The sequence below is a fragment of the Xiphophorus maculatus genome, chromosome 19 (assembly GCF_002775205.1).
Source record: "Xiphophorus maculatus strain JP 163 A chromosome 19, X_maculatus-5.0-male, whole genome shotgun sequence".
Taxonomy (NCBI): domain Eukaryota; kingdom Metazoa; phylum Chordata; class Actinopteri; order Cyprinodontiformes; family Poeciliidae; genus Xiphophorus; species Xiphophorus maculatus.
The window spans coordinates 10,442,669-10,560,505 of NC_036461.1; the positions used below are offsets into that span (position 1 = coordinate 10,442,669).

Below are 117,837 nucleotides of genomic sequence, written 5' to 3' on the forward strand. Positions count from 1 at the left end.
TCCCATGAATCAATATTTCATTGTGTAGTCCCAAAACAGAACAAACAATTAAAAGTTATTGAACACAATATAATCATGAAAAATGAAAACTATATGTTGCACAGACTGTCCAATATACAGCTTGAGTGCCTCAATGAGTGAATCAGGAGGTCACAAAAAAAACCTTTAAGACCATCAGGGCTTACTTGCTTCAGTTAAGGCTATTGTTCTGGACAAAATTGTATCCATAGCAAATTTCCAAGGTCAGAACCGGTTCTGAGTTAAGAACACAAAGGCAATTTAAGAATTACAAAAAAAAAAAAAAATTATCCCCCAAGACTTTTGTAAAAACAATCAATCAGTTGAAAAGATGAAAGGTTGACTTTTTAGAAGGTGTCCTTTAAAATCTGCTGGAAAAACCGACAGAATTACAGAAAAAAGAACATCATGCAGAGGATCAAGCCTGATGGTGGTGGTGGGCTGATATGATACTGTTGTGATCCATTACCTGAACCATGCCTTGATTTATGGAACCATGGCTTCTGCTTTTTGGTACTAATTCTTCAAGGAAAATACCTGAACATCACTTCATAACCTTTATAACTTTAGTAATTAATGTCACTCTTTTTTGCTACACATCTTATTTATATAGAACAAACATGACAACAGGTCAAGATTAAATAGAAAATTTTACAGCCGAATATAATGTACAAATGACTTGTACCAACGATTTAGTCTTAATTAATTTTAACCATGGTTGATTTCCTGTTTGAGTTGTGATGCCTTTATTTTGAAGGCACCGCTTCCCGTTTAACTGTTAGCGCAAATGCAGCTTAACGGCAATCAAAAGAGGATAGAATAACGGAGCTTATAAAATATATTTTATTATGAGCAGCTTCCTTGATAGAGGCACAAGGTATGTTTATTATAATCTAAATAAACATATGCTCCAAATTTTGTGGTACTCAAACTATGCATTTTAATTACAAAAGTAAATTTATTGTACTTTTGTAAACTTTTTTAAGTTAAGATTTATTGCCATTAAACTTACAAGTCATCAGTAAAGTGTCATTCTTCATTCAGGGCGGCATGCTACAAATTATTAGGCCTGACTTGATTACAAAACCTTTTGCTTCTCTCAGCAATTTAATACTTGAAAATGAATCAGTGGTATTTTAACACTGGATGATAAAAAGACTAAAACTGACAGATAAAATGACATCACTGACGAAACCCATTGGTTTCTGATCGGCGTGCGTGACCACTGACTGAGCAGGTGACACCAGGCTTAACTATAGTTAACCTTATTTTCTTTAACCCACCTAACTAAAACATACATATTTTCTTTTTAGTTCTGCTACCACGAAAACGCTGCAGCCTCGTGTACGGTTTGTTTTCTACGTAAACTCGCGCGAGATTTACAATGAGCAATTCGAGACGTCAGTAAAATGAAACATGATTGGATGGGCATTTCAGCTCATCCAATCACAGATTAATTGTATGCAGATAAGTATAAGCTAAATACCATTGGAAGCGGTACTGACCATATTGCATTAGTTAACAGCAAAACTCACAACAAACACATTATCTTTTGTGCCAACTCTGTCATATTTACATTGATTTTTCTTTCTGACATGTTGCTTAATATGCATTGTTCAATTTTTTATAAACAAAAAAAAAATATTTCAATGTTAAAAAAATAAAAATTGAATTACATTACAGATGGGTGTGAGTGTTTACTTATCAGATTTATTCCATTGTTGACATATAACATTTCAAAAATATTAAATGTGAATATATATGTTGTAGATTCATTAAATATATCTTGAATGTATAACTATAATACATTCAAGTACTTAAAAATATTGAGAAATGTGGGTATGACAGGCAATTTAATGATATTGACATGTGAAAAAAATTATGTCATCACAAGATGCAAGGAACATTGAACACATGAACAAAATACTTGACCACATGTGGAAAATATGACCCACATGTGGGAAATGGGAATCACATGTGATTTTTTTTTGTGGATTATGTGATCACATGTGATTTTCATGGGATCACATGTGATTTTCATGGGATTTTTTTGTAAGGGTAAACCTGACTGTTAACCTGGTCTGGCGCAGGCTAGCTGTGATAAATCGTCGTGGTAACTTATGTGCTGCTGCTTTTGTAAAACCGAGTCCAGGCACAGCCAGGATATTCCAATCCGCTATCCTGACGCAGCATTCGGGTTTCCACTTTTGCCACTCTTTGAATGTTTCAGCTCATAAACAAGCTTTAAGAGGAATCAATTTGCGAATTAAAAATAGTACTTTTATGAATATTTAGTTTTCAAAATGTAAGACCAACATAAAAATGTCTGACATTAAGTTTATTTGGCAAAATACCACTGGTATAATTATTTAAATTTAAAGCGATTAAAAATATGTATTTTTGTCCTTATCAATATACTCAGAGATATATATTTTTTCTGCATTTTCAGTGTGAAAATATATTACTGCATAAGCATCTTTGCCTGTCATGCTCGTAAATGTATGAATATTCCCTCATGCTTCCCTCTGTGTCAAAGCTTTTGAGCAGAGGTGAAAACCACTTGGAGAGCTACGTATCTCTGTGCGTCTGCTTCTGACATCACCCCTTCTGAAGTTACAGATATGGCAATGCCTCTCCTGGAGACAGCTTAGTCTTCTTGAGACTGAAAGACTAAAGCAGGCGTCGTTATGTCGCTCAACTGGTCGTCCAAGGAGCAGAAAACCCAGAACCAGCCGTCAGCGGGTGGACAGAAGCGAGCGCGCAACGACGCGGGGAACAAGGTGACAGTGGTTCTCGGTGCGCAGTGGGGGGACGAAGGAAAAGGGAAAGTTGTCGACCTTTTGGCCACCGAAGCTGACATTATCTGCCGATGCCAGGTAAATATCAGAATTTGGGATTTCTTATACGGTGGTTTCAGTGACATATGCCATTTTTTTGAAAGAGGGTTTGCACATCTTAGAATAAAAGCGGGCACTGACGTTCAGACTGGTAAACACCTGAAAATCAGTTGTGCTTTCTGGAACCCTCATGTTTTAGCAAGTTTTTATTATTGGTCGTTAACTGATTTAACAATAATGTGTGGCAAGTGTACCAAATGCCATTAAATGCAACAAAAAGTGGAACCTCCTATCCATCTCATGTCAAATAGTTAGGAAATGTAACCTCGGACAGGTTTGTTGTCCAAGTACATTGACACACAACACTCTAGAGGTCAATCGTACACGGAGCCCTTTCAGCAGTTGGGGTGTTGTGCTTTCTCCACTGTCAGGAACTGGTACCCTGTGTTCTGCAAGATTTAGAGCCCCACCCTCCGGGCCGGAGAGGTCACATTCTCTGGCTGGTTTGATATGTGAGAAGGCCAGTCTAGTGGGGGAAAAGAGCAGAGTGCCAAGCCTGTTAAATTGGGTTATGGAAAAGCTTGGTCGTTACAAAATGTCACCATGTTTCCCAAATATGAGACTTGTCATTGCCACTAAGTATTCTGATGTAACAATTTAGTATTATGTATTGACGCCCACTGAACCTTTTCACATTTCTTTATGTCACAAGCACCAACATCAATGAGGATATTTTATGAGTATTTACCCGATAGACCAACAAAAGATGGTATATAATTACTTACTATTCTATTACATTCATAATTCCATAATTACTATGGACAACAATAATCTAATTTTCTTCACAGATTCTCAGATGAATTTAGGTCTGGACTTTGATTGAGCCATTCTAATATAAGTGTTTTGATCTAAGCCATTCCGTGGAAGCTTTAGTTGTATCTCTGGTGTCCTTATTCAGTTTAAAGCCAAATCGCTGCCCCAGTCTCAAATCTTTTGAATGTGCTGTATGTAGTGTCATCCATTTTACCATCTAACTATGACCAGCGTCCCTTGATGCTGCCACCATCATGTTTCACAGTAGAGATTTTGTGCTAATAATTTCCAGTTTTAGTTTCTTTTGCATGTATTTCCTAAATTCAATTTCCATACAATCTAACCAGAGGACTTTCTTCCCCATGTTTGTCTTCAGTAGGGACAATGGAAAACTGCATATAGGACTTCTTATGACTATAATTGGATATCCCAAAAAGAGTATACAATTATGATGGAAGAAAATGGCAAAATATATTCCTCCACCAGAGCTATTAATCTTTGCAGCTAATCCAGAGATAGCATGGATCTCTTGGCTGCTCATTGGATTAATTCTCTCCTTTCCCAGCAAATCAGTTAAGGTGGATATTCTTGGTAGATTTTCAGTTGCGCCACACTCGTACATAGATACAAACAGTTTTCATGTGAAGAGTACTCCGAGAAATTTCCAAACTTTCATACATTGCGTTATATTCCAATCCGGTTTTAATCTTTCCCACAACTTTATCTCTGGCCTGTCTGGTAGGTTCTTCAGCATCTTCATGATGCTTCCTCGCTGTTCTCTGTTCTCTTAGAACAGCTGGATTCATACTGAGATTAAATTACACACAGATGTGCTTATTAGTAATTAGGTGCAAGGGAATTGTTTGTGCTAGGTTTAGGGGTAACACAGGCTGATTACAAACCTTTACATTTTTGTCTGTAAAAACTTCCATTTTACACTTTACAGTCATTCACTACATTTTGTTGACCTATCGGATAACATCCCAATAAAAAAGAGTGAAGTTTTTGATTGTAGCATGACAAAATGTGGCAGAATTCATGAAGTTTGAATATATTTGCAAGATGCCATACATTTACCATTGCTGTTACAGGGAGGCAACAATGCCGGACACACGGTGGTAGTGGACGGCAAAGAGTATGATTTCCACCTTCTCCCCAGTGGAATCATAAATACCAAAGGCATTTCACTCATCGGTAACAAGGCTTTACTCTTATGTCTTTTCAGGAACCACACCCTTCTCAGCTTTACTGAGTCTTTTCCTTTGATTCCTTTAGGTAATGGAGTGGTCATACATCTACCTGGACTGTTTGAAGAGGGAGATAAAAATGAGAAGAAAGGTATTTTGTTGAAAAATACTTTTTAAAAAGTCTGAAGTATGGTTTTGTGTTCTCTGTAGATCTGATTTTTATTCCATGACCAGGTCTGAAAGGCTGGGAGAAGAGACTGATAGTTTCAGATAGAGCTCACCTTGGTAGGCACATTTCCTTCAGATAACTATCTGTAGCAATAATTGTGTGTCTAACAGAATTAAATCTTATCTTTCCCCTCAGTCTTTGACTTCCACCAAGTTGTTGATGGCTTACAGGAGACAGAAAGACAAGCACAGGAAGGAAAGAAGTAAGGAATACAAGGAAAATCAGAATTGGATATGTTACTAATCTGTTCTAATCCTCATTAATTCTGTGTCTTATTTTCCATGACAGCATTGGAACAACAAAAAAGGGCATTGGTCCAGCATATTCCAGCAAAGCTTCTCGCATTGGGCTGCGTGTATGTGACCTGTTGGGCGACTTCAGCGACTTCTCCACCAGGTAACAATAAAAGAAAAATAGTCCAACATGTCAAAGTCTTTTATGTACATGGATTATAATATTTTGAAAATTATTTTCAGATTTAAGAATCTTGTGCATCATTATCAGTCCATGTATCCCTCCTTGACAGTTGATGCTGATGACCAACTAAAAAAACTAAAGGTAGGTGTGGGATTTTGTGAGCCGTGCAAAAGTATCCATAATCTTTCATAGCCCTTAACCTTTTTCAGTTTACTATATTTTATGGGGCAACGGGAATATACAAATTCATCCCTTTTACCAGTTATTCAATGTATTTCATTAGGTCTTTAAGAGATAGACAAATACAAAACAATAGATCATTGCATATTCAGTTCCTTTACTCTGTTCCTCTAAAGAAAAATGCAGCACAAACATAGATCCTTTTCCCTTCATTTGAGGATTATGGCTCACTTGGTATTGGTTAATCACATTAAACTCACAAATAAATTGATTTATTTGGTTTTAATATGGAAAAAATTGAGATAATTCCAAGAGGTCATGACATGACATAAGGGTAGCCACTAATGAATTTATTTATTTACACAATAATATGCACTGGGGTTTTTTGCTCTTAAATATGTCTCTCACTCCCTACCTCACCCTCCATCATAGGATCAGATCTTTAGATCAGAAATTAGGTCGATATTTCACAAACATGGTAAAAGTAGCTCTTTCTAACATCGAATAAGTTAATCTTTTATATGTGGGCACTTGGAAAACATTAATCCAAAAGGTGTTTGATTGTGCAAGTTTAAAACATCTTCAGGAAGAGCATGATTTTTTTTGTTTGTTTTGTTTTGTTTATTGGATCTAGATTTTTATCTTCCACTATACCAACATGCCTAAATACAATTAAATTATGTACTTGTTTCTGGGTTTTGGTGTTTTTCCCAAGATTACTATTGGACTCCATCTGGCCACCTAATCAGTATTAATACTTTTTGAAAGTATTAATACTTTTGAAAGTATTAATACTGCAAAACACCATGATTATCTCAGTTGGTATCTGTAATGTACACATTTTTTAAAAGAAGCGAATGAACAGTACCATGCAACTTTCATACCCTCCAACTTTGAAAGTTGCTATAAAAGTCTTTTGTTTCAACTATAAAAGTGTTTTGTTTCACAAAGGATTTTGCAGAGCGATTGCGCCCAATGGTCAGAGATGGAGTCTATTACATGTATGAAGCTCTTCATGGACCTCCAAAGAAGATTCTGGTTGAAGGGGCCAATGCTGCTCTTCTTGATATTGACTTTGGTAAAACTTCATTCCAAAGTAATCTTGAACACATAAAATAGCATGTTTTTAGTGAAGACCAGTGATGCTGCATGTTTTTTAGGCACATATCCTTTTGTGACTTCATCAAACTGCACCGTGGGAGGGGTGTGCACTGGACTCGGCATCCCGCCTCTCAATATTGGCGATGTGTTTGGTGTATCCAAGGCCTACACCACCAGAGTGGGAATTGGAGCCTTTCCCACAGAACAACTCAATGTAAGACCTTGATGTTTCATCAATAATTTGCTATCTGGGAAAATTTGTTTCTACTAATATTGCTAGCACCATGTGGGTATTCGTGTCTAAAAGTGTGATATCCTTGACTCAAAAGACTCGAAGGTGGTATTTTTAAAAAAAATGTAAACCCAAAAAAGTATTGTTGAATCTCATGATCTCTTAAAACAAAATTAGCAATTATTTCTATTGCTGATAAAACAATACAACATTGGATATTAGTTATACTATGAGCTGCAACAATGTTTTCTAAAACACTTATTTTTGAATTATTTTACTGTTACATAATGCAGAATATTACACCTATCAGGAATTGTGCTCTTTAGAAAGGAACACAAAACTAGCAAACTTATATTAGCAACTTAATTAGTTGGACAATTTGCTGAAATAGTTATCCTGCACTTGGCTATGTAACAAGTATGCTGCTCATAGCTTGCTAATTGTAGCTGTAAATCTGGATCACCTAAATATTAGTATTGGTTGGAAATTCTTTAGTTTTCACATCCAACTGTCTGTGTTTGTTTTGTCACATTCTATGACAGAAAAATGTATCTGTCTCGATGAGGAAAGTTCTCATTTCAGTCATCTGACTGGCAGTGCACAGCAACAGGTGGAGGAGGGGCATTGCTGCTAAGCTTCATAGTTCTGCTCTAATACTTGCTACAATCTAAGGTGGTCTTAATGTTTAATGCTAGGAAACAAACAAACATCAAAACGTCTTTATTAATCTCTGTTTAGAGTACATTAACCTAATTTGGGCTTGACCTGTCTAAGTATTTTAGAGGTTGAATGAAAGATTATGAAGTTTGGAATCCTTTTTTTAAAAAAAAAGTGGGAAATACTTCTTTTGCTTAGGCCAAATTGCTTTCTTCAAATGCAATACCATCTTCATGTTGTTACCAAAAGGGAGAATTTCCTTGATTTTTCTAACTGCTACCTAATTCTAAAGTGACTGGACATACAAATAAGCAAAAAGAAATTTTGTTTCAGAGCAGCTGACAGATTGTTTCTTTCTGCAACATTCCCATCCTTAATCTGAAGAGAATTTTGGTTGGTAAATGGTGGTTAAAGCTGCTTTACTCTTAGCTCAATGCAGTAAGACAAAATAATTGCACCATCAGTTTTTCATTTAAATTTCTTTAAGGTACAGAAATGGTGTGATAGAAAAGGTAAGAGTATGAAACTATCTTTTGAAAACCTTAGTATATGGGCCAGCATTGGAATTTTCAGTCTGACACGTATAGTCTGTAATTGTGTAAACAGTTTATTTCGGCTGGTGCAGCTGTCAGATTTCTCACACCACATATTCTTATGGATAAATTTAGGGCCAGATTCTTGGTTAAGGATATTCTTACTGTAAGAGTCAGAATTATGTTACCTTTTGCAGCAACTGACCACAGAGTTAAAGGTCTGGATGTCAAATCAGCTTCTTGCATGTGTGATGCATTAGTGTCATTTTCGTCTATTTATGTTGCGAAAGTAACTACTGCTTATTTAAACTGACGTCATTCAAGTCCTTGAAATAACAAAATAGTCTATTATTTTTTGTTCTCTGCAGGCAGTTGGAGAGTTACTCCAGACAAGAGGTCATGAAGTTGGCGTGACCACAGGAAGGAAGCGGCGCTGCGGCTGGTTGGATCTTGTCATTCTCAGATATGCTCATATGATTAATGGCTTTACTGCGTGAGTACCATGAGAATACACTTGTAGTCTTACACCATCCTAGTTACTGTTTCAAGAGCTAAAACTGGCTCGAATTAAGCTTGTTGTGTCCTTGTGTCCAACAGCATTGCTTTGACAAAACTTGATATTCTGGATGTGCTTGATGAAATTAAAGTCGGAGTTGCCTATAAACTTAGTGGGAAGAGAATCCCTCATTTCCCAGGTAATAAATAGAAAAGATTTATGATATTGCCTTTTCCAATACCCCATCTAAAGATTGAGAATGCCTGCTCTGTTTTACTTACAGCCAACATGGACGTTTTGCACAAAGTGGAGGTAGAATATGAGACCTTCCTGGGTTGGAAGACAGACACATCTGCAGCCAGGAAGTGGAATGATCTCCCAGCCAAGGCACAGAACTACATCCGTTTCATTGAGAACCACATTGGAGTCCCCAGTATGTCTGACATGAAAATCCTAAATCTCCAAACTTCAGTTTCCACTGGAGTTCAAAGATTAACAATAAATGTCGTCTAGTAGGAGACACAATTAACAAATTCATTCAGCTTTTGATGATGACTTTTATAGCTCCTTTTGATCATCTGTTTCTCTATCTCATTCCAGTCAAGTGGGTTGGTGTTGGAAAGTCCAGAGAGTGCATGATCCAGATGTTCTAAACCAAAATACAACTGACGGAAGAAAGAACTGGCACAAAGGGGCATGTTTTAGCCACAAAGAAATGTTCTCTTTGAAAAACATTAAAAAAGATGTGTATACAACGAATGAGATGTGTCGATCAAGTGTTTTCTGAGGCAGTCAAACATACTCGGTTTTGAAGGTGCTACAATGAGCAGCAATATAAAGCTTACAAGAATGGTCTCAAAGCTATCAACAAAGTTTCTATCTATCTATCTGAACTAATGTATATGTATATAAGATTTCCAAAGCTTGATAGACTAAATTATAATCTAACTAAATTATAATCTAACCCTACGTTGAACTTCCCTTCAACTTTTTTTCCTGAAGTGCCTGATGATAAAAGTGTTTGTTCACTAACAAAGCTTTGACATCTTTGTAGATTTGTATTAATATTGAAAGTAAATTACAAACAGGTGGACAATATTTACTAATTAGATTATTTCTGACTGCTTGATTGGCTGCACTAAAATGTAGGGGTAACTGAGTACAGCTGCATTAATACAAATGCTGCATTTTTCAGAACTCTATTTGCAAAATATTTTCCAAACTACAAATCATTTTCCTCTCACTTAAGCCACAACCTAAGCCTACTTTTGTTGGTCTTATACATACAATTAAAAGAAAATGTTCAAGTTTAAGTGCCTTAAATATAATATATTTCAATTACTATTTGGTAGTATAAAAATACAAACACCAAATTTGTATTTGACACCAATTATTTATTTGAGAAATGTTTAGGCTAATTGTTGGTTGTTGGCTTTACTTTAGTAATGTTCCTCATCTTGCCTTTGACCCCCTAATGTTAAAACAATTTTATGTTCAAAATTTAAGTTGTGCTCTTCAGTTTCCAAATATTTCCAGTGTTAAAGGAGTTTAAAGCTTAGAATAAAATAATCTCTTGTAGGCTGTTTTTGATTCGTTTTCTCAAAAGAACTGAAAGCTAAAAAATCCCAGCGTAATCACTTACTACATTTTCTACGGTCCCGGAATGCAACATCATGTCCTTAAATGGGTTTAAAAGTTGATCACGTGGTACAAGAGCAGCAATCTGAGATTGGAGTTTTGTTGCCACGTGACGATAACCTGCTGTTTGTGATTGGCTGCTCTCTGCCTCCTGCCATTTTTCCCGCAATAAACAAGTGTGGGGGTGTTAGCGTAGCTATACACAGAGAACTTTGCACATTTACCAGCTAAAATGCCCAAACGAACTTGTCCTTTTCCTGAATCCTTCTCTTCCCAGTACAAAATACATATCGGGCAGCGGGAGATAAACAGTTACGGAGTGTTTGGAAATAAATATAGGCAAGAAATATACGGTAAGTAATGGTTGTGGACCACGGACCATCGCTGTTGCTCCCTGTTAGCCACGGTGTTAGCTTCGTTGCGCACATTTGCTTGTGGTTCTCTGCATTTGCAGCTGCTGTTTACGCACTTGTTTTTGTTAAACAGCTGGTTGAGTCTCTTGTATGATTGCTTTACTCTTCCCCTCCCTTTCTGTCTCTTATAGAAAAGACAAAAAACCTGCTTTTCAATGGTGCGAAAGCTGTAGTGGGGAAAATATGGTCTGGAGAGGAGAAGTGCCCAGATTCACAGTTTAAAGAACAACACACTGCATGCAGTCAGACACTCCTGAGAGGACAGACACTTATTGGGCAGGATGGGAAACTCACAAGAACACATGCTGTACAAGGTAAGTTCAGACTATTGGTCTCATGGTCAAAAATTATGCACAGCAAAGAAATTTTAAATATTTAAACGAACGTTGTGAAGAACAACATCTCATCCGCAATACACGTGGTGCAGGACTAGATCATAGGCCAGAGAAACTTTCCTGATAACCGTTATAATGCTGCCTGCACAATAGTTAGGTTTCCTGTTATACCAAAACAAGCCTGAAACAGAGAGGATGCAACCGGAAGAATGGTTTAGGTTTTGTAAATTTTTGAAGCAGAGTATAATACATGACTCCAACAATCTTTTTGTTTATGCACTTTTTAAATGCATAAAGATTGTGCATTTACACTTTTGTTTGTTGTCTGTATTTTGTTCTCTAATTTGTGTTTTTATTAACTACTGTCCACAGAGAGCTGTTTTGGTTCGTAACTGTGTGCCCAAGCATCCAATTTTTGACTCCTAACTTGAAGTACTTCCACATATTAGACATTAACCTGCAACAATTTGGACAAAGCAGATACTACAGCCACCATACTTATTTTAAATCAGTAACTCAAAGCCAGTAAAAGTTTTGATCCAAACACTACTGACTTTTAAAGGCACTTTATGTTCCGATCCATAAATGCTTCACAGTTGCAGGAAGGTGAACTCTTCTCACACCCAGCGGTTTGAAGGAATATGGTAGTGGTAAATGTAATTAATGCCACATCTGTTGTTGTTTCTACATTCCTCTGCACTGGTATGACTGGTAGGTACCAGATCCTTCATAAAGCCAGGATCTACAACATTTGCTTTTAGATTTAGGGTTTAACTTTGATTCAAACCATTATTTCAGCTGAACTCCAAGATGAAATTGTTTCTTGACTTCTGTTGGTTTTAAGTAATTACACAGTTGTTTAAATATGTATTACACCAAGAATATATCTACAATACACGGATTGGATGAGCTTACCTGTTTTCTTTTTCTGGCAGAAACATTGTTAAACAGTTAATGCTTTGTGCCAGCAGATGTCAGGCTTGGCCTGTGCTTGCAAGATTGCAAGCTTTTAATGTCTGAGCCTAAATGGGTGTATTTTTATGTAGGTGTGCCGGCGGCTCCCACAGGCTGCTGTGTTTGTCATAAAAATCAGGGTTCCAGGACGCTGTGTTCCCAGTGTGACAGACTGGCTTGTGCTTCTTGTACCAGACAATGTTCCAGCTGTTGCAGCCTGTGCTGCTCCATCTGCACCATCATAGAGTAAGTTTAACTTCTCCCCTGTCTTTACCTATACATTGTCTTGCAAAAGTTTTAATGCTGCTTGAATTATCCAGACATTACAACTAGAGACTTTTCTGGGATTTAATGGGATTGTAACAGTCCAGCTGTGTTTATCTTGGTATAAAAACTATTAATCGGCAAAAGCTTTAGATAAAAATTTGACAGGCAGGTCATGTCAAACTTAAAGGAACAAATAAAATCTCAAATATTGAAGAGCTCACAGATCATTGAGAAAATGGGAATAGGGTGACACAACTGCAGACCTACCAAAGTATGGCCAGAAGCAGCCATTGTTGTGTTTATGGGAAAAATGTGGGCAAAGAAACATTTTTGAAAGAAAATAACTGTGGAAAAGGTTATTTTGTTAAATGAGACCAAATATGAAAATGTTAAAGGGTTACAGATACTTATTAAGGACACTGTATATGTTGGTGTAAAATGCCTTTTTATACATGTGTTTAGTAATGGTAGAAACTATCAGAGTGACCTTTAATCTTTGTAAGTATACCGGAAATATTTTACACTGAGTTTCAAAAAAGGTTTGTTAATAAAACTTTTACTAGATGGCATTTCTGTAAGTAGGCACTGAGGGGCGCAGATAAATGTTACATATTCTCATGACTGTCATTACATTTACTGCCAGAAGGGGTAGACAAATCCTCCCAAGGCAGCTTTTAAATGTTTTCATTTTACTTTGGTCCTTGAATTTACATTTTTCTATCTTTGCTATTTAACAGCATTGATTTACTCAATTATTTTAGCTTTAATTTGAGATCTGAAATAAGCAATGTTGCATTAATAAATATATTTTAAGTTTCATGCTTGATTTGCATTAAAGGGATAAAACACCAGAAGCTGACTGTATTTTCTTAAATTGTTGCTGATAACTCTTCACTAATCATAAAGTCTTCAGATATCTTCAATAAATTGTACTTTAAATGATTTACATTTCTCCAGCTTTTTTACCCTTGTGTTAGTGAACCAAAATGAAGTGAGAAAGTTAGATGTTTAATTCTGTTGGACTAATTAAGCAGCTATCAACTGATATTTAACATTTTAAACCCTCTTCATTCCAGTTACAGTGGACCATACGATGAAGTGCTATGCTGCAGCTGTTCAACATAACAAGGACCAACAGGAAGGATCAGATTGAGTACTTGATCGTGTAAAGTTGCCCCCATGAGATATTACAAAGATTACAGTGTAAACTTGTTTTTATGATTGAAATGTATTCTTGTATATATGTGTTTCATTCTGTAATGAACTGAAATTAAACTTGAATGTTTTTATTAAGTCTATTTTACTTTGTAAATTTTATGTTTTGACTTGGTATTGCATTAAATAGCATATGTTCTAATTTTTCAATTTGGAAATTGATGTCTCAAAGTTCTTGTTTACAAATATTAGATATGTTTTTTAAAAAACCCAAAAAGTCACAAGTTGAAGAAGAATGATTTGCTACATTTTTAAAATTCCAAAACTATGCATAACACAAAGTCTACTCACAACAAAAGTATTGATGTATTGAAATCTGTTGTTCAAATTTGAGTTTGAGTGAATACTTATTTATTTGATAGTTTACATAGAGAGAAAAGTAATCTGAAAGCAGCAGCTTGGAGCCCTAGCTAAACAACACCCTACAGAGGAATTTAAAACGACTCTGCCTGTTATTTACTACACTGGGGAAAAACCATCTGTAACCCATCAATGTAATTTGAAACGCTAAGACTCTACCAACCTTTACGTTACATTTTCCAGTTTCTGCTCCAGTTCTGACCAGCATTACTCTGATGCTAACAGTGCTATGTCCTTCTGTTTCTCAGAGAAATGGTCAACAGAATACTCTGGGGAGCCATGAATAGAATGTGAAAGTCACATTTCTCCATACAATCTGCTGATTTAGCTTGTGAGGCTTTGACTGCACTAAAGCAATGTAGTTAAAACAAACAGGACAACACCTGTTAGCAACTTAAAACAGCATAATTACAGCTGCTGTTGATTTCTCCAGATGCTGTTTAGACCTCTGAAAGCTGCATGTGGTGTGAAGGAAAGTGAGAAAGGTGCAGTGAAATATTTCATTAATTTGGATAAATGCTGAGCAATTAATACTATATGTAGTCTGCGGGCATCAGCTGGTGTTTGGTACTGACAGTTGGCACAAGAGTTAAAACTACATTGTAAAAGAAACGATGTTCTTGCTTGATCAATTATATGATTGCAAAAATAAAAACTGCAAGCAGCCCTGTTGTCTGACTGTTGACTCCCCGCTGGAGTTATCCATAGGAATTTTGGCATAAACTATTATTTTGGATTGCTAGTGGTGAATAATTTCAGGTCAAGGAATGTTTCCAACAGAGAGAGATCTTTTTGGTTGTAGAGCTCACTAATGTCTTCTGCGTAGTTAATCTTTGTAGCGGAGGTGCTTGCATTCATCTTCATAATCGGATCCATGAGGGTGCCAACTCAATGTTTTCACATACAGGGGGGCTTTTTGTTTCAGAATATTCCATCTCATGTCATTTAAACATAACAAATAAGCTGTTTATAATGTGTTCATTTATTTCCTGCTATTTGGCACTAAAATATGTTGGAAAAAATGTATATAAAAACATCTGAGTCTAAAGGTTACTCATCAGCAGGTGGCAGCACACTTCATAAAATACTTGTTTGAGAGCTGAGTTGTTAAAGAGACTTGGCATCTTCGCAGTTTCTCTTTGTGTGCGAACACATTAGTCTCCCCAGTCTGAAGACAAACTCCTTCAACCTTCCAACCAAAGTGTTTTATTTTGGCTCGACGACGATAATGACATTCCTACCCAGCTTTTCTGGAATGACCTTGAGATTTATTTGCTGAAACAAGACAAACGAGAGACAGAACAGAACCAGAGCTTTGAAGCGGTTTGGCTTCGGTTATCCCTACCGGACCCGACCTTGGGGTGGTGTAGTCATCACTTTGTGTTGGCTGCTGTTCATCACTGGCGACGGCTGCCTTTCAGGGTCAGATATTGTACACTGTAAATAATTGTTCTCAGCAGCACTTTACAGCAATCGGTCACACGCCGTCGTGGATGCCGGTGTTGTGTTTATCTGTGCTACGGCTTGGTTCGAGTGAGCTTCGCGGAGCTTATTGCAAATGCGTCTGTGAACCGTCGAGTCACATCGCTTGCTCAGCGGCCCAGTTGTGGCCCGGGTCTTTGGGGAGCTGTTGCAGTTGGTGTCCGAGGGCACTGCTTGACTTCTGGCTGAGTGAGCAGACAGCTGCTGGGGAGCCAGGCGTCAACTTGTCTGCACATTTCTTGATAAGACTTTAAGAAACTCCGTTAGATATGAAAGACTTGATGTAGATATGTGGCTTTTAAAGCTGCAGTGTTTCTGCTGAATATTGGACAAAAGAAGCTCAATACATACAAACTAGACTTGTTTTTAGACAATGGAAGTGGCTGAAATTGGTCGGTTATGATTATTAACTTCTTTTTTTTTTTGGAGTAGCCCTGAATGTTGATTATAATGATTATCAACATTATAAAAGTTGATAATCTATGTTCTATTGAAAAATGTACTTTCTTTATTTGAGCACATTTAGTTTGTGGAGGGGGCAGTCAGGGTTACATCGCCTTGAGTGCCCCAAATATTTGCCTTCCTTACAATTATGAAATTAAGGCTTTTTTTGTAATTCATAATGTATAAAGTAGATCAAAGTGTCTAGAAATTGAATAATCCACATGAGAAACGTGACACATCCCGAAGACACATTTATCTTAGGGACTTTTAAAAAAGGGAAAGAGAGCAATCAAATAAGGCAGATCCAAATTGATTTTTACAACTCTTGGGTGGTTTCAGTAAAATAGCATATTTCATAAGCATCTATCGAGACAGAGTAATTAATTAAAGGTATAAAAACATTAAAACTGTGATGAACAAGAGTGGAAAAATGATGCTCTAGAAGTTCAAAATGGAGGGATGTACAGACATTTCATCAAATGCAGAGGGCACTGCATCTTCTCTCCATCACTGTAGGTTTCATACCCTTGGAGTTCTATCTTTGAACATGTGATTATGATTATTCATGTTTTGCATTCTTTTCCGTTCTTTTCTTTGACTTGACTGCTTTGCATATGATGCTTAGCCTCCCTCACCCCATCTTGCTGTTTTGAACTCTGTATTGATGACTTTATGTACCTGCATAAACCAGAGTACAGCTGTTAGGCACATCTTCAAGCACATCCTCATCCTTGACACCAAAAGGTTGCGTTGAGCAGCCTTGCTGGGAAAGAACCCCTCATATGGTACATGTATGGTGGCAAGAAGCAAGGGGGGGCCCACATAATCACCCATCGGGCACCAGACAGCACCAACTGGACCGGACCACGTGGCTTTGTCTTTCACCCTTTCTTTTGGAGGACCAGCTGTGGTCTGAGCGTGGCGAGTGTCAAACCCAGTGATGCTGCTGCTATAAATATGAGTCATTGAGTGGATGGAGCTTGAGTTAGTGACAGCTGTATGCTGGACCAAGGGCACGCTATCTTGGCACCATTGAAGGGAGACGGTCCAAATAAGGTCAACACAGTACGAGAGATTGCTACATACTTTTATTACGATTTTAGTGTATTTAATATTTTATTGTATTTACAACCAGATGTTAGCAAAGAAGTGGAAAGTTTTGTCATACTTCTGTGGTTTATTTGAAATTGGAGGGCAGATATGACATTTTAGAATCATAAAACCTATAAATGTTAAAAGTGTTAAAAATCTATTTTAATCTGCTTTTCCATAGTTAAGACATACCCTATATCAATAGTTCTATTTTTATGTACCCTCTTGTCAATGCAAAACATTTAATGATTTTTGTTGATCACGTGAAATCATTAATCAATCCTGTAAAACATGTCTGAGCCAAATGGAGAAGGGTTTTGACTGCAGTTGCAGTTAGCTTATATATTTGTATTTTCACTTCCATTTCATCCACAGCATGTAGCATTAGCTCGAAGGTACTTTTTTGGTCAAAACAACTGATTGTTGTGGGGAAACTAAAAGTGCTCTGTTGTAAAGTCCCTGTAATTCGTCACAGTGGCAAATGACCACGAATAACAACAAAATTGTTATTCATAACCCTAAAATTCCTTCATATACAAGCAATTTCTGGTCTGGTTCTGACCAGCATTGTTGCACTAATGTGTACAGGCATGGGTCTCCACTTTCCTCCCACAATATAATAACCATGGAAGCTTGTTTGTAATCTATTACTTTAAGTTTTTTCTCTTGACTTTGTCCTCCTCACTGAATAAAAATCTATATAAATATAATTTTTTTTAAACTCTATTTCAAGCCATCCTTTACTATTGCTACTTTGGTCTTCGGTGGACATTACATTATGTATTGATTTGGTGGCTGAAATGTAACACCACTACTAATGGACGACTGCCTTTTTTTTCTCATACTGAAATTAATATAACTATCATGACCCACAGCTATGAATACCACTGAAACGGAAAAGTTGCAAAAATCATGATTATGTGTCCTTTGAAATATTGTCTCAGATTTTCTGAAAGTCAAAAGAATGGCTCCTCCAAACATTAAGTGGATGATAACAATATGCATGTGTAAGCCAGGGGGGCAAACTAACAATGCGTATGTGTGTGTGTGTACTGTCTGTACACAAGCGTGCGTGCGGACGTGTTTGTGTGCCCTTTTCAAAGTGTGACCACCTGTCCTTTGTTAAGAAATAAATAAATAAACATTGGCCCCACCAGCTGTCCCTGGCAGTCCGTCCCTGCAGAGGTCAAGGGCTCCCACCGCTGGCCTTGTTGAGGTGGTGGACACTTACAACTTTCCTCTCAACTTCTCTCAAGTACCTCTAAACACAAACACACACACGCACACATTGGAACACACAAAAAACCAGGCTTTGAGCCTTGGAGAGGAATGTTTTATTACTCCGTCGAGTTACACTGCACATATCCCAGCTCGTCACCCTGCAGCTAAGCCCCGTCACATGGCCCCTGCTTTCCATGTGAATGTGTTGGTTCATAAGAAATGCACACAGGCAGGAAGTTTAAGCCCTGGATCCCTGAAGGCAGATGTGAGATGTTTGGTGCCGGTGAGCGCTCCGAGGCCTGCTGCTACTGTGGCTGCTTACAGTAACATTGAGAAGGGCCCTTATTTACAGTGCCATAAGCTGGCTGAGGCTGTTGGGGTGGCTATGAATGATCTTGGGAGGACATTGTTTTCTTTATGTTGGAGCTGGCTGGCTAGCGCCGCCGTGTCGTCTGTTTGTGTATAAAGTACGTGCTGGGGAGCTGGGCCAGACAATAGCCCGGCTGAGCTACTACCCACGCACACAATAGAGCAGTGGGATGAGGCCGTGGTTTTTTGGGGGCCGTGGGGGTGGGCAGTTCTGGGCGAGCTGGATGCAGCCCTTGTCTATATGGCGTTCCCAGAGTGTGGGTGAGCTGGGATTTGGGGGAGGGTGGTGGGAACCCGAGCACATCCCGATTGGGATCACGTAGCAAAGCAGCTGGATTTCTTTCATGGTGCAGCAGGGAAATAATTAAAAGTCCTTCGTATTGAAAATGTCGAATGAATTGGCATGAATCTCCTTAATTAGACACACATTGGTACGAGTGTGTTTACACACAAATACTGTGTGTAATCAAGTCGAGTTTTGGTAAAAACTAAATAGCAGTCAAGTGGGTTTGCTATGGAGGTTTTATCTCTTCTTCGGTATATTGGAAACAGGTCAGAAACAATAGGAGCTCATCTTGAAACTACTCTGTCCTTGAGGTCAGTTTACACTTTCAGACAGATAGGTCCTGTAAGACCTGAAGTATTGTCACACTGTTGTCTCTGTACACACTGCAGTACTCCATACACACAGCAACCACTAGTGTGTCAGACAAGGACTTCTCATTGGAATACGGTGACACCCACCTTTATTCGCACCCATAGTGAAAATGTGCAAAAAGCCTTAAAATAAATTAATCTTTTACTGCAGTGGCATAATCTTGAATTATTATTTCTGTTAATCCAGTGTAGTACATTTATTCAGTGGGCAGAAAGTTCAGTGTCAAGATTTTCTTTTTTTATGAAACCTTCACTGGGATAGAAATATAACAGCAGAAAAGGCACATCTGTTTTAGAAAAAATCGTTTTTCATGCTTCCTAGAGAACTGCAGCCAAGTGTTGAGTTTTTAAGTGATACTAGAAAGAAGACTCTTCTCTCCTACCATCACAAACATAATTTCCTCTGGTAATTTACCTGGAATTGTTTGCTAGAGGAAACTAAGCGATTTTTAGCAAAAAAAAAAAACAGTTAAGGTGTGAAAAAAATTATGAATATGCAAAAAAGCTCCACATTCTCATGGTTAAATATGGAGGGTATGTGAAGCTGTGGCCCTGTTTCTCTTCCAAAGTCTATGTGAACTTTGTAAAATAAACTGCATTATGAATCATTGGAATAGTAAGGCATTTTAAATTAATATCAGGTGGACTGCCAGAAAACTAAAAATGAGTCGTCTTTAGGTCTTTCAATGGAATATTTATCTAAAAGTCTCCAGACTAATATAACAACTAAGAAACAAGCTAAAAAGGTAATAAAAGAGGACTTGGGATTGTGATAAGAGAAACAAAAATTCCCTATCTGTGTAAGCTCTGACACATATATTTCTTGTGAAATATTATGGTAGAAAATCTGCTTTATTGTTGTTTTTTTAATCAAAGTTAGCTGATAATCTGGTGTGAGACTGCTTAAAAAGGGAATGAGGGGGAAGGGAAACAAAAAGATTGCCACACAAACAGATAAAGTTGTTCCATTTAATTCTATGTAGAATCTCAATAAAAGACCTAAATCAAGATTGTCACATTTTCACAGCACACACACACAGTCACACTCCAAAAACAAAAGCCCAAACAGAGAAAAATGCACAATTAAAGATCAAAGTAAAATTGTCTCAGTATCTAAGCAATGCCAATTCTGCACAAAGATTGTCCTCTAAATCTCTACACCGCTAACACTGAAGCAACTGCTCGCTAGAAAATATACTTTCATTTAAAAAATTATATTAGATTCTAATGGCACTTCTAAAAAGTCTATTGAAAACGTATGTGTTCGACATGTAGAAGTGTTTTTTTTTTTTCACATAGGAGCCAAATTAAAACCAAGAATAAAATGTCGTACAGGAAGCATATGAAATAATAAATATTTTTCATGATTATTCACAGTTGTAACCTGCAGAGGACACAATTCTAGTGATTTGCTTTTGATTTGAAAGAGCACACAGCATGAGGGGCAAACGTATCCCTGTTTCAAGAAGAAGAAAAAAAAATCTGCGTTTCACATTCAACAGTGACATAAAAATAAAAATACAAATGAAACAGATTAATTTCCAGTAGTATTGACTTAAAAAATTAAACACAAAGGTGACTTCAATTTAACACAACCACAGCTACTTTATTCACAAAATTTCAACCCCCTTGGTTTAATCTCTCACAATAAATCACTAATGAATGCTTTTTAGTTTTGCCCAAACATTTTATCTAAAAAAACCCAAAAGAAAACTTAAATATCTTAATACCAGCAGGGCAATATTTCTGTAAGGCAAAAATAAAAAATAGAAATTAAAAAGTTTTCTCCAGATGCAGCACCGATTTGTGTGTCTACAAGGCACATTTGGTGATCATCCTGGAGGTATAAATAAAAACAGCAAACAAAATCAAGATTATTTTTTTTCTCATTTTTTACGTGTTAGTTATTCTACCGCTGTACATTAGAGGATCAGAAAGGTTCCTTTAAAAAAAGAAAGAAAATCTACATTCCTTTGTGCTTCATTTCAAATTAACTTTACCAGCACTTATCAGAAGTGATGTGTGTGAAAAGGAGTGTTTTTATTTCATTCAAGCATCACTGCTGGGTTTGAATCAGGGGAAAAAAACAACAGACTTGCAATTCCAAGCAAAATCCTCCTCCTTACTCATTGTAAGAAAAAAAAATGCCAATAGCTGTTTCTGAATTCATTTGATTGAAAGACCAGAAAAAAAAATTAATCAGGGAACAATGGACATTTTTCCACCACATGCTTTGAAGCCTTCAAACAATGCACCTGTTTACTGTCTGCCTTTGCTAAATACATTTCTCACATTCCACCGGTTCCATTCAACCCAGAAAAAGTGCAAAAAGAGGCCTGAAGTGCCTTTTCTCCCCATAGCTTTGGAGAGCACAGAGATACACAATGATCCCTTGAGAACTACCTGGAATTGGAAAAGAGGTGAAGGAGGCAGGTAGAGGGGGGACAATGCCTGTATTGTCTGGTTTCTATAGGTAGTCAGTAGCGTATCGGTGCGGCTGTGCTTGTGAACAACTGTTTCACCTGTCAGAGCAGAAGTCGGAGCACTACTAAATGATTTGTAGCTAGAAGGTGGAGCTCAATAGACCCCTGGACGTGGAAAAGGAAACAAACTCTGAAAAGGATGTGTCAACTCACACACTTTCTGATATGGGGGAAAAAAACAAACCCATTTGATAAATATAATATATATTTACATTAAATACACAAATAGTAAGAAATAGCAGCCTAGACAATAGTGTTGAAATTATATGCATGCTAAAAAGAAGTGCTTCTCTGTGTTCCATGTGAGACATATGGAAAACTCTGGAGAGATTTTCCAAAACATTATATATTAAAATACGATTACAGTAAGTTGATTTGCACAGAGAAAAAAAGAAAAACAAAACAAACCGACAGACCCAACACCAGTTAATGTGTACCAACATCGCTAGGCAAAAAAAAAACAAAAACAAAAAACAAACACCTAAAAGTAAACCCTGAACCAAGTCCAACTAATAAATAAGTTCTGATCAAGTCTTTTCAGGACAGATTAGATGAATATTTTGAACTTTTAGTGCTACTCCCAAGTTAAGAATCCATAACAGCACCTATGCATAAACAAACAGAACCATTTCCTGCCCATAAAGAGACAAAGGCTTCATCAGTAGTAACTTAGACACATACAGAGGTGCAAAACAAGGAGAAATTTCAATAGAAGCAGCTAAATGGCAAATGTTTAATGCTTTCTAATTTTGATTCCGCACCATCAGTGTACCTTTTGTATCATACCAAAAAAATAACAAGGTATTTTACCAGCCAAATAACTGACCCAATTGAGTCAATAAAACAAACAAGATTTATTTTAGAACATATTGCCTTTTTTCAGTGACTGGTAATGCTTTTGGATCATTTTTTAAAAAGACACTTGCTATTACTTGGCATTTGAAGATAATCCATGTCTTTTAAAGGCTTCAACAGTTTAAAATAAAAGAATAGCAACTTGTGCTAATTTATGAAGTACACTAGATTAAACATTAAGGATTTCATTAGGCAACAGTGTTACAGACGTTAGTTTAATACCTTTCTAGAGATGCACTGATCAATATGTCAGAGCTGAAAATCAGGCCATTTCCCTTGATCAGATCGGATAGTGGCATACTGTAGAAAATCAGTTTTCCCCTTTACTTATTAAATGGATATAAACTAAGAACATTTTTGGTCTGTCCCGTTTTTGCGTACAAAAATAAGACAGACTAACTGATTTGTGATTATTTTTGTGCAGATGATTTAGCTCGCAGAATTAATTACAAAAAGAGAAATTCTTCCATAAAATATCTTTGATGGATACATTATATTTAGTCACTGATGATGACTATTTTAATTACAAGAGATGCACCAATCCATTTGGGTCAGACCCAGATATCAGAAATGATATCTGGCCCTGATCTGCTCAAATTTGTAATGAACATGTCAAACATTAAAAAAATCTTTTTTTTTTTTTTTTTTTTGCAATTCATCACATGCATTAAAACTAAAAAAAACATTACAGGCAGTTTGTGGTCTATGACGCCTTTGTATAAGAAAAACAGACTAGACGAGCCGTTTTTGGCTAGGTTATACAGATAATCTTGCTGTTGTCTGCTGCCTATAAATAGAGAAACTTCTCCAATTAAATATTTTTGTTGAATGGATTATATTTAGTATCTAAAGATAATTTAAATTGCTAGTGACAAACCAATCAGTCGCTAGTTGAAAGAGGCCAGTTTCCCCAGTCTTTTCTGACTGATGGTCAGTAGGTCAAATAATGGGCTTTTATTCCCCCCCTGCTTAATAACTGCAACTAAAAGTGTTCTATGCTTGTAAATGCATGAACAGCCTTTGCTTTGGTGCACTTAGTTCAGTTTAATTCAGAGAAAAATACAGACAGGACTATTTGCTTTGATCAAAAAAATGTAGATATTCGTATAACCTATTTTTTTCAGACTACTTGTACTTCAGTGTATTATAGTCCTGAATGATAAAAATTAGCTGTCAAGAATCAGTATTGGCAGACCTTGTGGGAAAACTGAAATCAGTATTGATCAAGAGACGCGTGATCGGTGCATCTCTGCTACTTTTCATCTCGGTTTTGTCTATAAAGTAGCAAATTTAAGGCCAATCCACCAAGATGTGCTCAAAACTAAAGAAGCTGGAAATTTAATCCATCAAAAAGGCAAAAGAATACATATGATGGCCTGCATGCTTCGTTTCATGCAACATAAAAACTTCATTTCAAAAACTAAACAGTAAAAAGACAAACTTCCAGTAGTTAAACGTCACTCATTTGTGTTTCTGCTTCATTATAGCATAAGGGCTACAAAAAGCCCCAAAATAAATAATAAAATAATGTAGGCGCTTAAAAGGAAATCATATATTGCTACTCACGGACGGTTCTGATCTCCCATGTGCACAAACAAAATTCATTCTCTTTCTCTCTTGACGATTGTGTGTAAGCATTACGCATTAACAAAAGGATTTGAACCTTTCAGCAAATAAACTCAACAGATTGACAATAAACAAGACAGAAAATATCAAGTGCATCATCTGATTTGTTGAACTCTCTGACACAGATCCAGTAATCTCAGCAGCCTCTGACATAGTCCAGCACAAGAAACAGCTCCAGTTTGAAAATTGCTACATCTTTATAAACTCAAGATATGTCTTTAAAAAACTGTCAACTTATGTATAAGAACAGCAAAAATGGTTCAGTAGTAGTAGTCAGTGTATGAAAGGACATTCTGTCTGATATGGCACTGGTGAGAGGTGTTTTATCCAATGGCAAGAGTTTTGACAAGGCCACAGTGAAACTTCCTGATGTGGCGGTAAAGGTCCCCGGACTGGGTGAAGCGCCGCTCACACCACTTACAAGCGTGAGGCTTCTCGCGCGTATGAACCACTGCGTGCCGACTCAGGTTGTGGGAGTACTGGAAGCTCTTGCCACACTGGCCGCAGGTGAAAGGCTTCTCGCCAGAGTGGGTGCGCTCATGGCGTTTCAGGGTGTACATGCACGAGAAGGTCTTGTTGCACTGCATGCACGTGGGGACGGAACCATCTGGGGACAGCTTGGAGCGGGCGCCGTCCTTCTCGCGGAAGTGCGAACTGAGATGCAGCTGCAGCACGTGAGGGCTGAGGAAGACTTTGCTGCAGAGGGGACACACACACACCTGTTGCCCCGGAGGTAGAAGCACCCCGCTGGAAGTGGAGATGTCGGAGGAGGCCAGGTCGTCCTCTTCCTCTTCCTCGCTGTTCCCCAGTAGCCCGCCCCTCCTGTCCGGCTCGCTGCTTGGGGCGCCCTCCCGCCTCCCGCATGCCTCCCCCTCCTCGTCCATCAGGTCCTCCTCCTTTGAGAGCAGGGCGGCTGTAGCACCGTTGTTGCCTGGGAAGAGGGCAGCGAACCCTGTCACCACTGAGCTCCTGGCACTATTCCCAAAGCGCTGGCTCTCAGGGCTCATCGGCTCACTGTCCTCCTGCTCTGACAGCAAGTCGTGTTCGTCTTTAACAAGTGGCTCAGTGCCCTGCTGCTGGCTGTCGAGGGCCAGCTGTCCCGAGACGTAGGAGGGGTGTAAGAGATCTCTGCTAGACAGAGGCTTGAAAGACAAATCCAGCGCACAGTCCATGTCATCTGAAGCGCAGGACCTCTGGGACAGCAATACGGTGGAGCTACTGACATCAGCTTTTGTTTTTCCAGCTGTTTGGACGCAGGTCTCGGCCTCCGCTGACATATAATTGACACCTACAAGGTCCGGGGACCTGCCGGAGTGACCGTTCGCCTTCTGCCTGCTCTGCATGGACCTATCACAATCAGTGACAGCCAGCCTGACTTCACTGTTGTCTGTGTCAAAGTCTTCTGCCGGGGGGGCCCTATGGAGCCCCTGAATGTGTCGCTGAATGAGTTGCTTACAGTGCAGCTCACCATCCGAGGAGTTCTCCCTCTCCACGCAGCCAAGTCCTAGGCCCTCCCCTAACTTCTCATCCAGGGAGGAAAGTTCCTTATCTTTAAGTTTGCCTTTGCAGACTTTCACTATATCATACATGTGGAGGTAGCTGGCTGCGGCCAGAACATCCTCCACGGGCAGCGCGCTAAACTCCAGCTTCCCCTCATACATAAATTCAAGGAGGAGACTGAAAGCCGGAGCCGTCACAATGTCACTGTTGAGATACACAACGTCCCTTTTGTAAAGCTGGTCCCTGTAGAAGAGGTGGAAGTACATGCTGCAGGAGGCCAGCACAGCTCTGTGCGCTTTGAACCGAGCCTCCCCGACGAGAACAGTGCAGTCACAGAGGAAGCCTTGGTGACGCTGCTGACTCAGGCATTGCAGCAACTGGCGGCTATGGTCTGGGAACTCCATTCTTCCTTCATAACCTGATGGAAAAACAGGAAAAACAGGATAGTGGATAAACCAAGCAAGGAGCACAGAGGGCACAGCGCAGAGCTTTAGAGGTAAACACGTAGTGACCTAAAGCACAGAGAATATGAGCAGCGATATGAGCCAAATAGCGCAAAAACAGTGATATTAAATGACTTTCTAATACAACTAAAGGCACACATCCAATGGTAGATTCTGATATGGGTGATATGGCTCACCACTCAGGGTGTCATTAAACTGGTGGATCTATCACAAACAAGAGCTTGAAAAAAAATTTGTTTTTTTTATTTGGTGAAGTTAGGGCAATCTTTACTCGAGACAGATGTAATAACTGTTATGTAACCCTGCTGGAGGTCCAGATTTATGTCAAACCTGGACATAAATATTCTACATTTATAATATTCTTTGAAATTTAGTTTGATTAATGTTCCTAAACATTAAAAAATATATTCATTTGTTTGTCAATTGGAGAAAAATAAAATAAAAAGAGGCACTTGCCCAGGGCATCATTAAAGCATGAATGGCCACCTCTCACGTCTTAAGATCTGAACAGAGTTGGACAAAGATGCAAAAGATTCTGGAGCAGAATCCAACTCACTACATGTAATAAACAAATACATAAAACTAAATTCTAATGAGACATGAATAAGATGCAAGTGAAAGTGCTGCAGTAACTAGGGTTTTGCTCTAGTTGTGTAGGACATGGATTTACGCAGCACTAACCCAAACCCTATCAAGCCCAGGCAACACAGAAAAACACAGAGTCCTGGTGTTGAAAAGGCCCTACTATTAAGGTAACACTGTTTTGTGTAGAAATAACTGTGGCTATTATTTAAAAGAAATGAAATGGTAAAACATCTCAGATTATGTAAAATATAAAGTTGTTGCATTTTTTGTTAATACCTAAATTGTCTTTTGAGGAATCTGTGCTCACAGTGTAGGTCACACACCCTACATTTGATCTGTCCTTGTTTTTTTTAAATTTTCATAATAGTTATGACGCCCTCTGATAAAGCTGCATCCTGGGCGAAGAGCCACACTGTCTATATCCAATCCTACAAATGCATATAAATCTAAAAATCTATTTACTTTTCTAAGATTTTAAATTGTCTTTATAGAACAGAAATTTGATATTTTGAGGCATATTTTGTGTGCTCTCAGAGGGGGGGGCAAACAGCTGCTTGGTCCGCTCATAACTTGGACCGGTGTTGAATTTAAAATTCAATATCATTAACTTTGTCCAACTTGAAAGTTAATTATATATATATATTTTTTTAAAGTTTTGCGCTCACCCTCCCTTGATTCACGAAGTGAACGGACCCCCTCTAAATGATTCCCAAGTGAGTATCCCTGCGCTTCCACACTCACCCGGGGCTTCTACGTATATGAAAAAAGCTGTTTACGGGACAACCAAGTGGGAATGCGAGTGGAAGAGCTCGTCCGGGAGGCTGAGGTGAAAAAATAAGAGCGGTGCAGAGTGAGTAAACTGCTGCTCTGCCTGCTAATTACACTGCAAGCTGTGGAGTCAGCTGCTCTGACATCACCGCAATGGAAACGCTACCTCCAGCTGTGCTCCTTTTTATGCCATATGTTAACGCTGGGTAACGCAGTAAAAAAAAAAAGCCTAACAACTTAGGTAAAAAAAATAAATGAATGTATTTAAAGCTGCTGCTAAATTACACTGTATTTTAAACTTTTTAATATCGCAAAACAGCGTTTTAATGAACACTCAAACACGCGCTGAACTGGACGCACTTGTTTAAAGAGAATAAACAGTATTTACAGAAAAACACCCCGACGCTAAGGCTTTATGATGCAAAATTCTTATTTATGCGCGACTTTGTTTTACAAAGAAGAAAAGGGAGGAGAAAACAGCTCCGTGTCCGTGCTGGGAGCCTTTTAAACAGCGGAGGAACTCACAAGCAGAAAGCCAACGAACGAAGCGGAGAGGGACACACTCTTTTTTTTTTTTTTTTTTTTTAACTTTCGCTTTCTCCGTTTTAAAAGGCACGAAAACAACACCCCCTCTTACTTACATGTATTACCGCTCCTATCGTCGTCTTTTTCCTCCCCTTCTACAAGCTCCGGGGTGCTCTCATGATGTACGGCCAGATGTTCGCTTCTTCTTGCCGTTTCTTGAGGCTTCCAGTCCCGACCCTGGGAAGGCAGGCAGGCTGCGCTCACAGCCCTGCTGTGTGTGTGTCAAAGCAGGTTGATAATGGCACAAGTCTCGCGATAGCACTCCGCCACAATAAGTTCTGTACTACTCCGCGAATTCACACAGCGGCAGCAAGTAGCAGAGTACTACACTGGAAAAGGGGAGGGGGCAGAGTACATTTGCTGTCTGCTTAAAACACCTGTCCCACGAACAGGGCTGGCTTTCAGCGTCATAAATCTCTTCAGTGTGGCGAACCTGGAGCAACTGGAGATAATTGTTTAAAACTAACATACCCTACAAAATTATTATGCGTTGCCAAGTAGCCATAACTCTTGAGATTTTTCACATCACTGTGAGCTGTAAGGAAAATGGTACGTTTTTCAAATGTTTCACTCTTATTTTGCTTTCAGCCCCGTTTACTCTGACATTTTTGGGGCTTTGACACCCCAAAGGTCTTCTACAAGGCTTCCTTGTAGAAGCCTTGTAGAAGGCTTCTCCTGAATTAATAATTTACCAGATGTCATCACTAGCTTCCACATGTATGTATACAGTAAATAGATTTTTTTTTAATATGCAATGAAATGTTCATAAGACATCCTCAAAGTCTGAATCATGTTTTATATTATATTAATTATATTAATTATTATTATATTAAATAAATTGCCAAAATTGTTAGCATTTTAAACAAAGTCCATTTTAACATTTGGGGCTGCTGGGATGTATCTTCATTCATTTTTCAAATCTACACTAAAACAAATCAGTTCCATTCTGGTACATTTTCCGGTTCCACACATTATTATTCATCTACATTGTCTCTTAGTTGATAAATATAAATAAAACTCTAAAATTGATTGAGGCTTCAGTTTTGTATTTGCTCAGGGAATTATATCTTGCTAGCTCTTTCATTTTCTCAGAAATATCCAGTACCTTCAAAAGCCAGAGTTTAAATTTGATTAGGTTAGCAAGCTTCTCAAAAATGTTGCATGTGGTTTTACATCTGCTTTTGGATGAAAGAAGCTATTTTCTGCCTCAGAGAAGTGATCTCTCTGGTATCTGAACCGATCAAAGAAGCATAAATACCTTATTGTATCATAGCAGGTCAGTGGCCTGTTGTGAACTTCTGGAGGTTGAATCCACTGATGCAGTTTTTTGTCAAAAAAAAAAAAAAATCCCTGGCTCTAAACCAAAATAGTGCTTTTGTTTCTTCAGACAAGACCAAGTTCTGAAACAGATTTATGCTACAAAAGACCGCTTTTATTAAATCCTTTGAAAAGCAATGAGTAAAACACCATCCTGAGTTTCCTCTGTAATCATTAAGGCAATAGGCGGTGACAATGTGAAGAAACAGGGGCTCGAAGTTGCAGCTGCTCATCCCGTGGCCCCTCTGTCTCCCTTCCTCCCCCCTCTGGCCCTTCTTGTGCTCCCCCAACTGCTTCAGTCACCTTTGCCCCATGTTCCAGCTGTCGTGCGCTTTGAAAGGGCCATTTGCAGCTCCTTGCAGCCTCCTGACACAGAAGGGAGTGAGCAATGTGACTGGAGACGGCAGCCACTTGTTGGAAGGGGCCACCAGATAGATTCTTATCCCCTTAGTACTTTATTCCATTTTTAGTGCGGCTGTTACCAGCAGACTATAAGAACTAGACTAAACTTAACAAAAGATGTAAAACTAACAGAATCGTGATGAATTAAAAGTGAGGGTATGCAAAAACACAATTTATCATTCAGCACCAAAGCACAGAGACACAGTCACATCCTTCCAGGGGCAGTGATGTGGATAAGAATAGGAGCCTTGGCCCCGTGTTTCTCATACCCTGGCAAACGTAGGCACCCAACAGAGGAGGGGTGTGTGTGTTCACAGGGCAAGACAAAGCAGTGGTTGTGCCTGGGGACCGTGGCCTCAGCGGAGAGAGGCTCGGCACGGTGAAGGTTCTCACACACTGGAAAAAAAAAAAAAAACGATAGAGACAGAGAGAACGAGAGTGGGGGGAGATGGGGACAGCAAGAACACTTCCTGGAGGTTCATTCTTCCTCCCTGCAATCATCAATGGCATTCTCCCCCTGACCCACTCCTCTCCCAGACAAACAAAAGACCCCACATTCCAGTGTAGCCTGACTGGCCAACCAGCCAGCCAGCCACATCTTTCTCCCCACTGCACCAGTGTCTCATGGTGGCAGTGGGTTGAACTGTGGGTGTTAGTCTGAGAAGGTTTGTGCTTCAGGAAAAAAAAACAATTGCCTCACTTAACATCACCTTTTTTAATATACTTTTAGAAAATCAATATATTTCACAGAACTTGAGTAGAGCTATACCAGATGTTCACTGCAGATTTTCTGCACAAAATCTCTACATGCAGTGCCTTATATATATATATATATATATATATATATATATATATATATATATATATATATATATATATATATATATATATATATTCCCACCTCTCAAACCACAAAAACTTGGAATTTTATGTTACAGACTAGTAACACATTATTAACAAATAGAAACCTGAAAAGAGTGGTGTACATTTATTTTTAAGGTCCACTTTATTAATAAAGAAAGTCAGTGCAATTGAATGCCTTGAGATGTTAACTAATTTGCAAAGATAATCCACCTCTGTGTAAAATGACCTCAGTCTAAATGCAGCTGAAATGTGAAGGTCTCAGAGGTTTGATAGAGATTATCAGTGAAGAGATAAATTCAGGAAGACCAAGCAACAGCTCAGACACACCAGGGATAAAGCTGGAGAAAAATTTAAAGAAGAGTTAGGTTAAAAAAAGATATCCCGAGCTTTTAATATTTCCAAATGTTTTGGGTTTTTTTTTTGACAAAATAAAGACATTTGAAATATTTCACTATATGTGTATAATGAATCTGGTCACTTTTTAAAATGACTCTCAAACATAATGAACTTTTTCATAACATTCTTATTTTCTTAAGCAGTGACTGCAATCAAGTATTTTTTGAAGTACTAAGAGATGGGAGCTCCATCAAAAAGCAAAACAATAGTAAAATGTATGGGATTCCCTCTGTGAGGTCTGTTTGTATTATGACAGGAACAGCCAGGCAAAGCTGACTCATGGTAACAGTGACGAACACATCACAGAGTAAGTGTCAAAATAAGAGGAAATGACAGTAGAATAGACTCGGAAATAGAGGGCACACAGACAATAAATGTTTCATCACAGAAGGAAGTCTAGTGGCAGTCGCTGGAATCCTGTCATCCACTAGTTACTTACTGCACTGATGTGTTTTATTGTACCTCTACTACAACATTATTTAAACTTAACTATGTATCTTTAGAAGGCAGAGGAAGAAATAGGGATCAAACACCACACCCAGGAAGTCATTGTATAAGGATGTTTTAAAATTATGCAGTCTGAATCTCATTTGCAGCACTTCAGCTTTTCACACACTTGTAAACATGTGGGAACTAAGAAGGCCAACTGATGCTGTTTTGAAAGTAAGCTGGATTTTCTGGAGAATAGCATCTGTTGCCAACATGTGTGAGCTCTGGGCTGCAGGCACTTCTGTTTAGCACCTAGAGTCTTTTAAAAATCATTGTTCTATAAATCCAATAAATACACATCTTCGTTACTTTCACGTTTGTTTTATTATCTAAATGACAGTTCTTGTAATAAAGTTTATTAGGAATGAAATGTTCCATTTTGAATTGTTTCCCTTTTTCAAACAATTTCAAAGCAAAGTAGTTAGTAGTTTGAAGCACAATTACAACGCTTTGTAAAAAGTATTGGTATCCCTTCAGTTTAACAACCAACCACAACTAGAACCACAAAACACAGTGTTTGAGTGAGATTTTATTTTTTTAATAGTCAGAAAAAAAACAGACCAACACAAGTTACCACATAATTCTAAAGAAGATTTTTTTTTATGAAAATTATATTTTGTGAGTAAAATAGTAATTTGTGGAATAATTTCTAATTATTCCAAATCATTTGTAAAATGTCTCTGTACATCTAGAGATTGATATCTTTGTCTGCAATATTTGTCTTTGTCTGCAATCTTCCTTGTAACATAGCTCAAGCTCAGACAGACTGGACTGAGAGCATCTGTGAACATCAGTTACACATCAGGTTTTTCCACTTATACTCAAATAACCAGTCTGAATGCTGACTGGGCCGTTCTAGTATACGGATATTTTGATATTTTGATCTAATCTATTTTATTGTAGCCCTGACTATATGGCTACCCTGCTGAAAGGTGAACCTTCACCCAAATCTTAGGTCTTTTGCAACAGGTCCCCCCCTCCTGTACTGAGCATCATCATCAGCTTCATTGTAGCTGCTGAAGTAAAGCATTGCCTCAGCATGATGCTGCCACTACTACGTTTTACTGTATTCAGTATAACATATAGTGTCATATTGAATACAAAGATACATTCCAACAGTATGCCTTTACACTGCCAGAAGACAAGGTTTGCAGTGTTAATTGTCCACTATCCAGTATTTTTCATGCTAAGTTTATTTATGGACTCGCTTGACAGAAAAATAAATTTCTTCCATATTTGCTATATATCCTTAAGTGGCCTATGACAAATTTAAACATTATTTTAATGGCTTTCCCTGAACAGTGGTTTTCTTCTTGCCCCTTTCCATGAAAGTTAGAGTGCACAACTAATAGATGTCCTCTTGAGCACCTAGGCCATGTTTTCACTGGCATGATTTGGTTGAAGATTGTACCAGTTGCTTTTTATGGATGTCAAATAGAAAAGTTCTTCATGATATCTTTTTACAACTCAATCTTGACTACAATGATGAAATTCTTTCTCAAAATCATTCTTAAGGCCAAATTAGTCTCCACAGATATTTTTTTCTTTCTTCTCCTCAGCTAAAGAGCACAACAATTAAAATACCAAAAAAAACAACAACAACAACAAGTTACCGGCCCAGAAGCAGGTTTTCTTGATTTAGTCCTCAGATTTTATTCTGTAGTTTTATGAGACATCAAATTACAGTATGCTTATCCAGATGAACAATTTCAAATTGTGGACAGTTGCTGAATAATCTCACCATTACATGTAAATTTACAGTGCTGTTTGTCAAAAGTTTACATACACTCACAATCAGCATCAATGTCACATTAATCTTAACCTTTTATTGATGCTTTAAAACAATTATTTTTCTTTCCATGGAGGAAGGATTAGACAACATCTAACTTGAATCATCTAACTAATTTTCAAAAATAAAAACTGGGTGCTTCTGTTTGAATTTATTGTGTATTTTCTTAAATTTTGTATGTTTGTGTATGTTTACAGGATATTTGTATTCCATCCTTCTATCCTACTTCTAGAACTGAATCAGTTCAATAAATGAACCTTTTAAAGATATATTGCTGTGTTGAGATGCACCTGCATTACTGGGAACTACCTTAGATAAAACAGAGGGTTCATCGAGGCCAATGCACATGTTTTTTTCAATGACACTCCTCCAGTGAACGCGACTGATATGCGGTGGGCGATAGGACCCGGGAGACGGCGGGCTGCCACAGAGGCACAGCAGACAGCGCGTTTGGGAGGTGTAGTGGAAGAAAGGCAAAGAGAAACGGAGTAAATGAGAGCACTTCTGTCCACATTGTTGAAGGACTTACCAACTTAAAACACCGCCGAAGCACCAAAGTATAATGAGACGGGCACACTGTTGAGCTGCTGTCCAGGTAAATGTCCGTCTTTTCCTTCGCATGGTTGTTTACAAGAGGCCGAGAGCTAAAACAGGGTAGGTCCCCATTGTACTTAACATGAGATGCGGTTATTCTCACCCAAGCTGCCCCGCTAGGCCCCTTTCTATCGCTAAAAGCAAACCTGGAGTTAGCCACTTTTGTGGCTTCTCTTTACCGATGGAGCTACTCCACAAGAAAAGTCGGCTTCTAAATACAACTTAAAGAATTATTATGCAGCATTTAAGCCACTTTTCGAGATGTAAACCACTCAGTTTATGACAATGACCTCAGCGAACACGCCAGAGAATCTGCTTTTGCTTGAAACTGTCCACCTCTGCTGGAAAAGTTGTTTTTGCTGGAGCTTCGTGGCCCCGGGAGGCGAATGAAAACAAATGAGCTCAACAAGAGGAGGGCAGCTCATTCATTGTTTAATAAAAACTACCTCTGTATTTGTTTATCTGCTCGATTGCCAGACGTTTAATCTTTGTTGTTTTAAATTTTCACAGTAACAGATAACAGTAGCCCACCTTTGTTGTGACTCTCAAAATGGGGCCTTTTAACTCCCTTGGTCCACAATTTAGAACTTCAGGGAGGTCTTAAGGGAGAAAAGTGGCCACAACAGTGTTATTTTGTAGTTTTCCACTCTAGTAATCAGTGCAATGAGATAATGCATGTTTTTCAAGTCTTCACTGTCATTATCAACACCACCTACAGCAATGACAGTTGTTCGTATCTGCTCTAAATCACTGAGTTTATTTGTGCGAGCGTGTTGAAAAGCATGTTGATGGAAGTTTAACGTTACTATGCAGTGATTTCTATTTTTAAAACCAGCAAGTTTATGCTAACAATAAAAACAGAGATGGGTTACAAAGCATTGACTTCCACTGTTTTTATTTATTTTTGAATGTGCAGTAGGGGGAAGATAAAACACAAACTCTGATTTGTGTGTATTTAGGATAACATCACAATGGGTACAAGAGTGGAGAAGGTTGACCAATTCATACTCCATTTTATACCTTGCAGTTCTGTTACCCCCTTGCAGTTCTGTGAGTAAACAAGCCATTTACTCACATAGACTGTGCATCACTTTACTTTTACTGAAAACTTTCAATTACACTCAATATTTTGAATTATATCTCTCCTGGGTAACTCTAAATAACCTACTAGTGGTAAATATTGAGTCGTATAACTTGCATTTCATTCGAATTAAAGATAAAGTACAAAGTCTAAAGGTTTAAAAAAAAAGCCAATTCCTGTAAAGGATGAGACCATTTGAATCCTTTCCATGTTTGTGAAACATTGCAGTTTGCAGACATATAACACACAGTTACTGTCAGACCAAAACCTTACATCTAAAGATAAAAAAGTGCAACTTGCAGTTCACCATGAGTAAAGTATAGAAGCTTGCTTTAAGTAGTTTAATGTCAAAGTGGGTATGAAACTTGAAGGGTACAACTTGGTCAGGACAAAAAGTCCCAAGGTAGAAGACATCATTTCGAAACCACATAAAGTTGAATACAAAATTAGCAGAACTGCAAAGGTGGTGAAAATGGTGATGTGAATGAAATACTCCACACCCATAGTGACTATTATATTGACAATGTGGCAAATAAGTTACTTTTGACAAATTTTAATATTAATTCTCACACTTTCTAGTAGTATTTGAGAAGGGATTCAGCTTTATGATAGTTTGACTACCCAAAGCCGTGATGCAGTGGATGGAAAAGCAGACTCGTATGCATTCATCCATTTATTATTTTTTTAAAGATATTTGTTTTCTGTGGATTTTTGCCACTTGCCAAACGAGTTAAAGCTGTTCTCCAGGTGTATCACTTTGAATGGGTATGGGTTTTTCCAGTAACGTGGTACTTCCTGCAGTCTGAAATCTTGACTACTTTAGCTCACCTGAAGAACTACTTTCTGAAGGTCAAGCAATGGGATTTTATTTCCTTTTTCTTACTTCCTCCTTCTGTTGTTGACTGGAAGAATGGCAATGGTTTGGGCTGTACTCCAGGTGCATGCATGGTGCAATCAAGTGTTATAAGTGGGGCCTGTTTGGTGGTCACTTTTAGTGGTTAGTAGCTAATAGTGTTTTATTGCAACTTGATTACTGTATCAATTAAATGTCTTTTGATGATCTGTCCCTTGTGGTCTGTTGTGACTCACTTCACTCACCACTTTAATTTGTTTTATTGCTCAACATTCCTGAGATCCATTTAGTGTGATATACACCTCCACTGATGACTGAAACATTTTGCAGCAATTGTTCAGAATGCAATTAAACAATTTTTTTTTAAAACAAGTTACTTTGAAAAGATGCACATAAAGGGAAAATAAATGTGGATATACACAAAAGAAGTGTGATTAGTTGCCAAATTCCATTTGTAATTTCTGTAGAAAGTTGTTGTCTTCTAGAGTAGAGGTATTCTTGATTAAATGAGCTATAACAAAACAAATAAACAAAAAATCTGGCTTGTTGTTGTATAGAGTGATATATATATTTTTTCTGCAGTAGTTTGACAAGTGTTTTTAAAAACAAGTCTATTCATCTGATTTAAGTTTAAGATTGGATTTGTCCTAAACGTTTTCTACACTGTAATCTCCGCGTGTCTCCGTTTCCCAGAGTTGTAGAACAACACTGTCCCCAGGCATGCTGTACCCTTCATGCCTTCAAGTGTCAGAATGTTTGTACCGGTCATGAGACTACGTCGGACCGTTTGTGTGTACCCAACGGGGGCCTGGCATGTGACCCGGCGAAGACGCAACAAGCTGGCGTAATGAAGGAGCCGGTGACTTGCTTGGCTCGCTCAATGTTCTGTTTTTGAAAATACCAGTCACCTCCCACCCAATACCCCTTCGCAGTTCTGTTGACGTAAACGGTTACATGCGGAATCTGAGGAGTGTTGTTTGAAATCTTGAGGCTTTAAGCAGACAAATGCAGACCTGCTTGGGACATGTGAGGTTTTATTAACTCTGCTTGTGTTCTCTTTGCCATTTGATTTGAACGTTCTTTGAAATGGGCTTTAGTTTGTCTGAATTGCTTAAAAGTAAATGCATTTACATGAGTCATGAAGGTTTTGCTTTTCAGGCCATTGCAACACATCTACTATTCTGTCATGGTTGCTCGGTTACAGTTGCTGCAATATTCTTATTATCAATGGTCTATTTTCAGGGAACTTGAAAGAGGAACTTGGGACTGTATAGTAGTTCATACTAATACCAGTTCCACTGTGGCATTTGAAAGCAAACAAGTGCTGCCTCAGGGGCTAGTTTCACTAACAAGTGAGATTATTTGATCTTCTCGATTCTTTGCGATCATTTTGGATAATTGTTCAACCTTCTGTAGCGGCAAATCTGCTGCCGACTCATCTTGTTTACCTAGAAAACGGAGGAGAAACGGTTTCTATTTATCTGTGATGACGGAAGTGGTGTGGTGATGTCGGCCTGATTTTCTGCTTCCTGCCTGAAATGCATGGGACCGTCCTGTCTGGCTCACTGACAGGCTCGGTGTGTGGCATCTTCTGAAGCATGACACTGATTTGCATTGAATGGGGTGTCTCTTCCACCCTCCCTCTCTCACCACCTCCAGCCTCTTTCTACCCTCCTGAAGCTGGAGCCAGAAAGATGAATGATTGAAAACCGCCCCTGACATGAGTACATCCACGCAGGCAGGCGGTGGCCCAGAGGCCTGTGGACCATGTGACCCGCTGTCGGGGTACTGGGTTCATTTAGTGGCTGCTGGCTGCAGCACTGGCAGCAGCCCAGCTTTTTCCATACAGGCTGCAGTAGCAACAGGTTGCTGCTATTAAAACAGCAGCGCTCTGTTGCGGCTCCAGAGCCAGTCCTTGTGCATGTGTTGCTTCTTAAACTGTGATTCTGTGTGTGATCAAGTTTGTTTATGCGATGTATCCCAGTGTGTGTATAATGTGTTCATGCCTGTGTCACGGAGTGCAGTCTTGAAGCTGAAAGGATCAGATGGTTTGAACAAACCCCAGTTTTGAGTTTCACTTGGTGTCCGTATTCCTTAAGTCTGAGCAAAAATTAATTCTGCTTATGATGGTTTAATCTCAATTCTGCTCACTTGTAGAAGTGAGAACAGCATCACAGCAGAAATGTGTTGATCACACACTCAGTGACAGATGTAGTTAGGCCCTCGGCTGTAGTGATATGACTTGTTGTCTGTCAATAGACACATTCACTTCCTGTTGTTTGGCCTCGCCAGTAAACTGAATGAGGCCAGTGAAACGCAGTTCTTTCTCTCTCTCTCTGCTTTGATGGCTTTTCTCTGATGCAGCTGCAGAAAAATTGATTTTAGTCAATGGTCAGGAATTGCCTGGTGTTCTGTGAGATATTTGTGTACGCAAGCATGCCAATTGATCATTGTTTTCCTTCTGCCCTGCATTCAAAGCAGCCTGTATATTCTATAAAGTTGGCTCGAATGGATCAAAGTGCCAAGTGTTTTTGTAGTGATAGCCTGCAGGGTTTTAGTGTGAGCTGTTGATGGATGACTGATAAGTGTTTTGGATTTTAGCCAGATTATCAGATGACTCTGTATGCCTTTTAACCATACATACTGTGCCTTACAAATATATCCACATCCCTTGAAGATTGAGATTTTAATCAAAATATGGAAAAGCTCAGAGTATTTCATCTTATTGAGTGAAACAAATTGGCAAGTAATGTTATGCTGAAGCAAAAAGATAAATGGTTTTGTAAATTAAACTGAAAAGTGTGGTGTGCATATGTATTCAGCCCCTTTAAATTGATACTCTTAAATGAACTCCAATATAGTAACCTGATTAGTAAATTGAGTGATGTGTAAATTAATGTCAGTAGAAATATAGCTGTCTGTGAAGGCCCCAGATGTTTGTTGGGAGAACGTTGGCAAACAGCATCATGGAGAATCTTAACAATTATGATCAAAACATTTCAAGCAATCTTACTTAGTAGCCATTTTTGTCTAATAATATTTGTGTTGCATTATGGGTCAAAATAACTTTTAAAAAAATGCTTAAAATATGACAGGACTTTAAACGGTAGCAAGTGCTGCACATCTGGACATTCACTTTTATTAAAAATATTTTTAATTGCTTAATAAGAAGCCATGACCATATACTGTTAAATTGTTTTAAACAAATTTATAGTGTTTTTTTAGGAACCTACTTGAATATTGATAATAAATTGAGGTGAAAGCAGTTGTTTTTTTTTCTTTTCTTCTGATGCATTACGAACTCCAAAATCAGTTAAACATTAAAAAAAATATTTTGGTAGCCAACAATTAACTGTTCCAAATATTAGGAACAAATTATTGTTTAAATAGAAGTGAACTATTTTTACTTTTTATGAGTATGCTCCTAAAATCTTCCAAGATATTGAAAAGAACGAGATCACAGATACAAGCGGCCGAAATGGGTTTTCTCAGTAGGGTGTCTGGGCTCTCCCTTAGAGATAGAGTGAGAAGCTCAGTCATCCGGGAGGGAATCAGAGTAGAGCCGCTGCTCCTTCACATCGAGAGGAGCCAGTTGAGGCCGCTTGGGGATCTGGTCAGGATGCCCGAGCGGCCTCAACTGGTGGCTCAGCTGGTGGCTCAGGATATAGATTTTGTGTATCTATTACACAAAATCTCAATAAAGTAGATTTAAGTTGACAATATTTGAAAAAGTTCCAGGCTTTATGAATACTTTTGCAAAGCACCATGAACTGTCATATTTCTGGATTTCAGAATAAACAATGTGTCTGCACTCAAGAAGACATTTTGCAAATGTGGTGTTTGTTTTTTTGTGGCATTTTGCACATCTAATAAAGAACAGAAGTTGTTCTCTAAACTTGGAATAAATTGTTCTTCATTGATTAGATTTTTGTGATTGGTAAATATTTTGAAGTTGACATTATGAACAAATTTGAGCATGTTTTATTGGTGAGTAGCAAGGCTAGTACAAGAACAGCTGTCTGTTATAGATCTTTACCTTTTCTGTGATTGCCTTAAATCTGCCAATGTTTCCATACTTACCATGTTCATAATGTCATTAAGAGAGAACCTTCCAGACTTGATGAACCATAGAAATGTCTAGACATAGAAAACAATTTTCTTTTAATTTGCTTCTTGCATCTCTGTGCTTCTTACTTCAATTTTTAATACTTACTCATGCTAAGATTACCTTTGATTCATCTTTCTTCAGTAACAACTTGCATTCTGAATATTGTTGTTACCACAACCTGGTAGTACTTTTGTATGGTGCATTTAATGACTAGATAAAGGTCCAATTTTTGAGTATTAAACCAGGATTTTCTGTTAACTAGCCAAATTTGTGGTTTTTCTCGATTACTTTAGGTCATGAGATCTCGAACTGATCAAAAAAGTTCAGGTTCTTTAAAAAATAGTTACAGTAACCCTTAAGTGTCAAATCACAAACTCCAGATTGGATTACAACTACAGACTAATCTTTTTTTTTTTTTTTTTTTTTTTACCCCTCCAGGTAGGTCTTTTTTTTGTGGGCTCTAGTGTCCCTTTTACGAAAGTAGGCTGACAGGAATGGGGAAGGAGAGGAGGGAAGACATGCGGCAAATGTCGCCGGGTCCGGGAGTCGAACCCGTGACGGCCGCGTCGAGGACTCAAGGCCTCCAAATATGGGTCGCGCTAACCCCTACGCCACCACGGCACGCCCTAACTACAGACTAATCTCATTGCTCCTAATGTGTTAGACTTGACTGAAATTGTATTTGCCTCACATCTTTTCTGCAATATGCCTTTTTAAATTCTTGCATAAACATCACTGCAAACATGATTAATAATATTGTTGCAGAAATTTTAACTATGACACGCTAACCCAACTGACTGAAACTTTAGGTTATAAACACTTGTGTGTCTGAGCGGTTACCCGCACTCCTCCACAGCTTGATGAGCAGCCAGATTTTTAGTTTTGTTTTCAAGCGCCACCACCTCGGCACAATAGATCTGATGTGTGTGAATAGAGAGAAACGATTCACATAAAAATATTGACTCCACTTCAGTGAGCCCTGATGTGTTTTCACCTTTAACCACACAAAGCTGGCATATGGCTGTGCAGTGCTTGCGTTTTAGATGCTCATGCATTGCAGCAGTGCTTTGCATTGTGTGTATTTAACTTGCATGTTGACAACTGAGACAATCTCATCCATTTGGGTCTCTACAGGAACTTATTTTAATTTTCAATTTCAAACCTTTGAAAAGTTAAAGGATACGTCCAGATTTCCGATATAGGTCTGAAATTTGGTAAGCTAAGTCATTGCTTGTTTTGTTTGTTTTTTTATTGCTTTTTCATCTTTTTGAGAAGATTGCTGGTGGCTTAGAGGAATTCGGGTGCCATTTCATTTTGAACAAAATGTGCTACAATGTGCCTTTAGGTTTATAGAGGATACAAACTAGAGCAATCTAAGGTCAGTTTGAAAGTAAGAAAAGGTCATTTACTATAGTTCTTTTATTCATATATATATAAGTAGTTCTTAAATGAGGTACTGGAATGTGCAGAAACTATGATCCACATGGATTCCTGCTATCCACTGCACAAGTAATTAAACTTAAGACAATTAAATTTAGCGGTTTTTGTTAGTCATTCCGTTTACTAAATTATGCAGCCGATAAACTGCTTCTGTTTATTTGACTGTATTGCAAATATTGCACTTCCCAAATGCACATAATACATGTTAGCAAGTCGCAACCACTTGAGTTTAGCAAAGCATTTATGCCATTTATTTACTGGCTGATATTGATTTATCAAAAAAAAATTTAAGTCCTCCACCTCACTGGAAACCCCCTCAACTATGAATGTGTCTGTACTGTTTTGATCATATCGAAAGGATTTTAATCACAACAAGTAAAAAAATTTTGCTGCAGCAGAAGCTGAAGGATAAATTTTGATACAAAAGCAAAACAAGCCTGACAGCCTAATAAAGTGTGTAGCTTGTGTGAGAATGATTTGATGTCATCCTTTTTTTTTCTTTTTCTTCAGAGCAGCTCTGGTCATGCGTGGAGGGGAAAACTCCTGGTCTATCAGGAGTGGTTGTGCAGGTTGTGAACAGTGTGGAATTTTCCAGTACGGCAGACTTCATGAATGTCAAAACACACTGCCACGTCATTTGAACCTTGAAATGTTGCAGGTTCCTCTTATTAAAACGACACCACTGTTGCTGCAGCATGTCCTCCTTTGGCTGGGCCATAAAGCACGAGGATCCTCTCAGTTACACTGCTTCCAGTCTGCTTTGTTGACCTGAGGGTTAAAATTTAGACAGATGGAAAAAGATTTTTCACCTCAACTTGGGGCTAATTTTTACGTTTCCTCGAATAATAGGTTACCACCATTGAGAAGGCGGCCTTAAACCCCAGGACCCCATCTGCAGGCTCCTGCATTGGGCTGAGTGAAGGAAGCAAAGTTGTGTCTCTCCTGGTGGGAAACCTGGATCCTCCATCTTGTCCACCAACATGACCAATGTGGTGATCGTCAAGGAGGGATGGCTGCATAAAAGAGGTAAAAACACTGATCATGTGTTTTGGCTGCACATATCTTTCAATATAAATATGCTGCTTGAAGGCAGTACTTGATAGGATTTTAAGGACTGGGCAATTTGGCAAATAATTATATCACATTTTTTCTTTTCTACTTAAATCACAGTTTTTAATTCATCGCAATCTCTTTGGGTCCAAGTACATTTTTAAAGAGTTTTATGAGTTTGGACAATTTTACCAGCTTGTGTCATACAGAAAAAATTTTTTTATTACATTGCCATACTAAAAGCTTACATTCTGTACATTTTGTCTCAAACTGATTTGCCAAAGTCAAAGGGATACATATCTTAATTTAAAAGGTAAACAATTATTACATCTTGACAGGGTACAGGGTGATCTTGCTACATTGCAGTGATTTAATGTTCACAAAATTTGAAATAGCATTTTTTTTTATTTGATCTCTCTCACCAACACAGACAGAATGTCTTGTGCATTACGTTATATCTATCTGGAACAAATAACTTTCTGCAGTCCAGCACATTGTCCACCCAACAATCAGACTATTCTGATTTTTACAAGCAAAGAGGATACTGAAAAGCTGTTACATCAGTTTCAAAATATGCTATTTAAACTGTAGCATGATTTATTTAATGCTTAAGGTCCTTATTGTGAAATTTTGCTATCTCAACAAAATTAAGCACTTTTCTCTGACCCGAAAGTGTCCAGTCTTCTTGCTACACACCATATTTGAAGTACTAGAGGGGGAAGGTGATTCAACAGTGTTGTTCTTTGTACATATTTGCATGTATTGTAGGGATTAATTGTTTTTAACAAGCAATAAGTTGTTGAATTTCCCTTTTGAAGAAATCTACTTGATCTGTTTTAAGAAAAAAGTTTTCTTAAACAGTGCAACTTATTGTTTAATACGAACAATTTGTTTTAAATAATTGTGCTAGCAGTCCAAATATTGGATACAGTCATTCTAAAGGCCACAAATGGCCTCTGGGCTGCACTCTGGACACTCCATACAAAAGCTGGTGTCAAGCCTAAACTTGCGTCTACTTTACAAGGCAGCCAGTGGCAGCTGGAGGAGGCGAATAATACTCCATGTATTGGGGACAAAAATGTATTTATGCTTTTTGTATATTTTTATTTTTAAAAAATGCTAAGAATTAGCACTGTCTTAGATGGTGGGTTTTTATAAAAGAAAGTTTGACCACTGTCGCCAGATACGGCTTTAATGGTAATATGGTAATTTTATTTTAGAATGTCAATACTTTAAAACTTGTAACTGTTTCATCCCTGCAACCATAAAGCTAGTTTATGAAGCCAAAGGAGAAAGAGGAACCCGAGCATCCGAGCAAGAACATAGAACTATGTTACACAGAATGTGCATAGAAAAACAGCAAAGCACCCCCATGTCCTTAATTTTTTCCTCTGATCAAAGTTTCTCAAAACGCTGCTTGAAAGATCAAATTAAGCCTTTTTCCCAACAGCATGAAGTTGAAAGGTCTAAAAGATGCATTGGAGGGGCTTTTTTCTACTCTGCACCACCTTCCTGCTATCTGCTTTAGGTTTTGCTCTCTCATCCTTTGCAGCAGAATGAACCATATGTCATGCAGAAGTTTCCTCTTAAATGTCTTCCTATATCTACTGTACATTCTTCCTCTTTATTTTAAAGACCTTACTTCTACTGAAAATGCTTTTCTTAATTTGTTAACTGCATCCCCCAAAATGAGTATCATTGTGACCTGGCAGTGCTTACTATTTATTGAACAAAAGAAGATTTCTCAGTTTGTGGATGGTTACTCTTTAGCAACGATGAAGCCAAAAAGTCATCCTATTACAGTAACCAGTGGAGATCTCTTTGCATCTGTATTTAATTTTAACACTGTGACTTACTATTTACATTTGACGATAGTGATCGTCTTGCTTTCAAACAACCCCCAACTGTTCAAACATGTAGGTTAACCAAGCTACCACAGAACTCAAACTATGTAAAGAACCTAAAATATGTTCATTGCGCAAAAATATTTTCAAACTCCCTGTTGATGCATGTTTGCGTTCAACTTTAAATTTAGACTTTAAGCATTCATTGGAATTGATCCATTTTCACACTAGTAGTTGAGAATATAACACTGTTTTTTCCCCCAAATGAGCAAGCAGTTTAATTTAAAAAATCTAAGCTGTTAATCTGTAAATTTTGGTTGCAGAGTCCCCTGAGGGGCTCTTTTGAGTCTCCCCCCCACCAACAGTGTTGTGTGGTGTTTGGCATGGTTCTGTGTCAGGCGTGATTCCCGTTGTTTGGACGAAAAGGCATTCCTCACATACCTGCAGGCTTTGAGCAGCTTTATGTGTGCATACTAACTCTGCCTTTCGACTGCGGCTTCCTCACAGAGCTTGCTCCATCACCACCCGGGGCAAAATAAGGATAAGAAACTTTTCCAAAACCACTCAAACCTTCTGGGCTCCGAGCCATAGAATAAGTTTTACTGGAAGAGGGGAAACTGTAACTTAATGGATAAGGTAATAGGAGCAGGTCCCTTACAAAGAGCAGTTTGCTGCTGGGATGTTGCTATAACTTCAAGACTGAGTTCAGTCTCAGGATGATGCGGCTTTTGCTCTCCTCCCACGTAGAGATTGGGTTGTCTTATTTCATTACTGGGAATGTTGGTTTACTAATATATATATTATATTAGATTATACAGTATATATATAATATATATTTTTTTAATTGCATTAACAGCAGCTAAGGAATTGAGGACTAGCTGACATAAAAGCCTTCCTTAAAGTAGCAACTGCAGAGTTTTGGTAAATATCTTAATACAAAACACATTTTTGCAGTGCATCAGAAGTGTCTCTTCTGCTGCATAATGAGTAAATATTTTAATATTTAGTTTTTTTTTATTTTGCCCAGTGGTTCATGGCCAAAATAATATGGACTCCTGCGGTCCATATTAAGCCTTATTTTTATCATTGCCATTTTTTCTTTTAAGTTTATGTTTGCTATGGGAGAGAATTCATGTGATGCAATTACTTAAATTTAAATTGTGCACCATTTTGTGCTTTTGCTTGTAGTCACTTGGGGATTGATTCAGATTTTAAAATTCCTGGTGTTGCATTGTTTTGTTACAAAATGTATTAAAGAAGAGTCAAATTGATTATTATTTTTCATGGTTCAAACGCAGTCTGGAAGATGGAAGCGTGTCATTATTTTCTAGGTCTGGACAAGTACAGAAAAATAAATATGGAGAATTACTTTTATTTAGAGACTTCATTCCCTATCCCTTTGTCCAAAAGTTGTCCTTCCTCCCTTACTTTTTTCTTTTCTTCCTTCCTTCTTTCCTGCCTTGTCTCTCTGTATTTCCGTGTATGCTGTCCAAGCAAGAGGGAGAAATATCTACCTTAAATTCATGGTGAAAATTAAATTTTATATTTTAAAATGAATATAGGAATGAGAATTCTGAAAAGTTGAGTCTGAGTTGTTTAAACATTAAAAGAATTGCAGTCTAAGAATTTAAGCTGAGCAGACAGTGAATTAAACCTTAAATAGTGTCATTTTACAGAGGTCTTAAGCTGTGGGTAGTCATGTTACTTTTTTGCTCCTCTCCTTGTCTTGTCTGAGTCATGAAACTGGCAAATGTCCCTTTTTCCACACCTTTGCTGGTGCTGATAAGAACGGAACATTCTTATTGAGAGCCGGTGTAAAATGTAACTTCAAGATTAGTCAAATAGTGACTGGGATGAGAAAGGCGAGTTTGTATGACAAGTATCCACACACATTAACACACAACTCCTGCAGTGACACCCCTTTACTTATGACACACGCTAAACAAACAACCCGTCAGGAATAATGAGTTGGCATGCTGTCGCAGCCCGGCAGCTGTGGCCTGTGAAATGTCACCCCGAGCCTCCGTGTTTTGATTGGAGGACGTTCGGCCGCTTCCCTGACAGGAAGGCTTTTAGTGTCGCATCACTGTCATACACTCGTTGCCCCAGAGCCACTGCACAGAAGGTGAACCTGCAGCAGCCCTGCTTTGCTGTCCGTCACCTCAGCCAGGCGTCCCGCACCTTCGTCTGAGCTTTTATTTTGTGGCAGTGCCACCCAAGTGACTCAAATCTCTGCGTGGGCATGATAATGAACGGCTCATACAACTGCACCATGCTCATTACTCCCATGTGTGCACCGAAAACATCAATTTAACATCTCAGAAAAGATAAACCTTCATATTTCCATCATTGTTTTGTCTGCGTTCCATGAAACCCAGTCATGCAGTTTTCTACTTGTGCAACTTTACAAAAACCAAACTCATCCTGACTTCATCCTGCCCCAGTAAAAGTTACTGTCTCTTTGTGGTGATTGGATTTCACAGTGGGTCAGTCCCAGGCACAAAGCACAGCCGCTCTAGCATGTTAACTAAACAAAGCCATGCCATTCACTCTTACTCTGATTCTGATTCCTTTCTGATTAGTCATCTTGAACATGCACGTGCAAACTGTTTCAAGACTCCCAAAAGAAACTTGAGCAAGTATTTTGCTTCATACTTTGCAGAGCTAGGGTGTCTGTGTAACTCCACATTCTCAGCCTTGAAAGGTTGTGAACATTTGTTGTAGATTGGCTGCCTTCAGTGATCTCATTCTGAAGGACACACCTTCATACTTTCTTTTTAGGCTTTGTGTCAAAGAAATGTGCTCAAATTGTTGAAGCCTCTTGATGTGCTGGTGTGGAATGGTCAGTTTTACAATGCAGCTGTGAAACTGGCAGAAGTGGTGACTTGAGTCTGCAACTTGGATTGAAGTTGCCGTAATAGTATGCTCAGTCTGTGTCGATTTTTTTGTTGTTGTTGTTGTTGTTGTTTTTTGTAATGTTTCTTGACAGTACTAGCCAGAAAAAGGGGTTAATAGCAACTTAGGTTTTTAGTCTTGAATTCTACCATCTAGCAAGTTGATGGATTACTTAACCAAGTAAGTAATCCATAGACTGCAGCTCTGACAGACTTACACACTTTGGATCTCTGTTTTGCTCCTAAACCTTTGATGTTTATTGTAACATTTAAATTACTGTACACATTTCTCTCATACTGAACTGTTCTAAAAGACTTTGGCTAATTTCCCAACAAACTAAACTTCATTTACATCAGACATCTTATTTCCACACTGGTAAGCTAGTGTCATCACAAAGACACTTAAGATTCTTTAAAATAAAGGCAATTCATGTTAGGGTTTGTTAACAAACTCTAATCTTTCTTAGTAATACAATAAATTGCACTTTGCCCTTTATTTGTTGTAACAACCAGGTAGGACTTACTTATGATGCAATCATTGATTTATAAAAATTTTAATTTATTTAATTTCTGATAAGCTGATCACTAGGCAAAATCAGTGTAGCACATAATGTGCAGATTTCAAATGGTAACCTCTTTTCAGCCAGGTTATTAACAATTTTCATAGTCCCCCTCCACCTCCCAATACTTGTTTAGCATCTTTGCTTGTTTTGTTTTGTTTTAAAACAGTATTGAGACTTAAAAATCAAATTCATTTTTAAATGAATCTGATTTTGAAGAAGAAAAAAAAACTGACCATGTAAAATTCCATCATCATATCTACTGTTATGAGACTTGAAAACATAACTTCTAAATGCAGATTTAGTTAAAAGCTTTCTTAATAATTTTACATGCTGAAACAAAAGAGACCAAAAGCTACACAATCTTGTTTAATACACTATATAATAATCAAAGGGATTAATAGTAGTTTATTACATCATAAGACAGAAACCTGTAAAAGATTTTATGAAGTGGTATTAACAAATTGTTACTTTTCTTTTTACATGGTGGGATGTTTTTATATTGTTATGATACTTTTAATTTACAATATATTTTTATAGGCGTTAAAAGCTTATGATTTTATATTGGGGCAAATAATTATTTGTTTTCATACTAGAGCTACATATTCCATGTGAGGTTGTAAATTTTGGATAGAGAATTGACTTAGACTTGGTGGGGAAAAAAGTCCTTGTGAATGTCTCTGAGAGGGTACAGTCTGTGTGAAGCATGTTTATTTAGAGAACACCGCCAACAGGACATCACCCAGAAAACTTGCGTATGGACCACATTGCAAGTACAGGCTTGCACAAACACTGTAACTTTGTAGTTGGTATCGCAACCAATTGTTATGTGTCCGCTTTTATGTGCTTTACAGTGTGCACGTGATACACACTTTGAATTTGTCTGCGGACCCATGCTGCAGATCCTGAGCAGCATGTTTTTTTTTTTCCTTTGGAAGAAAAAAAACAACCAACATCCTTCCAAAGTTTCCTTCAAAGCCAGAGCATCATCAGACATCAAAGCAGCAGATTGTGGGTTTCTTAGTTTCCAGCAAAGCACTGTGGCCAAAAGCTCAGTGAAGCTCGACAGAACAGCTCTTGCTTGTCCTCGCCTCTTCCCTGGCCCTTGTTTGTTTGACTCATTTGCTCCTTGACAAGTATAAAGAGCCGGCCCCCTCGTTAGGCTAACGAAGGCCACAACAACTGTTGGATTTGGGTAACACGCTCAGCTGGCTCAGACTCGCGAGGGGAGAGAGGTGCAGAGAACACACCAGTAGAGGTGGTGTGGAAAAGATAAAGGGGTGAAAAAGAGAGGCAGAAGTTAAGCGGCGTCCTTGTGATGTTCCCACAACATTGCTCAGTGACCCAGTCGGCATGAGGAGAGCTGATGGAGGATGTGTGCGACGTGCCACACAGACCCTCTCATGGTATGGTTTGGAGCTCATCAGCTAATTGGTCCCTTTTGCTGGTCATGAGGTTGAAGGACACCCATGATGTGCTCCTCCAAGCAAAACCTTGTTGGTGGTCCAGGAGAGTGTATGGGACGCAGAGGGAGGATGATGTAGGGAGGAGGAACTCTAAAACATCAGACACATTACATGGAACAATGGTTTTTTTTTTTGTTGTCATCTTTTGCATATTTCTATCTGATGCATGTGGTGAACAGACCTGCAAGAATCCAGCCCACAGTTTTTCACAGAAGTCATGGTTCACCTTTTTTTTAATACCTCCTAAAGGTGAACAGAGTTTCTTCTACTACTAAATGCTCTTCAAAGGAGCATGCCCAACTGATTAACCATATCTCATGATTCTGTCATGCTGACTGTTTCAAGACTGCAGGTCTTTGACTCTCTGCCAAATTTATTGCTGGGCTCAGTCTGGCTCCTACAGATCCCCTCACTATGGCTGTCAGCAACCACACATTGCTGCACTGCACAGACACACAACCATTTGTATCTCATCACTGGAGAAAATTTCCACTGAATTTAGTGAAATGATTCCTTTATATGGTGATTTTTTAAAATAAAAAAAATCAAACTTTCATTTATTCATCTATAAATTGCAATTAATAAACTCCATATAATTCCCAACGGTATTAAAAACCCAGTTCAACCGATGCATACTGTATTGTACATGTGCAGCAATAAAGCTCCACAAAGGGGTTTGTACGTAGACCTAAGGTTTTTAATGCAGAACTCCCTTTTTAAGCTTTCTTTGGAGAACTGTATCGAAGATTAGCATGGCTATCTGCTTTCCTGAGAGAATGAAGATGCAGTATCTTAGCTAAATTTACCTTAACTGAGATGTCCAAATACTTTCAACATTTCTGAATCCAGAGAGAAGTTGAAAAGTCAGAAAGATTTTTAAAAAAATTGCTGGAATATGTTCTGCCTTCTTGTTATCTTTTGGAAGTCTTACTGCCTATTGATCTGTTGCAACTTCAATGAAACACAATGAACGACATATCTCAATGTTTTAGAACAGTTTCTTTTTGAATAGCTTTTAATAGCATGTCACTGCTTTTTCTAACTACATTTGTTTAACCCCTCACTCAAAATTTTGAGTCTTCTCCTTTCAGCTACATCAAGTAATAAAAGTGTTATTGTCGTGACAACCAGGTTTCAACCTGGTGCTAATTTTGTTGGTTAATTATACAAAATCCCATTAAAATACACTGAGGTTTGTTGGCTGTAAAGTAAAAAATGTGGAAGCCATCAGGAGGCATAAATAAGTTTGTGAAGCTGTGATAGCCTGTGATAGGAAGGATGTTATGTGTAATTTGTTAAAAACCTTTACAAACTACATAGTAGTTCAAGCCAGAGAACATGCAAGTACTAGAAGATACACTAACTGATCAGACAGAGGTTTCCCCACCAGGAACTCAGTGCTCTGGAAGGCCAGGTTTCTGGCCTTCAGCGCAGACCCCCTACTCCAGGAAATGGGAAAATGGGAAGCAGTCTTTCTGTTAAATGTGGTGGAGAGAAGTAAATTACTGGGGTGCAGCTGTCGGCAGGAAAGAGTGCTGGCATGGTGGTGGAACCAGGAGACTGCGGGAGGTGTCACCTCCACCAATTTGCTTCCTCTCATGACAGTCCTGCTGTGTGCTTACTTTTCTGTGTAGAACCCGCCTGCTGGCTCCAACTGTGGTTCTCAGTAGTGCTCCATCTTTTTTTTTTCTCTTTTCTAATCACCATCTCCCTCTCCCCATTTTTGTTTCCCTACAGTCTCCGTCACCATCTGATCACATGTTCTTTACCGTTCTTGGTCCTTAATATTTCCTGCTTCCCAAATCCCTTGCCCACCCCACTGAGCACATCCCCCTACTCTCCTCCATTTGTAGCCCACCACTCTGTTACTAGTATAATGCCACCACTGACAGATCAGACCAATAGTGGAAGTTTCTAAAAAGCAGCTAAATGTTCCCAGTCATATCACTGGCACTGCTCTCCATCTTAGCATGGTATTTTTAAAGGCATTGTTTCAAAACAAGAGGACAGAAATGTAAAATCCCTTATGTATGGGGTTAATATTAACTGTGAAATACAATGTTGCTTTGCAATTGCTGCTTGTTTTGGAAAATAAATTACCTTTTAGTTTTTGGTAACAGTTTACTATTAGTAAAATTACCTATGAATTATTTGGAAAACTTATTGGTTTAAGACCTGGGACTTTGACTTGGGCCTTTCGTGTCTTTGCTTCAGGCTCAGCATGAAATTTATATGCTTTGACTTAGGACCTAACTCGAGAATAGTGTGTCCAATAGACTCTTTAAGGTGTTTTAGCCTTAAATTTATTGTTATGTCACAATGTAAAAACTGTATTACAATGACTTCAACGCCAGAAGAAGTGTGTAACTTTCATACATGTTTGTTAAAGCGAGACAAAAACATCTTCCAAAGGACCAGCAACTCTGCTTCATTTCTCAAATAGCTTCTAATGGTCAACGGAGATTGTGGTTATTAGTGCTGCAGAAAAGAGGGAAGAAAACTTAAATATTTCTTGAGATGAAGGATTTACTCCCCTTTTGGCCACAGCTAGTTCTGACAAGATCTGAGTTTAAATCCATTGTGGTTAAAGTTAGAAAAGACTGAATTATAATTTTGAAAAAGTCAACCATTTCAAAATGCTTAGTGCTGTACCTTTGCAAAACTCCATCTAGAGGTTCCTGTTGGATGAAAAGCTACTATGTCCCTACCAGAGCTAATTTTTCTTGTCTAAGTTTCTATCCTCGTATTTGGCTTTTCCATTGATGTTTTCTTATCTTTTTAAGTATTGGGTCTTACATCAGTCCTTGAGACTTTATTGCCACTAATTTGCGCTAAGTAATCTGTGTTTATTTGTTTGCTGTGCAGTAACCCAGTTAACTAATCCATGGGTTGCTTGTTTACCCAGGGAGAAGGGGCAAATCTCAGCCCCTGTGTGGCAGGGGGGAACTTCCCACAGTGTCTCTATGGTAATCAGCAGGTGTCACTCACCATGGAGAAGAAGTGAGTGCTTTCTTATGAGCGTGAGAAAGAGGGGCAGCCTCCATCGCATCCCCAACCCCCTTGCTTTTTTTTTTTATCTTGGGGTAGCAGCAGCCCTAGCGACAGTGAGAGGGTTAGATTTCAAAATAGGATGGTCCTTCAGCTCAACATAATGATGATACGTCCAAAGTCCAGGCTTTGGACTCCCCCTTCTAGCCACTGCTTGGGATAAAAGAAAAATTTATGTCAAGAAGAACACAACATAAAAGTGTCCAAACTTCTGGACAGGTTACAATGGCCTATTGGTGTCTGTTTCACAGTGAACAGTGAAATGGGTAGAGAGCTCTTTAGACAGCATGAAGTTTAACAGCATGCCTTCCGATTCAACCAATTCATGGTGGAAGTCAAGATTGTGGTTGCTGGGGCTCATTGGTGACCCCTACATCAGGGAGCCCTCTCTCCTCTGGAGCCCACAGCTCATTAAGATGCAGGGCACAGGGCGGCGGGCCGCAGCTGCAGCCTACAGGCAGAACCCGGCAGAAAAGGGCCGAAGGGATGGCGGGGGCGGCTGAGGAAAAACCAACAAAAGGCAAAGCCCATCCTCCCCCTCCTCCCTCGCTTTGGAGTTCTAATTCCCTAATCCTCAACCTCCGCCTTACCCCCTCCTTCCACCCCTCTCATCCGATTCCCACCACTCAAACACACACATGCACAGTTCATGGAGTTACCACTGGCTCCCTTCCTCTCATCCCCAAGCTATGAATGGCCAGACAGGGGACAAAACCCAACAGCAGCCTACTCAGGAAGTCCAACCACTGGGTTTGGGCAGTGAGAGGCACATTTTGTCTGAGCCTCTCTCCCCCTGCTCGCTGTGAGAGATCACTTACCCTCTCATAACACAAATGTGGGTATGGTTTATCCAATCATCTTTAATGATTCTTTGCAACTTCACAAAGAGGTTTGTATGCATCAGACCTGTTGGTGTGTACACATTTTTGCTGCTATATGATGAGTTTTTATTCAATGCTAACAAGCCAAGGCAGCTGGGACATCAGCAGTCCTGTTGTTGTCACATGGAGACGGTAGAGGAGGACGTTCTTTAGAGCTATTAGCCACTTTCACTTCCTCGTTGTTGTTTTTTTCTTTTCCGTGTAAAGATTTCCCCATTTCTCCCTTTATTTACCAGTTATTCTATAAAACTTCTCTCTCTAGCTTTTATGTTCCAGGCCTCTTAAACAGAGGTAACTTACAAAAGGCTCGGGCACCTAAAAGTGCTGTAGGTTTTGCTTTCTTACAAGTCTGTGATGTTTGGGTAAGCATGTCCCAATTACAGGTATGAAGACAGGTTTTAAAAAGCTTGGGTCTCAAAACCACAACAATTTTTCAGCATGCCATTCCCACAGTGTGAAGTCGGTTAACAAGTTGCCAGAGAAAATGTTGGAGTAACCAGAAATTTCTCTGGCTGTATGGAGCATGGGGCAATGGAAGGTTGACATCCATACTTTGTACATGGGTGGCACAGTTTACTCCTGCGCCATTACCTTGCCCAACTGTAACCATTTCTAAACACATTTTCTTTCTTTTATGTATGGGTGGTAGCTTTCTTATGCTATTTGACTGGCAGGGCACAAGTCACACAGTTTTCTGACAGTTAAAGGGTTTTACACCGTAGGAATTGGTTGATCAGAAATTTTAGCATGCAAGAACTGTTTGTCAAGTAGCCAACTGAGCTAATAGTCAAACTAATTAGCCAGCTAGTAATAGCAGCTTGTTCTGCACTGTATTAGCAAAAAGACTGGATCAAATTTCTTTACTCATTCATTTAGGAGGCTTTAAAGTGGTGTCAGCCCACAATTTGCTTGTTTAAAAAAACAATACTTTAATGCATCTAGAAAGGCTTTTCACAGGGTTTAGCACTTTGATTAAAGGAATTTCTGGCCATTGTGAGGGCAGACATGGATGTTGAATGAGAAGGTCTGACTTGCACTCAATTCCGAAGTTTGAGGCCAGGACCAGTTAAGTTTTTCCATACTATGCTGTCATTTATGTCCTTATGAATCTTGTTTTGTACTGATACAGAGTCGGTTTGGAACATTTCCAGCCAGAAGCATCAGTCCAAAATGCCTTGGTATGCTGAAGTATTAAGAGTTTCTTTCACTGGAACTACGAGGCCAAGCCCAACTTCTGAAAAATAGCCATACACCATAATCTGTTCTGCACCCAACTTTACACCTGACACAATGCAGTCGGAAAAGAGCCTTTCTGCCAAACCAAGACTCATTAGTTAATGTCTTGAGAGAACATGTCTCTGCTTCTGTAGAGTCCGTTGGCAGGTTTGTTTTACCTCGTTGCATCCAAAACTTTGCATTGCATTTTATAATGTAATGCTTTGTCTGCAACTGATTGGCTATGGAAACCCATTCAGAGAATGGGTCTGGGGATAACCTGAAGGCCATATGAGGTTTATAAGTCTCTACCCACTAACTGTGCAGAAAGTTACTCTTTTTTTTATCGTGTATTTCAACATGTGTGATTTTAATTGGCCTACTTTGTGGTTGAGTTTCTGACGCTCCCAGCGACTTTCTTTTTTTTTTTTTTTACATAGTTAAAGGTGTTTGTGCGGTAAGTCATAACTGAACTTACTGCACAGGTAGCATTCATGGTACCGCCTTTGAATTCACTGAGCTCCTGAGGGCAAGCCATTCTTTCAGAAATGCTTGTAGAAGCAGACTGCATGCCAGTCTGACTGGTTTTATATAGTCATGGACATGGAATTGATTGGAACACCTAAATTACATGATTTGGAGGGGTAACCTAATACTTAAGGCGATATAGTGTTCTTGCATTATTGTGTAATATGCTGAAAATTACTGGTAAATTTAGTGGGCGTCAGTCTGTGCTGCAACAATGATCAACAATGATAATAGAGAAATTTGGACTGGTTTTTGATAATAAGAATTCTGTCTTGTCCTAAGTTTTTGTTTAAATGCTGTGAATCTGGGCTGTTTTGCTAAGTTTTTATAATGTGAGAAACTCCTACCAGCCCAATGCTAGCTGGGACAATTTTATAAAAGGAAAAAAAAATCTCAGTCTAGTAGGCATAGAAGTAAGGCTCCTGTGATTTTTATAAGTGTGGACAAACAAAATAAGGATCAACCTTTTACAGCTGTGGCCAAACCTGTTTCTCCCCCCACAGTACACCTTGTTGTGTGTATGTTTTGTGTTTAGGGGATAAAGGGCGTGGCAGTCGCATGCGAGTGCTGTCCACACATACAGGACCGTGCAGCAGTTGGCAAATAAAGATGAATTCTGTTGTGTCTGGCAGCGGTTCTCTGTTCATTATTTTCCACTTTGCCCAGCGCGCATCCCAGCCCTCAGCAGCTGCTTGTCATGTAAAGACACTCTATCAGGCCCTGACAGCTCCTCCCATGCACACACACGCAGTCACAATGCACATGGCTCATACACGCACTCTTCCACTTGCAGGCCTACATATGTAGGGAACATATGTAGCGATCTGTCTCACTAGCACTCCATTCAGCACAGCTCCTTGCACAGAGCTTTTTCATCCCCTTCGGTTCTTCCATCGCTCATCTTGTGTCAAATCACTCTTATTATACTTCTGTCCTTCCCATAATTTAGTTGAGTTGAGCCACATGGCTACTGTCTGACTTCTGTAGAAGTGCCTTGATTCTGTGACACAGATAACAAGAAGGATTTCCTATAATAGGTTTTTATGTCTCGATCAGACATTTGATGAACGTTTTTCTTATCTAGGCTGTGGTCGTTGTGTGTGTGGGGGGCATTTTCCTGTTTGGAGAACATTTTCACATCAAACAGGGTTTGGTTTACTGGTACAGAGTGGTGATGAACTGAGTCAGAAGTAGAATGAACTCCTGTGTTTTTATTTAGAACTTTTGTCAAGTTGTTTGTTTTGCCTCTCACTGAGTCAGCTGGGGTCTGCCCTGCTGAGCATCGATGGGATTACACCAAAAATGATACTAACTTTGTTTAACTTGCATTCTCCTGTATTGAGCATATTTTATGTTTTTTTTCACACAATGTATTTTATTATAGTTTCATTTGAACCAACATGGCATAAAACAGAAACAAACATAGGGTGTACTTTATTTTTATTCATCTCATTTACTCTGATACTCTTAATAAAATCTAGTGCAAGCACCTAAATCACTAAACTAGTCAAAAGTTAATCTACCTATGTGTAATGTAATCTCAATTTCAATACAGCTGTTCTCTAATTACTTTAGAGGTTTGTTAAAGAACATCAGTGAAAACAGCGTAATTAGGTTGGAGGAGGGTGAGGCTATTAAAAAATATTCCAACCTTTGAACATCTTAGAAAGTACTTTTCAATTCAACTGAAAATAGAGCTGCAACGACATTGTGATCCACCTACGCTAATAAATTGGCCATTAATTAGAGAAGCAGTCAAGAGTCCCATGTTAATCTGCAGTTGAGGTGGGAGAGTTTACCAGACGTGATGTAGGTTCTGTGTTGATGTGAAGATAAATACTGTGCAGTCCTGGAAGAAAACCTATTAGATGTAGCAAAACTACAGACTGGGGTGGAGGTTCACTTTCCAGTAGGACAATAACCCAAACAGACAGAGCTACAGTGCTTATGTTAAATATTGACGAGTTGAAATGCTATAGTTCAAGTTCAGACCTAAATCCAGGTGAGAAATTTTGTAAAGTGACCCTTCAGTTTTCAGGTCTTTCCAAAGAACATAACTGACCAAATGTTTTGTCTGTAGACCAAGTACAAAGCCGATAGAAAAATTAATTAGAAAACTTGAAGTATTGACTTTGGGGTTAATTGCAAATGCAAGGCAAAAATTACAGATAATTTATAGAAATAAAATTCTATTATTCTGTTATTTAACAACTATAGTTGGTGATATTGAATATGATTTACAATACTGACAATTGTGGTTGTAATGAGTGTAAAAATCTTTAAGCGGTACGAATACTTTTGCAATATGCTTTGTTAGATAAATAGAATAGTGTATTTCTCTTTGTTTCTTGGGGGTTAACTTGGGTTAATCTTGATCAGTGAGGGTGAGTAAACACCCTCAATAATGCTTGCTCTCTTGCTCATCTTGCAGGATTTTTTTTGCATCAGTGTGAGAGTCGGTAACCACGGTCTCTCCCCAACTTTGTTTACGTGAACTGTTATAGATGCAAAAAGCCCAGCTGTCTGTTTCACTTTCTCGTCATGTCAGCGCTTAAAAAAGGTGTGTGGAAAGTACATATGAATAAAAGTAGAAGGGGAAATGAGTGTAATGGGAAGCTTCTAAGGGTCATCTTTGTTGTTTTTGCTCTCAGCAGACTGTGGTGTTGTGTGTGTGTGTGTGTTGCACTGCAGTGCTGTGGAGACATAGTCTCAGACAGCCGGATATAGCTACTTCCACTGTTTGTCATGTGACCAGGTTTTGTGGTCACACACGAGGAAGTTGCAGTGTCCTCCTGTCTCAAAGTAGTGTGTGCAAGGTGAAAATGTGCTGGGCAGATGTGGAGTTTCCCACATTTCTCACTAGTATGGTGAACATTTCTTGTACTGCAAGTCTCTTAGTTGCTTTTTCGCTAATCTCTGGGAGCATTTAGAGCTCAAGTGTCAAGTTTCTTCATAAACTTGTTTGCTTCATGGTGTGTTTTCCCCTAGTAACCACATGAACCCGTCTCTTCTGACATCACAGTTCAGCATAGCGACAATTCTTGGAAGACTCAAGTGACTGAGAACGCAGGGCTGGCTTTGTCATCCCCCTGACATCAATGCCATCAAGGCCACCTCAGTGTCTCCAAAATGCAGTGCTCGCTGAGCCTTGAGCTGCTGCTGCGTCATATAGTACCACCCATGCTGCTTCTCCAGTGGGTGCTATGCGTCAGCAGAGCTGGCAGAAAATGCTCTCAACCTTCCAAAGTGCGTGTTGATGTAATCTACTACACAGAGGCCTTTTTTCTCACTATGAGCCACTCTATAAACAAATCTATTTGCACACAAGCACATTGGGCTATGGTGAAACACCTGACTCGACCCGTCACAACAGAATGTGTACATAAGAAAATTTCTCAGTCTGGAAATGATTTTTGCCCTGTTCCTGCCCTAAAACTAAACCTTAGACAGCTCAAACTACTTTTTTGTTGTTTTCCATTCCCACCAGACGAGCATGTACGTAGAGTCCACGTCTCGTCAGAGGTGTCAGGTAGACGGCTCATTATCCTGCCTCTGCATTGTGCACATACTGTCCTCAGTGGTTGCTGGCATGGAGGATATCAAGGGAATATGGGTCAGCCAAAACCTGTCGGGAGAGCAAGTCACCAGCTGGGGCCCAGCTGAGGAAAAGAAGGTTCGGTACAAAGGGTTCAGCATTGTTTCTGGCCATCAATTTCATTATTGTTGAACAGGTTCTTGATTTGAACTCCCAACTTTACTCTTAAATTGCACTTCATATGTGCTCTGGGTTGTATGTTTAGAAATGATATAGGCGAGTGATCTTAATGAACTGTGTGTTGATTCTTTGAGATATAGTATATATTTATGAATGACTGATCTAGATGCTGAAAAATGACATACTGTATCTTTGCTACTGTATTCATCAACCTTACGTTCAAGGTAGGGGCATTTTTAAGGAAAAATGAGCTAATTTGGAATTACTCTGCAGATAACAAGATTAACAATCTGAGGGGTACTTTGCAGTTATTTGAAATCTGCTGATGATTAGCAGTTTCTTGACCTTTTAGACACTTTCATTTTATTCCTTCTACCTGACCATGCTAACATATTTGCAGTGTATTTTTTAAAAATGAAAATTGACAAATGGTGGGCAGGTAAAGTATCATTTATGACTGGACATACTATAAGAGGAAAACATTCAATATATATATATATATATATATATATATATATATATATATATATATATATATATATATATATATATATATATATAAAAATAAAAAAACTTCAAATGATCTTCTAAAAACTTAGAAGATCTTAGGAATACAAAAAACACAATTTAACCCCATAGACCTTGGGTATGGGTCTATGGGGTTAGACCATACCCAAGGTGTGTGAGCTTCTGACTGGCTGGTCACTGTTTCACTCTGAAAGTCACGCCATTCCACAGTTATTAGTTACATCTATTGAAACAAACATAACTTCAGACAATGGACAGCAAAAACACACGACTTACTCTGACAATCTGCAAAAATGTTAGACATCTTGTTTTCTAAGACTTTGCCAAACTTGAACTTATTTTTACCAGTATTACTTTTCAAATGTTTTTTATTTATTTATTTGTCTGAGGTGGAAGTGGCCTTTATTAGGAATCACAGAAAATCTGAGGAAATAGAAACAGGGAAGACTTGCAACAAAGGTCACAAAATCATGAATCAAACCAAAGATGGCTGCGTAGCGGATACAATCCCTGTTAATGGGGCACCTGCACTGCCACTACACTACACCATGCCCCATAATTACTTACTATTAAAATGTTGGGGTTTTTTGCCTCTGCAACTTTACTTTCTTGTCTGGACAAGATTGTATTCATCTTGACGAAAAATGTTGAAAATAAAGAGAAACCAATAAGTTTATATGATATAAATTATTTTGGACTGTTTGGTGAGTTTTATACCACAGTCTACCAGCTTCTGTTTGCTTTGTACTGACTGATCTGTTTCCAGTTGTATCAATCAGAAGTTTTTGAGTTAGGGAAACAGAAGCTCATATTGACAGATCTTCTACATCTCTGTACGCGCACACACTAAGAAACCCCACACTTCTGTGTTAGAGGAAATGGGGCAATTAAGGACAGCTTGGTGCTGCTTGGCAGGGGGTTAATATGCGGCTCCGTAATTAAAAATAAATTACAGTTTTCCAGTATAAATATTCAAGTTCCACGCCGCCGTGTGCCACTGCCTTGTTATGGTATGTTAGCTTTTTTTTCCCCTTCCGTCTGTACAACATCTGGCGTAACATTTCCTGAAGCATCACCAGAATAAATTGAATTTGGTCTTTCTTCAGAGATTCATTTGCGTGAGTCACGTTGAGTAAGTGAGTAGGATGTACCTGTGTGGCTGCAGGTTATGATAAATATCTGTATGGGAAGGTGATTGGCTCCAAGTAAAGGAAAATCTGTTTTAAGCTGCAAAAAACTTGAGACTTGCTGCTCTAATGGTTATTTTCAGATTTTTATTTCTTTTGAACTCGTAAAGACACTTATTTTCTTTCAGTGCTAATTTGACTTGAACATACTGAAGTTCCTGGTTGCAAAATGACAAAATGCAACAAAGGTCAAGAAGTAAATACTTTGCAAGGCTGTATGTGTTGTTACATTCTCATTTACTAACCTATAATTTTAATTCACATTCACATTTGTATTTATTTTTACTGTCTTGATCTTTAATTTCAGGGGGTAAAAATTCTGTCAGATTATTTTTCACAAATCAGGAAATTCTCAAAGGTGGCTCAAATGGTTGTTCTATCTTTTCTCCCACATTGTGTTTTCCTTGTGACTTAACCCTGTCAGCATTTTATTAAAGCTGAATAATAATTTTAAAAAAGTAATAAAAATAAGACATGTCCTACCTTTTTTGGGCTAGCTCTTATCTTGTTATGTCTCTAAAGTCCAATGAAACTGGAAAGGAAAAATAGGTGCATGAGTTCAGGTTCACCAAAAACGTTTTCATCACATTCATAGATGAAAAGAACAGAATATTGACACATATCATAAAACACACAAAACGAGTAGCGTTGTACATTAGTCGGGCTTTTGAGAATCTAGAAGCAGAGGTTTCTCAGAAACCCAATATCTTCTATCTGTGTTTCCCCATATCAGGAGAATACATCAAGACCTGGAGGCCGAGGTATTTTCTCCTCAAGAGTGACGGTACATTCATCGGTTACAAAGAACGACCACAAGATGTTGACCAGCTGGAAACCCCCTTAAATAACTTCTCTGTTGCACGTGAGTATCTGCTTCAGCGAAAACGCCTCTTTCTTTTTCTAAACACCTTTAGTTTTTTTGCTTGAATATTTTTTGTGGTAAATTTTTCATTTGTTCATTTCACATGTTGTTTTAATAATATAATGCATGTCACAGTTTTATCCAAGTACATTGAAAGCTATCACTCTAAATGTACTCTGCAGACAGTCAAGAACACTCCATCACTTACAGTTGGGTACAAATAACTTCAGACATGTTGGTCTATGTTTTGTGTGTGTGTGTTTTTAAATTTTTTTTAAGAGTTGCCTAAAACTTTAACAGCTGTGAGCTATTTGTTCTAAAACACTCTGGTGTTAATAGGTGAAAGTAATTGCACACCAAAAAATTACGTTGCACCTTTTTTTCTGATTTATTCTTCCCTGGATGTGTCACAGCTACCATTAGTGCAATTCCCTAAAATGCCTTTCAATGTGTAGATTTCTTTCTGTTATGCTTTCTTTTAATCTCAGTCATTTCATTAGTTAATTGGATGTTTGATGGGAGTTCCTTAAGTTTGATACAGAAAGAGTAGGACATCCTCTATTTACATCACTCTCTGCATCTGTTTTTCCCCTGATGAAGCCAGACCTTAAGCATCTTTGTTCATGCAAAATGTAAATGGAACCTATGCGATAAAACTCACATTTTCTGCACAGTTTTCTGGGCTAAATCTGGTCAGTAAGAAATTTCTAAAGCAAGATTTGCATGGACAGCCAGTTATTGCAGGGAAGAGATACAGTGACTAAAATGTAGCATGACCTAAGTCCTCAAGAGTATTTATAGTCTAAGTATAGTGACATACTAAAACATGCAGAAAACGTATATATTTTTTGGTGTGCATGTCAGGTGTGTAAAAGGCTAAGTTCACATTGGATCATATTTTATCATTGTGTGCCCCTTGCCTCAGTTAGTCAGAATTGTTTCTGAAGATGCTGCAGTATCATCTCTGCAGCATCATTGCGTTGTTGCAAGCAAAGAAAATTTAGCCCCAGAATACACATGGTTATGTCTGGTGTTTGACTTTAATGCATCAGGTGCTGTCCTCCTCCTCTCTGAGCTTCTTCCACAATCCCTCTACTTTCATATTGTTAAAGAAAACTAAATAGAAGTGCCCAGAGCAACACAGTTCTCTCCATCTTCCCATCACAGAAAGTCTCAGCGATAAGCCGCTCAGTTGACTGAACACAACAATTAGACAGCACACTGTTTGTTTAACTTGTTTCCTCCCCGACACTCTTGAGTTATCGTGGCTATTAACTGCCTGATTTCAAGTATTTGTCTGGGCTACGCTCTGAGGCTCTTGTCTCCATCCACGGAGGCTTTGTTTTTTTTTGTTTTTCCTTGTCACCAGTGCGACCCCATCATAGAGGACACATGGTGTGTCGCTGCTGAGGGGGCGGCTGCAGCTGGATCACACATTCACCCTGATGGAGCCATGTTGGATCTCAGTGGTGGTCCACTTGGAGTCCTCCATCTATCAGACAGGGGCCATATTTGTGTCACACCCAGACATATTTGCTGACATGTTTCATTTGGGAACAGATGTTACTGTGAAGAAGGTGCAGATGGAAATCTCTGCTTTTGTACTTCCAGTTTGTGGAGTATTGTGAGTAATTGTTTTTGGAAACTGCTTACATAACAATTGTTTGCTCCAAAACTGGGGAAAAATATATATGTGAAGAAAGTGATGAGTGTATCGGGTCTGCTGATTTCTTTTTTTTTTTTTTTTTAATCAGCAAATGTTGTAATTCAAGACTTTCCACTATTAGACTAAGAAAAACAGTTTAACAAGAGCTAATAAAGGATGTAAAGATTTCTGTGTAGTGGGATAATTTATATAAAAATCATTAAACGTATTAAAAGTACTAAAATTTGTATTTATTCATGATTACTACACGATGTGAAAATGTGTGAAACTTGATGTCGTCCTTCCTTTCCTCCATCTATCCGTGGTGTCCATTCATTCATCTATCTTCTATTATTTGTTATTCCTTCTGTCCTTCCATCCACCCATTCATTGTGACCATCTATGGTCTGTTGTCCATCCATTCGTCTATCCTCCTTTGTCTGTCCTTCTTTCTGGCCTTCCATCCATCATCTATTGTGTGCTCCCTTCTTTCCTTGAAACATTTGCTGTAAATGCATGGTGAACTTTTGTATTTAAAATATGAAGGTGAGGACAATAAACTGAAAACTCAGAAAGGTGAGTCTGGAAAATTGACATTTTTACTGGGAAAATTTTGTAGGAACCATAGATGTTGGCACATGGGTTGTTCACAACAAAAAGATACCAAATGTCACATTTTAAAGGAGCTTTCAAATCTTTTCCTCCAAAGTGCACCTGTTCTTTTCCAAATTGGCCAACGGTGTCTGTTAGGGTGGCGATAAAGATAAATGGCTGTAACTGTGGGTCTGTCTCTCCCCTCTGCTCCCCTACAACACTGGCCCTTCTCTTCATCTCCCTCCCTGCTCTCTCCCTGGCTGTTGGTCAGAGTGCCAGCTGATGAAGACGGAACGACCCAAGCCCAACACATTTATCATCCGCTGCCTGCAGTGGACCACTGTCATCGAGCGTACCTTCCACGTGGAGACCCCCGAGGAAAGGCAAGCTACAAGCGCGCGCACACGCCCACACACAACACACCCGCCTCTCTTTGCTATTGGAATTGTAAAACACAGATTGTTTAAATGGAAAGCATTTGTTTCCAGCAAACAGCTGCACAGATTAAGATGTAGGAATTGCTCAAATGTACATTTACAATGATTCATTGCTGCGTACTTATTCAAAGTTCCCTGTGATTGGCTGAACTGACACATGAAATTGCTTTCCTGTTGATAAGAACAGAATTGCATGATTGGGCTGCAGGGCTTGCTCAATGGAAAATGAGCTGATTTAATCTCTTTGACTCCTGTCTAATTCAGGGAAGAATGGACCAAAGCCATCCAGGCAGTGGCTGAAGGCCTTCATAAACAAGAAGAGGAGAGGATGGACTCCTCTCCAGAGCCCATGGACATGGAGGTCTACCTGACCAAACCCAGACAGAAAGTGGTACTGTATCTCACCCATGCACAGTGTAACACAGTGCCTTGCAAAACAATTCATATCCCTTTTTCACATTTTATTACATAGTAAACACAAACTTTAATATATTTTATGCTAATGCAAGGTAATTCAAAATTTTTTAACAAACACAAAAATGCGGCATGCATTTAAAGTTGTGCTGCTTTACTCTATAATACCGCTAAATAAAACGGAATGCAGTAATTCGTTCGTAGAACTTAACTAACAATGCAGGCTTTAGAGATTTGTTAGAGAACATTGATGAACAAGCAGCATTATGTCGTGCTAGACCTTGGATATGTAACACCGCACATTACCTTTAGCTTTACATCCAATAACAGAATCTAATAATAAATAATCAAAATAATTAAAGAGGACAAGATACAAAAAAGTTTGAGACATGAATATCTTTGTTGCTTTTTTTCCTAAATGTACTTCTAAAACAGAAGTTAGCCTTGTGGTAATTCTATGTTTTTTCCCCCTCGCTTCATCCCTCATTTGGTCATGGTGCCCTTCTTCTGACCTGCCCTTCCCTTGATACTCTCACACAACTCCAGCTTTGCTTCCCCATTCCAACCTTCTGGTCGAAGGCATCAGCCAGGGGTGGCTTGGCACCCAACCCCCTTTCCCCTTCAAGGCCACGGGATTGGATGTCGTCCCCCCACCTCCCCACACACAGATGTATACACACCCATTTACAACATTCTCTTCAGGGTCAGAGGTTAACCAAGTCCCAACCACATTTAGGCCAAACCATTAGTGGAGTGGAAATTGCTTAGTGGGTAAAATGGTGCCTAAAATGCTTTAGTGCAGTTGTCAATCAGATTGTGTGTCCAAGCTGGTTAGAGCTCGAGTTTGCTAATTCTCCTGTTCGTAACCAGATACCACTTTGTCTTCTCTGGCCTTCCAGACTATGCATGACTTTGAATACCTCAAACTCCTGGGAAAAGGCACTTTTGGCAAAGTTATTCTGGTAAAGGAGAAGGCCACAGGACGCTACTATGCCATGAAGATCCTAAAGAAGGAGGTGATCGTAGCAAAAGTGAGTGGTTGCCAATTTGCAAGTAACGGGTGAAAAACACTTAGGTTTTGGAGTTCGGTGGCGCAATGACTGATACCTAAATAGTTAGCTATTGTAAGACTTAGACAAACACTCTTTGTGCTTTTCTTTTTTCGCAGGATGAAGTGGCACACACACTCACAGAAAACAGGGTCCTCCAGAATTCAAAGCATCCGTTCTTGACTGTAAGAAAGCCCCTCTGTATATCTGAATTCTTTTTTTTAACCCAAAATTCCTTTTTTTACTCAAGCAACCATTTATTCAGAAAAGGCAACAATCTTAACAGAAGAAAACAAGCACTTTTTATAGTAACACTGACTGTTTTGGCCTTTTTTAAAAATAAATCTGTGGGTTTTGGTTTGGGAATCTTGTGAAAATAACAAATTATGCACAAATATTATCATCGACTCTCAACAGAATATTATCTGTATTCTATTTTTTTCTCCAGCATGATCCTCTTTAGATGTTTGACTTTTTTTGTTCTTATTTATTTATTTTTTTTGAGAAAGTTGCTGCAGATGCAGCTACTGCGACTGCATGTTGATTGTTTAAAGGGCAGCTTCCTCTTGACAAGGCTAAGTTCTGCTTTAATCATGCTCTTCTTCTGCAGGGACTGAAATACTCCTTCCAGACTCATGACCGCCTGTGTTTTGTAATGGAGTACGCAAACGGTGGTGAAGTAAGCGACATAAACCGCCCAAACCTTTGTTGTTGCATCAGAGTTTTTCTTACTACTTGGTCACTGATAATTTTTTTTTTTTTGCCTTGACCGCTGGACTGATAAACTTTGTTCTCATTTGAACACCCCTGTCTCCCCCTTCAGCTTTTCTTCCATCTGTCAAGAGACCGGGTATTTTCAGAAGAACGGGCTCGGTTCTATGGTGCAGAGATAGTGTCAGCGCTGGATTACCTACATGCTGAGAGAAACGTGGTTTATAGAGATCTGAAGGTATCAAGAATATATTTGGACTTTCCCACTTTTCCTTCCTTTTGTTACTCCATTTTGTAATAGACGGGCACGAAGTAGAACATAAATGTGGAGGAAACATTTAAAAATATGTTTTTTTAAAGTATTTGCAAATAAGAATCCAAATTCTGGCATGCATATGTGTATATACTCCTTTTTAATTTGATACCCCTAAGTGAAATCCAGTTCAATCAATTGCATTCATAAGAAAATTAATTTGTAATACCTGTGTGTAATTTAATCTCAGCATAGATGTTTCTGTTTTTTAGTGAACATTAGTAAACAAAACTAAAGACTAAAGAATATCATTAGAGGCTTACTAAGGGGTTAGAGTCTCCACAAATGTATCTTCCAGAATTCTGTTCCAGCTATCATTCCAAAAGAGAGAGTATGTATTACTCCTGTTAACCTACCAAGACATGGCCCAGTTGGTCAGCTGGTCTTAATGGCAACTTCAGATGGAAAGAGCCACATCTTGAGAAGGAGAATTTTTTTGACAGGTAAACTTAGTCTTTCTCACAAGTCTGGCTTTTTTAAAAGTTTGGTGAGAAAAGGGGCACTTCTGAATCCGAAAAAAAAACCAGTAGTCTCATTTAGAGTAAACCATAAGCTATGTAGAGGCACAGCAAGTACTCTGAAGAAGGTGCTCTGCTTGGATGAGACTAGATTTAGCTTTTTTTTACCTACACACATATAATACTATATGGTAGAAAATTAACTCTATAACATACACAACATCATACAGTGAAACAGAGTGGTTTTCTCTTTTCTTTCTTTCTACCCAAACTGTCCTTAAGTCCAATGTCTCAAATAGTCCTTTTCTTGAATGACAATTTTGTTTTCAGAGACTTCATAATTAATTTTGTTTGTTTTGTTTTTTTAATCTATTTTGAATATTTAAAATATCTTCCAGTTCCGGTGTTAAATGTTCATTAGAGAATTTAAAGTTTATTGGTCTTTGAGAGTGTGTTTTTGAATCTTTATGCCATTACCATTATGTCATCTGAAAATGAACTCAAAATGACAATATTATCGTCTATCACACTAACTTGTGGAACAATTTATTGTCCACTAAAATGTGCTATTGTGGCAGGCATATTTACAGGTGCTCTTCATCCAATCTAATGGAGATTATACAATTGTTCAAAAATGTCAGCCTCTAGATCAGGGCTGCCCAAGTCCAGCTCTCATGCTTCAACCTTTAGATGTAAAATTTCTCTGAATAAAATCCCTGAAACCCATCATCAGCATATCACTCAGCTCTACAAAGGCCAGGTATTGAGCCATTCATGGGATATGGATGTGTTAAAGAAGAAATGTATCTAAAAATTGCAGGATGGTAGAACTTGAGGACTGGATTTGAGCACATCTGCTCTACCTACTCAAAGTATCACCTTTTCTTCCACTTCACTTTATGCTTTATTTTGTGTTAGTTATGTAAGAGCCTAATAAAAGGCATTGAAGTGTTTGGTTATAACGTAGCAAAATATTGAAGGGGTTTGAATACTTTTGGGAGGTTTGTGCTCATCCAGAGCTGTGGCAGCAGACAGGCCTTATTGATCTGCCTCCCCCACATCAGCCTCTAGACATCACTGCAGCTGGAGAAGAGTCTGGTCCGACCTTTACTGCAGTGAAACAGAAATAACCAGAGCTGCCTCTAGTAGCGCACATGCAGAGCCCATTATGTGGTATTTGTCCACTTTGCAATTTATATTGTTTTGTAAATTGACACTGCAGTTGAGCAGTTTTTTGTTTTTTGGGGGGGCAAAAGGGAAACGACTAACCATCCATCATTACAGCTGTAGTTGTGCCGTATTGATGGGCATGTTTGGATACAGGAATGCAATCAGTGCTGCAGTGGGCATCTCAAGCCGTACTTCTTCCAGCTGATAAAACTATACCAGCCAGGTCAGCACAGCGCAGCTCACCCTCCCTTATTCCCTCCCTTGGGTTTATGAGGCAGGCTCCCAGCCTGCGAGGGTTCTCCAGAAAATGCCAGGGTAGCAGGATTGGAGGATGTGCTGACTCTGGCCGGCCGCTGCTGGCCACGTGTGAGCTACAGCTGCTGGGTGACTTTAACAGGAAGAGAGAGAGGGGGGAGTTAAACTCCAAGTCATGACACTAAATAATCAAAATCCATATAGGTTGTATCTCTGATTACCTTTACATGCTGTCATAGAGTAAAGTTCTATGCTAAAGTATTAATACCTCTGTAAGTCTTAGTGTTTTGTTACATTGCAGCTGTAAACTTTTTTTTTATTGGGATGGTTTTGTGATAGAGACACACAAAGTACTTTGAAGTTGTGAAGTTAATGTAAAATGATGTACAAGTTTTCAAATATATATATTTTAACACTTTGTTTTAACATCCAGTGTTTTACATGTTCTCAATTATATTATTCAAATATTTTTTTTAAAATATAGCCCATTTACTCTTCCCCCTGAATGAAATCCAGCATAACCACTTGTTTTCAAAAGTCCCTTATTTAGTTGAAATCCAGTAAAATGTTAAAATGGGGATTCTATAAAGCTTTTTTTGCAAGAAAAATTGAAAAAAAGATTACTTTTTTTATGTTGAGGAAATATCGTAGAACATTATGGTGACAGCACCATGCTGCTGTTTTTTATCAGCTTCTAGAGAGAAATTCGGAGAGTCAGAACTGCAGAGGAGTGGTTTAGGTAAAAATATGCTAATGTTTCAGAAATGCTTTGGATACTTTTGCATGACACAACACTGGTTGAGCAGCAGGAGTGTTTATTTTTCTATAGAAATGATTTTATCCAAAACTTCCCCTCACTTGCACGTGACAATGTTTTCAAATTGATTTGCAAAACTGAGGAAATAAAAATAACATCCTCTTTTTTTTTTTTTACTATTTTCTTGTCAAAAAGGGAAGCGACATGGAGCAGGCTGGTGACTGGCTAATTTTCTTTCACCCAAATATTTATATGATTAATTATACCTGGTTTTATTAAACATCCATTCAGTCAAATAGTACACTAGTGAAAAATGCCAAAGTGAAATAAGGAGAAAATTTGTTGACTGTTACCTGTGGGAAATATGAAGAACAATTCCTCTTTGCAGACATTACAACCCTTTGAGGTGAATTCATTCATTATCAAGCAACTGGGAAACCTGAAATAAAAGTTATATAATTGGTTTTATATGCTAATAGGTTTGAAGTATCAAAGGTCTCAAAATTCAGTGAACACACGTTCTAAATTTAAAAAACATGAAAATGAGTACAATAATCAAATGCATTTATTTAAATGTTTAAATAATTTTTTTACACAGTACATTTTTAAATGATTTATTATACTGTGAAAACATATTTTAGCAGGTTTTTTATTCTTATTCTAGAATGTTTAGTAATTTATTTTGTTTGATGGAGACTTGACTAGATTTCTATGGTTCAAGTTAACCAGCAGTAGCACAGGAAATATATATATATAAAAAACAGAAATCAAAAAATGTTTGATTTTTAACACACATTTGTGTTTTGAGTTTAATTCTTAAATGTGTATTAAGTGTTTGCAAATTTAATCATCAATTTACATTTCTTGATGTAATGCACATGTTACATTGCAATTTCAATTTACATTTATAAGTGGTTACTTGACAAATTAGTTATTAATTTGTTGCACTTCTGGCCCTCAATAAATGTGTTTTTCCAAATCACTTAAACCCCCTTTTTCCCCTTAAATTTTATCCATAATCCAAGATGTCCTCCATTTCAATAAAAAAAGAAGTGACTTTTATGTGTTTGTGTGTTTTTGTTTCTACAGCTGGAAAACCTCATGCTGGATAAAGACGGACACATAAAGATCACAGATTTTGGTCTCTGTAAGGAGGGGATCAAAGACGGAGCCACTATGAAAACTTTCTGCGGGACGCCAGAGTACCTCGCACCTGAGGTAAACATGACAGTGCAACACTTTACCTGGAATCATGATTTCAAGTTTCTTAATGTCTCTCTGAAGCCAATTGCAGATCTATGAATACAAGTCAAATAATTTTTATACACTTCATTTTCACCATCAGGTTTTTCTCCTGGAGGGAATCCAAAGTTCTGATCTTAGACCTCTGTTATTTTCTCCCTACCTGCTCCCACTTGGCTAAATGTTGTTGAAACACAATATTCCTTTTCATCTGTAGGCAAACGGCTGTCGAATATATTGCTCATTAAAGTGCATGGACACATGCTCCGTCCAGCCTCTCATCCGAAGTTGGATGACACCAATTTTCTTTGATTTTAATGAGACGTCAACCTTTTTTCTCATTCACAGTTAAGAAAAATGCTTGATTACAAATTTAAGTGTTAAAATACAGATCCTGATTAAAAACTGGGCAGCCATGTTAACTCTAATTATGTCCTGATTTTTTTTCAGCTAAAAGGCCAAAATCAAGCCAACTTTTATCAAGAAGAACCCTAGATACACAGATTCATGTTTTTATAACCTACTATTATGCCCTCCTGTTTGTGGTCAGTTAAATTTCCCTGCTGCTCACCAGGTACAATTTTTAGCTTTTTTTCCCTCTTTAGTATTTTATCTTGGTCAATGTTGTTGTTTTTTAAAAGTGCTTTATAAAGTGTTACATTGTGGATCCTAATGATGAACGCTGCCCATAAACACAGGGTTTTGTAGAGCCCACCAGCCCGCTAACGAAAATATGCCATTCATTTGTGGACCTCATTGTATGCTATGGAAGCGTTTGAAGAAAAGAGCAGCTGCCCCAAAATGCCTCTCTAATCTCCAACTGAAGTTGAGTTAATGAGTGTGCAGTGTGCCCAGGGCAGGGCAGCCTGCTCTCATATTTGCCGTGTCTTGAGGTGCGTGGGTTCTCGCTGTTGCGTGCAGGTATGACGAGTGTTGGAGGTGTAACCTGATATGCTGTGTTGTGCATGTGTTCAAAGTGTGTTTGTGAATTCTCCCCACCTGTTGTCATAAAAATGCTTTCTGGAAGAAGGGTGTCCATGTTGACACAGTTGTCGCATCGTTGTTTTTAGACTGTGATTGGAATTTTGTGTTTGAAGGAGAAGGTGTTTGGCTGGCTGGATTTCAGGAAATGTGAACTTCGTCAGGGAAAGCAAGGAAAAGAGAGACCACATGGGTTCCAGCTGTTATGTGGCACCCGGAGAGACACTGTTCAGGGTGCTTCACCTGCACTAAGCACACAATCCCACAAAGCTTCACTCTTCCTCAGGAACATATAAATGTACTGCAAAAATACTAAAACTCTTTGAAGTTTCTCACATTTTGTCAAACTACTGTTATGTATTATATTGGGACCTTTCCCCTTGAAGCCAGTAAATTAAACCAATTTCCTTCAGAAGTCATCCAGTAAATTCCTCTTATACAATTTAATTTCAGTATAAATACATCAGTTTTGTGAAGGCCTCAGTCACTGAGCAGATCTGCCCTGTGAAGAAGAGTGGCCAGAAGAAAATCCATTTAGACAGAAAGCTAAAACAAGTCCTGTTTGTAGTTTTTCATAAGGAATTTACCAAACACCTCAAACTTCTGGAAGATTCTTCTGCGGGCAGAACTTGTTTGCACATAAGATATGCATATATAACTTTTTTCAACATCAGTAATATGCTGCTGATAAAATGCATCAAGGTTTTTGAATGCACAATTACAGCATATGTAGTGAGATTAGAGGTAGGAATACTTTTACAAATCACACTGCCTCAAATCTTTTCAAAGAAAAAGGCAGCAACTTTTTATCTACTGCAATTATTTCTGGTTTTCTATCCTCATCCGGAGCTTCTCCTAGCCCACTCCAATGACAGCTCCAAACTCACTAGTGGAGCGCTGGTAGACATCAGGGGGCATCACCATGGTAACAGGGTCGCTGCTGAGCGTCTCAATGGAGTTCGGGCCAGGCAGTGTTACAGGTTTTTCTGCAATAAACAATGACCTTGTTGTGTGTGCTGCACAGGAATGCTGTAATGTCTGGGAATATTCCACCCAGAGCTGCAGAGAAAGAGAGGGAGAGGTAGGGAGGATAGACTCGGCCTGCAACAGCCTGACCAGTTTGTCTCCGGAGTAAAGCGCCGGACAAATTCACTTAGTCACTTTTATTAAACACTTACAGAAAGAAAACTATTATTGGCTAAGGGAATTGGCTGTTAGGGAATGTCCACAAAGAAAAATGTGGACATGTTTAATCTAGCCCCCAACACCAGTCTGTATTCGGCGTCTTGAAAGATTAATGGCTGTCAGTGTAGAACATTGTGAGCTGAAAAAGAGCAGTAAGGAGACTGTAGCTCCCAAGAATCAGAAGCAAGTGTGTTTTTTTTTGTTTTTTTTAATCCTCCTTCTTCTTCCCTCTTCCGCTGTCTTCTCCTTTGGGGCAGTGTAACAGTATTAGCTTAGGGGCCGGGGCCCAAATAGGCAGGCAAGCAAGCAGGCAGTCCTGGTTACGTATATGAGGGATGAGCTTGGCTCCTGCGCTCCTGGCAGCTTCACAGCTGTGGCGCTCTTCTACATATATGGGGCAGCTGCGGGCCCAGCTGTCGCACGGTGTGAATCACACGACAGCAGCGCTGGAAATAGAGACGGCCCAGTAATCTTAGCCCCACTCCGGCTTCACGTTACCCCCCTCCACTGCCCTCTCGGCCCTTCCCGTCGATCCTCTGCACTCACCGCAGGACCAGACCGAGGGCCCACACAAGACATGCAAGCTGCATGCATGCTCACTCACCAGCAGTCTGGTTCCTTTTACGGACACTTCAGTCCATCTGTTTCTGCAGGACCACCCCTCTCTGGGCCGGTGCACTTTTTGTGTCCTTGTCTAATTCGTTTAATCCACCCTTATCTTTTTATCCAAAGTTTCTAATATTAGGTCCGAAATTTGTATCATCATGCTGCTGAGAGTGTGGGAGAACACATTGTTCTCGTTGTCTTGATTTAACCTTCAACATCCGCCTGGTGAGGTAGAATCCAGTACATGTCCCCAGACACCCTGGAACAACTCCACTCTGCAGAGCATTAGTCATGCAACAGGTTACACTGTTCACCAAGCACAACACCAGAGGAGTTTCTAATTAGGAAATGTCACAAAAAGTCATCTTATGAAAAGAATATGATTAAATATTTCCCTATCTGTGACTTCAGCTGTGTTAATTGAACAGTTTGCTATCATTTGTTCATGTGAAAGACTTAATTTCTCTGCTGCTTGTTGATCTGTATGTGTTTGTGTATATGTGGAAGGGGTAGAGGTGATTAAATATGCAAGGCTCCAGGGGAAACTCTATACTTGCTCCTAATGTGAGATGTGAGTCAGTGTTGGCTGGAGCAGCCTGAAAACTTCTGACCAGAGGGGGGAGAAGGTGATGTCGGTGGGGGTTGGTTGGGATGTCCAGACACAGACGTCTTGGTTGAATCCGAAACTGTCATTTCAGAAGTATTTCATCTACTTTTGTGTACATACATTTTTATCCCTTTTCTTTTCCAGTTGCATTTAGGATTGCAGCTTGTGTTCTGCATATTCTCTTTTTTTTTAAAATCAGAGTGATTAACATTACAGATCCAGATGTCATCTTATCACCTATATATATATGGTTCTCTTTTTCCTGTTTTTTCAACAGGAGTAGCTACAAAGACTTTTGCTGTCACAAATTGTCTTTAAATGCATCTATCTGCATTTAAAGCAATATAAAGGTGTATTATGCTTTACATTTTATACTGTAAAATATATTTTAGGTCTATAATGTCTTTAGATGTCTAAAAATCTGAAAAAATAAGAAGTACAACGCTTCTGATTTAGATCTGTTCTCAACAACTGTATTTTAAATCCTCCCCCTCTCCAAGGTCCTAGAAGACAATGACTACGGCCGCGCTGTGGACTGGTGGGGTCTGGGCGTGGTGATGTATGAGATGATGTGCGGCCGGCTGCCGTTTTACAACCAGGATCACGAGAGGCTGTTTGAGCTCATCCTCATGGAAGACATCCGTTTTCCTCGGACTCTCGGCCCTGAGGCGCGCTCGCTGCTTTCCGGTCTCCTTAAGAAGGACCCAATGCAAAGGTCGGTGTGTCCTCTCAGTCAGGTCTCATTTCTAGTTTTTACTTATCTTTACAGTCGCTTGTTTTTAAAATGTGGCATTAACGTCCTTGTTTTTGGGTTTCCAGGTTAGGTGGAGGGCCTGATGATGCCAAGGAAATCATGCAGCACAAATTCTTTGCTGGGATAAATTGGCAAGATGTCTATGAAAAGAAGGTGGGGTTCTGAAATATTTATTTTGCCTGTGATTTATATAAAGTAGAATTGCCGAGAAACGACACTGTCAGAGTGACAACTGTTCCTACGGCAATAAATGGTTGTTGATGTAAGCATGTCTCCTCTCTTAACAGCTTGTCCCGCCGTTTAAGCCCCAAGTTACCTCAGAGACGGACACAAGATATTTTGACGAAGAGTTCACAGGACAAATCATCACCATTACGCCACCCGGACAAGGTAGCATCACTTTCACATGTGAATGACCCTGCTAACAACTTACAAACAGTTCCACTCAATATGTCCAATATGTCACGAAGTCAATCCACAATTTTTTTATCTTTCCACATAAGTACCTGCTGTTTTTAAAGGGACTTGAGTTACCTTTTTCTAAATATGACTGGAAGCTTCATTAGGGACAGTGTGCCCTCTTCAGGACATGCAACACTATTAAAATAGGCTTTGGAAAACATTAAAGTAAGCAGGGAGCTGAGCACTTTGAATGACGATGATCATTTGGGGCAAATTTTACAAAAGTAAAAAAAATCTAAATATTAATAAAAAGATAAGTGGATGGATGGATAGATAAGGTTAATAAGTGTTATCTACCCATTTTCAATGCAGATTTCTGCAGTTTTCATGCTTCCTAAAGGATTCTAAGGATTTTTGTCATGTTAGAAGTCCAAATTCCAATTTTTAATATGGTTTTTGAGATATCAAAAAAATCAAGACAAAATAGAAGTGAAAGGCTACTATTTGTGATCAGGACTGCTGTACAAATACAAGTGTGTATTCCAGTTATATTTAAGTCTTTTGCAAGGTTTCATAACTTTGAGTGGGTCACCGTGATTTTTTTTTGTCTTTTTGACTTCCTGATGGAGCGAGCACATGCATTTTGGATATTGTTTAATAATCAATGTTTTTCTTAAATTTTATAACACCTTTATCCCAGACCCGTCTGCTTTGTACCCAAGTCTTCATGATTCTGTTTGTTCACCAATATTCTCTAACAAACATCTGGAGCCTTACCAGAACTGTTATAAATCCAGCTGGATTCATAACGAATAAATTACACCAAAGTGGATTCTGTTTACTAATTGGGTGGCTTCTGAAGGTAATTATTGTACTGGATTTTATTTAGGGAAATCAGGGTAAATGGTGCACAACTTAGTGTTGATCCATTACATAGAATCCCATTAATATACTAAAATTTTAAAGTTGAAAAATGTGTTACCTTGTCAGACAAATTGTATCTTTAATGAGAACTAACAGATTGTTGTTTTTTTATCCCCAGATGACAGCATGGAATCTTTCGACAGCGAGCAACGACCCCACTTCCCACAGTTCTCCTACTCTGCCAGTGGGACAGCCTAATATGCAAATCTCAAACATTCCTCCGGTCCCACGTTCATTCCCTCTCTCCATCCGACTGCACTCTCAAAAGGCCCCAGCCTGCTCAGCCTCGTCCTCCCCCAGCATTGTCTGCACAAGCCCCCCGTCGGATGTCTCAGTCTGTGAGCCGTTGTTGTTGTTTTACAGGATGGAGGAAGTGCGAGACAAAAACAAAGATAAACGTGCTTGTTCTTGGTGGCCTTTGAAGACTGACCATGGAGATAACACTACCCTGCATTTCCTGGTTGTTATGCTGTATACAGAGCAGGCATCCGTACTCCATAATGAACGGGGAAATGTAGCTATGCACAAATTGGGCTACTCCCATAGCTCAATGGGGTTTTTTTGTCTTTTTTTAAAGGGGTTGTTTATATTCAATAAAACATCAACCATTTCAAATAAGTTTTAGGCATGCTGTGGACCAAAAACACCATGTAAAACAGAGAGTGTGTTGTTTGTTGAGTGGGTGATTTATTCATGTTTTTCGAGTCTTTTCGGACTTTTTTGGCCTCATAAAGTGAATGTACCGTATCAAATAAAGTTAAACTTCCTTCATACTGATGTGTTGTAACACATGTCTAATTCTCCTAAGACTGAAAAGTCCTCTTCGCTTTAAGCCAGCCTTGATGCAAAACTGAAACCGATCTGTTGTATTACCATTCCACACAATGATATATCTGAGGAATCAGCAGTGGAATCTAGTCTAACATGACGCGAGCATGAGTGATCATTCAGTTTCTTTTAAAAATTGCTTGCACATGACTCAGATCCACTGCTTCCTGTTCAGGCTAATAAAAAGCATCTCCACTCCTGAAGTCAGTGCTTACACTTCCTGGTGCCTTTTCATGTGGATGCGCCTTCTGCTCCAAGCTCTTCTTTTCTCCTTTGGGTTTTTCCTCTGTTTACAGTACACTATTGGGTGTTATATTCCACCTGGTGCATATGCTGCAGCCTCAGTGAGGTCACTTCAACATAATACACTTCTTTAGGAAAACTTTGCAAGCAAACTAGGCTTCAGGGGAAAACGGTGATCTTTCATTTGCTTCTTTAGGGGACTTCCACCCCTCTCACTAGCTTCCGAGTTATTTATGAGACCAATGTGGATGAAAAGGAGTTTCACTGTGCCAATGATATGCACTTTGTTGGCCAAAAATGATTGTATTAGGACCCCCTCTATATATGGCTGGTAAAGACTAAATTAGCTTCCTTTTGTAAGATGAATTTGTGTGTTGTGGATACGATTGAAACAAGACGTGTTGGTTTGAATCATTTCTTGTGCTGAGGCTAAAACCGATGGTCTTCTTTCAGAAGTTTCCGGAAGCTCTTCAGTATTTTTAGAACGACAGATAATCATTGTCAAAAGTGCATATTTTCATTGAATGTAATGTTTTTTTATATTGTTTTCTCTTCAGTCGTTTGCAAACCTTTGTTCACTCTTTGAGTCTGTTTGTTACTTATTCCTATGCACACTCCCATCTTGGCTGTCACCTTCTGAAAATAGGGGGGGGAAATCCTTTTATATTTTTTACTTCAACTTTTTTTGTACCTGCCCCTCCTGTATTCCTGTGACCGAGGACACCAGCTTTAGTAAACAAATAATATAAACTTTGTACACTGTTTTTACATGTTTTCTTCTCAATTGATGAAATTAAAGGTCTTATCAACTGATTGACTCATTTCTCTTAAGATTACATTCAAAGAAATCTAGAAGGCAAAACATACAAACATGTTCATGAAATCTTGGGCTATTGGAAGACAAACATCTTTTTAGTGCTTGTTTTCATTATTAGAGGTTATTTGTATTTGTGACAAATGTTTTTCCAAAAAGTTTTCTATTTATTTCCTTTATTTTTTTTTATTGATATCCATATAAAATTACATTAAAAAATGTTATTGCGGGAAAAAGGAAATTAAAATGTTTTGTAACTAATCTAGTCACTGTGGGCAGTCATTATCTCTGATAGCAGCCAGTCTGGAAATAAGTCTATAGAAGCCTTTGACTGAAGACTGTTGCAGTATAACGGTCTCATGAACGCTCTGGTGTGCTATCTGCTCTTATTTCTGGGCACCACAGGTGATATTTCACAGTAACATCCTGAATAACAGTAATTGTTGCCAAGGACTGCTAGTCCATCTCATTTGCTTTTCCTGCTCCTCTTTACTCATATTTCTATGTCCTTTGCAATCATGGAGAATATGTTCATTTACACCCTCCATAAAGAGTGCAAGCTGCAGGAGATTGATGACAAAGAAGCTCGCTGTTTAATGTGCCACATCAAAGCAAATTAATGGAAGGCCAAGAAGAAGGAAAAAGGTACAAGCAACATACAGTATATGATAACCACAGGCTTGAGCTGACTGTGAGGCAAATTCTTTTCAATAATTTGAAGATTCATAAAGTGAAGCTGGAGTGTGTTTATTTAGGACATGGGCTTCATCTATCATTTCTAAATCAGAGACTTCAGAAGGATCTTACCTGGGCAAAGTGGACTGTTGTTCAGTGGTCCAACATTTCCTTTGGAAGTAAGGTTTGCATTTCACTTAAAATGCAAGATAAAAAGTGGATGAAAAGTGGAGGGTCACAGAATCAAAGGTTGAAGTGTGAAGTTGTCACAGTAGTGATGATTTGAGGAGCCATGTAAAATTACAGTGGTGTTGGTCCTCTGTGTTTTATCAAACCTAAAACATCTCCATCTATCTGGAAATCTTAGAATATTTCATGCTTGCATCTTCTGACAAGTTTCATGAAGATGGCACCTGTCCACACTTTCAAAAGTGTCAGTACTTGTTTGAACAACCTTAGTATCTATGTACTTGATTGGCCAGCAATGCTGATCTACAACGTCTTTAGAGAATTGTCAAGAGGAAGAAGAGACATCAATAAAGCAACCTGTTTTCCCTGAATGTCTCACAGTGCTGAATAGGTGAACTAATTCACCGTAAAGAGTGAATTAGTCCACCAAATGTGAACTGAGTATTGACTGCAGATATTGTGAAGTACACTTACATACTTTTTTGCAGAAAGACATTTTTGCATTTTAAATATGAGTATTATTAAAATTTTCTGAGGTACTGCATTTTGTTTGTATTAACTGCAGTCCATAATTTTATAAATTACTACAGATAAATGCACCAAATATGGAATCTATGTAAAAAGAGTTCCATTTTTTGATTTGAGTAACTAAAATTAATAAACGCATTTACTAAAACACATTGAAAGGCTAAGTTGCAGCTGGATCAGGAGGCTGAACTCTGCCATTTAACTGTAAAAAATAACTTACGTGGGAATTTAGCTTGTCTAAAACTTCCCGTGAACGTGAATTATGACCAAGACTGAGAAAAGTGTTCTAACACACAGCGTCTTTATGTGTGTATGGCAGCTCGTGTCCAAGTCCAGGGTTTTGCAGCTGGTCTGAGACAAGGAGAGATGCTCCGTTCCCCTGGGGGCGCCTTGGGCAGATGGTAAAGTCTCTGGAGCAGATGTTGACAGCCAGAGCTCACAGTCTGCTGTTTTGGCCAGCTGCAATGCACAGCAACATTACAAGCTGAGGCAAAAGGTTTGGACCCAGTATGGCACTCACCTCGTCTGGCTTTTTCGGCTGGACTGGTCCTGAACGCAGCACAAAACTGAGATGTTGCTTTGGCACAGACTGTGATGTCATTTATATCACACAGTGTGGAAGCTGGGACTCCTCCTGTATTTTTACATAACATTCAGACATTGAGTCTCTGAAATCTGGGTGTTGTTCCTAACAGCTCAGTGTTACTTTAGAGACATTCCTGGGAGCCGTTTTGAAATTACTTTTTCCCATTTCGAGAAGGTTTCTAAGCTCAGACTGCAGCTGGCTGAATTGGGGATGACCCGCACTCACTTGTAGTTTTGCTTTGACTTCCCTGAACAGTTGCACTTTACCAGTTACACATCATCTTTATGACTTTAGATTGTGCATAATTAAAACTTTTAACTGGTACAAATTTAATATCCCACTTCACTCCAGTTTTGATGTGAAAGTATTCATGCCCTTTTTTTCCCACAATTGTCAACCAAACCTGCCCTGTTAGTTTAGATGGAAAGCAGGGATAAATTTGATCTTTCTTCATTTTTGGACCTTTAAGATTTTTGATTGTAAAAGAAATAGAAATCCACCCATCACTTTCCTTCCATTTCTCAATTAGGCATCACTTTACTTTGGTTGTATAAAAATGTTCAATATGTTTCATTAAAATTTGTAGTTACAACATGACAAGTTACAAAATAAATTCAAGTGGTATAATATTTAGGAAAAATGCAGGATGTCTTTAAGCAACCCAAATCTTAGACTTCCTCCCAGACACTTATATCCCAAGGTCAAAAGTTACTCTTGTCACTCCAATAATAATGATCAATTCTTCCAGGCTGTTGCACCTTAGGGATTTCTTCTTAAGACTGTCAGCTGCATTGTGCTGCTGAAGTCCCTCTTTGGTAGACAAACTTTGAGTTAGACCTTTTACTTTGACGTTGCCTGCTATCATTTTGTCTAAAAATGCCAATTTTGTCTAATATGCTGACTTTATTCTCCCTTTTTAAATAATTGCAACAATTGTATATGTTTTAAATCATTTTCTTTTGTTGTTTTGAAGTGAAGCACTTCGGGATTCTTATCTGTGAAAAGAGCTACATCAATAAACTGTACGGTGTACTTACTTGTTTCATATTAACCACTAGGAAGTTGCAAAAAGGAAGAATATTTTGTAGATTTAAAAACAAAGAAAATGCCCTAGATACCATGGCACTGCTGCTATTTAACTCAGTGTTAATGTACCGAAGCCTGCTTTTTCTAATTGACTGTTGTGCACTTAAATTCCTGATGTTGCAACAGTGAAAGTGCGTGATCAGCTGCAGGCCAGGAACTGGTTCAGTGTCTTTCATAAACACCTCAGCAGGATGGCTGCAGCTTCACAAGGCTTGGCAGTGCACTTCATAACAAGCTCAAAATTCATTGAACAAAATATGTGCTTCGAAAAAAAGATGTTATTCTTAAACAAAAGGCATTAGTTCATAGTGAAACTAATCAATTTGTAAAACAGTAGGTTTTGCTATGTGGGCGTGAGGAGTTATCTGCTCAAGAGAAAGCAATTAAAAAACCGGTCTGACGAACTTAATATACAGAGCCCTTCTTTATACCAAAGACAAGATTGATTTGAACATTAAACCAGGCAGAACAACAGTTATTGGAGTTTACTTTAATGCTAGATAAAGTAATTTATACTTAGTTGGCAAATCCCTCAAAAATGAAGAAACACATTTTTATGTATATTGGCTAAAGGTATCGGTGCAGAATCGTGATTAGCAACAGTTTCCAACAAAAATACATGCAGGTCGACCATTGGTGATTCTTTATTCTTTGGGACTACAGCTCCATCTAGCGGCCTCAAGGCTGTCGAGGGAACTCAGCCTCTTAACCCTGATTTACTCAAAATGAAGTTTCAATTTTGTCTCAGATAAACCAAAATTTCTCAGACAAAACAACAACAACAACAACAAAGATTAAGCTTGTGGCTTTTAATACATATACTGTGAGTTTATTTTAGAGCATGATTAAATGACTACATTTCCAGTTCAATCAAAGTATTCTTTTATTCTGCAAATTCATTTACAGCCTTGTAAAAGAAATTACAACTTTCGCGATATCTTAGGCTGTTGTTAATCATATTGAACATTTCCCCATACTTTAAATTAGAATGTAGATAAAAACACAAAAAGTGCTCTTGGCAAGTCCGTAGATCGTTTATCGTAGCTATGCCTCACTAAGTGGGATTTCAGAGTTTCTTCTTCTGATTACCACCCAAGGGTATTTCGATTTATTTTATTTATTTATTTTTTGTTTGTTTGTTTTTCTTTTTTGAGGGCGGGGTGAGAAGTTTCACCCCACCCTTTTTGGGGGGTGGGGTGAGGCTTCTGTCATTCTAATCTGAGTTAAGCGATTATATAAATGTATCAGTTGCTGTAAAGATTTAAATGACCAATTAATAATTTGTGATATTTTCAAATGTTTTTGAATAAATAAAGTTATTGAAAAACGTTTTGGCATTATAACTTAAAAACCTAGGCCGTATCTCGAAACTTTGTAGTCAGAACTGATAATTAATTTGAATGTAATTATTTTGATTCTGAATGCTGAAAGTCAAATCTTGAATTTCAAGTGTGAGACTGAAGCTCATCTTCATAAGTTTCAAAACATTTGCAAATTGATTCTTTCTAATGGCGGAAATATTCTCCCTTAAATTGGTATCACACTGAAGTGGAAAAGTTTGGCATTTTAACAAGGCGTACCACAGGGGGCGTGGCTATTCGTTTTGCCGCGCGCGGAATTCAGTCAGAGTGAGACCTCTGTCTTTTCTCTCCTGTCAGATTAAACCCGTTTGATGGGACGCTGTCGTCACCGTGTTGGGACTAGACGCTGGAGGCGTTTGGAGGAGTTTAGTTCGGTTGTCATTCCCAAAAGGAGGAAGAGGGTGTGTTGGACATTACCTGGCCCGAGTCACCTGTTGGTTTCATGTCGGTCGTCGAGTTTCATTGACGTTACGACGTTAAAACACTGGCTTCACTAAGGCGTAAAACAGAAAAGGCGTTTAAGGTGAGTCTGTACTCCTGTTGGGGGAAAAAATCATTGGAGAGAAAGCTTGTTGCGGTATAAAGAAGTTGACAAGCGTTAGCTAAACAATACCAGCAACGAACACCAGCTAGGGACATTTCAAACAGCTGGGTTGTCTCTTACGAGAAAATACACACGTTTACACTTGAGAATAAATAAATATTTACGGGTAATTTTGTCAATAATATTTAGCTTAGTAATGTTACAGGAAGTAAAGTCTCCACTGAAAGTTTCAAGTTGTTAGCTAAGGTTCATAGATTGAGATTCAATTGACATGTTTACTAGCGTGTTGTAAGTTAAAATGTATTTATATCTCAGTCGATTAGATTAAATCCCATTATGAAATGTGTTGACTTTAAAATGTCAGTTTCTTAAATAATGTCTTTAAAAATGTCTGCCACTAAGTGACTTGTGGCCTTTACTGGATAGATTACTTAAGATAAGGCGTGGGTTAAGAGCTCTAATTCTGTGCTGATACTCCGTTGTGTTAAATAGGAAGAGGTGAAGTTATACAAAAAAAAGCAAATTAAAGAAATAGATAATATGTTGTGTTTATCCTTATAAACATTACATCGTCTCAAATGGAAACACCAGCTGACAAGAAATGGTTGGTTAAACCAGCTTAGATTAATTTGACATTAATCTCAGCCACACCTGTCTTTTTTTGCAAACATTGTCTTTATGATAACCCAACACAATCCATTATTCATATGGAGAAACAATCGCATATAATAAAACGTAAATGCAATAATACTCTTTGAATGATACCAATACCAGGTTTGTAGATTTCAAACAGTAGATGGTTTTAGTATTTTTAAAGAAGAAATTCTGGCTAATCAATGTTTTATTTACTTTTAAACCTGTACAAAAAAGTGATTCCAAGTCTCAGAAAAACATTCAACTAATTATTTACATATTTTATTTTTTTATTATTATTGAGCTTTCAACAATCAAACTCAGAAAGACACTGGAATTGGCAAATATTCTGCTCAAAACTAAAATTGTTCATGGTCAGTAAATGCATCAACTGACAGCATGTTTTATTTACTTTTTTCCCCAAGTTTAATAAAAATAAACTAAGGACTTTTTGACAGGTATGTAAGAACAGTGTTTCATCCTTAATTCCTTTACTTGCTGTTTGATTCAAAAACAATTGCTGCAGATCTGCTGAGTGTAACATATCTGTTACAAGAATATTAGATATATTATGTATTAGTTATTTTAGTTTGCTATATAGACTTATACAAATATAGAATAAATAGAACTAAATCTGGTAGTGGTTGACAAATGATATGGTTGTTGTGCAGAATATTGTCAATTTTTTGCTCTTCTGCTCTTTATTAAGACAAGTATATTAAGACACTTCATGATAGACTACTTTATGATTAGTCTATCATGAAGTAGACTAATGAAGCTACTTCATTAGTCAGGCTATCTGCTCAAGTAGTCAGCCTGCAGCTGGGACGTTAACAGCTTGTAGCTAACTTTTCAGAACAGTTACCTTAACATGAGCGAAAGGTGAGTGGTAAATTATCCATTGAAAGATTAAGTACTTTCAATGTATTTAAGATAAGCCTGAATATAAAATTGATGGATATGTTGTATGTTTTGTTTCCAGGATGCCAAAAAGATCCTGACACGTGGCCCCAACATGAGTGTCACATCATGGTTCCTGGTCAGCAGCTCGGGTACGCGCCACCGGCTGCCCCGGGAAATGATCTTTGTTGGCCGAGAAGAATGTGAGCTGATGTTGCAGGTGAGTCAAAATGCTGCTATGAAGTAAAGTTCAGCTGACAATCGTTCAATATGTAAACCAAGGTTAAGAAATGTTCTGAGTCCTCCTTAATAATGTCTGACTCTAAGCTCCCCTAGGCTCCCATTTGAAATGCAGCTATGTCATTCCTCTGTGTTGTTTTTTTCCCACACTTACTTGTGGTCTTTGCATGATAATTTCCTTCTCAATCTGTATTTAGAGCAGTAAAAGAGGAATGCACTCTCTAAGCCAGTTTGTACAATTATTTGGTGTGTTGAGCACAGAAATGCCCTGCTAAACCACAAAAGTTTCTTAGATTTAAACGTTACGCTGATCCACGTTTAGTCAGTGGTGCAAGCAGAAATGCCCCCACAGCTTCTTACAGTCTACACCAATACATGCCTTTTCTATTTCTCATTTGAAACTGACCTGCTGCAACCAGTTTGTGGCCCAAATAGTTTAAAATCTATTGTTTTTTGTGGCTTTTCTGAAAGATGAGATTCCTGTTTTGCATGAAAAACAAAAATTCCCCTTATGTGAAGTTGTTTTAAATAGCATTATTTAGGGCCGGGCTGTTTGATTTCTATCTGTCTGGGCATTCCTTTCTAACAATAATCCTGACATCTACTTTGTTTCCACTTCAGTAATGTTTTTATTATTTGTCAAAGTTCAGACTTTCTCATTCTGATAATGGGAGCAAAGTGAAGCTTTGAGCCATTGATTTAAGACTGTATTTTTCTTGTTATCCCTCACAGGTAAACTAATCAAGAGTGCAAAGCAGCTGATAAACCCATTGGAGTGAGCAGGGCAGTGTTTACAAGCCAGCTAAAAACTTTAAGACTCTAACAGAAGCATCTGAATAGTTGTTCTCTGTGAGTCCAACATTATTCACAACAAAACTGCCAACGGTCCATTTGAGGACAGTGCTAATTTGGCAAATTAATTTGACAATCAGTCACAGTTTTTCCTTTTTCTTTGACAGAGAGGCCCAGGATGCTAATGAGCAGAAAAGACTGAGTCAGATCAGTAATGTGCTCAGTCTGTGTAAAATAAAGGGAGGCAGGTCTTTGCTCTGTTGTTATCTGTAAAAATAGTTTGATACATGAAGAGGATCAACTTTAGATTTACTTTAGTTTTGCCACAAATTCTCAGTTAGCTTGTCCTTACATAGGCCATGCTAACACTTGGATATACTTTGATCTACACCATTCCATTGTATTTCTGGCTCTATGTGTTCACCTGTTTCTTTGCATCCTAGTTGACTTTTGCTGATGCTCTGTCAAAATTTGGTCTTGAACAGGATTTTTTTATCTGTCCCTGAGTCCATACAGGAACCTAATTTAATAACATTTTTATTTATTAAATTTATATTAATGCACTGCTGACTGTCAGTAGGTGTACCATTCAGTATTGCTTTTAATCTCTTTTCCTTTTGAAGTTCCTAAATTGTTAATTCAGCCACACATTTCTCAGTTTTTCTCAATGCTTGGGCCACTATTTAAGTTGTACTTTGTTTCTTACTTTTCTCTTGCAGTCTCGCAGCGTGGACAAACAGCATGCTGTGATCAACTATGACCAAAACCGAGACGAGCACATGGTGAAGGACCTTGGCAGCTTGAATGGGGTGAGTTACTCCATCCTGAGCACCACAGACGGCTGTTAGAAAAGTGAAAACCAGCAAATTGGCATGTCCTGGAGCCAGGGCTTCATTGTTTGTTACTCTGTGTCCTTCTCCCGTTACTGCTGTGCTGCCACTACACTGCACCATTATCCCACTCAAATCCAGAGTTGGTCATTGGGAGAAACTGGTCATTGTTGTCACTGAGTGTTTCGTGTGATCTCAGTAACTGCAGATGAAATGAATTACAGTAGAACAGTGTGGAGACCTGTAACTGAAATCCACTAACATGCATTTAGTCACAGAACAAAATCTGCTCTTTGTGGGCCGTGTTTTACTTGTTCCTCCAGATTTTGGGATCTGATCAGAAACACTAGAATCCTTTTCTTCCGTGCTTACTTGAGACAGACAGAAAACCAAGAGAGATCAGTCAGTTGTGTCTTTATTTTCATCTCACCAGTATGGAAGTGTAGAGAGGGTTGCTGTTGTGTAATATAATCCCATCTTATAGTGGATTAATTCTAGTGAGAAAAAAACACTTTCAGGACTAGATTGCATGGAACAAGCGGGCAGTTCATCTGAGTTATCACATATTCATTATAAAAATGATGTGTGCATATGATATATATATTTTCATAAGTCTTTAACTTTTTCACAACCACTTGCTACTTTTTTATTTGGATTTTATGCAGCTGACCAACACAAAGTTGTTTGGTTTTTAACATGTTTTCCAAATAAAAATGATAGGTGTGGTGTTGCCTTTGTGTCAGTCATTTATACGGAAGCGTAAGCGCCTCATTGAGCAAGTGGAGCAACTGCTTTACCAGTCTTAAAAATGATAATTTTTTTGATTCTGATCACCACCCTTTGATGGACAATATTAAGTCTGTTAATGATTATCTGACTTTTTAAGCTACTACATCAAAACAAGTAAGCTATCTTTTGCATAGTTTTAGTCCCACCCTCCTTCACCATCTGAACTGGTCCAGTCCAGTTCGTGCCATGCACCACAGTCTGATTTGGAAATACCCAGTCAGACAGCCATGGGGTGAAAAAGTAAACGAATCTGAGCCTGAATTAGTTTTTTAAGTGTTGTAACAACATAGCTGCATTTATGGAGCAGAAAATGTGCATGCACTTGCTCCATTCAGGTTAGGGCTGGACCTACGATACTGTAGCAACATGAGAACACATGCAGGTGTTATGCAGTCTGTGTGTGTTGCAACGAAGCTTGTAAACAGTATCCAGTGACTGTTTTCTGGTTAATACCAACAATAAACCTTTAAATAAGCTTACTAAATCAACATAAATCCAAGATAACATATTCTGACAAAAAGGCAAAAATCTTTTTATCAAAAGCATCTAATGAACGACTTTTCATTTCACCCCATCTCTGCCGATCATCACCTCAGTATGATGCTTCCATTATGTTTTATTGTGAGGATAAAACCTGATGCGTTAGTGATGCGTTAGTTTTCTTCCACACTCAGTGTTTCTACTTGTAGCCCACATAAGTGGATTCTATTTAGATGACTTTCTTGTGGAACTTGTTAGCATTGGTTTTTATATTGTGGGTATCGGAGCTGAACACATAGACTAAACATTTATCAGATTTGCATTTGTGTAAAAGTTTTTTACACAAATGCAGCCAGAAATGAGTTTTTCTTCCAATAAAATTGTCTTATAGTTTAAGGTTTTAAGAAACTGAACTGTGAAAAAGTTTCTAAATATTTTTGTGAGTCACTATAAAATGCATTGATTTTTGTCTTGCAGACATTTGTGAATGACTTGAGGATCCCGGACCAGACTTACATCACCCTGAAGTTGTCTGACGTTATTCGCTTTGGTTATGATATCCTTTTTCATTAATTTCATTCACAGGTGGCTCACATTCTGCTGCTGTTGGGTTAATCCTGACTGAGTGTGCCTTATAATTGTTATAGGGTTTCCTCTGTAGTTTCTATGAGTTTAATGTTTTTTCCCTTCTTCCGATGGATTAATTCTCTGGGGGGGGATTAATGCAGTACATTCAAAACTTTTTGATTATGGCCAAAAGTTGAAGCACCCTTTGACACTCAGGATACTCATTAGTGGGTAAATTTAGTAAAGATAATGGAAAGAGAAGATGGATTTAAATATGTTTGTTCAGAACACAGTATGTGTTCTCAGTGAGCAAACTAGAATGAACTAGTCAGATATTTTAATTCAGTCAAGGTATTTTCATTCTTTTAATGATCTAGTCTATAGCAATCCGTTGTGATCAATATGTTCATATTGTCTTTTTTATTTTTAATTTATCAAAAGTTCCAACTGTTTTTCTACAAATCACTGGCTGGCTGCCATTGGGCAGAATCTTCTGCTCTTGGGATATCAAGCTAAATTTAGGCAGCAAGTTTGGAGTTTGTTGGTTGTATCTGCTTCTCTAGATTATAAACTGTTGCATTGGTAAAAAAAATTTGAGTACTTTAACTTGCTCTGCACATGTCCATGTGTATATCTTGGAGAAGAGTCAACACAAGGTCCCAGAGGAAGCTCTGAAAGTAAGAAATACTGACATCCTGTCTCTTGTCTGTCTTTGAGTGGTCTACTGAAAATGCTCAATGTATTCACTTGGTTCTACGTGTTTAAATTAAGCTAGTTCCTGTTGGATATCCTTCCTTATATTTAAGAGCAGTTCACATCTGTGCTGATTGTTAGCCAGAGGTTTCTCATATCCTGCCTGCCTGTTGTCTGTTTTTGCAGCATGAGAAGTACACCAGCCAGCTGCAGCTCAGCATAAAAGCTCTGGAAGCCAAGTCAAAGGAAAAACAGAAACTTGAGAGCTCGGAGAAGAACAAGGATGCTGTTTCTAATGTCAAACTGCAGGAAAAGTCTGAGCGTAAGGCTCAGTCACTCACAGGTAAACAATAACAGTGGATATATATGCTTGTGGGACAGCAGTTTGCTTAAACCAAACCCATGTGCTATTGAGTAGAACAGTTCTACCTTAAGTGGATTTGGATGTCCTGTTCTAACACAAGGAAAGAGGAAGTCTTAGTGAGCCTCCATGTGACGGTCAGCTTTGGTTAGAGATCCCCTGATAGAGCAGTGGAGGCTTTTTTTATTAAGAGCTTCCCTGGTGTGAGATTAGGATGGCATGTTAAGAGAGAGGCTGAAGCGACAATCCTGTGGTGTCTGCAAAAGAATTGATCTTGACATCCCCAGCCTGACAGGATGAGTGAGTTTGGAGTTAAGCACAAGCGTCCTCATCTCTCTCAGACATGCCTGGCTGCTAACTAGAGTTGGGGTGCCAGCAGAGATGACTGGTTCTTGTTGTTGTGGAAGATCTGGAGGTGAAAGCCTATATTTGAACTCTCTCACGTTCTGCTCTTGGATTTACTCATTTATTCCTGTTTTACAGTGTTGACATAAGGGGAACAGTGAGACAACTGTCTGCTCAGTGGAAGCACTTTGTGAATGAGACTCATTCACACTGACTCAACTATTGCAGCTGTGGTTTATTTAGCTGTACGCCCTTTGAATGTGGTGGGAAAAACTTCCACTTATGCTTAAAATAGCTTTTCTTTTCTACTGGAGCCTCATGCTCTTCTAGAAACAAGTCATTTCAAACTCTGAACTTTTTCACCATTAAGTTTGTTGGTTCACATACAGTTACAGACTGCAGTCAGCTGTTTATTTTGCTGTTGTGAACCAGCTCTCAAAAGACAAATAACCAAACTAACCTTCACCTGTCTTTCTGTGTGTACTGACACATTAAGATAAGGATGCTATTTCAAAGCTCTCCTGAGAAGCTAAAGCTAAAGTTGCAGTAGCAACTTAGCTTCTACTTTTGTTGATAGACAGTGTGTTTGTGTGGGAGCATGTGTAGAAAGGCCTCTTTAGCATGAAACCTGCTTTTCATATCTCTGTTGACTTTTATGCAAACTCATTCTCTTCAAATGAAGTTACCCTACACTTTTTTTCCTAGTGTGAATTGAATGTGTTAATCTGGCTTTCTCCGCTACTGAAAGAGCTATTGTATTTTTTCTTCAGCGTGTTGGTACTCCTTTTTTGCTTGCAGGATGTGGAGGGGATCCAAACCTCCAGCTGCTTCAGGGCAGGACGCTCCAGCTGTACAGTGTTTGTGGTTCAGTCAGGCCTACTTTACCATAAAAAATGGTTTGGGGCAGTTTAGTGTTTAAGAGAAAGAGCATGAGATATCCTGAGCGTACTCTGATGCAATAAACTTTAATTTTAGAAAACCATCTATTTAGGAGTAGCTGAGTTTGCTCTTTGAAAAATTATGTTATTTTTGTGTTGTTTTTTCAGGTCTAGAAAGCACAGAGAACACAGAGTATTGAAAATTTCTTTTCAGACTTTATTCTATCTTAAAGTATGCAACCATCCTTCTGACAATCCATCCATCTTTCTGTCCATCTTTCTGCACATCCATCCATTTATTTGTCTGGCCATCTGTTTGTCCATCTGTCCATGCCTCCCTCTATCAATCTATCCATCGTCCATATTTTTGTCCATCTTCCATCTCCCCTTTTGTCCATCCCTCCCTTTTTCCATCCATCATTTTGTGTATCCATCTGTCCAATCAACTCTTTGTCCATCTATACTTCTGTCCATCAATATTTTATTCAGTCATTAATAGGTCCAGCCATCCGTTCCATCACTTGTCTACCTATTGATCCATCTAACCTTTTAAGTACATTTGTCTTTCCTTCGTCCCTTTCTTCGTTCTGATTTTTGTACCTTCCTTATTGAAAGTAGAAATAGTTTTACAAAGAATACATAGGAATGTTTTGGATTAATACATTTTAATAAGAGGTTTGAAAGGGACTGAGAACTCTGGAAACTTGTGTCTGGAAAAGTATGGAATTTTGACATAAAAGCGTCTCATGTTTATGTTTAAAGATGTGCTTTATACATTTATTTTCTTCTTTCCTAAATAATTTTCTTTAACAATCTCATCATAACTCAGCAGAGGGCACTTTGCTGTGCTTGTGCATGTTTTCTTGAGCTAAAACAAAAGAACTGAGTAAGAGGAAAGGAATTGGTAACATGCCCCTGTTCTTCTCTTGTCACTGTGTTTACATCTTATTGCATGTATCCAAGGCAACAGTGGTAAAGTGTTTCTAATGCCTGTATTTGTGGAGCCATATTAAACCTCTAAACAGCCTGTTTGGTCCTATCTATCATGCCAAAAAAGCAGCTCTTAGATTATCTGATTAATCCATTATGGGCATGCTGGAATGTGAGTGGAAGTGTGCCAGGTTACATGGCAACACCAAAGCAGGAAAACTCTTCTTTGTACTGCAATAATAAGTTTAAACTGCATGGATTCGAGTGTCTGTGTCTACAAGGTGGCTTGATTTATTATGTTTTTATGTTCTGTATTTTTCATGGAAGATTAGGATTAACTATGCTGTCATCTCATGAGATGGATTAGATTAGGTGGTCTGCATGATACCACTGGTACAGCAGTTTAACCACTTTAAGTCATGGGAATGTGTAACAAAACTAAGTGCTGCAAGAAGTGTAGTGCTGCAATTCTTATAGTTTCTCAATACAGATTTTAGTTTCTCTCATAATAAAAAAAATAAAGAACAAATTTCTTTTGTTCTCCTGTGCTGGTTTATATGCCTGATTACATACTCGGGCATATGTACTGAGTCTGAGTATACATGATTTTTCTTCCAGCTCCTACAGATTCTCCAATATCTAAGCCCACTCCTCTATATGGCCAACCTTCCTGGTGGGGGGAAGATGAGGAACAAGCCAACACAAAGCAGAACAGAGGTGGAAAAATGCCAGAAGATGAGGCTTCAGGTCAGAGAATGCATTCTATGTTTGTACAGTGAACATAGAACTCATCTGTATAGTAGATATCTGAAGGTTTTGGGTCAAAAATAAAGTGTTGCTTTATACTAAATAAACTGCTTGGAATTGTGGTCCAAAACTTAAGGTTGGTTTAATGGCACTGTCTTCTACATGTTTTTGATACATTTTATCCAGATATGGATGTTTCATGGTACATAATGGCTTCTGACTTACCATGCTTCTTAGTTCAGACCTATTAAGAATATTAGAGACTGATTTCACATTTAGAACATGACCAGTCTCAGCAGTTCCTTCAGTGCTGCTGTTGTCCTCTCTGTAGCCTCCTTAACCAGTTTATTCCTGGCCTTTTTTTTTTTTTTTACCAATTTTTGGGAGAAATATCCATTGTTTCTGCAATTATGAATGACTGTTTACATATGATTCCGTCCAACTGTTTATATATTTAACATTTATTTCTCCTATTTGGTGAAATCTAACTAGGAAAGTTTAACTTTGTAGGTAATGGCAGCTTTTTTATTTTTAACATTGTGTTGGATAAAAACCTTGTACTTCCAAAAAGTAACTTTTCAGGGTGTGCTTTAATGTCCATTAATTGTTTGGTCATAGTGATGACTTTTTTACATGCATTGAGCAGATATTTAACAATCTATGGTGAGATATGATTTAATAAAGTTAATTCTCACAAGAAAACTAAAATGAAAAAAAGACTTACGATTTGGAAACAGTTGAATTGTAAAAGATAAATTTGTCATTAAAAGTAGTTTTTAAAAGAATTGTGCTGCTGTTGTTTTACATCTCAATAACCTTATATTTTAACAGTTTAATTAACTCTGTTTTTTTTATTTTAATATCCACTGCATATACTGTGTTCTCACAGATATGAGTTGGTGCCATGTGATGCTCAGTGCTTGTCACTGAGAGGTGGATGCTTTTAAGCCTCGGGCATGTTGCTGGCTGATAGTTAGGAGGTGTTTGCCATGGCGATGGGCACTGACTGCCTGCTCGCCTCGTGATGGATTATGACCCTTTAAGCTGGTGAAGGGGGGGGAAGGGTCATTGTTCTCCTCGTGTTGCCCAGAGTGAGGCGGATTAGTACCGCTCAGCTAACCTGCTGTGGACTCTGAGCTCCTGAAGTGATATTTGGCAGTGTCTAACCAGGAACTAAGACCAGCTGATTGATTTTGTTTTCTCATATTAACAGCTGGATCATTTGGTATTTGGTTCATTGATTAACAGTTACAAGGTAATTTAAATGTTTGGTTTAGGTAGGACTGGACAATAAATGAATAACAATACATATTGAGATAGACACGTAATTAATATCAAAAGGTAACGCATCTGATAGAATGTTCAATAATTTCACTGAACTCCGATTTGGAATCATATGGCATTCTAGGAGATGTAAGCAAAGGAAAGGCTCTAGCTATTCAAACTCTCACTGCCAGCTAAGTAAGGTTGGTGGCATCAACTCAGTCACTCTTTGGTTACCTAGCAATAACCTGGTGAGTAACTTATGCAGCAGCAGTTTCAGGTTTTGCCATTGTGCCTCACAACTGCTTTAAAATAAAAACAGCATGGAGTGAAAACTGTGGATAAAACAGAAAAAGTCACACCATCAGTATGGGAGTACTTATGATATTTAAAACAAAAAACAGTCAATAATTATTGATATCGACTAATATGAAACGCTTATGTTGTGATATGTTTTTCAGCCATACATATATTCAGGTTGAATTGTTATTTTAGGAATGCATCCACACTCATTCCAAATAAAAAGGTTAAATTTAACTTTTATTTCTATTCTCTTTAAAGTGTTTTCCTCTCAGTTTGTCCAAGTAACATAGACAGATTTATCACTTTGTCTTTTTATCCCTTTTTTGCAACAGAGACTGCTAAAGATGACCCAAGACATGAGGTGAACCGTTCTCAGTCAGACACTCAGGCCAAGGCCATGTTCTCCTTCCGTCGAGAGCCCAGCTACTTTGAGATCCCAACAAAGGAATTCCTGGAGAAACCTGCAAAAAGCCCAGACTCACAGGTTCACGAGGTGCCGACAAAGGATACCTCAGATCCCACACAGTTTGTCCCCTCCACGCCCACGCCTCCGGTGGTCCAGAGCCACGCCTCTTTCACCATTGAGTTTGATGAATGCAGTCCAGGTAAACTGAAGATCAAAGACCATGTGACCAAGTTTGCCCTTCGCCAGCAGCGTAAGCAAACCTCCCCCGAGGCCCCTTCCACTCCTACAGAGGTGATGTCAGCAGAGAGCAAAGTAGCTGATTGGCTGGTCCAAAGCAATGCAAGCATGATGAGGAGAAAGTCAAAGGGTGAAAATATGTACACCACAAATAGTCACTCATCAGATCCAAAAATAAGGGATGGTACGTCCTCTATAAACTTCTGTTAAATTTGATATTGAATGATAATTGTCTTGCTTAAGCATTTCTGTCTGTCCACAGCAAACTGCTATGAGAACGGATCTCCTGGTGAATCTGAGCCAGTCAACGCAAATGAGCCCCTACAATCCGAATCCCAATATGTGTTGCACAGTTCACCTAAAACCTCAATGACTTCTCCAGGGTCAGAGGAACCTCTGTCTTCCTCTCCACCAGAATCCCAGTCTCTTCCCATTCATGGCAAAGCAGAAGCAAAACAAGCCTTCGTCATCGAGTTCTTTGACGATAACTCAAGAAAGAAGCGCTCTCAGTCTTTCACACATACCGCCGGCCCACCTGAGCCCTCAAACCTCCGGATCCAGCAGGAGCAAAAGAGCTCAAGCCCAAATACAGAGAGAAATGTCTCATCTTCTTCCTTCACCACTCCGCCAACCCAGCGTTTCACTATTCCACTGAAAGGCTCAGATTCTTCTGGGTTTCAAAGAGCTGGCTCTCTACGACGGGAAAAGACAGACGAAAGGATCAGTACCAGCTTTTCCTCTCGCTCTTCTTCTGTTTCTGTAAGACCCTTTAGCAGCGTCGGTCGGAGGTCCAAGCTTGCGAAGGAGTTTAATGCTGAATTACTCAAGCAGAAAGAAAAATCTCCTTCTAAAGCAGCTCAAGGAGTTGTTTCACTGTCTGAACAGAGCCAGGTGAGCCCCTCTCCATCTGAAGGACATCTCCACCCACAGACGTCCTCCCCTATTCACCCACCTGCTCCCTTAAGAACCTCTGTCATGCCTGCTCAAAATGTGGAAGTCAGAAGCCCCAGAAATGAGGAGGACGACAGTCTGAGTGATGCTGGAACTTACACTATTGAAGCAGATGTTCAAGATAAGGAGCTGGAAGAGGCACGCAGCAAGATTGGCCAGGCAAGTTTCTCCATCGTACGTATTTTCCATGGCACAGAAAAGTTCTTCATAGCTAAAGTTCACCACATGTTGCTTGAATTGAAGTATCCTCTCTTTATTCTTCACCAGCATCTTATGTGAGCTTGAAATGTTTGCAACTTCATCTTCATCCTTGCAATGCTTTGTTCCTGACAGGTGTTTGGTGTTGTTGAGAGCCCAGAGCAAATGAGCCAGGCTGAAGCAGAAGCATCCTCTGCATTTAGGCCTGTTACTGATCAGGGCAGGGAGGAGTATAGGCAGAGTAGCTGTGGTGAGGGTATTCCAGCTCCAGAGCAGGGACATAGTCTGGTAAAGGTAACTTCATCTGCTTTGGCTTTAATTGGGATTGAAAACATTTTGATTCATTAAATCTTATCAATATTTTCAATAGAGATGCACTGGAACAGATTTTATAAAATATAAAAAAATATTCAGCTTCTTGTTGTTTTCTGAACTTTTCCAAAAGTGCAGCCTCTGTAAACATGGCATTACAATCGTGTAAATTGCTGTTTTCCTGGTAGAAGAATATTTGTCTAAACACCTTTCTGGTACTGAATATGGCTAATATTAAGTTTTCAGCTCTGTCACAGCTGATGTAAGGAATAATGTTGTTGGGACAACCTCCCAGCAGTTGGATATGGCTCTTTTCTTGATTTAAAGAAATGGGTCAGATTTTAGATCCTTAAGAGAAAGTGTAAAACGGTTTAATTTCAGTCACCACCTGATTTCTCAGTGCATCTCTATGTCCAAGAAATTAATTTACAATGAGGTCTTGATTTGGCTTCTTGATCCATACTCTCTTATAGGTGTTTCTCTTCTGTTTCCTTTTATTGTCTTTGCTTGAGGCTCTGGGTACTCTGGTTCTGTTTTGGTTTTTCTCGTTTTAACCAAATTTTTACTTATTTTGTAGCTGTTGTGACACATATCTAACACATTAATTCTCCTGGTGTGTTTTATTGTAACTGCGGATATTGTCATATTTAAACATATTGGATAAGTTGTGTGTTTTTACACAGGTTCAGCCAGCAGGTGCCATGGTACAAGGGGCTCCTAAGTGGATGTCTCGCTGGGCCAGCTTGGCAGACAGCTACACAGAATCTGGACCTTCATCTGGCCTCTTTGACATGTTGACCCAGATGGAGCCATCAGAAGGGGGTAAGCCACCTGAAGAGAAATTAGTCTATTTGAAATGACAATGAGGCACACAGATGAATATGAACAATATTTAATATTTGTGTTCGCTACAGCCCGGGGTACAATCATTCAGAAGAACACAGTCAGTCAACATCAGGACCATTCGGATGCAGATAGTCCAAAGTCTAGACGCATTCTTCCACCTGTACCGCACGGAGACAAGAGTGACATTCCGACTCCCAGCATCCATGTTCATTACAACCCCAGCACAACATTCGATTTAGAGGAAACTACCTCAACAACCCCAACGCCTGATGACAATGTTCATAGGTTAAGTGTACAGGATGACGTGGAGCCTGACAGCCTTAGTGATGCCAGCAAATCAGATGATGGATCCATTGTAGAGCAGAGTAGGAGGCAGCTGTTTGATGCAGAAGACAAGCAAAATGAAGACAAACTTAGGGTTCCTTTTAAGTCCACATCTTTTTATATTGGGTCAGAGGAAGAGTCCAGTTCGCAGCGGGGAGGCTTTAAAATTAGCACTCCTAAGGCTGAGAGGAAGTCTGTTTCTAGAATCATCTCATCAGCCACTCTAACTAAGCAGAAAGGCATTCAGAACTCTAACATGAAGCACATTGCTTCTGCTCCCACATTGGACCAGAGGACAGAGAGTCCAGAAGGTAAAGAAGTTGCAGGTCCACCTTTGATCAGACAGGAGAGCTTCACCAAGGAGAGGCCCAGTAATCCCAGACTGCCAAACATTTCTAGTCTGCCAGTTCAGAGAGAGCTGGGTGCCGGGTTATTCCAGGGGAGCGGGAGTCAGGACACTCATACTTACCTCAAACAGACGGAGGATGTTCTGGCTGTTCTCGAGGCCAAACTCCAAACAGGACCACCAGTGACTACTCTGTCACCCATAATGGACTCTCTGTCGGGAGACTCTGATGTGGATACTTCCAGCACTGTCAGCCAGCACAGCAATAAAATCAAAACACACACATTTATTAAAAAAGCATCATCTGGTAACCTTCATAGAGACAAGATTACTAATCCTAATCAAGAGACAAATAATCATACTGAAAAGCAACGCTCTTATGGTTTAAATGGTGGAAACAAGCCGGAACCCATCAGGAGGCATGTTGGACTGAGTGTGGGCAAACGCGGCTCAACAGACCTGAGCGATGATCCTCCCAGCTTACCTTACTCCGATCAGGAAAGCAGCAACAACCAAACCCACTACAAATACACTGTGCCTCTTCAGAAGGAGGATGGCAAGTCCTCCAAAGTGTCTCAGGTGTTAAGCCGTGCCAACAGCTTGTCGGCCCCAAGACCCACCAGGGCCTCCATGCTCCGACGAGCTCGCCTGGGAGAGTCCTCTGACAACGAAGGTACAGAAACTGAGAGATTAGCGCAAGAGTCCTCCACAAAGCAACCTCAGGATGCCAAGAAGCTCTCTAGACTGGATATGCTGGCCATGCCTCGTAGGCGTGCGGGTTCATTCAATGCACCCAGTGACTCAGAAGCTTCTTCCGCCCCCCAGTGGACAAGCAGGAACACAAACTTTTCCACCCGCAGCACAGATCAGAGCGGCAGCTCCAGTCAACGGATCTCTACTCCCGGACCAAAACCTACAGACAGGCCACAGAAGCCAGCACTCAACAAAACCCCGGTTACTCGCACACGCTCGAGCAGTGCCAAATATACCAGCAGCACAGCAAGTAAGTAGACTACAGTCATATACGGTCGTGTTAAACAGGAGAATTTTGTCTCTACTCAAAGCAGAGTAAATTTATCGTTTTTCTATATTCATATGTAAATTAAATGTTATATTTATATAACCTGATCTAAATATTACTAACTGATCCGCATTTGGATGAAAAATATTTCATAAAAAATGTGCAGCAACCTTATATATTCATTTGTTATTTATGCTAGTGAAAAGGCATCTCTGATGAGAATTGTTTTGGGCATTTTACTAACATCTAAAACACTAACTGCAAAGTATTAATTAAACATTCATTTCTTATCTGCTCTGGGTTATTATATAGTGTTACTTAAAATTAATGCATACAGTTGTTCAAGCATTTCAGCCATGTTGCCATTCTTGTTCTGAACTATATTAAATTAAAGGTTTCTTGGGATATGTAAGAGTTTTCACTAATGGGTTTTCAGCAACTGTGGAAGTTTTTGGTTAAGCACAATTTAGGCACCTTAGAAAGTCACTAAATTAGTAGATGTGGAGATGAAGACTTCCGCAGCATCTTTTCTGTCTCTTGCTCTGGGAAATATTTTGGTGACTCGTCTCTGAAAGACATGGTGGTGTGTTTTCCAAAGGTATTCCTTCATTGCACTCTCATTTCTCTCCTTTTCCCCACTTCTCTGTCCTTGTTTTGGATAACTCTAACCAACTCACAACGGCAAGGCTCTAGGAGGCGACACAAGGGCTCTGACTATACCTCTACCTCAGATGAAGAGTATGAATCAAACTGGAGCAATCTTAAACACAAACGCTCCCAACCTTCCTCAGCTTCTCATGGTCCACGCAGTCAGCCTCGACCCCAACCAGTGATTGCCCAGCACCCGAAACCCCGCAGCAGAAACTCCGAGGAGGAGAGCCATGAAGGAGAAGCTTTCCATAATTGGACCAATCACAGTGCTGAGATTGCTCGGTAGGAAATATAGCAAACCCAAAACTTGCAACTTTAAACCAAACAGAAATGGTTTTTTTAATTCTTTAAAACTACACTTATGCATGATAAAGCTGGAGAAAAATGCAGAAATTCACACATTGACCGATATTTTCTTTTTCAAAATGTAATTAAACTGTAGGCATATTTTGTAAATCTGTAGCTGACCAATATTATAGAGACCGACATAAATGTACCTGGATATTGAACTATACTCTGGTTTGATATGAAACACCTACATTTACGTGAACTATTTGGCCTTGGCAGCAGAGCAGTTTTCAGTTTACCTTTACGGTAAAATAAATATCTCCATACTTTTATTATGGAGCCAAAGATATGTAAATTGAGCTGTATAACAACAGATCGTCCTACACTTTCACAAAATGGGTTGAGAACATCAAAGAAAACAGTATAATTGCTTTGGCGGCTGTGCACATAACAGCTCAGACATCTTATCTTTTCCACTGACTATAAGGTCAATTTTCCTTCAAAAACACTATGAACTTCTCCCCACTTATTTTATGACATGACTACTCTGATTTTTTTTCCTGTATTTCTAAATGTAAGGTTGAGTCAAGACTTGGCCAAAGACTTGGCTATTTTAGCCAGAGAGATCCATGACGTAGCAGGAGAAGGTGAAGCACAAACACCTGAAGCGGAGAGCAATAAACAGGTACATCACATGTGCAGCACACTGACTTTAAACTTTTTTGCGTTATAAACTACACTAGCTGTTGTCCAGTTTTTAATATGATGCAGTGAAAAATGTTTTTATGTGTTATGATTTAATCTGTAGTTTACAAATGTGAAGATTCAAACATCATTGCTTTCATAACTCTTTGAAGTCTTTCCCTAATTTGAATAACTTTACATATCTATAAATTAAACTTAACTGTGGAGATTTTTTTTACCTCTTTTTATTTGTTTATTTTTTTCCCATTTTTCCTGACTATTTCATACACATATGAGGCAATTTTAAAGCAAGGGGGAGAAAATAAATGAATATGGTCTAATAAAATCTCATAGTAATGCAACGATTGGGTTGAGCAGCCAGTAAAATTATCTAGTTTTCTTTGAGATCTGACCAGCATATTCCATTTTTTTTTTATATGATCAGATTCATGTGTAACATTTTTGTTTAGGTTGTTTTCAGTATCAATAAACATGCCATTTAGTGATCAATTTATAGACAAAGAAAAGTTGGAAAAGTGGATTGATCGGCACATCCGTAACAACTGGTGTAGTTGCATAACTCTGAACTGAATCACTGCTTCTCAATGGGCCTCGGGTTTAGTCTATTGATTTGTCTTACCAGTGAAGCTTGCTTACAAACTTTTATTGCTCTCCATAAGGTCCCTTGTGTCTCAGAACCTGAGGTAAGCCACCAACAAAGTTCTGTACCAAACAGAGACTCTGACCGGGGATCAGGCGCCCTTGAGCAGAGCTCCAGACAATTTGCTCAAAACAGAAAAGAGGTTTGACATAATGATGAGCTGCCTTTCATCTTGGGCTTTTTAAGCCTTTTGCTCTGAGTGACTGTATCTTTCCTTCTCTGTAGGTCAGTGTGGATAGCTTGACGTTGAATCCTGTGTATCAAGTCACAGCAGCCATTAGAGAAAACACAGAGCAACTCGCTGAGAAGATCAAGTAAGATCTGAAGAAAAGACTCTCTGCATGCTTAATCTGACTTGAACTTAATGTTTGCATTGAATATAGAATCTTGCGTAATTAAAATGAGGTACTTGGCCTACATGGCACTTGGATAAGAGAGAAATGAATGAAACCATCTTCCTGTTACATAGCAAATTTGAAAACTCTGCTTACTTATTGGGCATGAAAGCCTTTTTAATTTTAGATCCTCACGGATGTATATAAGTGACTCTTTTTTGCATGGTAGAACAATATACAACTATCAATTAATAATACGATGCACAGTTAATTAAATACTTGCTTTTATCTGCTCTTCTATTTCTCTCTTAGCTGCATGTTTTTCAGCCATCAGCAAATTTCTGGGACTAATCCTGCTTTTAAACATAGACTATGAATCTTTTAATTGTGTGAAGTCATAGCTTATCCACAATCTTAATGGTAGCCACTTTTATCCTTATTTGATGTGGTAGGGGTTATGGTCATTTGGGAACTCCCAGTTGGGACTCAAGTTTCTATGATTTATCTGTTGCTCTGTGGTGAAGTATGAGAATTTAAAGGAGTTCTGTCTTCATTATTTTTTTCCATCATTTTTTTGCAACACACCAACACCACTAGCAGTGAAACATGCTCTTAGCATGATGCTACCACCACAGTTCTATGCCAGTTGACACAATTATCTTAGGTTTGAAAACTTCTCCTCGGTGCCTCAAGTACTATTTTTGGCCAAATGTCTCAACATTTGTTTCTTCTAACCATAAGATTTTTCTCTGGAGGGGATTTAGCAGCAGCAGATTTCTTCCAAAGTTGAAGGTGTTGAGTTTGGAGCAGAGGCTGGCAATGAATATTTTCCATAACATGTCATAATTTAGATGTAATATCTAGCACACTATAGTTTATTTCTATATTTTTTATTTTATTACTATATAAATACTATACAATTACTATATATTTTATTTTGCCAATACTATTTTGGTCACATACATTCAGAATAACCCTAAACAGCAGCTTTTTGGCCGTTGCTCTTTATCATCATATTTAGGATTCTGTTCCAGGACAGATTGGATATCTCTGAGGACATTGAGGCTCGAATTGATTCTGACACTGACATTACTGTTGGCAGAATTTCCAACAAGGTTAGTATTATTATTATTATTTTTTTTTTCATTTCCAGTTTTGCTCATTTTTGTTGGTTCAAAGTGTTCGCTTCAGCTTAGTAAGATGTCTGTTTTTCAGGAAATGGTGTCTATTTTGAAAGAACTTAGGAGGGTTCAGGTCCAACTTGAGGGTGCGTGTCTAAATCTCGTTTCTTAAATCTTAAGAAATTTTAGTACAAATATTTAATTTTTTTTTCTTTTTTCTTATTTCAGTTATTAACGCAGTCATGGACCCCAGTGGAACACGTGAAGCTACCAAGACACCCCCCGCTACTGATGCCGCCTCCTCTTCTTCCACTGAAGTTCAGCCATCCAGAACTTCGTCCTCACGGGACTGGAGGACGGTCCACTCCGTCTCCAAACGCGGCGGGGGGCCGAGGCCCAGTGAGAGCGTCAGGAGGGCTGCTGTGACCCCAGATGACCTGCGACAGGGATATTTAGTCTGAAGTCTGCTGACTACAGAAACGTTGATCACGTTGATCAACTTCTGCTGCATCTGGTCAGGAGCAGCTGTGTGCAAGTGAAACCTGACTGAGAGGAAGTGAGAGTGGATTTATAAAGTTGTGGTGAGCTCACAATGTTTTGAAGTGTAGTTTTTAGGAGGATCCACATGAGGTGGTGATTTAAGGAAGTACCTTGACATTTCAATAAATCTCACCTCGTATTGTTATACTTAATTCTGTGTTACAGATTGTTCTCTATATTTGCCAATAAAGTACCTTAATATACATATGATTTTAAAAACATATAACTATGTAGTTTAATTGAGAATTGGCCTGAGTATAATCATCTCAGGGAAATCTATGCATTTATATTTAGCTGCAAATCATATTTTTTTAATTAAACTTTCAAATATTATTGTATTGGTGTCGTCAGAGCTGCATTACATTTCTTTTTTTATGTATTTTTTCCCAGTGTTTCTTTTTGTGCCACATTCCTTTCCTTAGACTACATTTGTTTAGGATTATAAAAGCTATTTATAAGTTGTGTTATTTGAATGACACTGCAGGAATTTTGGAGAGACTTCGCAGCCTCCTGTGCCAGACTGTTGAATGTTGTTTTACACAGCTGCTTAAAGACAACCAGGTGTGTTTTTTCTTTGGTCGTCTTCTCTTTATTCGGGAGCTTAAAGCTATTTCTTGCAACCGAGGGTGGAAATCCATCAGGAATGTGCAATCTGAATGGGAGGAGGAGCTAACTCCACTACAGTTAAACCACCTCGCTGAACAAAGCAAGTGGTGATTATAGAAGCAGCCTGTTTTTTAAACATTCCTGCTTTAGGAAAAAACGGCAGCAGTTAAAACTTATGATTGTTTTTCTCTCAAAAACTGATTTGGCCAAAGATTATTATCAAAAAAACTGTAATTTCTTGTTTGTCTAAATCAAATCTTCTGTCCACCCCTATCTATTTAGTTCACCATTGAGCAATTTTAGCATTCATGTTGAAAAATTTCTACATAACTATAAGCCATGATTAAGCTGAGTGTTATGTCTGAACATATCTGTACGTCCCACAAATTACCTCTCAATCTTGCCATTTTGCACCAATGTAGAATGTTTTCCCTCATTCATTATTTTACACATTTTAAGAAAAATGTATGTTTTCCTCAATGCACTATGTGTCACTGACTGTAACTGGGAAGAAACTAAAGTGCTGTACAGCTCATATTTCATGCAGCCAGTAGAAGAGTTGTTTACAAATTCAAACAAAAAAAGCATTTACTGTTGGGTTTTTTGTTTCTGAATCATCTGCTGCTTCTTCTTTATGGAGAAGAGTCTATGTCTTGTTCTCGTGCCCCTTGCCCTCAAGTGTTTCAGAGAAAATGAATCTTGTGTCAAATTGAGTTTCTTTTTCCCATCCTAGATAATTTGGTTGTAATTTACTGGTACCTTTTGATGTGTTATTCTTTGTATAAGTTATTTAATGATTTTTTTGTTATTTCAAATAAATTTAATCACCAAACCTTTCTGGCATTTTTTTCCTTTTGTGTATTTAATTTTTTTTTTTCCTGAGCCAAACAAACGTATGAAAAGCTGAAAGGAAAGTAAAAACAGGAAGTGTGCTCGGTTATATTAAACAGCAGAGATATTTAGTTCAGCTGTGGCTGCGAGCTGAAGGGGAAGAAAGAAGTGAGAAAAACAAGCTGGGTCTGTTAAAGTTTGTTCTTTAGCGTTACCGTAGACAACATTTTTAGGTTAAACACTGAGTTTAAAGCTAGAAAAACCCAGTACTTTTTTTTTTGAAGAACCCAGCGACTCAAAGGAAAGATGACCTCAGAATACAGAAGCCTTCATGACAACTATGTTTCAAACAAAGGCGTAGGTTGGCTCAAATGATGTATTTTTCTCTGTGAGATCATTGCTTTCTTCACTAAAAAATCTTTCTGCTAATCTTGTCAGAGGAGGACCAGCTGTGTGACATTGGCTGTGATTTTGGGCTGTCTGACTGTTCTCGGTGTTATTCTTGCCATCGCTGTGCTGGAGAGACCAACACCTAAAAACCATGACACTCTTCCTGAGGACACTGGTGGGCTGAACCTCACTGACCAGTGCAGGTAATAATCCTATACTATTGGAACAGGTTTTTATGAATGTATTCCACTTCATGTGGAACAAAAAGTGGAGTATAATTGTGAAATGGAAGAAAATTTGGACAAGTTTAGGTCTGAAAAGTGTGGCATACGTTTATATTAAGCCTTCCTGAGTCAATACTTTGTGGAAAAAGTTTCAAGATCTAGACCAGGGGTGGGCACTCCTGGTCCTCGAGGGCCGGTGTCCTGCAACTTTTAGATGCATCTCTACTTCAACACACCTGAGTCAAATAATGAGGTCGTTAACAGGACTCTGGAGAACTTGACTGCACTTAGGAGGAGATTCAGCTGTTGGATTCAGGTGTGTTGGACCAGGGAGACATCTAAGAGTTGCAGGACACCGGCCCTCGAGGACCAGGAGTGCCCACCCCTGATCTAGACACTAGAAAACCTTTTCATTTTTCTTTCCACATTGATCAAATTGGCTGTGTCATCCTGACAAATGAACTTGCTTCGATTCAAACCAATCCGTGGTGGCTAATGTTGAAGGACTCTAACCAACTTCCCTGTCCCTGGTGAAGAAAAAATATTTCCACAGCATGATTCAGCCACTGCCAGGATTCACTGTGGGAATTATGTTTTCAGTGATGTGTAGTGTTTAGCATGTAAGTCAAAAGTTTAATTTTGACTTCATCTGATCAGAGGACCTTCAATGTGTTCATTTAAAACTTTAAATGAGACCAATCTTTAGTTTTCTTATTGCCTATCCTGCATGTGTGTAGACAGTGGATTGGTAAACTGATAATGGTTTTCCTGCCAGAAGATTTTCCCATCTGGGCTGTTGATCTCTGCAGCTTTCTCACATGATACTACCAGCACCATGCTTTACCGATTGGATGGTGCGTTCATGGTGATATGCGGTGTGAGTTTTCAACAATGGATCTCTTCTTGCCATTGTTGAAAATTTTTCTTCACAATGAAGAATTTTTTTTTACTGCAATAACATAAAAGGTATTTGTAAAGCACCTTAGGCCTTAAGAAAGCTGCCAACGTGACAAAATTTTATGAGTAGTGAGAAGGACTTTTAGTGAGCCTAAGAGTGTCTTAAACAAATATGGCCACATTATTCAGATATTGAAGACACTTTTTTTCACTTTCCAATTATGCAGTGCTTTGTGTCTGTTTATTACAAAGAAAAGGCTCAACTGTTACAAATATTTTATATGGGATTATAATTATTTTTATTAATATGAAGTCTGCTTTACCCTGCAGCATGACCCTTGTGGAAAGTATTCCTCTATATCTAAAATATGAAAGCAATGCAACTTTTGGGATCCCTCTGGAGCAAGCCTGGAAAGACCTTATCTCCCGAGCATCTCACAGCGTGAATGTAGTCTCATTCTACTGGACGTTAACAGGGGAGGACATCAACGTCAACTCCTCCACTGATATTCCTGTGAGTTCCTAACTCAGAAATTGCTTACATTTGTCAAAAATGTCTGAATCTTTGTTGAATGTTTTGTGGAAAACAGGGAAGGGATATCCTACAAGCGCTTGGGGAACTTCCCTCCAGGAACATATCTGTGCGCGTGGTGAGCAGTGTTCCCACAGTCAAAACAAACTCCACAGATCTAAAGATCCTAAAACAGAAAGGTCTGATAGTAACTCTTTTCTTTTAAATTCTCACAGTAATTGCTGATTATATTTTGGCAAACTGTTTTGATGACTTTTGTCTGCAGGAGTTCAGGTGAGAAGAGTAGAGTTTGGTCGCCTGACGGCAGGCGTCCTCCACACCAAGTTCTGGATTGTTGACATGAAGCATGTGTTCATTGGAAGTGCCAACATGGACTGGAGGGCTCTGACCCAGGTAAAACTACACATGCCAATAATTCTCAAGTTTACATTCTTCCTATTTAAATTGCTTTCAAAATAAATTCCCACTTTGACTGCAGGTAAAGGAACTGGGAGTGGTGGTCTATAATTGTTCCAGGCTTGCGATGGACCTTCATAAGATCTTCCAGTCCTATTGGGTAATGGGGAAACCCAACAGCTCCCTGCCACAACCTTGGCCTGCAAATTATTCCACTAACATCAACAAACAGCACCCTTTGCTGGTAAAAGAGGGTAACATCTCCAGCAGCCTTTACATTGCTGTGAGTGGCTTTTCTTTCTTTTCTTTTTTTTTCAGAGTTGTGAATTTTCAGTAACAATGGGTTGTACAACACTGTGGTTCTGTTTGGTTTCAACCACTAAAACCAAAGAGTGGGTCGGGTGAATCTGATGTTATTTTGATTTTGTGTACTATCCCAGGGTTCTCCTCCAACTTTTTGTCCTCCATCAAGGACTCAGGACTTGGAAGCGATACTGTCCTCCATCTCAGAGGCTGACAAATTTGTTGATGTTGCTGTCATGGAGTATTTCCCCACCACTCGATTTGAAAAGCCTCACAAGTAATCCCAAAATCTTGTTTTAACATTAAAAATGTTCTGGTTTTGTTTGAGTTCCTCACTGTGGTGTCCTTCCAGATACTGGCCTTTCATTGATGATGCCATTAAGATGGCTGTGTTTGAAAGGAAAGTGAAGATCAGGATGTTGATCAGCTGTGGCCGTGATTCTGATCCAGCCATGTTGCCCTTTCTTCAGTCTTTGGCTTCAATGGATTACCCTCTCCATCACATCAGCATCCAAATAGTGAGACAATATGGAGACAATGTGTCTGTTTTATACATGTGTGATTGTGCTGTAGAATTGTACTTTCCCCTAATACATTTCTTTAGTTGTTGTTTCCCCTCTCCCCCTTACGCTTCAGATAATCAAAGATATTTTAACACCAGTGTTTTTTAAATTATTACAGTCAGAGGCATTGTCAACCCACAACAACATATAAAGTTCTGCAGGCCTCACTTGCTTCAGTTAAATTCTTAGATAATGATTCAGCAATGAAAAAGAAACTGTGCAAAATGGCATCCTTGCTAGAATTTCAAAGCCAAAACCAAAGCTGAGCAAAAACAATACAATTTCCAACACACAACAAAATCTGACAAGACAGAAGTGGAACTTTTATGAAGCTGTTTTCTGATTTACCTGGTGTAAAACTGAAAGCATTTTCAAAAACAAGACACCATACCAACGTGGTGGTGGTAGTGTGTTTTTTTGGGTTATATGATGGTTTTGGAAAGGCCTAGTAAAAACAAAAGATTTTAATAAAATCAACATGCTGTGGCCTGGGCTTGTACATGTTGTTCATGCTGTAAAGTCCTCCAATGTGGCTGAATTAAAGTAATTCTGCAAAAGAGACAGAGAGAGAAATTTCCTTGGCGATGCCAGTTATGAGGTTTATGGGGCAATTACATTTTCACATAGGGGCAGTTTGGTTTGGGTAGATTTTTTACCTGAATAAATGAAATCATTGTTTAAAATAGCATTTTGTATTTCCTAGGGAGCAGATACTTTTTCACAATGCTGGAAAGTTCTCCTAAAAGCCATCTGTTTTTATTGTTGTTGTTTCAGAAACTGTACATCGTCCCCGTGGGAAATCAGTCTGATATTCCATACACCAGAGTCAATCATAATAAATACATGGTGACTGATAAAGTTGCATACGTAGGTGAGTTAATATTAATGTCAATCGAGGAGTTTAAAGTAATAAGTGGGGGCTTTTTAAAAATAAATTGTGTTAATAATTGACCAGATAACACTGTTTTCCAACACAGGTACCTCCAACTGGGTGGGTGACTACTTTCTGACCACAGCTGGAGTGAGTCTGGTCATTTCCCAGAACACTCCTCACTCTCCAGTGAACAATAAGACCCTGTACCACCAGCTGAAGGACGTATTCAACAGAGACTGGCACTCAGAATTCGCTGTCCACCTCGGGGATCTGGGACACAATCCAGACTGTGCTCTAGCACCGAGATGACTGATGCTTTTATCAAACAACTACAAATAATTTATTTTGCTTTTATTGCAACATTTCCATCGTAACTGTTGCTTTGCATTGTTTTATTTTCGGTATCAGCATTTTATATAATTTTACTAAGTTTCTCTGATGCTTTAGTTAGAGGTTCTATTAGTTCCTTATTGATTTCTATGCATCTTTACCTGCATTCCTTTTTTACTTCTCAATAAATGGAAATAATATATCACATTCAGTCTAGTTCAGCTGCTAGATTTTAAGTTATTAGTTAGCTGTTTGTGTCATAACCATAGATGGAGCTTTATCATAGCCTTTAGATCTCATTACTGTGTGATTGCTGTTAACATTTGCAAAAAATCAAACGATAGTGCCAGAATTTAAGCCTGAGCTAAAGTAGGTTTGAGAAGACAATTTCATAGATGCAGCTACAGCTATGAAAATGTCTTTGTAGCTTTTGCTTAGCACAACATAAGATTTTACGTTATTTTTCATAATTACCTTTAAACAGAAATTATAGAGAAACACAACACAATAATTTAAAGGTTGAAAATATGCACATTGTGATAACTTTTATCTTTGTTGGAAGAAAAAAATCTATTCCTGCAGAACACAAACGTATATTGTAGCCAAGACTGACTCATCTGTATCTACTGTAAAATCTTTTTAAATATTTTTCTCAGTATTGCTGTATGATTTATTGATTTCCTCAACATAGAAACTATTAAATGATTCCCTGACAGCATCTCTTGTATGGATAGATACTGGATAGATATAAATGACATTTATATCTATCGTTCCCGACTCTATTGGGTTTGTAATAGAGCCTTAAAGGCCATAAACCTGAATGTTAGTCTCATTGTATGACAATAATAAGTAAAAAAACCACGGTTTTGTATGTATAATTATGGTATTAGCACATTTTTTTTAACAAATGTAAAATGGTGCAATTTTTACATTCAAATTCATTTTCTTTAATACAAAATACAAGGGATCTCAGATTCTTGTTGCTTTTTCTTGGCACATTTTCTGGTCATGAACATTTTCAGAGTCCTAAAGGACTTAAAACCCAAAACTGAAGTATCTTGGGTGCAGGCAGGCAATGAACAAAAGAAAAAGAAAAAATCAGCAGCCAAGTTTCAGCATCTCTAAGATAGCAACAGAAATGTCCTTTTTTTTAGGTCTTAATACTAAAGTTTAACAATAAAAATACATTTTGTGTTTTAATTTTTATAACTTTAAAAATCTACTTTTTATTCATTTCTTGTCAAATAAACATTTGATATTATTTTTGTATCCTTTCAACTGAACCTTTATCATTTTAAATATGGAGGTTAATGTAAGATGGTCGGTTTTTTTTTAACAAAATGAAAATGTAACGAGTGATGAACTGTAGTAGAGGACAGCACTTGGTCAGGGTTATTTTATTGTCCTCCATGACAGTAGGTGGCAGTGTTGTGATGTAGTGGGACATTGAAGAAATGGCGCGGGGCGGAGCTTCAGCTTGTAGTACGTGTGCCTCTTCACAGTGAGAGAGCTAGCTGTACAGCAGAGAAGAAGCTGAAATAATGGTGTTACTCGAGAATGATTCGGTAAGAATATAAAAGAGACGTTCTGAAATGTGTTTCGTTGTTATTATGAATTCACTGCTGTACATAAATACTGTCTTCTTTAGCTGTTTGTTGGCTCAAGATTTCGTAGCTAGTGATGCTAGCCAGCCTGCTAACGATTGAGTGAACTGGTTGAGACTTTAAATAACGTCAGATGTTTGCATTGTAAAAGCTGTTTATACTCTCGATGTGGCCTAACAGTAATGTTTAAGCTGTATTCCTGAATTTATGTGTAATATAACTCAGACGTATATTCGACGTCTCCACGTATGTCTCAAGAAATGCCCTGACGTATTTTTTTCCCTAAATATAAATATCTTTTCACTTTCTCTATTAAGATTTATCGAATGAAAACGAAGTGAGTTTATATCAAGTGTCTCGATGTATCATTTGTCAGTATTGCAACCTGTTTTGCTCTAGCAAATAATTGAATGATAACCTTCATTAAGTGCAGTCAGTCCTTGGATTAAAATAGTTTTCAGATTTTTCTGAAGCCTTTCTTTCTTATTGTAAATATTTCAGTTCGTAATATAGTGTGGGTTTTTTTTAGCTAGAGCAGTTCTAATGTGGTTGAGATGCTTAAAAGACCGACTAATATTGTCCTTTTATTAAACTTCCACAAAACAAATGGCTTAACAAACGACAAACTTGGTTTTATATATACTGCTATTGGTCTAAAAAATCTAGTCCATGTTTGAAGAGTTTAAATACTGTAGCGTTTAAACTAGAACACATTTAAGATGAAATTTAGGTGGCTTCTCCTTTTAGCCATTTCCCCAATCGAAAGCCTTTATCGGAGGGCAACTTCAGCTTTGTGTCTTTCTTTAAAACAAACTGGTTTGGGCATTTGTCCAGTGTCTAAGGTATAATTGATGGATAAAAAAAAAAAGGATGCAAAACAAATATCCAGTATGTTGCACGTGTCCTCATGAATCAGGAAATAAATCATAAAATACTCAGATCTCAAATATAATAGAACAAAATAATTTTTAAAAATGTTTAACCCTAAATTGCCCCATGTTGTCATTGATTTGGCTGGGCCTGTTGATTCATGGTGCCATGTTCCAGTCAAAATAATTCTGCATGAACCACATCTGTGTCAGTAGATAATATTTATTTGAGTTTGTTAACTGCATCTCCTTACAGTATATTTTGAGTAGACTATAGAATGTCACCTTAAAAAAAACACACCCACCATGGATGACGACTCCTTCTCAAACCTGAAAGTCGGTTATGCAATCACCAAACTTACAACGAACAAAGCAAAATGACCAATATCATTCTTCTCACTTGTGAAGTGTACAGATTAAAGGAAAAACCTCAAACTGTTTTCTCATTAGTTTCTCACAGAGCTCACTCGGCTCTTCCAGAAGTGTCGGACATCAGGAAGTGTTGCCATCACACTAAAGAAGTGTAAGTTATTCTGTTACCTAAACCACAAACATACATGTTTAATTTGCAACGTTATCCTCTAAGAACCAGATTTGATTTTTCTTGTTTTAGATGATGGCAGAACTAAACCAGTTCCCAAAAAAGGGCATCCGGAGTCATTCGAACCTGCTGATAACAAGTGTCTCATCAGAGCATCTGATGGCAAGAAGAAAATTAGCACAGTGGTGAGCTCCTGTTTTGAACTCATTTTTCAGTTGGCTTTTCTTTATATTTTGCTGTATGATCTATCGGTGAACCATATCTTCCTCTAATTTTAGGTCAGCACCAAAGAAGTAATCAAGTTTCAGATGGTACGTTGAGCTCATCTTGTGTTTTTTGATAACAAACCCAGTCCTTTGTTTTAACAGTACATCTTTAATTATTCACCTATCTGTATCGTCCTTTCCAGGCATACTCCAATCTTCTAAGAGCTCACATAGATGGTCTTAAGAAGAAAGATAAGAAAAGCAAGAGCAAGAAAACCAAAGCCACACAATGAGCCATAGACTCTTAATGGAAACGGTGGATATCTGAGCTGTCCATTACAGGTTGAGGGGGAGGAAGAGGGAAGCTCCTTGTGATGATGTGATCTCCAACTCCACTCAGCTCTCCTCCTGCTCACCTCAAACCTCCGAATCAGAATCCTACTCCTGGTGACTATGTACATACGATGCCGTTGTTTACATGGTGATGCTTTATCCCCTGGCTTTTCAGTTCCATCTGGTGATTAAGAACAAGACCTGAGGATTTTCATTTTCTTGTACAACATGGAGCATGTCACCATTTATTGAATCCTGGTTCCCCTGGGGCCAACCCCACAGAGCCCTTCTTAGCAGGCTTTGATTTTTACTCGTTAATCCTTATTTATGTTGTGCAGGGTTGGCCTTTTAATTTAGAAAAAAAAAAACAATTGTTTGTTTTTTGAGGATTTGAAAGTCATCCAGAAATAGTTGAATCAATTTGTGATTGCTCAGCGTAATTTAAGTTTAGGTTTCATTTTTAGTAAAACGCCTAACAAGTGCTCTCATTTCTATTTACATGGCCAGACTATGCTGTACCAATCAAAAAGGGGTTGTATTGTCCCTGGCATCAGAATTTAAGTTCATAAATAAAGTTGTTTTTTTTTTTTGTTAAAAATGTGAATGATTTCAGTTCTTTCTGTTGAAATGGTAGATGATGACTGGACATGGGCAGTGTAGAAAAAAAGACAGCTTAAAAAAAAGCGTATGCATATAGACATTTATGTGCTGTGTTGGTAAAGTCAGTCTGTATTGTTTAGAGACGGATCATTTCATAGAGCTGTGTTCTTCTTGTCCGGTCTGTCCTTTGGGGACGCTGCCAGGTGGCGCTGCCGGGCGCTCTCATCCTGATATCCCTGCCTCATCAGGCTTGCTACGTACTGGAACATCGTCTGAAAACGTAAAACACATTTTAAGCATGTCATGAAAAAGTACTTAAATTGGAAAATTATTATTTTTTTAAATTGTAGGTAAACTAATGATTTCAACAAATCATCTCTCATCCAAAAAGCTTCTTTAGTTCTGATATCCGGGTTGGAAATATCAGGCTTACAAGTTGAAGTGGAACAATCAGACTGCTGCCCTGTATCACTTACAGTCAACAATGAGTTTCAAAACCTTACCAAAACACTTCACAGGTCGGTGTCAGTGTTAACATTAACAGGAAGTTGAAGAGATAATAGTCTCATTCATAACATATAGGTCTGATACTTCCAATTCAGGCTTCAAAAGTTTAAACATCTTTAAAATAAAAGAAGACCCGCCCTTTTGTAAAAAAAATAAAATTCTCATGTCCTGGAACTCTGAGAATCTACACCAATGCATGCTGATTTATCATTACTGCTTGTGCACCTTTTGTCCTTCCACTAACCTTTTCTGTAAACTTAATTTCTTCAATTTGTTTAGTCTCTTACCTTCCTTGTGGAAGGAGCCTGAATGTCTGTTAGACCAGTGTTTCCCAACCCTGGACCTCCAGACACACTGCCCTGCATGTTTTAGGTATTTCCTTGCTTCCGTCCAGCTGATTTCAAATGATGACTGATTAACAGGTGTTTGTTGAACTGCAATCAGTTGAATCAGGCACATTAAAGCCGGGAAACCTCTAAAACATGTAGGACTGTTCCTTGAGGACCAGGGTTGGGAAACACTGTGCTATACAACCGTCGAGTCAGCAGTCCTCCCAACGATCACGTGGAACATAACACAATATTTCTTTATTAAAAAGCTAGTTTTTCTTTATGAAATGACATCAGACTTGTGTAGCACTTTTCAGGAACTTCAAAGACACTTTACAAAGAAATAACATTTTAAACTAGTCTCTTTATATTTTACTATTTAGAATTCTGGGTTTTACTTTCCTCTAAGCCATAGTCATTAGTATTTGAAAAAAAAAAAATCTCTGAACTATGCTGGCTTTTTAAGGTGTGGTGGCATGGATTTAAAGATGTATTTATTTTTCTCCACAGTATAACTGCACACGGTTTAAATATATTTATAGGTAGTCGTGACAATAGATTAAAAGTTGACAAAGGGCCGTAGATGCTGTTTGATAAAGAACTGTGCATATACAAAAATTTTGCCTTTGATATTTTCCCAGAAATCTCTGCTCTCTGCTTAGGAACAAACGTAATCCTAAAATGGATTCACCCATTGGGGAGTTATTTTTGAGATTGTTCAAATCTTGCAGCAGCACAACACGAGGCTGCAAAACCATGCCCTATTATTTCTGCTGTGATAAGTTCCACCAGATGCAGATTTTTATAGTAGTTTTAATCTTTAATTTGATATGCTGCACGCTGCATCGAGGAGATTTGTCCGCAACAGCAGTGGAGCAGCTAATTCTCAATCAGAATTAGCTGCTCCTTTTTGCATCATCACCTGGATTCTGTTTCTTGAAGAGACACAGAAAATAATAATAATAAAAAAATACTGTAATTCAAATTTAGATTAAAATGCAACAGAAAGCTCACCTCAAGCTTTTAATTATTTTCTTCCCAGTAGATCAGCCTATTTGACCCCTGCTGAATCAGCACACTCCTTCTTTTTTCTTCACTCCTGCAAGTAACGTCTTTGAAAGCCCATTTTCACTACCGATATAAAAAAAAAGATCCCTGGAGTCCCAATAATAAAAATCTACTTGAAAATAATTACTTTGTTTGTGAAAGTAATGAAAAATCCTGTGCTGGAGCCAACGGCCTGGCAGACCAAAAGTACGAGGTGAGGTTATTATTTTTACATGAAGCGCGCCTACAGTACTGTTATAGTATTAAGATGTTTACTAGATTTAATTCTGAAGTAATCAAGCAAATAAGTTATTTATAACCCAAGTACTATGAAGATATATTTTAGTTAGAAAAAGTTATATTTTGAATTAACCAACCTTTGTTGATAGAGCATTAATTATTAAAACTAATTTAGTTTTAAGAGTAAATGTGATTTAAAATGTTTTAATTTTGTAAAATATTTATTATGAGATTCTGAGTTTCAACCTTTGTGGTTCCATTTTTTGCGTCTCCTGATAACAGAAAATGCTCTTAAAGTATTAAAATATTGATGTGTCGACATATTTTAGGTTTGCTTTTGTCAAAACTTGGGGAAAAATAATGTATTTCCTTAAGTACAGTTTTAGCAAAACATTTAATTTTTATTTTACATGAGAAATAACCTCTTTTTCTGTTCTGGTTTGAGAGTTTCATGTCTGGAAGAGTGGATAACTGATTCTGGTCTGGGGGTTTCTGTGTACAAAGTTTGTTTTTTTTTCTATTTCATATAAGTTAATTTTTCAGATTCATAAAAAATGAAAAAATAGCTTTAATCAGCTGTAAGCAACTATGTATTATATTTTCTTTGACTTTTAAACAACACAGAGAGAAAAAATAAGAAAAAAAGCAATGTAATCAAGCCACTTGTTTTCAATGGCATACAATAACCCCCAAAACCACATGCTGTAAAGTCTATACCATTAATTTTATTATTTAGACTTACTCTACTGATCAGTTATTTATTTTGAAATTCTGAGACCTAATTGTTTATGTCATTCATTCAATGCATTTCTTCAATTTACCTTCCAAGCCTCCTCCAACTCGGCGGTCCACCTCTCCTTTAGGATAGGCTGCACAGCACAGATAAACTCTGTGCCCACATACTGAAAAACACCATCCATGTTAGAGACTGCAGATGTCATTTTACTGATAATTTTGTTATTTTTTTTCTCTGTTTTACTTCTTTTGGTTGCTGCGATTGTCAGAGGGTCTTACATTGTAGTATTTAGGGGGAGCGTTGTAGTGATAATGGCTTTTTCCCAGCTCCACAGCCAGAGCTTCCAGTCTCTCTGGCTGATCCAGTCTGGCCACACTCTTCTCAATAAAGGACATCACCCTGAGAGATTGAGAGGGTTGGGAGATTGGGTTCAGTTTCATTCATTAACATCCTGCTATTACCAATAGAATAAACAGATCAGTGTGGGAGATATTAGCAATCTTACAAATCCGTAAAACAGGAACTAGTAAAGTATTTGTGCTCATATTACTTGCACAATGCTTTTTTTATTGTTTTGTTTTTACATCTGCCATCAATCCGGAGTTCTTCCTCCTCCTCTCTCAGCGTCAGGTCTTATCTCCCGATTTTCCAGCAGAAAGCTTCCCACTGGGATGTGAAATACCTCTAATCTGTCCATGGATTGTTGAAATGCCACACTACCCTCTGCAATGTCAGGTCCTGAGATTTTAATTGACTATTTTTGCCTCAGCTCAGCCTCGCTGTGTTGGAGCGATGAGAACCATTCAGATTATGAAACCACTTGAGGTGTTTTGCACTTTCCTAGCTGCTCGTCTCTTTAATATGCGCAGCGTGGTTTTGTTACCTCCAGTTTTATTTTTACATAAAGAAAAATAAATGAGTAGAAGAATAATGCTTGAGATGTTTATTTTTTATAGTGTTCAAAAGGCTGACTTTGGCTTTTAATCAAACCAACTTCCCTGTCCTTGCTGAAGAAAATCATCCCCACAGCATGATACTCACCTGGCTCAGGTAACACTGTTAATTTGTTCTAGAGAAAATGATTTTCATGTCAGTTTTTGGTCTAATCCGAACCGATCACCTTCTCCTTCATGGTTGCCATGTTCCCTGCATGACAAACAAAACTCTGACTTCCTTTGGTCTTCTTTAAACAATCAATTTCATCTTTGTACTTTTCCATTATGACCAGATTTTTGAACAGATGATCACACATCAGCTGTGGATCTCTGCAGCTCCTCCAGAGTTACCTCGGTCACCTTGATTGCATCAGGCTTCACAGATCGACCGTGATGTTCCTTCATCTTCATTAAGCTGTTTGTTCCCCAACAAACCTCAGAGGCATTTACAGAACAACCGGACTTATTCTGGAACAAAATTACACACTTGTGTCTGTTTAGACTCCTGACTCCAGAAGGCAGTTGCGTTGTATTTAGAGACATAAGAATAAAAGCGGGCGCATACACAGATGCATGCCACACTTTTCAAATTTTAAAACCAACAATTTCACAGTAATGCACTACTTTCACAAGGTGCTGTATGGACGCTTAGGGCCTTCTTACGTTAACAAACTAAACATAATCATTTTGCTCCAAAACAATTAAGTCCACATGGACGAGCTTTAGTCTCACATACATGAGCACTGTTGACTTTTTTTGTTTTGGCTCATCTGGCTGCCATAAATTCCCTCAGAGGGACTTTGTACCCTAGTGACCACCATTCCTCAGAGTGCTTGAAAATTTGTCTAGTGCCTTGGGAGGGGAAAACGTATTAGAGATCCAAGTTATGCAAAGTAGCACCTTCATATTTAAACTGAAGGTAATGAGTGGTAAAAACCAAATAAAATGAAGCTGTCGATTGTCTTTATCAACACATTTAAAGATGTCTGAATGAGCCTCTGAGGTTGTTGTGCTTTCTTATTTATATAAAGGGCGTACACTAAGCTGCAAAGCCCCAAATACACACCTTCTCATAGTTAGGAAGATTTTTTGTGAAGCAAGAGAAGGAAGCACATTTGTCTTTGGAGGCAGATGAAGCACATCAGCTTTCCACTTTATTACTGTATAAATTAAAAGATTTTTTTATATATATAACTACTTTAGATGTAGAGGTGAACTTCATCCCCCAGGGCGTGTCTTTTTAAAATTTGTGTAACAGTCCTAATATCAGACCTAAATATAGACATTAATTACATTTAATAATCCGCAAACCACTTTCCTGCTGTCTGAGAAGACAAAGTGCTGACGCAGAACAAGTTTGAGTCATCAGTAAACAACTGCAAAACGTTTCGACTGATTCTGATTCACAATTTCTTATTTCTGCAGTTTGATCCCAGACATCCGTGATATGTAGGTTACCTCTTAATTTCTGCTTATTTCAAATTATTATGTGCCTTAACAGCAAGTGACAGTTTTTCCATTAAAGGCTCAGAAAAAAATAAAAGTACAATTCAAAACGGTACAATAAATGCAGCCGCTAAATTCAAGTCTGCTGGACATAAAGATGGGAAGAATGGATTAGATTTTAATATTAACCAACAAACAGAAATGTAGATTTACATAACCCAGACTGAAACACATGCTTAGGACTATGAGACAGATGGCAACAGCATGTCAAAGCTCTTTGGCTGATTTACAAGATTTTGCTTGTTACAGCTACAAGTTTCAATGTATTTATTTTAATTTTATGT

General features: G+C 38.5%; 7 protein-coding genes across 12 annotated transcripts; 6 read left to right on the top strand and 1 right to left on the bottom strand.

The window, feature by feature from the left end:
• The first annotated feature begins 2,586 nt into the window (after positions 1-2,586).
• On the top strand, positions 2,587-9,459 carry LOC102226323 (adenylosuccinate synthetase isozyme 1 C). The gene is made up of 13 exons (XM_005806146.3): positions 2,587-2,894; positions 4,760-4,862; positions 4,944-5,006; positions 5,090-5,140; positions 5,220-5,286; positions 5,373-5,480; positions 5,561-5,642; positions 6,633-6,759; positions 6,842-6,996; positions 8,573-8,697; positions 8,802-8,899; positions 8,984-9,133; positions 9,301-9,459. The coding sequence occupies exons 1-13, from the start codon at positions 2,706-2,708 to the stop codon at positions 9,351-9,353; spliced, it is 1,371 nt and encodes a 456-aa protein (XP_005806203.1). The 5' UTR covers positions 2,587-2,705; the 3' UTR covers positions 9,354-9,459.
• Positions 9,460-10,496: 1,037 nt separating this feature from the next.
• On the top strand, positions 10,497-14,548 carry siva1 (SIVA1 apoptosis inducing factor). Its single transcript, XM_005806145.3, has 4 exons — positions 10,497-10,691; positions 10,883-11,065; positions 12,133-12,286; positions 13,384-14,548. The coding sequence occupies exons 1-4, from the start codon at positions 10,571-10,573 to the stop codon at positions 13,430-13,432; spliced, it is 507 nt and encodes a 168-aa protein (XP_005806202.1). The 5' UTR covers positions 10,497-10,570; the 3' UTR covers positions 13,433-14,548.
• A 5,554-nt stretch (positions 14,549-20,102) lies between these two features.
• LOC102232729 (zinc finger and BTB domain-containing protein 18.2-like) lies at positions 20,103-28,249 on the bottom strand. Its single transcript, XM_023353289.1, has 2 exons — positions 28,070-28,249; positions 20,103-26,029 (listed from the first exon to the last, which is right to left on the bottom strand). The coding sequence occupies exon 2, from the start codon at positions 26,013-26,015 to the stop codon at positions 24,435-24,437; it is 1,581 nt and encodes a 526-aa protein (XP_023209057.1). The 5' UTR covers positions 26,016-26,029; positions 28,070-28,249; the 3' UTR covers positions 20,103-24,434.
• A 5,443-nt stretch (positions 28,250-33,692) lies between these two features.
• On the top strand, positions 33,693-77,510 carry akt1 (AKT serine/threonine kinase 1). The gene is made up of 14 exons (XM_023352600.1): positions 33,693-33,865; positions 42,196-42,372; positions 60,996-61,124; positions 63,635-63,746; positions 64,065-64,191; positions 65,114-65,245; positions 65,383-65,448; positions 65,874-65,942; positions 66,087-66,212; positions 70,017-70,145; positions 74,049-74,263; positions 74,368-74,455; positions 74,590-74,692; positions 75,747-77,510. Exons 2-14 carry the CDS (start codon positions 42,327-42,329, stop codon positions 75,824-75,826), a joined length of 1,422 nt encoding a protein of 473 aa, XP_023208368.1. The 5' UTR covers positions 33,693-33,865; positions 42,196-42,326; the 3' UTR covers positions 75,827-77,510.
• Positions 77,511-82,235: 4,725 nt separating this feature from the next.
• LOC102232462 (centrosomal protein of 170 kDa protein B) lies at positions 82,236-103,586 on the top strand. 6 transcript variants are annotated; one of them, XM_023352926.1, is made up of 19 exons: positions 82,236-82,461; positions 84,098-84,235; positions 85,767-85,856; positions 87,624-87,702; positions 88,332-88,390; positions 88,593-88,749; positions 91,539-91,667; positions 93,566-94,060; positions 94,139-95,001; positions 95,161-95,319; positions 96,021-96,159; positions 96,252-97,856; positions 98,561-98,807; positions 99,393-99,498; positions 100,178-100,300; positions 100,384-100,472; positions 101,515-101,608; positions 101,709-101,760; positions 101,843-103,586. In XM_023352926.1, exons 2-19 carry the CDS (start codon positions 84,131-84,133, stop codon positions 102,073-102,075), a joined length of 4,824 nt encoding a protein of 1,607 aa, XP_023208694.1. In that variant the 5' UTR covers positions 82,236-82,461; positions 84,098-84,130; the 3' UTR covers positions 102,076-103,586. The 6 variants fall into 6 exon arrangements, with proteins under 6 accessions (XP_023208694.1, XP_023208697.1, XP_023208695.1 ...); XM_023352929.1 differs by having other exon boundaries at positions 98,666-98,807; XM_023352927.1 differs by having other exon boundaries at positions 95,161-95,313.
• Positions 103,587-103,680: 94 nt separating this feature from the next.
• On the top strand, positions 103,681-109,225 carry pld4 (phospholipase D family member 4). The gene is made up of 10 exons (XM_005806169.3): positions 103,681-103,948; positions 104,030-104,184; positions 105,433-105,616; positions 105,693-105,813; positions 105,900-106,027; positions 106,113-106,313; positions 106,471-106,610; positions 106,686-106,851; positions 107,671-107,767; positions 107,874-109,225. The coding sequence occupies exons 1-10, from the start codon at positions 103,898-103,900 to the stop codon at positions 108,077-108,079; spliced, it is 1,449 nt and encodes a 482-aa protein (XP_005806226.1). The 5' UTR covers positions 103,681-103,897; the 3' UTR covers positions 108,080-109,225.
• A 332-nt stretch (positions 109,226-109,557) lies between these two features.
• On the top strand, positions 109,558-112,219 carry srp14 (signal recognition particle 14). The gene is made up of 5 exons (XM_005806143.2): positions 109,558-109,665; positions 111,024-111,096; positions 111,187-111,299; positions 111,393-111,425; positions 111,524-112,219. Exons 1-5 carry the CDS (start codon positions 109,642-109,644, stop codon positions 111,611-111,613), a joined length of 333 nt encoding a protein of 110 aa, XP_005806200.1. The 5' UTR covers positions 109,558-109,641; the 3' UTR covers positions 111,614-112,219.
• Positions 112,220-117,837: the final 5,618 nt, after the last annotated feature.

What these genes read in the sequence shown, in the direction of transcription:
- srp14 (XM_005806143.2), top strand. Translation starts at nt 109,642, where the DNA reads ATGGTGTTACTCGAGAATGATTCG. An exon ending in TGTTACTCGAGAATGATTCG is followed by an intron (nt 109,666 to 111,023) that starts GTAAGAATATAA and finishes TTTTCTCATTAG; the next exon opens with TTTCTCACAGAGCTCACTCG. An exon ending in AAGTAATCAAGTTTCAGATG is followed by an intron (nt 111,426 to 111,523) that starts GTACGTTGAGCT and finishes CGTCCTTTCCAG; the next exon opens with GCATACTCCAATCTTCTAAG.
- LOC102232462 (XM_023352926.1), top strand. Translation starts at nt 84,131, where the DNA reads ATGAGTGTCACATCATGGTTCCTGGTCAGCAGCTCGGGTACGCGCCAC. An exon ending in TAAGGCTCAGTCACTCACAG is followed by an intron (nt 88,750 to 91,538) that starts GTAAACAATAAC and finishes TTTTTCTTCCAG; the next exon opens with CTCCTACAGATTCTCCAATA. An exon ending in TTGGCAGAATTTCCAACAAG is followed by an intron (nt 101,609 to 101,708) that starts GTTAGTATTATT and finishes TCTGTTTTTCAG; the next exon opens with GAAATGGTGTCTATTTTGAA.
- akt1 (XM_023352600.1), top strand. Translation starts at nt 42,327, where the DNA reads ATGACCAATGTGGTGATCGTCAAGGAGGGATGGCTGCATAAAAGAG. An exon ending in GGGATGGCTGCATAAAAGAG is followed by an intron (nt 42,373 to 60,995) that starts GTAAAAACACTG and finishes TCCCCATATCAG; the next exon opens with GAGAATACATCAAGACCTGG. An exon ending in AAGAAGGACCCAATGCAAAG is followed by an intron (nt 74,264 to 74,367) that starts GTCGGTGTGTCC and finishes TTGGGTTTCCAG; the next exon opens with GTTAGGTGGAGGGCCTGATG.
- pld4 (XM_005806169.3), top strand. Translation starts at nt 103,898, where the DNA reads ATGACCTCAGAATACAGAAGCCTTCATGACAACTATGTTTCAAACAAA. An exon ending in CCAGCAGCCTTTACATTGCT is followed by an intron (nt 106,314 to 106,470) that starts GTGAGTGGCTTT and finishes GTACTATCCCAG; the next exon opens with GGTTCTCCTCCAACTTTTTG. An exon ending in ATCACATCAGCATCCAAATA is followed by an intron (nt 106,852 to 107,670) that starts GTGAGACAATAT and finishes TTGTTGTTTCAG; the next exon opens with AAACTGTACATCGTCCCCGT.
- LOC102232729 (XM_023353289.1), bottom strand. Translation starts at nt 26,015, where the DNA reads ATGGAGTTCCCAGACCATAGCCGCCAGTTGCTGCAATGCCTGAGTCAG.
- LOC102226323 (XM_005806146.3), top strand. Translation starts at nt 2,706, where the DNA reads ATGTCGCTCAACTGGTCGTCCAAGGAGCAGAAAACCCAGAACCAGCCG. An exon ending in TTCAGCGACTTCTCCACCAG is followed by an intron (nt 5,481 to 5,560) that starts GTAACAATAAAA and finishes AATTATTTTCAG; the next exon opens with ATTTAAGAATCTTGTGCATC. An exon ending in TTCCCACAGAACAACTCAAT is followed by an intron (nt 6,997 to 8,572) that starts GTAAGACCTTGA and finishes TGTTCTCTGCAG; the next exon opens with GCAGTTGGAGAGTTACTCCA.
- siva1 (XM_005806145.3), top strand. Translation starts at nt 10,571, where the DNA reads ATGCCCAAACGAACTTGTCCTTTTCCTGAATCCTTCTCTTCCCAGTAC. An exon ending in ATATAGGCAAGAAATATACG is followed by an intron (nt 10,692 to 10,882) that starts GTAAGTAATGGT and finishes TGTCTCTTATAG; the next exon opens with AAAAGACAAAAAACCTGCTT. An exon ending in AAGAACACATGCTGTACAAG is followed by an intron (nt 11,066 to 12,132) that starts GTAAGTTCAGAC and finishes ATTTTTATGTAG; the next exon opens with GTGTGCCGGCGGCTCCCACA.